This window comes from Sorex araneus, chromosome 6 (assembly GCF_027595985.1).
Source record: "Sorex araneus isolate mSorAra2 chromosome 6, mSorAra2.pri, whole genome shotgun sequence".
NCBI lineage: Eukaryota > Metazoa > Chordata > Mammalia > Eulipotyphla > Soricidae > Sorex > Sorex araneus.
Genome location: NC_073307.1, coordinates 98,799,815 through 98,924,439, shown reverse-complemented (window position 1 = coordinate 98,924,439; position 124,625 = coordinate 98,799,815). Strand labels below are relative to the sequence as shown.

Below are 124,625 nucleotides of genomic sequence, written 5' to 3'. Positions count from 1 at the left end.
TCAGCCGCGGCCTGCGCGGGAGGGTTCCCCGGCCCCCCGCACCCTCACATGGAGCACGGAGCGCGGGGGACGGATAGCATTCCTGCCGAGGGCCGGAAGGCATGCAGCCTGGCCGGTTTGGCCGCTGCCCCGATGTCCCGGAGCCTGGCATCAGGGAGCTGCTGATCAAACAGCCGCTGTCCGCTGGCTGGGCACGGGGGCGCCCGGTCCCCGACCCAGAGCCCCACGCGGGGCCACCCGGCGGGGCTTGCCCGGGAGGTGGGGGGCGCCGAGAGGAAGAAGCCAGCGCAGGCCGTGAGCTGAGGGTCCCGCCAGTCCTCCCCGACACAGCGAGGCCTCAGTTTCCCCCGCGGAGAGCAGCGTGACCCAGAGCAGGCCGGGGGTCAGCGGCGCCCCTGGGGCCAGGCACTTGGCAGGAGGCCCCGTTCCCCGCGAGACGGTAAGCAGATCCCGGCGGTGGCTACGGCAGAACGGCCCCGGCGACTCCCACAGGGCGAGGAATGAGGAAAGAAGGCCCGGCCGGGCTGCCCAGCCGGCTGAGTTCTTGGCCGGGGTTCAGCCCTGGCCTCGCAGCGCCCCCCCCCCACCCTCCCGGGGCCCTGCCCCAGGGCGAGCGCAGCGGCGCCCTCTGCTGGACAGCGCCCTCTGCTGCCCTCCCCCAGGCCTGGGGTCCCACTGTCCCCCAGAGGGCCCGCGACGCCCACCTGCCCCTGCCTGTCCACAGGACGCCCCACGGTCAGCTCGGGTGCCCGTAGCTAGAAACACGAAAACTCGCGGGAGCAGGGGTCCACAGTCCGCTAGGGTTCGAATGCAGGTCCTCAGGGGAGCCGGGGGCTGCGCCCCTCCTCCCCCGGCCCCTGCCCCTCGCCACTGGCCAACCCTGTGGCCAGAACCTGGTTAACGTCTGTCGTTACATGGTGTCCGAGTGTCTATACCACCTCTCAGGACGGACACTCGATATTGCTCCTCGCAGACCCGGTGCCCCTCGGCCACCTGAGTGCCACAGTGATGCCCGGGCGGGTGGCACAGGACATGCAAGGCTGGGCAGGACCCCTGAGAACTAGCCCTGCTGCTCCAGGGGCTGCCCCTGCCCTAGTACAGTGCTCCTCTGGGGTGTGAGTTGTGCCAGGGCCAAGCAGGGCGCGGTCTCTGGGGACAGTGCGCCGTGCGGGGAGCAGAATCTGAGGGGCTTTGCAAGGCCACGGAAGGTGCTGGAAGGATGGGGGTGGAGCCAGGGGCTGCTGGAGCCTCCTGCTCCACCTGCTCCACCTGCAGTCTTGCCCACCTGCTGCTCTGCACTCCAGCTCCTGAGCAGAGGGGCCGGGAGTCCCCCTGGGGTGAGCTGGCCCCGGGCCCCCCTGAGCCTGCCTAGGACATAGGCGAGGTGTCGTTCTTGCGCCCACTGAACCCGGGCACGGGGCCCTGGGGTCCCCTCCCCACACACCCCCCGCCCGGGCCTGGCGGGCCTGGCGCAGCTGCAGTGAGACTAATTCCAGAACTATCTGATGCCGCTGCCTGTCGCACAGTGCAGGCCTGACTTGGCGCCGGCCCCGGGTTCCCGACCAGAACGATGGCGGGGGGTCCCCGTGTGCCGAGTTTCAGCCCGGAGGAAACTAAACCCAACACACACGGCACAACACACGGATATTTGACTTTATTCTTAAAAGGGCTTTCGGGGTCTGAGGAGCACCGTGGGCCCGGCAGTCGCCACACCCCACCCAGCTCTCCTTGTGCCTCAGGGAGCCTCCAGGGGCCACACCCCATGGCACTGGCCTTGGAACCTTGGTGGTCACTCACACAGCAGCCCCCTCCTCCAATCAGCCTGATGAGTCCCAACTGCCTCATCCGCAGGGATTTTGAGGCCGGGCACTGGCCCCCTGGAGTCAGGGTTCCCCTGTGTGGGAGGAAGGGCTCATGGGGACTCCACTTCCTGGCACCAGCCCGTTGGCCTCTGCCCAAACCAAGCCTCCTCACCAGAAGCCCCAGTGGGGCTGTGCACGGATGAGCTGGAAACCCTACAGAGAGAGCCCGGGACGTAGCGCCCAGATGCTCCTGAATGAACACGAGGGCTGAGGTGATGAGGGCTGAGGTGATTGATGAGGACTGAGCTGCTGGGGGCTGAGGTGACAGGGAACCGAGGAGATGGGGAGCTGAAGTAATGGGAACTGAGGTGATGGGGTCTGACGAAATGGAGAATGAGGTGATAGAAGGTGAAATGATGGAGGCTGAGGTAATGGGGGGCTGATATAGTGGGAGGCTGAGGTAACAGAGGCTGAGGTGATGGAACTGAGGTGATGAGGGGCTGAGAAGATGAGGGCTGAGGTGATGGGGGCTGAGGTGATGAGGGGCTGAGATGATGAGGGCTGAGGTGATGGGGGCTGAGGTGTGAGTGCTAAGGTGATTTGGGGCTGAAGTGATGGGGCTGAGATAATGGGGGGGCTGAGGTGACAGGAACTGAGGTGATAGGGGGCTGATGTAATGGGGAGCTGAGGTAATGGGAACAGAGGTGATGGGGCATGAGGAGATGGGGGCTGAGGTGATGGCAGGCTGAGGTGTCAGTGCTGAGATGATGGTGGCTGAGGTGATGGGGACTTAACTGATGAGGGTTAGGTGATAGGTGATAGGGGCTTAGTGATGGGGGATGAGGTAACAGGGGCTGAGGTGACCTAGAGAGAGGTGATGGGGCCTGAGGAGATGGGGGCTGAGGTGATGGGGGTGCTGACATAATGGGCAGATGAGGTGACAGGAAATGAGGTGATGGGAACTGAGGTGATAAGAGGCTGAGATGATGAGGGCAGAGGTGATGAGGACTGAGGTGATGGGACTGAGGTAATGAGAGGCTGAGATGATGAGGGCAGAGGTGATGAGGACTGAGGTGATGGGACTGAGGTGATGAGAGCTGAGGTGATGGGCGCTGAGGTACTGGAGGCTTAGGGTATGGAGACTTAGCTGATGAGATAATGAGGTGATGGATACTGAGGTGACAAGCTGAGGTGACGGGCTTGATGGCAGGGGCTGAGGTGATGAATGCTGAGGTGATGGGTGCAAAGGTGATGAAGGCTAAGGTGATGGGGGCTGAGGGGATGGAGATGAGAGAGATGGGGACTTAGCTGATGAGGAGGAGGTGATGGACACTGAGGTGATGGGGACTGAGGTGATGGGTGCTGAGGTGATGGGGACTGAGGTGATGGGGGCTGAGGTGATAGAGACTGAGGTAGTGGAGGGTGAGGTGACAGGGGCTGAGGTTATGGTGGTTGAGGTGATAGGGGACTGATGTGATGGGAAGCTGAGGTAATGGGAACTGAGGTGATGGTAACTGAGGTGATGGGGGCTGAGGAGATAGAGGACTGAGGTGATGGGGACTTCGCTGATGATGAGGAAGTGATGGGTGCTGAGGTGACAGGACTTGTGGTGACAGGGCTGAGGTGATAGGGACTGAGGTGACAGGGACTGAGGTGATGGGTGCTGAAGTGATAGGGGATTGAGGTGATGGAGACTGAGGTGCTGGAAGGTGAGATGAATGTGTGTTGAGGTGATAGTGGCTGAGGTGATGGAGACTGAGGTGGTGGAGGGTGAGGTGATGGGTGCTGAGGTGATGGGTGCTGAGGTGATGGGGGCTGAGGTGATGGAGACTGAGGTGGTGGAGGGTGAGGTGATGGGGGCTGAGGTGATGGAGACTGAGGTGGTGGAGGGTGAGGTGATGGGTGCTGAGGTGATGGGGACTGAGGTGATGGGGGCTGAGGTGATGGGGCTGAAGTGATGAGTGCTGAGGTGATGGGGGCTGAGGTGACAGATACTGAGGTGGTGGAGGGTGAAGTGATGGGGGCTGAGGTGATAGGGCTGAAGTGATGGGTGCTGAGACGATGGGTGCTGAGGTGATGGGGACTGAGGTGATGGGGGCTGAGGTGATGGGGCTGAAGTGATGGGTGCTGAAGTGATGGGGGCTGAGGTGACAGATACTGAGATGGTGGAGGGTGAGGTGATGAGGGCTGAGATGATAGGGCTGAAGTGATGGGTGCTGAGGTGATAGAGGGGGGCTGCAGGGAGGGGGAGGTGCTGCGGGGGCTGCAGTCGAGGGGGCTGTGATAACAGGCTGCGGGTCACCAAAGTGGTACCTTTTGGGCCCTCAGCACCCACTGGTATGGCGCTCATGGACAGGCCCCCTGTTCTTCAGCCTTGTGGCGCCCGAGCCACCCGGAGTCTGTCTGGGGTCCTCATGGCAGCACAGCTCAGCTGCACCCCCGCAGCTGTCTGAGCGCTGCAGTCAGCCAGGCCTGAGCCAGGGGCGCTTCCTCTTCTTCGGGGACCCTCCCCCTCCCTGGGGAGCCCAATCCGGGTCCTGGGAAGATGCCAGAGATCCTCTGCTCGCCCGGAGGAGGTCGAGCCCCAGGCCCTGCACCCCCCTCGGTGCCATCGAGAAAGCGGCTTCCCTTTAATTAAAGCGGGGCCGCGGGGGGGACAGGCCGCACAAAAGGCAAATCCGCTTAGCGGCCTGGACGGTCGCAGGGTAATTGGGTGATGCCCCGGCACCCCAGCTTTGCCTGGCCCCCTGCCGCTCACTGACCCCGAGGCCACACCTGCAAGGCTGTCCAGCGTGGGAACCCAGCTGCCCTCTGATCCCGCCCTGCCCGGGGCCTCCCGCACCCCCAGACAGGGGACCCCGCCGCCTGGCCGCTGTCCCTGAGGCCTGGGCTGCACCAGCCTCCCTGAGGGCGGCCCTGGCCCGGCTGACCCCTCCTCAGCGGAGCCCAGCTTCAGCCCCTGGCACAGAAGGGACCCTGGGGTGCCGGCTCTGTGCCGCCTGGCCAGGGAAGGAGCTGATGAGCTGACGGGTGGGGGTCCTGAAGGCAGAGGGAGGAAGGGCGGTGAGGTGAGATCACACGCAAGACCCCTCAGCCTGGGCAGCTCTGGAAAGGGGCGCCCCTCCCCGGACCCCCTCACGAGGCCCTAAGAGCCCCCGAGATGTGCGTGGCACCTGGCGCAGGGTGGGGCGTGGGGTCCGGAGGGGTCCGACGTGCAGCTGCGAGTGAGTCAGAGGCTGCGGGCTGGCAGAGGGGACGGCTGTTTATTTTTCCTGCGTTCGGGGGCGGCCGGGGGCTGACCCGGCTGGTTCTCACTGGAGCAGGCTCCCCGGGAGCCCCCAAAGGCAAGGGGTGGCCTCAGGGAGCAACCGCACTGGGGGGCGGGGGGGGGGCCCGCCGCAGCCCTGGGGCGACTGGCCAAAGCCACAGGCCAGTTCCTGGAGCGGGATGTTGGGGTTTCCGAGGTCGGGAAGGAACTGGCAGAGCTCCCGTGTGACGTCACTGCCCCGCCCCCCAGGGCTCCGGGCACCCCGAGGTTGGCCTGGAGTCGGCCTGCCGCGGGGACCCAGGGAGGCTCGGCCCGGCGTGACGCCAGCGCCCGGGCAGAGACCCCCCCGCCCGGCCCCAGGCACCCGGCGGTCCTGGGTGCCTCAGGCTGCGCAGGGCGATCGGCCCGTGGCAGGACCACCTGCTTCCCTGACCCCTGAGGGGCAGCGGGCACAGCAGCTTGGATGCGGGGCTAGAGGCCAGACCACAGCAGGGACTTCCGGCCTCCTGCAGGGCAGCGCGAGTTCACCTCGGCCCGCCCCACCCAGGGCCAGCCTCGGGCACTGCAGGGGTCCCCGCCCTCCGGCCCACTAGCGCCAAGCCAAGGCCCCCTCAGGGGACGGCAGGGAGCCGCTGGCCTTCAACTCGGCTAACCTGGGCCCCACCCCCCGCACCACACACGGTCCCTGGAGCCCTGCCGTAATCCCTGAGCACAGAGCCAGGAGTCAGCCCTGAGCCCCTGACACAGAAGCCTGGTTCCAGCTGGGGCCCTGCCCAGGGGCGAGGGGCTGTGGCCTGAGCTGCGAGAGGAGGGAGCTGCCTGCCCCGCCCACCGCAGACAGACAGGGACCCCGACCCATCATCCCCCACAAGGCGGGAGGGGGCGGGGCCCTCAAGGCGTGACCAAGAGCCAGGGCCACACCAGGCCCCCTGCGGCCCCTTCTGGAAAGGCCAAACTGGGGGTTAGGAGGGACTGGGGGACAGGCCTGCTCTGTGTGAGATGACCCCGCCGCTGGGCGTCACCAACACACGAACAGCAACCTCCCTCTCGCCCTTCTCCCATCCCCGTCCATCCCCCCATCCCCCATCTTCCATCCCCCATCTCTAATGCCCATCCCCCATCTTCCATCCCCCATCCCCTTCCATCCCCCATCCCCCATCCCCATCCCCCGTCCATCGCCCATCTTCCATCCCCCCATCCCCCATGCCCATCCCCCGTCCATCGCCCATCTTCCATCCCCCATCCCCCATGCCCATCCCCCGTCCATCGCCCATCTTCCATCCCCCATCCCCCATGCCCATCCCCCGTCCATCGCCCATCTTCCATCCCCCATCCCCCATGCCCATCCCCCGTCCATCGCCCATCTTCCATCCCCCATCCCCCATGCCCATCCCCCGTCCATCGCCCATCTTCCATCCCCCATCCCCCATCCCCATCCCCCGTCCATCGCCCATCTTCCATCCCCCCATCCCCCATGCCCATCCCCCGTCCATCACCCATCTTCCATCCCCCGTCCATCGCCCATCTTCCATCCCCCCATCCCCCATGCCCATCCCCCGTCCACCACCCATCTTCCCATCGTCTCTGAGGCTGCTGCTCACCGCAGGCCCAGTGCAGAGAGAAAGTGGCCGTGGCTCCGGGCACCACCGGCAGCTCCTTCCCTGCCGTCCGCCCTGTGTCCGCCTGGAGATCAGGGAGCTCAGGAAGAGGTTATGGCGGAGAAAGGAAGCGCCCAGGGGAGAGGCCGGGAGCCCAGGAGGGACAGAGCGCGGGCGGGCAGGGCCCTGAGTGTCCTTGCCACGGGGGAACGACAACGGGTGGGCGGCCCGGCAGGAGGGACGGAGGGCCAGGGGAGCGGGGGGTGGGGGGGCCGGCAGCGGTCCAGGCAGGGCCCCTGACCGGTCCCCGCTGTGTTGCTGGGCCCAGGGGCCACGCGGGCTCAGCTTGTCTGCGCCCTCCTGCTCCTCCGTCCAGCGGCCACAGGGCTGTTCCCACGGCAGGACACCCCGACAGGCCCGGCGAGAGCCCCAGGATGCCGGGGGACGGAGCCCTGCTTCCCCCAAGCCCGGCTGGGGCCCCCGGCCTGTGACACCCCCCCTTGGCCTCTCCTGCCCCCGCCGCTGGCCCAGGCTCTGCCTGCAGCTCTCAGCCGAGCCGTCTGCTTGTTTGCTTTGCATTTGGCTTTGGTCTGGGGGGGTCCCCCGTGGCGGTGCTCAGGGCTCGCTCCCGGCCCCGCACTCAGGGGCTCCTCCCGACAGTGCTAAGGCTCATGCCTGGGCTGAGCTGGCCGAGTTCCCCCGAGCCTCGCGGGGATCCTGAGGGGATTCACAGAGCTATACCCCAGGGGCTCCCGCCCAGCCCCCCCCCAACGGGCACCGAGCCCCCACGGCCAGCAGCAGAGGCAGGCGGGGCCCGGGAGGGTCCGCCAGCCGCACCCCTGCCTGGATGCCCTGTCCTGGAGGAGGTGGCCAGTCCCCCCTCCACTCGCCTGCAGCTGGGCGGAGCGGGGGGGGTGGTGGTGCATCGCCACCCCTGAGGGCACCGTGGGGTGAGGGGCTGGGTGGACGCTAGGGGCGGTCAGCCGGTGCAGACGGGCGGCCTGGACTCCGCTCGCACACGGGACCTGGCGCCCTGTGCCGAAAGGGAAGACCACTGATCACCTGCCCACGCCCGCCGGACGCAGGCCCTGGCCCAGGGACCCCCCCAGGGGCCGGGACTGTGGGAACGTGCCCCCTGCCGGGCCCCTGAAAGGCCGGGGGTGGGGAGGGGTCCGAGCTGGCCACGGAGGCGAAGGGTCCACACGCTTTTGTGGTCGAATTATCCGAACACTGGGTCGCTGCGTGTGCCGGGCGGCGGGGGCCGGGGCTTTGTCCGCGCCCGGGTAGCGGCCGGGCAGACAAAGGCCGCGCTGACGAGGCCTTTCCATGGGGGAAGAAAGCGCTGGACAAAGGCGGGCGGGGGGCGGCGGGCAGGGGCGGGGGCGGGGCTGGCGGGCCGGGCCAGGCAGGGTGGGAACGAGAAGGCAGGAGCCTGCACGGGGGTCCTGGCGGGGGGGGGGAGACCCCGTCGGTGTGTCCCCGGGGCCCCTCGGGTCTCCCACCGCCCACACCATGGTGCACCCCTTGATCCCAGGGCCCAGCCCAGCACCCCTGAGCGGCCCCTTGCAGAGGGGTGGCCGCCGTGCCCGGGGGCCGCGGGCAGGCAGGGGTGCGGGCGGGAACGCTCTCGCTCAGCCCTCTCTAGAGAGATGGGCAGGGGTGGGGCCGCTGGACACAGGGGGTGGACACAGCGTGTCCCCTCTCGGGGCCACCGGCTTCCTGGCTGCCCTGGGGTGCTGGGACGTGGAGCCTGCACCCCCAGGCCCGGGGTCCTGCTGTCCGGCGTGTGCGCGGGGTCCTTTGGTGGGCTGGTCCGTGTGGACACGGGCGGGGGGCTGTGGGCTCTGGGCACAGACGTGCTGCCCCGGGAACGGGGCCCGTGCACACGTCTCGGGGACAGCCTGGCTGGACTGAGGGGCTGGGGGTGCTGGCCCAGGGTCCGGCCCCTCTGCGGGCACCGACCTGAGTGGCCGGGCCTGGGGTGGCCCCTGAGCCCCAAACTACGGGGGGCAGCAGATAAGCCCCCGGCCTGAGCGTGAGGCCCGCAGCCCCCCGGGACCCCCAGCTGACCAGGGCGCCGGCCTCAGGCAGGGCCACTCGCCCCGTCCAGCACCCACCGCCTGGGGGCAGCAGCCCCGGCCCTTGGCTGCCCGGGCTCCCGGCTGCCCCCTCAGTCTCACCCCTGCGGCCAAGAGCATGCGGAGTCCGCGGGCGGAGTTGGGCAGCCACAGGCCCAGCTGGCTGCCCGGGGCCTGGCCACGCCCCAGCCCCGAGGGTGCATTTCTGATGAGGAAGCAACTCGGGGCTCCGTCCCCCGTCAGGTGGCCCCGCGAGCCCGCCCGGCCCCCACCGGCCCAGCCACCAGCTCCGGCCACGGTCTTCCGCCAGGATGTGACTAAGGTCCTGGCTGAGGGCCGTGGGCTGCCCGGAGGACCGTGGCCAGGCCCGGAGGCCCTGGACGGTCAGGAGTGAGTGTGCAGGTGTGTGTGCGTGGATGTTTGTGTATGTGTGTCTGTGTGCTTATGTGTGTGCACGTATGTCCATGTGTGCACATGTGCCTCTGTGTGTATAGATCTGTGTGCTCATATGGGCATGTGTGTGCCTTCACTGTGTGCAGATATGCAAGTGTGCCTGCATGCATGTGGAGGCCTGTCTGCACACGTGTGTCTGCGTGTGCATGTGTTCATACATATATGCATGGGTGTCTATATGTACACATGTGTAGGCATGCATGTCTCCGTGTGTATTGGCATCTGTGCACACGTGTGTATGCCGTCTGTGGGTGTAAGTGAGTGTGCATGTGTGTGCACGTTTCTGTGTGCACGCAGACCCCTCGCCCAGAGCAGGGGGCGACAGGATGGCCTGGACAGCGCAGCCTGGCCCACCTGCTGCTACCGGGCGGAGAAGCCCCCTCCGGGCACAGTGAGTGGCGTGGTGCGTCCATGGCAGAGGCCGAGCAGGAAGTGTGGCCGTTTATCTGCACCCAGCACAGGGCTGAACGAGCACAAACTTGTCGGGATGGTCGAGGCCATCAGGTGCTGAGGGGCCCACGGAGACCAGGTGAGGGAGCAGACGGATGTCCAGGTGGCCTCCGGGGGGCCCAGCACACACCTCCGGCTCCTATGGCAGTGAGGGGTGCAAGTGGGGGGGTACAGGTACAGGGGTGCAGTGGGGGGAGGGGGCAGGAGCAGAGGTGCAGTGGGGGAGGGGGTGAATGTGCAAAGGTGTGGTGGGAGGTGCAGGTGCAGAGGTGCGATAGGGGAAGGGGCTGCAGGTTCAGGAGTGTGGTGGGGGAAGGGGTTGCAGGTGCAGGGGTGCGGTGAGGGGAGGAGTTGCAGGTGCAGGAGAAATACCCTGGGGGAAGGGGTTGCAGGTGCAGGGGTGTGGACAGGGGGAGGGGTGCAGGTGCAGGGGCATGGGCAGGGGAGGGGTACAGGTGCAGTGGGAGGTGGGGTTGCAGGTGCAGGGGTGGGGGCAGGGGAGAGGTTGCAGGTGCAGGGGTGGGGGGCAGGGGAGAGGTTGCAGGTACAGGGGTGGGGGGGAGGTTGCAGGTGCAGGGGTGGGAGCAGGGGAGAGGTTGCAGGTGCAGGGGTGGGGGCAGGGGAGAGGTTGCAGGTGCAGGGGTGGGAGCAGGGGAGAGGTTGCAGGTGCAGGGGTGGGGGCAGGGGAGAGGTTGCAGGTGCAGGGGTGGGGGGAGGGGTTGCAGGTGCAGGGGTGGGGGCAGGGGAGGGGTTGCAGGTGCAGGGGTGGGGCAGGGGTCTGGGTCACATCTCCCAGGTCCCGGTCCTTCCTGAGTGATCCTGGCCACAGGAACGTTTAAGTCCTAAGGCCCTGGCAGAGGCTGTGCCTGCGGCTTCCCCCACACCCAGGGCCCAGCCCTCGCGGGGGGGAGCAGGACCACCCTGCCAGGGTCACGGGAACCTGGGGGGTGAAGTTCAGGCCGAGGCCTCGCTCCAGTGAACCGGCCGGGACCCCAAACTCAGACAAAACACGACCCCCCGCCTTTGTGTCCACACAGGACCCCCCACCCACCCCGCCCGTGCAGCGGCTGTGGGGTCCTGCGAGCCCCACCAGGACCCCCCTCTGCAGAGCGCCCGGCTCCAGCCCTTGCCCATTTCGGGCCGGCACCTCCGAGGGTGCCCGGGATCCTGACCATTGTCCCCGGGCCACCTGTCCCGCCTGGGCTGCCGGCGGGGTCAGCACCGTCGGGCTGGTTCACACGGGCCTGAAAGGCGCCGGCGCGGGGGAGGGGCCCAGAACAGGGGGTTTCTGTTCTCGCTGAAAGAGGGCCGGGCGCAGGGGACGGCGGCCAGCAGTGGGCTTTAGAAACGGCTCCAAAGGGAAGAGGCGGCTGCCTCTGGGGGTCTCGGTCCCACGCACTTCCTGCCTGGCTCCGTGGGGCACCCGGGCGCTCAGCTGCCCCCTGACTCGCCCGGCCCCCCAGGCTGCAACCCCCCCCGCCAGCCCCCGATGCCCCCACTGTCCTGGGCCAGGGACCCGTGTCCCCAAGCAGGCTCCTGGGGACTCAGAGGTGGGCACCTCTGACCGCTCCTGAGGCAGAGAAGATCCCCGGGGGAGGAGCACGCGGTGGGGCGGGGGCACGACTGGACTTAGCTCAGGGCGACAGAGGCTGGGAGGGCTCCCTGATGGGGCGTTTCCAGAGAAACCCTGAATCGGCAGGGGTGGGGTGGGGTGGGGAAGGCCAGAGAGAGACAGAGAGAGGGACAGAGACAGAGAGAGACAGAGACAGAGAGACAAGGAGAAAGGGACAGAGACAGAGAGACAGAGACAGTGAGAGACAGAGACAGAGAAAGGGGCAGAGAGAGACAGAGAAAGAGGGACAGAGACAGAGACACAAAGACAGAGAGAGATAGAGAGGGAGAGAGGGACAGAGAGGGAGAGAGACAGAGAGAGGGACAGAGACAGAGAGAGACAGAGACAGAGAGAGACAGAGACAGAGAGAGGGACAGAGAGAGACAGAGACAAAGACAGAGAGAGATAAAGAGGGAGAGAGGGACAGAGACAAAGAGAGACAGAGACAGAGAGAGACAAGGAGAAAGGGACAGAGACAGAGACAGTGAGAGACAGAGACAGAGAGAGGGACAGAGAGAGAGGGAGAGGGAGAGCGAGGGAGGCAGAAGTGGGTGAGGGGCCTGGCGGTGGGTGGGGCCCAAGGAGAGCCTGTTCAGGGAAGGCCAGTGGGGGGGCTGACCCTTCCGGCCGGGAGGGCAGTGGGTGCCACCCGGCCCTGCTCCTCCCTCTGCAGGGTCACCTTCCGCCTCTCCTCCCTCGAGTTTCGGGCCTCTGCGCCCCACAGCTGCCCACGGGGCGGGGGGCACGGCCGAGCCCACCCGGCCCGGGCCCTCCCCCGCCGGGCGCCTTTGATGTCCGGGAGCCCGGGCATCTGGCGGACACAGGTGACTGTCTCCGAGCCCAGCGCTAATTAGCGCTAATTAACGTGGGACTGTCCCCTCCCGCAGGCCCAGGCGGGCGCTTCCCGGGCACGTCTGGTCCCCACAGCAACGAGTCTTTATGCCAGTGGCCCCTTGGGAGCAGGGCGGGTGGGGGGGCCCGGGGCGCGGGCGGGTCCCCGGCGGGGAGGACGTCGCTGTGCCCGGCCCTGCCCCGACACGTCCTGCCCGCCAAGGGCGGCAGAGATGGGCACCAGCCACCGAACGAGGGGCATCTCCTGTGGCCTGGAGGACCAGCCCCGCCCTCCCGCGAGAGGGCCCTGGGCTCAGGGCTGCCGTCTTGGTTCATGGGGGAAACTGAGGCCGGAGAGGTGAAAGGGCAGCGGGCATCAGGGCAGAGGGCCCACGCCCCCGAGAGCCGGGAAGCAGCTCCCCCCTTTGGGCTGGAGGTGGCGGCCGTCTGCCCGGCGCGGGGGCTGTGGACGCCCTCCCAGTGAGGTTCTCCAGGCTGCAGCCTGTGCGAGGGTCCCAGGGCTGACCCGAGGGTCTGGGGGTCACTTCTACTCGTGGCCCCGAGTTGGCTCAGGGAGCGGGTGCTGTCCCGTGAGCCGCCTGGGGTCCCTGTCTGACAGTCTCGCTCCAGAGGGTCTTGAGGATGGTCTGATGCCTGGGGTGGGGAGGGCGCCCGGGCCCCGGGGAACAAGGCCGGCCAGTGTGTGATGGGCATGTGTGTCCACACCTGCATGTGTGTGCATGTGTGTGGGCATACGTGTGGATAGCATGTACTTGTATGTAGGATACGAGGGCATCTGCTCCCATGTGAGCATGTGCAGGTATCTGCATGCAGGAACTGTGCATGGGGGGGCATGTGTATACACGCATGAGCCTCATGGGCCGTGTGTGTGTGTATGCATGCGGTGCTTATGCATGTGGTACATGTGTACATGTGGAGCATGTTCATGTGTGTGCATGTATGTGGAGTATATTCCTGTGTGCAGCATGTTCCTGCATGTGCATGCATGTGGAGCATGTTCATGTGTTTGCAAACATGTGGACACTCATACATGTGTGTGTGCACATGCATGTGGGTGTTCATGTGTGTGAGCATGTTTGAGCATGTGCCATGTCTGGGGGGGCATGTGTGATCGCACGTGCGTGCATCACCCCTGAGCGCGGAGTCCAGCCCGAACCCTCCCGAGTGCCCCTGCCCCCGGCAGTCACGAGCCTGTGGCCACGGGGTGAAGCTGGGGGTGCGGGTCTGGCTTTGATGCTGACCTCTGAGGCCCTGACCGAGTGTGGGTCCCGCTCGCGGCCTGAGCAGAGGCCGTCACCCGCAGGGGCGAGTCGGCCTAGCCGGGGCGGGCGGGGGAGGGGGAAGGGGCCCTTCCAGCGAGGTGGGACACAGCAGTGGCTCGGCCTGCTGAGGGCCACCTTGGGCTGGCCGGGGCACTGGACGCAGGCACGGGAGGCTGGGGCAGCCGGGCCCGGGCCGCGGCAGGGCCGGGGCAGGCGGGACGGGGAGGGGCGGTGGCACCTTCTCCTCGCTGGGCCGGGCTGGATGCAGCAGGGGTGGGGCCTGGCAGGGGAGGCCGGGGGGAGTTGGGACTCAGGGGACCCCCGGCCACCCCAGATTCGGGGCCAGCTCTGTGCGTGTGCGTGTGTGTGGGGGGTGAGTCCGGGACGCAGCCGAGGGCAGGGGCGCGGGCCGGGCCGGAGGGGCAGCGGTGGGCAGGCGGGCGTCGGGGCGCGTCCTCCCTCCCTGCTGACCAGCCCCCAGAGGGCAGTGCAGCATTGCCGGCTCCCGGGGCCGCGGGGACGTGCCCGGCACAGGCGCTGCCTCCTCACCCCCAGGGCGGCTGCAGAGGGTCCTGGGGAGTCACTCGGCTGGGGGGACTCAGCTCTCAGGCACGGCGGCCCCCACCCCTGCACGGCAGCTGCTGGCCGGCGTCAGAAATGGGGACTGACCAGCAGGCACCTGGAGGGCCCAGCGGCCACTCGGGCACTGGGAAGGTCGGGCGGGCAGGGAGAGACCCCTCCCCTGTCTGAGCCCTGCGCCAGGGTCTGGGGGGAGGGTCCCACGGACGAGGCCCTGGAGGCCAGCCTGGAGGAAGGGGCAGGATGGAGGCCAGGTGCCTGTCCCAGGGCAGTGGCGGTGCACGGGTGCGAGCGGCAGCAGGTCCCACCGAGGAGGCTCTGGGCGGGTCGGGAGCCGGGCCCCCCACCCCACCGAGGTGTGGGAGCCCCGTGACTCAGGGCCTCCCATTCGGGCCCGCAGGCTGCGAAACCTGAATTCCTGATGAGGCCCCGGCCGTCTCTGGGCCCGAGGGCCGCGGGCTGCCAGCTCCCCGGCCTGAGTCATCCGCTCGGAAAATACCCCCGTCGCCCCAATTACAGCATTATCAATCACCCCATCGCGCAGGGCCCAGCCCAATGAAACTCGAGCGCCTGCCAGCTGGGCCGGGCCGGGAGGAATCCAGCCCCGCGCCAAGGCGGCCTTCCTGGCAGCAGCCCCCGGGGCCCTGCCAAGCCGCAAGCCCTGTGTGGTCGCAGCCCCGGAGGTGTCGGCCCCATTGCCCAGGCCTGGACACTGAGGCCCGGACAGGGAGGACGTGTCCCCGTCAGGTGCCCGCCTGTGGCCCCTCCCGGCCTGGCCCCCCAAGCTCCAGCTGGGGCTCCCAGCCCCAGCCCGGCTGGCCACGTGAGGACGGGACAGAGGCTCCCTGGACCGTGCCCGCCACAGACACCTGGGAGCTGGCTGGGCCGTGGCCGTGCAAAGGCCTGGGCGCCTTCTTGCCGGTGCCCGTGTGCACACACTGACCTGCAGGGGGCGCTCCCGCAGGCCCCCCTCCCCAGCCATGGCCGTGGCCAGCCGGGCCGAGCGGGCGGGCGGGCGGCGGGGACGAAGCCCACCCAGGAGCCGGTGGCACCCGCGCCTTTAATCAGGGAGATACGTTTCTGGGATAAAAACCGCATCAGCATTTTTATTTTCAAGTTCAGGCAAGGTTTCTTTTTTTTTTCTTCTCAATTTTCCCTTCACACGGGTGAGGCTAATCCAGCTGCTGCGAGTGACAGGCCCGAGGACAGGAGAGTGCCCGTGACAAGCACGCGGGCGGGTGGGGCCGCACGGGCTCCCCCCTCCCCTTCTCCACGACGGCAGGAACCCGGGTGAACACGGCCATGGGCCACTGTCCCCGCGGGCCTGCCTGGCCAAGCTGCCCCCGGGCACATGCTCGACCCCCCCCCCCCAGGCCTGCCGGGGTAGGGGGGGTGCGTGGGGGGCACCGGGACCCGGGAGGAAGAGGGAGTGGAAAAAGAGCGTGCCGAGATGAGTGAGCGGGCCGAGGGGGCAGGGAGGAGGGGGGCCGGGCTCGGCGGCCCAGGTGCGAGGGGCGGACGGGCTCCGGGGAGCCACGCACAGGCCCGGGACGGAAGGGCAGGAACAGAGTGGGGCGGGTTCTCCATGGTTACAGAGTAAATATTGCAGCTTCCTCTCCCGGCTCTCCGGGCTTCTCCGAGTAGGTTCAAATTAAGAGTCTCCGAGGGTGCGACTGAGCTGGATTTCTAGAGGGCAAAGGGGGCCCCGGGCGTCGGGGTCGGGGTGGGGGGCGCGAGGCCGAGGCCCGGAGGGGCTCCGGGCAGGTGGCAGGAAGCCCCGATCCCGCAGAGCCCGGCGGCCGACTCACGGCAGGTGAGGACAGACGGGTGAGGCAGGGAGCGAGTTCAGGGGGAGGACTCGGGGGTGCTCCCATGCCGTCCCCGACGGGCGTGGGGGTCCCAGGCACTGCTGGAAGTCTGACCCCCTCCAACCCCGCTACCGGGTAGTGACCCTGGGGGCAGGAGCCGCGTCCTCCACGCGGTCCCTGACACCCCCTGCTGGGGGGCAGGGGAACTGCACGGCCGGGGGCGGGCGCAGGTGTGCCGGGGGACACGGGAAGGACAGCGGTCACCAGGGACGCCTCCTGGGCGAGTCCTCGGACATGGCGAGCCGGGGTCTCTGGCTCCGGGTGTCGGTTCTGGCCTGGCGCTGAGTCCGGGCAGCGCGATGAGGTCACTTCAGCTTTGGGCCTCGCGGGGTCTCTGGTTTCACGGTTTCCGGCGTCCCTCCGTCCTGCGCCGTCGCCCCCTCCCCAGCTGCTGAGCGAGTCCCACGGCCCAGACAGTCGGACCTTCCCCGGCACCAACGTCTGCTCGGGGCCAGGGGCCACGACTTCCGGCTCAGTTTTGACCGGCGTGAGTTCGGGGGGCAGTCTCTCTCAACGTGATCCCACCGAGGCGACTGTTACCAGCCCCCGAGAGGGTCTCCGGTGGGGCACTCCTGCCGGCTTCTGCAGAGCCCTGCCAGGCCCCGACGTCCAGCTCGGGCAGGGAGGGGGTCGGCTGGAAGTGGAGGTGCCTCTGTCCTGTGCCCACCCCACCCACACCCATGCCCCCCCTGGGGAAACGGCAGGCCTGGTGGGGGCTCTGAGACCCCAGCCTCAGGTCCTCTCCCCTCTGTGGGGTCACAGGGCCCAGAGCGTGGAGATGCAGAGGTCAGAGGGGGTGGCCCTGAGGATGGGCACAGCCTCCAGCCACCCAGGACCCCTTTGGGTGCCCCGGCCCTGCTCCCCCCCCCCCCCCCGGCATCGGGAGGCCATTGGCTCCTGGCGAGAAGGTGGGCCCAGGGGGTGGAGCCTGATTTCTGCTGGAGGGGGTCTCGGGACCACCTCCATGGCCAATGGGGTGCTCCCACCTGCAGGCTCCGGAGACCCCACTGCTGGGGTCCCAGGGCTGGGGGTGCTACCCGGTGGGGAGGGCCCGTCTGCTGTCCCTAAGGCCCCGGCAGCCCCCTTGCCAGCCTGGCTCCGCCCCCACCCCAGCGCCAGGCGGGAGGCTTCCTGCAGCCCCCCTGGCTGTCGGCGCCCCGTAGGGCCTGCATTCCCCTGCTGTGCCCTCAGCAGGTGGCCGGGCAGGCCTTGAGCGGGACAGAGGGGACGTGAGCTGCAGGGTCCCCACGGCCTCCCCACATGCTGACAGTGCTCGCTCGTGGGCCCCAGCTGTACCCCAGCACCCCCCCTCCCTCTGCAGTCACCGACGCCCCCCTGCAGACGATAGGAGACTGACTGGGGCTGGAGGACAGCGCAGCGGGGAGGGTGTCTGCCTTGCACGCATCCCACAGGGTCCCCCGAGCACTGCCAGTGTGATTCCTGAGTGCAGAGCCAGGAGTGACCCCTGAGTATCGCCGGGTGTGAACAAAGAAAAAAACAAAAACCAAAAAAAAACAAACCCAAAATACAAAACAGGAAGCTGACCTCCGGGGCGGGGGGCTCTGCTCCGCCTCAGGCTGGGCCCCAGGCTGCCACCAGACCCCGTCTTATTTCCCCGACCCCCCCACCCCCCAGCTCGTGTGTGTGATGGGCACAATTTCCCGAGATTCTTTCCTGTGGACGCCACGGAGAGTATGTAAACTACTGGATGCTTCATTTCACCTGGGGGCCACTTGGTCCTTTCAGAACACGGAGTGCGAGGGGAGGGTGGGCACTCGGGGCTCCCACTCCGCCTGGGCCAGACAGAAAGCGTCTGATCCCGGCACGCACAGTCTGGGGGTCCCTGCCTGGAGGCTCCCAAAAACACACGACATGAAAGAGGAACCGAGGCCTACAGCACCCACCCGCCCCCCCAAGAACAAATCTGAGGCTGGCGTGTGAGGCCCCGAGTCCAGCCTGGGCTCGGCCACTGCCAGGCTTGAGAGTGCCGCAGGGCCTGACCCCCGCTTGGCCCGGAAAATGGGACAAGGTGTCGCCCAACGCTGCAGCCTCTCGGCATGCGCCCCCCCCCTGCCCACCGGCCTCGCTGTGCCACCCGCTCAGGCTCTCGGCCGGGCACCAAGGGTGGGCGTCGCTGCCGCTGGCTCCTGCCCCGTCTGTGCAGCCTCTCGCCACCAGCGGAGGCCTGGCCCGGGTGTTTCCTGCCTGCAGCCCCCGAGGGTCCCGGGTTCATTTTCTTTCCAAGGCTGCGGGGACCTGGACGGGCCTCGGGCTTCGACCCTGGGGTGCCCACTGTGTCCAGGCCCCGTCTCGGCTTAGGGACCACGCCCAGCAGCCCCGGGGCCCGCCCCCACCCCAGTCGTCGTCCTGGCCATGTTCTTCCCCCTCCTGGCACGGGCGACCATCCCGTGTTCGCGCCTTTGCTACTCAGTGGTTCTGTTGCCCCCTCGGAACTCAGGGTGCTGGGCCAAGGACACGAGACCCAAACTCCCACCCCCAGCCGTCTCCCCCGTGCTGCAGGGAAAAGCCGCCGCTCCTGCCGGTGGGGCCCGGCTAACTGACCACTGCCTCGTGCCCTCGGGAATTCACCCCAGCCTCAGCCTCCTCATCCGTGTAATGGGATTAGCACTCCTGCCCGCCGCCCCGTTGCTATGGGAACCGCGTGGCTGGCATTTCAAAAGTGCTTACGAGGCTGCCATAAGTAAGCACCGTCCCCAAGCACTTGGTAGGGGAATGAAGACCTCCGCCAACACCCGCCCCGGCCACCACCCCCAGGCCGAAGGGGGCCCCAGGGCCTCGGAGGGCAGCGTGCAAGGCCAGGAGCCCAGTCCTGACCAGGGCACGCCACCAATACGCGTCTCACTTTCCACCCGCCGTCCCGGGAGGACATTGGTACAAGTTCCACTGGGGCAAAAAGAGGAAGGACCTGGGTCACTTAAGGGAGACACCCCCAAACCGGGGGAGATGCGGCTGGGGTGTGTGTGATGGCAGAGAGGGAGGGGGAGGGAGAGGGAGAGGGAGAGGGAGAGAAAGAGAGAGAGAGAGAGTTCCAGTCTCTCTGGCTCCAGGGCAAGCTCATCACACTGGGAATGGGAACGGTCGCCCCTCGGGTGCTGACCCGTCACGTGCGTGACGGCTGACGCAGAGGGGGCACGGGGGGGGGGGGCTGGAGCAAGGGGAACGTATGTCGTCAGCCAAGAGCAGGAGGCGCAGCTGCACGTGTGCCAGCCTGTGGGTGCCCACCCTCGGGCAGGGCGGAGCTGCCGTTACCCAGGAGCCCTCCGAGCACCAGAGACGGCCCCAGGACAACCGCCCGCTACTCCGATCGCTCCTTGGGAATCTGGGAAAATGTCGGGGAAACAGAAACAGCCGTGACGGCCACAGCTCCGGGGAAAAGGCGAGTATTCTGGAGACAAGGTTTTCACGGGCGTCTGCGAGCACAGGCCAGTCTGCCCGGCCAGAACCTTGGACAGCGCCGAGGGCGGCTCCTCCGGAGAGGTGCCCGTGCCCCACCTTCACCGCCCCTAGCTCCAGGATCCTGCCTGAACTCAGCCACCTCTCAGGTGGCATCTGGCCCCTCTGTGAGCAGAACTTAAACTGACGATGGGATTTGGATTTTTTTTTTATTTTTTAAAAGTCTCCCGCAGGGACTGTGTTTTTGTCCTAACACCTGCTTTTCCATCAAGGACAGAAACATTGAAATTCTGGATGTCAATGCAGCCAAGAGAATGGACCAGTCTGTCCCGGAGTGGAACAGCCCTTGGGGGGTCGCTGTGGGACAACCCGGGGGTTTCAGAAGCCCGGGTGGGAGCAGGGGTGATGTTTCCTGCCCGGCCACTTAAAGAGACTGTAGACTTGGGCTGGGGCGATAGCACAGCGGGGAGGGTGTTTGCCTTGCAATTGGCCAACCTGGGTCTGATCCCCAGCACCCCATAGGGCCCCCTGAGCACCGCCAGGAGTCATTCCTAAGTCCAGAGCCAGGAGTGACCCTTGTGCATCACAAAAAGCAAAAAAAAAAAAAAAAAAAAAAAGACTTTGGGGGGCAGCGGAGTTACCATACAGGGAATAATCTACTCTGGTTTGGGACCCGCTAACAGCTGGCACGGAAGATTTCATTATGGCCAAACCCTACTGCTAAACGGGGGCTGGAGCACGTGGGCAGGAAGGCAGGCACCGGTGTGCCGCCGACTGTGGCTCAACCCTCGGCACCGCAGGCCAGCTCCCCCGGCCTGCCAGGGGCCAGTCCTGGGCACAGAGCTCGGCGGGGCCCAGAGTCGCCTCCTCTGGCCCCTCTCGTACTTGTGGGGGGGGGGGAAATACCGTACAAATACCGTACACCTGTGGGAGCAGTTTCAAATCCCGACCCACTGCTAAGGCAGGAAGACAAAGGCCCGGGCAAAGCGCTGGACACGGCGCCCCAGCCCTAGCCGCTTCCTCCCGCAGGACGGGCCTGAGGACAGCACCTACTCCGGCAGGGCCGAGGGCTCAGGGCCTGCAGCCGGAAGGACACGGCCAGAAGCTGCACAGGACTCGGGGCAGGCGGCAGCGAGTGGCTCAGCGGTGCCCCACCCAGCCCAGGCTCCCGGGCGCCGTGTGAACACCACCGGGCCGGGCTTGGCCCCGCAGCACCGTGGCTGTGCGAGGGCCGGGCACCCGGCAGAGCATGGCACAGGGCGTGTCTGGGGCGGCTCCCGTGCTCTGGAATGACGAGTCAGCAGCCCGGGTCTGTGCCACGCTCCAGAGGGGCCGTCCCCGGGAGGGAGCTCGGGACCCATAGCACCTCTCGAATCAATTCACCGAAAACGAGTCCCGGCAGGAGGGGAGGGAGGGGACGGCCTGGGTCGGCGAGAAGCGGCTCCAGGTGCTGAGGCAGCGGCCGGGGGCCCATGAGGAGCGGGGGCAGAAGGGACGTGCGGGGCCCGGGCACGCCCGGCCTCACCGAGCCAGGGGGGCACGCCTGCGGCCGAGACTTTATTGTTCGCGGGCACAACAAGTACAACACATCACGGACACACACATGGCGCCCACGGGGACAGAGGCAAGCAGACAGGGACAGGCTCAAAGCAAACAGCAACAGGTCACGCGTGGGTGCTCGCTCTGGCGCGGCCACGCACGGGGCCGTGAGCTGCCACCCGGGAGACGCCGGTCTCTCTCGACTGGTGCCGGGAAACCTTCGCACACCCGAGATCCGCAGGCTGCACGCGAAGAGAACCCCGCGGGACAGGTGGCCCAGTCGCAGGCGCGTGCCCGGAGCCTTCAGTCACTGAGGAGGGAAGAGAAACGACATTGCGGATGACGCAGCTCCGCGGACGGCAAGCACCGCAGCCGCAGCACAGCCAGGAGGCACGTTGACCACCGGCACCCCAAGCCCACCCGCGAGCCCGCCAGGAGCGGATGATCCCTGAGCACAGAGCCAGGAGTAAGCCGTGAGCACTGCCAGGTGCGGCTCCAAAACAAACAAAAGCGAAAACAAGGAAAATAAAAAACCGGGCCAGACTGGCCCTTGGCCCGAGCGAGCCGGGAGCCGCAGCAAGCTCCCCCAGGCCGAGGTTCTGCGTCCACGAGGAGCACCTGGGCCGGCTGCCATCGGGCTCCCGCGGGGGTTCCGCCCCTGCCCGCACGCACCCGCTGGGAGAGTCCCCCGTGGGCTTCAGGATCAGCTTGTCGCCGCGCTTCTCCACTTCGAAGCCCATCTTCTTCAGCACCGACGTGTCGGCCAGCCCCTGCTCCTCCAGCTTGGCGATGAGGTCCTGGTTCCGGCTGTTGCCTTCCGTCAGGTTCCGGATGGCGTAGACGGCCCACTGGGTGAGGACTGCGGGAGTCAAGGAAGCACTGGCAGCCTCGTCAGCCCCGCCTCCCATCACCGAGAGACGCTCTGGGGGCCGGGGGAGGGGCAGGGGGCGCCCATGACCAGCACACAGAGGCACGTCACTGATTTAACCCTACGAGTCAACAAGGAGGCACAAGCGAAGGCAGGCGTCCACGCAGCTGCACCAGGTCACCGAGTCGCCAGGGAGGGAGCAAGAGCACCGTGGGACAAATCACAGAGAGGCGGAGTCCCCCGGTCCTGGGGCGGCAGTGACTCCAGTCAGTGCCCCAGAGAGGAGTACGGAGTGAGCCCTGAGCACTTCTGGTAGCGCCTCCCGCACAAACCCAGGAGCCCAAGAGGGACAGGCCGAGGCTCCTCACCCTCCTGTGCAAGGGGCTCTGGGAACAAAACCTGCCTGCCGAGAGAGAATTCAGTGTCGTCTCAGGCAGGGGGGCGGGGCCCACAGCAGAGGGGGTTTTGTTCCCCCAAAATAGGACACAAAGGGCAAAAACGATCTTGTGTGTGTGTAAGAGAACATATGAATATGTGCATGTAAGAGTGTGTGTGTGCAAGACAGCATGTGTGTGTGATGTGTGTGTGAGTATACGTGTGTGCGTATGAGAGAGCATGTGTTGGGGTGTATGAGTGTGCATGAGATAGGTGTATGTTGGATGTGTGAAAGAACATGTGTGAGAAATGTGACACACTGTGAGAAAGTATTTGTGCCTGTGTGGAGTGAGAGTGTGTATCTGTGTGTAGGGAAGTGTGTGTGTGTGTGTGTGTGCATGTAAGAGAACATGTGTATGCGGGATGTGTGACAGTATTGTGGGGATGCATGAGTTTCTGTGTGGTATGTACATCTGTGTGTGTGTGTGTGTGAGAGAATGTGAGTGTGAGAACATGTGAATGTATGTGAGATGTGTGACACAGTATGTGAGGGGATGTGAGTTTCTGTGTGTGTGGTGAGGGAATACCTTTGTGTGGGAATGTGTGTCTGTGTATGAGAATTGTGTGAGTGTGAGTGTGTGTATGTGAGATATGACACAGTACGTGAGGGGATGTGAGTGAGTTTCTGTGTGTGTGGTGAGGGAATACCTTGAATGTGTGTCTGTGTATGAGAATGTGAGTGTGTGTGTATGTGAGATGTGACACAGTACGTGAGGGGATGTGTATGTAAGAGTCTGTGTGTGGCATGTATCTGTGTTGGAACGTGTATCTGTGTATCAATGAGAATGAGAGTGAATGTGTGCGAAATGTGACACGGTATGCGGGGCGTGTGTGTGTGTGTGTGTGTGGTGCGTGCTGAGGATATGTGAGAGTGAGTGTGGACGTGCGGCAGACTGGCAGTCCCCGCGTGGCCGTCCTGCCCGTCTTGCGTGTGCCGGGAGCCCTCTCAGGCCCCGGCCCGGCCCTCAGGGCTCCAAGCTGCAGGCCAGGCTGACGGGGCAGTTGTGGCTCCCGAGAACGGGGTGCGGGGGCTTGCCCCCCAGCGGAGATGAAAGTGAGTCCTGGTTAATATTCACACGGGCCCTCGCGCCCCTCTCAGGACTTGGCTGAAGGGGGAAAAACCAAACACCTTCACCGTCAAGTGCCGCTCTGTGTGTGGCTTCCTCAGTTTCCACAGCGACCACACGGGAGGCGTGAGCCTGAGGCACAATGCTCCCGGGCGGGCTGGGAGTGAGGGGTGTCAGGGGGGGCGCCCGCCCCCGCCCAGGGAGGCTGTCGCGGCTCTCCAAGAAAGCGCCAGGGGAGGGAGGGCGGTTCCACACGCCTCGGAGAGGGGAGGGAGACGGGCCTGTCCTGCAGGAACCCCGGTTCCCTCCGGTCTCTGAAGTGTCCCACATGACAGCCCTGGCAGCAGAGCCGGGGAGAGGCCGGGACTCAGGGAGGTGGGCGCCCCGGCACATGGCCGCCGCCTTCGGGAGCACTGGGGACCCGCCGTGGCTTCGCCCAGAGCCACCTACACACGCAACAGGGATTCCCCGACGCCCCCCAACACGCGGACCTGAGCACACAGCCTGCACCGCGTGCTGACGGCGCCAGGAGGAGCCCCCATGACGAGAGACGCCCCAACACTACGCCCAACACTCCGGGCCGGGACTGCCTTTGCTTCCAGAACATTCCCCTCCCTCCTGTGGGGCCAGGGCGGGGTGAGGGCTCAGCGCTCGAGCTTCTGAGGCGAGTTACTGAAGGTCTTTTGGACAACAAGCCTTACGGCGAGGGCGAGGGTTCGCCCCGCTCCCTGGGCCGCCGATACCCGCCCCGCCACCTCGGGGGGCAAAAGGCCAAACCACCTGCCAAATGCCCAGGGGAGACGGGCAGGGGCCTGGCAGTGAGGGGGTATTGGGCTGCCACTGGGACCCCTGACAGGAGGCTGAAGTATTCGGACCAAGGCTAAGAGGAGCCGAGCTCAGGCCACAGGATGCGCGGGGACCCCGAGAAGGCCCGACGCCCAGGTAGGGGACAGAGGCCAGGAAGCCGAGGCGGTGGGACAGGCTGCACGGGGGCTGGCGGTGTGGGAACTCCCGGCCCTCCCCCTAGCGGGCAGCAAGCCTGCAGGTGCCGGGGCCGGGTCTTGAGAAGCGTCTTGACCACGGGAGAAAAGAGTCGACAAGAAACGAGACGTCCGTGCGCTTCTCGTGGTGTCAGACTCAAAGGTCCTGTGGCACCCGGGCATGCTCCCAGCTGCCATGGGTGGAACAGTTCTGCTTTCTGTGATGCTGGGGATGATCCTGGCTCCGTGGCTCTGGCGAAAGCCCCGGCCTTGTGAGTCAGGGGCCACTGCGCACGGGACAGCCAGGCGGTCACCTGCTGGGGGATCCTCAGCACAGAGCCCCCACGCCCGCCTCTGCTCCCCTCCAGCCTCAGGCCCCGCGGGCTGCTGAGAGGCCAAGGAAGGCGTGTCCACGCGGTCTTGAGTCCAGACATTCCTGACCACACGTGCCACAACATGGGGCTCATGCGGGTGCCGGCCAGCGAAGCACACACACACACGTGACAGCACATGTGACAACAGCACGGGCCTTACGGCAATCTAAACATGCACATGCGACAACGTGTCAACAGCCACAGGGCCCACAAGGTTGCCGGCCGGCTAAGCACACACACGTGACAACACACACGACAGCACGGGGCCTTGCCGGCCATCCAAGCACGCACATGTGACAATGCACGTGACAACACATGTGCAACAGCACAGGGTCCATGCGGTTGCTGGCGGGCTAAGCACGCACACGTGACGGCACACATGACGCGCGGAGCCTTGCCCACACCCGAGCACACACACGCCGCCCTTGTTTAGACGCGGTCTTTGTTTAAGAGCTATTTAAGGTCACTCAGGGAAATGTGCCTGGGGAAGAACATTCCAGAAGGAAGGAAGGAGGGACAAGGGGAGGGAAAAGAAGGGAAAGGGAGGAAGGAAAAAAAGGACAGAAGAATTTCTGAAGAACTCTGGAGTCTCATGCCATCCCCCGCCCCGCCCCCTGCAATAAAAACAATGTTTAAAAACAAAACCAAAAAACAACCCACATCAAGAACAAGCGATCAAAACACAGATCAAAAAAGAATGAAAGAAAAACATTTCAAATACAGCTCAGCTGTTTCTATTTGGAAACGGCAACAACAGGACTCCCCTCGCCATAGCCGGCGAGCGACAACTGGACCTTGTGGTCTCGGGGCTGGAATTTTCCGAGGCCTGTGACGCTGCCGCTGTGGGCGCGGGGTGCCGGGCCGCCCTCGGACACCTCGCGTCCCCCCCAACCCCCCAGCTGGAAATCCCGGAGGGCTTTGAACGGACTTGCCTCTGGGGCGGGCGGGCGGGGCAGAGGGAGCCCTTGGGGGCTTCGGAACACAGGGACGCACAGCCCAGGGTGGGGACAGGGCAGCGGGGCCAGCGGGAGTCGGACTCACGGGACGTCCAGACCCTCCTCTGACTCACCCCAGCTTAGACGCTCGAGACCTGCCAGAGCTCAGCGGGGATGGGGGGCGGGGGAGCAGGCGAGTAGGCTCGCTTCGGGCTGACCCCCCTGGAGGGCACACCAGGTGCCAGGGGGCAGGAGGGAGGCCGGGTGGGGCCAGGGGGAGGGGCCCCGCCCGGTGCCTCTCCAGACAGACTCTGCGAGTCCCCTGAATTCCGAGGCAGAGGTGCCCCCAGCTGCAGTCGGGAGCGGGAGGAGGTGCGATGTGGCCTTCCCAGGACAACGCCGATGGGAACGGACACGGGGGACACAGCGGGGGCGTGTGACAGGAGCAGGCACCGGGCTGGGAGGCAGGAGGCTCGGTTTCAGGAAGCTTTAACAGAACAAAGGCAAGAGAGAACCCAACAAGTCACTCAAAATAATGCAGCTGGTAAATCGGAAAGAGACGAGAGAGAAAAAAGGTCAAGCGGAGGCTTCCGCAGAGCTGCATCCGTGAGCTACGTTAGATATTTCAGCGTGCGGAGCAATAACGCAGCAGGCAGGGCGCGTGCCTCGCACATGGCAACCCGGGTTGGATTCCCAGCACGCCATCTGGCCCCCAAGCCCGCCAGGAGTGATCCCCGAGTGCAGAGCCAGAGCTGAGTCCCGCCAGATATGCTCTCACCCCCCCACGAGAAAAACAAAATCCAAAAAACCTCAAATGAGGGAAAAAAAAAAAACAACCTATCTGCATGCTGTTTGCAGGAAAGTCTCCGGGACTGGAGCAATAGCACAGCAGGGAGGGCGGTTGCCTTGCACGCGGCCGACCCGGGTTCAATTCCCAGCATCCCATAGGGTCCCCTGAGCACCACCAGGGGTAATTCCTGAGTCCAGAGCCAGGAGTAACCCCTGTGCATCACCAGGTGTGACCCAAAAAACAAAAACAAAACAAAACAAAAAGCCAAGAAAGTCTCTGATACAGAAAGGCTGAAATAAATAACTAAAGAGGTGACGCCACTTGCACCGGTGGCAACTAGCCCGATGGGGAAGACGGCACATGGCTGCTGTGTGCAGGGTCCTGGGGTCAGTTCCCAATAGCACACGCACCCCTCCACCCCCAGGCCCCAGCACTGCTGGATATAGCCCAGACAACGCACACGCCAAATCACAGCTAAATTACACAAAGACTTTCGGGCAAAAAAGCGTTTCTGCAGACAGAAGGTCACTCCGGAGGGACAGGCCAACGGCACACCTTCATGCGAGGAAAGCAGCCGAGGAAGCCGTGCCTGATGCCCCCCAACGAGCCCAGTGCGACGCCCCCCAGCCTCTCTCTGGGACTAGGCAAAGCAGAGAATCTGTATGGCGGGACAGAGCCATGGGCCACCTCCTGGTCACGGGGCCATGGAGACAGGCAGGGGACGCACGGGCCGGGGAGGGCTCCCGGCCCCCAAGGAGCAGGAGATTCCCGCCAACCGGAAATGCAGAAACGCGGCTCTGAGCAGCCCGTGGGCCAAAGCCGGGAGCCAGGACGGGCAGCAGAGATGTGGGAAGGGCCAGCGGCCAGAACAATCCCCGTCCCAACGCCTGCCAGGAACGGACATAAAGACGCACACGCGAGCCCCGGCCACCGGGCCCACCCCGCTGGCTCTCCCCTTCCTGCTCCCCAGGAAGCTTCCGAGAGCTGACAAGCCCCTGGACACACGGCACAGAAGCACCAGCTCCCTGCCCAGCGGCCCCACGCGACGGACACTCCAGCCTCGCCGACACGGCCCCGGGCCGGGGGCTTGACGGGTAAAACACCTTCCAGGGGCTGCGGCCTCGCATTTCCTCCAAGGACACACCCAGGGGCCCGCAGCGCGCCCGGGGCCGAGCAAGGGGACGGCCTCGCCAACGTGCTCTCCGCGGCCGCTGCCGGACCACACCTGTGGGGCCGGGCGTGCAAGGATACAGGGGTTGTGGTCGTCCAGCTTGCAGCTGTCCAGGATGAGGGGGATGCCGTCCAGCTCGTTCACCTGGGGAGAGGAGGAGAGACAAGGTCACACTCCGGAAAGCCGGCAGCAGGGCACACACACGCCTCAGTGGCCATCACCCGCCGTCCCCGGGACTGTCTGCGGTTGTGGGAAATGCCCCAGCCAGTCTCTCTCTCTCTCTCTCACACACACACACACACACACACACACACACAGACACAGACACAGGCACGTTCATACACACAGACACACAGAGATATCCCCCCCACACACACCCACACGAGGTGCTGGAGTGTTCGGGTTTCTGCCACTCTGCAGTGGCACCAGGGAGTGAATTATTTGTTTTGGGGCCACTCCTGGTGGGGCTCAGACCATATGGGGGCCGGGGATCGAGCCCAGGCTGGCTGCATGCACGGCAGGTGCCCTCTCTGTTGGACACCGTCCCGAGACTGACTTCTCCCCGGGTCAGTCGTGGGAGAAGCCTTTCCACTTAGACTCAGTTGTTTTTGTTGTTTTGGGATCACACCTGGTGGTGGTCGGGGCTGACTCCCGGCCCTGTGCTCAGGGACTCCCTGGTGGGAGTCTGGGGACCCTATGAGGTGCCAGGAATCAATTTGGGTCGTCGCACACTGAACTCTCTCTCCAGCCCTTGACTCGGTTTCTTAGAACGGCCGTATCTGGGGGCTGATCTGCCGCCAGGCCGCAGGCAGCGGGAAGGGGTGCAGTCGGGCGGGTGCCAAGCCTTTCAGAGTCCGGCCGTCGCAGTTATGCAACTACCTTTGGTCTAGAAGCTTCTATGTCACCGTGCTGAGTTCATTTCCTCGTAACTCACTTGAGCTTGGCCTTGCACACGCATTGGTCCGGGGTGACCAGCCCAGCCCAGAGGGTGGCCCTGGAGGGCAGCAGGGGCCTGAGGCCACAGAGGCTGGAGTGGCCCCACCTGAGGCTCCCTCACACCCGGCCGCAGGATGGGGAGCGGCGACGTCGTCTCCACGGGGTGGAGAGTGGCTGGTGTCGGTTACCCGGGCTGGCCCAGGACGCCGCTGGCGAGGGTCAGGGGGTGCAGTGGCCAGCACTGGGTCAGTGGGAGCGTGGGCACGGGGGTCAGAGCCAGGGCGGAGGACGCGGGGCCTGTGGGGGGCCCATCTGGAGCAGGGTGAGGGGGCAGCTGCCCCGGCAGGAAATCCAGCGCCTCCCCGCTGCCGCCCGAGTATCCCAACACGTCAGCACATCTCCGGGGGAGGAAGGAGGGTGCGAGGAGTAGAGCAGTGCAGGGTTTTCTCTGAAGGAAAGGAAAGCGGCTGCTAAAAACAGCACAAGGGGGCGGGCACGGGGTGAACCGGAGCTCCTGGAGAAGCCGGCGGGGGAGCTGGTCCCCACGGCTGAAGCGCCGCGGAGGAAGGATGCGGGGCCGCCCCCGGGAGCAGCATGCGTCCGGGGCCGGGACGCCCAGGAAGCGAGCGAGGGTTCTCCGGCTGGCACGCCATCAGTCAGACGGGCTGTTTGTTTTCTCTCCCCAACATGTCGGGAACGGCTTCGGGAGCTGCAGTGGGTGAGTCACCGCGTCGAGGCGCGCGGCCCCGGCCACACTGTCATGAGGTAACTGGGCGAGGGGAGCCAGTGAGCACCTGGTTCCGGCCACCTCGGTTGGCCCCAGGGTGGGAGGACACGGCCCTCGTCTCGGCCCGGGCGCCCCCTCCCGCACTGGCCCACGGCTTTCGGAGCTGCTCGGAGGGGCAGTTCTCCTTGTGTTTCTTTGGCACTTGAGAATGACCCACCTGTATATACCGACGCACCGGCCAAGGGGGCACACGTACCCGTCGGCGCGCAAGATTCCTTGTCGGAGTTGCTTCCCGGCGCACACGTCCAGGGCCAGCACCCCCTTCTCATGTGCTCCTGACCCCCGGCCCTGGCCCCGCACCCACACTGAGACGTGTGCATCTCTCTCTGCTCAGGCCACGTGCCGCAGCGTTCGGGGATGGGGACGAAACTGGAGTCAGTCATGGTCCTGCCCGGCCGATCGGCCAAACCCTGGACGTTCCGAACTGTCGCCCGCGATCAAGGTGGGGGAACTGCTCCCCACCTGCAGTTCACTGCACACTTTTGCTGCGGCAGGGCGAGAACTCTCATCCCCAGATGCTTCTCTAGCTGCGAGAGACCCCCGAGCCCTGGCTGCCAGGGGGAGCGTGAGGACACGGCGGAGGGGGCCATTTCCACTCCGGCGGCAGGTCACGAGCCCCGCAGCCCGGCGTGCCGGGTGCCGACAGCCAAGATATTTCTGTCACAGTTTCATCCCAGTTCGGGTCCCTCAGTTCCCGGGAAAGGGCCCCGCGGGAACCTCATGGCAGCACCAGGCGTTTCTCCCTGTAAACGGGTTACTTTGGTCCTCCTCTGGCTGTTTCTTTGTTTTCTGAATTCCTCAAATGCTGGATTTACTTCACGGAGACCACGGGGTGCCGGAGAGATTTCACCAAGGGAAGTTTGGAACGACAAGCTCCTTTTCTAAAATACAGGCCACGGAGGTTTTCCTACTTAATCTCGGTTCCGTCTCGGTGTTTGGGGTCTTGGAAGGAAACTCACTGCATCGGCTGCTTCTCCACTTGGGCGCAGGGCTGGGAGGAATCACGTTTGCGCTCGTGGCTCCTTGCGCACCTATGGGGTCGCGGCGGTGGGGCGGGCCAGCCTTTGATTTCTGAGGTGAGTTGTGTGTCTTCTCTTTTTTGACAGATTTACTGATTTTATTAATCTCCTCCACAATACCCAGTGTCAGAGGACACTGGCCTTCTACTCTCTTCCCTACTTTAGTGCCTCCCATTCCATTTTTTTTTTTAACTTCTTGAAACTTGATTTAAACACCGACTTACAAAGCTGTTCAGGATATTGCTGCTTCAGGCATTCCATGTTTCACACCTTCCCAACCCCACCACGCTCCCGGCCTGGCCCCTCAGGAGGCGCAAAATAATCCATCTTACATTGCTGGTTACATACACTCAAACGTCAAGTGGAATTATCAAAAAGAAAATTTGTGGAAATTATATCCCATAACGGTGCCACTGAAGTCACTTCCATTCTTCTTGATTTCTTTACTTTGATTTCAACAGTTTTATTGGCTTCAGGTAAAAAGTAGTATCACCGATCAAACATTTTCCCCCAATCGTTTAAACAGCAATGTCCTAAAGATTACTTGATTTTTCATCTCACAGATCCAGAAAGGTTTTCTTTTCAGTCAGTTCAAAACATTTTCTCATTTCCACACGACCTCATCTCTGGCATCCGGGCTACTTAGAAGCCACCGTGGATGGCCAAGCACGTGGGACTTCCCAGCCGTCTGGTGGCTGTCGTCAGCTTCTAGCTCAAACCATCACTCGAGATGTCTCTCGCTCTCCCCTCTCCCTCTCCCCACCTCTCTCCTCCAAGAGTGATGCTTGCTTTGCAAGTGGCTAACTGGGTTCTATCCCTGGCATCACAAAAGGTCCCTCAAAGTGCCACCAGGAATGATCCCTGAGCACAGAACCAGGAGTCAGCCCAAGTCCTGCTGGGTGTGGCCCAAACAATCCCCCCCCCCCCGCAAAATGAGGTAGATTGGGGGTTTGGTGTGTTATGAGTCTTTTAGCCACAACATGCTCGAGCTGCTGCTATGAATGAACCCTGACCCCAGCGGCCAGCAAGGGAGGCGGCACCCTGAGCGGCAGCTCCTGACGTGAACCCACGTGGGCAGAGAAGCTGGCTTAACGGTCGCCGGCCTCTAATTTTAAATGCAATGTAATCTTCGCAGTGGCGACCTCCCTGGGAATTGGATAAGGAGACACAATTAATATTCCAATATAGAGTACCTCTTGTGGGCATTCCCTTATTATCGCTGTGCAGTTAAGTCTTTCGCCCGCGTGTCCTAGTAGGGAATGAATTTTTTGCCTCGAGGTCAAAGTGAAGCTGGAGTTAATTTGATTCACGTGTTGGTCTGACCCATTTCCCGAGTCCTTGGGGGCCCAGGAGGAGAGACGGCGCGTGCCTGGGTACGAGTGGCCTCTACAGGGGGGACGGACCAGCCTGACCACCGACCTCTCCCCAGAGGCAGCCGGCCGCGGCCCGCCAGGACGCAGCGGCAGGGAGGCTGAGGGCCGGGCGAGCCTGCTGATGCCGGGGAGCTCGGCGGCACCCACGCACCCCTGCATCTGTGGATTCCACGCAGGGTGTGATGGGCAGCAGGACCGACGGGGTGTGCGCCCAGGGCTCGGGGCTGGGAGGCCTCTAAGGTGTCAGGGTCCTGAGCTGTCCCGGGGCTCACGGCCTAGAACCCCCCCCCCCCACCCCGGGCTCCCGTATTATTACCGAATCAGAAGGCCTACGTGAGGCGAGTCAGGCATGCACACATGTAAGCCCTCAACCCCCAGGGCTCACCTGCAAGCTCCAATGTTTCCCTAAGGGGGGGAGGGAGTGACTGAACACTCACAGGGATGAGACTTTCCTTATAGGGTCGAGTGGTCGGGGCCAGAGAGACAGGACAGTGGGTAAGGCGCTTGCCGTGCGGACGCAGGTTCAAGGCCCGGCACCCCATATGGCCCTGAGCCCCACCGGGAGTGATCCCTGAGCACTGCCAGCTGTGGCCCCCAAACGAGCGTTCAAGAGATCACAGGACAGCTTGCAGGGCCACCGGTTTTCGAATCTCTCTCCGGGCCAAGCCACGCGGTGCCCGTGAGCTCCACGGCCTTCTCAGCTGGTTCTGCCGAAAGCCCAGTAACCGCCACACACGCGCGTGCCCCAGCACACGAGTGAACAAACACCGCTGACTCCACCCTCTAATCTACCCCGGTCTGGGCCCCAAGGTCACACACGGCTTGGATGAGAAGTCCAAGTCCAAACCGTGCTCACGGGGAACATGCGACCGGACCGGACGCCAGACTCGGGTCCGGACCCCCAGGGAGGGGAGAGGAGACTGCCGGGCTCCTCGGCGCTAAGAGTAAGGGGGAGGCAGGGAGGCCCAGGTGAAGCCAGCCAGCCTGCGGCCAGTCACCCAGGGGAACCGAGGCCCTGGAGACTCTGCTGCAGCCGGCGCTGGCACTCAGGCCCGGCCCTGCCCGGGGGCAGTGCCACACGTTCTGCTCTCTTCCGGGAGGTCTCCCCTGGGTGTCACACCCGCTCCACACACACAAGCAGCCTGACGACGTGTCGTTATCTTTCCACCACACAAACCACTTTGAAAGAGAAATTTCAGTGGTACAGAGATATTCTATTACTATGGCCTTATCACACATCATTCCTTTTCTTTCTTTTGCTTTCTGGGTCACACCCGGTGATGCTCAGTTACTCCTGGCTCTACACTCAGGAATTACTCCTGGTGGTGCTCGGGTGACCACATGGAATGCCAGGGATTGAACCCGGAAATGCCCTCCCCGCTGTGCTATTGCCCCAGCCCCTCACAAATCATTTTTTTTTTTTCTCTTTTTGTGTCACACCCAGTGATGCTCAGGGGTTATTCCTGGCTTTGCACTCAGGAATTACTCCTGGCGGTGCTTGGGGGACCATATGGGATGCCGGGGATCAAACCCAGGTCGGCTACATGCAAGGCAAACGCCCTCCCCGCTGTCCTATCGCCCCGGCCCCTCACAAATCACTCTTAATGTGATGCTTTTCGCTTTTCCCCGAGGCACTGACTCATCCTTCCCACTGCTTCAGACACAATACAGCACCCACACCGCACGACACCCTCGCTCCTCTCCCACACCCTCTCCACCCGCCTCCTGCACGGGGGCTGCTACCATGGGCTGTCTGTGCCCCTCACTGCTCCTTCACGCTCCATGCCTGGTGGAATCCACTCGGCATGACCCCGGGCTGTGCTGCCACACAGGGGGAACGGCCAGGTGGCCCGTCCTCAGGGCCGAGGCGTGCCCGGGGTCCACACCCCAGTTCCCAAGTCATCTACTCGTCCGTCTCCAGACTTCAGCTCTCGTGAAGACGCGACAACGGCCACAAGCGTGTCAATATCTTCCCCAAGTAGGACCGCGGGCCACAGGGAGCCTGTCCCCCCCCACCACCTCCCAGGGGGGCAGGTGCAGGCCCCACTCCCCTCTGCTGGGCATCTGCATCATTCCTCATTTTTTTGGTTTTTTTTTTTTTTTTTGGTCACACCCGGCGATGCTCAGGGATTACTCCTGGCTCTGCGCTCAGGAATTACCCCTGGCGGTGCTCAGGGGACCATATGGGATGCTGGGAATTGAACCTGGGTCGGCCACGTGCAAGGCAAACACCCTCCCCGCTGTGCTATCACTCCAGCCCCCTCATTCCTCATTTCTCACCAATGTTGTAACACCTGTTACCATTTAAAAGCAGAACGAAGCGGAAACACCGTTTCCCCTGGAGAAGGCCCGGAGAGAGACGGGCAGGGGTAACTGCACCGACCCGTCCCGCCCTCTCCCCTGTCCCGCCCAAGGCCCACGCGCCCTCCTTTCCGAGTCCCCGGCCCCGTGGGGTGGGCTGGTAAGCTGCTCTTCCCACCAGTGAAACACGTGCTGCCTTTCGGGTTCCCCGTGCGGGTCTCGGGGCAACAGCCCGACTGCCTGGACACGAGGGGGCGGCCCGCACAAAGGCGCTTTTCAGGGCGAGCCACTCGAGGCTCTCGAAGCCCCCAGAAAGCACAAAGAACAATGTGACCCCAAAAACGCTTCGAGTTCAGCTCCGGGAGCCCGGCAAGATGAACAGCCAACTTCTCCGCGACGGACCTCTGCATCTGGGCTGGGCACGACTTTTCTCACGCGTTCCCGCCTGAGCAGATACGAATCTTTGTCTTTAGATCCCGAATGAAATTAGGACGGAATGAGCCCGCCGCTGAAGGCGCTGCCTATGTGCCGCTGATGGGACGGAGAAAAGGCCCTTGTTCCCGGGCGGGAGGGAAGGGTCTTGCACGCAGCGGGCGTGCGCGTGACACGGGGCGGCGGGGACCGACCCCAGGGCTGCTGGGCGGGAGGCGGAGCTCCAAGGCTGCCAGTGGACCCCCGAGAAGTTCCCGTGAGAGCAGCCCTGCGCCCCGGGCTCTGCCGGCACAGCCACCCCAGCCGGCCACGCAGACCCAGAGCTCACGGCCAGGCGAGCGTCATCCTGGACGCACAACGCCTGGTGCTCAAGCCGGAGTTTCAGACCCCGTTTGACCTACCGCCCCCCCCCCCCCAACCCGTTCATGGAGGGAGTGGGGAAGGAAAGGACCCTCAGTAGCCCTGGGAATCTGTCTTCTCGAAGCAAACCAGCAGAAACTCCCCCGAACTGCTGGGGGCGGTGCAGCCCACCAGGAAGCAGTTCCTGGGTGCTCCCTCCTGTGCCCCTCGGTGCTCCGGGCCAGGAGGCGTCCTGGTGGAGAGCGCGCGTGAGCAGCCCTTGGAGCAGCCCCTGCAGCCAGCGCCCCCTGTGAGCGCCACAAGATCAGACCTGAGGACACGGAAATGCCGGCAGGGCCGGGCCAACTGCATCCTCGCAGAGACCACGCGGCAGCTCCGAGAAGCCCCGCACCCCCCTGCTCTCGGGCGCCTGGGACAAGAGGCGCCTTGTCGAAGTGCCCGTCTTCCTCCGCCATCGGGCCGCACAAGGTCACGCCTCGGGGCCCGGGCAAACACCCGGCCCTTAATCGTTAACCGGCTGGCAGGGTCCCACCTGCTCCGTCTGGTGACGGCCCCCGGCCTCAGATAAAGCCTCGGAAACTGCCGGCCGGTCTGTCCCTGGTGCTGAGCAAAGGGCCCTGCTGGCCGGCCTGAGCTGTGCAGGGGGAGGGGGAGCAGAGGGGCCGGGCCCTGGGGGAGCAGCCTCTGAAGGAGGCGCCTGCAAGGCCCGGTCCCCCTCCAGTGCAGGGTGCAACGAGGGAGGAGCGTGACGAAGACAACGGTGCCTTGCAGAAACCTCTTGCTCCGCACACGCACACACACGCACACACGGGCCGCTGACGGCAGCCCCCGTGCAGGCCTCCTGCTCTCCCCGGCCTGCAGGCGCAGGGAAGGCGGGCACAGGCCGAGAGCTGCACAGATGAGCGTCCGGCCCTTTGGTTCCAGACTGCGAGACTCGAGAAGCCAAGTTCAAAGGAGAGGCCTGATTTCCACGTCTCGGTCTCTCACTGCACCACAGGACCCGCGGGCGGCCATCCCGGTCTTCAGGAGAGAAGACGGTGCAGCGCCAGAGTGCAGAGGGCTGCGGGGAGGGTCACACAGGCAGCAGCCCAGGCTCTGCCATGTCCGGGGCATCACTGTTTGCTGCGCCCTCAGTGAGCTTCTCATTCACAGCCGGGCACTTGTCTCACAGAAACACACGAGAAAGCTGCTTTGGGCCAAATCCCCGTCTCAGGGCCGAGGGGGTGAGTCTGGCACATTGATTGCTCCCTGCCAGCTGGGGCAGGAGAGGCTGGGGTCAGGAGGTGGGGGAGGTACCCTAGGCCCAAGGGTGCTGACCGGGCAGTGAGCTGAGCACTGCGGTCGGGCCTGCAGGACACTGCATGGCCAGAGGAGCAGGCCCTGGGCATCACACGAGCCCCAGGGCCCAGCCCTCAAGTTTCGACCTTATTTCGAAGGAAACAAGTTGACAGAGAGGGCTCCTCGGAGCACACGCCGCGCTCCTCTGCTGTGTTCAGCCCGGGACCCTGGACCCGTGGACGGGGCTCGTGAACTCACGTGCATGCCCGCCGACACCCCTCCCCCCAGGCTCCCCGGGGTGCCGCACCCCCAGACCGCGGGCACGCAGACGGACTGGCCCTGTCGCCCCGCTCTCTGCCCCTGCTGGGGTTGGGGGGTGGGGCACAGATCTGTTCTGTCAGGTGAGTCTTTGGGGCCCCCTGCGCTGGGCCCCGTGGGCGAGACCTCCCATCCCAGCTACTGAAGTGTGACCGGGCGGCTGACATGCAGCAAGACCGACCCTCTGGTGACACTTTCCCCGGCGATACGAGGTGTCGCCTGAACAGTGAGGCTTCAGGCCTCCGCCAACAAGAGGGAACGTGTTAGTGAGGTCACAGAAGCTTCTGGAGAGGGTCCCCCGCCCCCCTCCTGGACCCGCACGCAGGCTTGCTTTGTCTCTGAAGCCCTCTCGGAGCTCAGAGTCTGCTGCGATGGCAGGTGGGTGCACGGGTCGCACTGGGGCACCTGCCCGGCATGTCCCAGGGACTCGGTGCCGCACGAGGGCCACCAACCAGGCCCCCCACCCCCCCGCCCTGCCTTCTGTCCTCAGACCGGGAGCTCACTTTGAGGGATGGAGACCGGCCGTTGAGCTCAAAGCTCGTCCCGTCCTTCGGGGAATCCCCCGGGCAGAGTACACAGACCTGCCGAGGGCTGAGGGGGACGTGAGGGCCCCGCTTCAACCTCCGTATCTACAGACGAGCTAGTTCCACAGCCACCCGCCATCGAGGGCCTTCCCTGGCCGTGTGACGCCCCCGTGCCACTGGGGCTGAGGACCCAAGTGCAAGCGACTCGGGTGCCAGCGTGCCGGGCGCGACAACCCAGGTTTTCTGGTGTCGGTTTCATAATTTCAAACGCTAATCGCCTTAGAGCATAATCGTCACTTCAGGACGATTAACCCTGGCTAATCCTCGCATTCCTGAGCGAGATTCTGCCCGACTCCCCCAAAGGATTCCGAGTCCAGGGGAACCGGACGCTTAACAAGAACGTTTAAAACATGGAATGAGGATAAGATTCCAGAGCTAACTCCACACTCCATCAATAAATCTCAGGGGACGGGACGTGCAGATGCCGACGCTCCCGCTCCCAGCCCTCGACTGGGGCAGGAAGCAGCCCTCAGCGCCACCGCGCCAGATATCTGAAGGGCTCCCACCTGGGCCCCTGGCCCTGCTCTGCTGAGGACGTGGTGGCCTCTGGAGCCAAGGAGTGTCCGTCCAGATGGGCCTTTACCCACATGGACGCCCGGTAGCTGCCTGTGAGGGAGGGACCGAGACTGTCCTCAAAGACGAGACCGTGAGCAACGCGAGGAGCACGGGCGTAGCCGTTCTGAAACCCTGAGCCCGGGACAGCGGGCACCACATGGCTGGCACGTGACAGTCACCGACTGAAGGGATGACGCTGGGAAAACAGGAGAAGCCACTGCCACGACCGGCACACGGTCACCGCCTGGCTGCTGGGCTTCCCGCTGCCACCACCAGCCGCAGACTCTGCTCCCACGGGCCGGCACGTGAAGCAGAGGCTCCCGCAGGCCACACTCCGGGCCCGTCACCACCAACCACGCCGGCACAGCGCGGGCGAGATGGCAGGAGGGACACGGGACAGAAACAGGTCACAGGCTCGAGCGCCGGCCCCTGCACTTCACCCGGGCACAGGCGTGTAGAGCGGGCGCGCCCCAAGGTCACAGGGCAGCAGCCGCCCCCTCCCGGCCTCCGCGAGGGCTGAAAGGGGACACCTGCGCGCGGCCGCCGTGGGCCAGAGTGCAGGCAAGAGCGGTGGGCGTGTGCCAGGGCAGAGACAGTTAATCCAAAATCTGTTTTCACAAGAAAATCTGACCTTCCTTTAAGCACCGTGATCTGGAAACAATGCAGAGACTCCATCTGGAAGACAGGCCCGGCACAGGATTGGCCGCCTCTGCTCTCACAAGGAAAACAGCCCCACCGAAACTAAACACTAACCTGGTCGAACATAGCTGAATGCATTAATCATCAGACGGGATAATAAAGGGAAATATGCACGCGCTCTCCCAACTGTTTACCGCTCATATTTTTCTTGGAACAGAAATGCATTTTATATATTACATGAACCTGCAAAAAACACATACCTGGTAAAATATTTGAAAACGCACTCCATGCGGAGAGTGTCAAAGACACGAAATATTCCATCATCATAAAGGAATTCGGAGTTCACAGAGGTTTAAACACCCTCCCAGCTCTGGCTATGGCAACAACGCCACAACAAAGACTGAACGGCACTTTATGCGGACCGGATCACCCTGACAATTGGAGGGAATTCGGGACGCAACCGAGCATGCGGGGCTCCGGGGGCTCGGCCCCCAGTCAGGAGCGGCCGGGTCAGGGCTCGAGCCCGCGACCTCTAAACTATGGGAGCAGCACGTCAGTTTATCAGAGGTCACTGGCGGTTTAATCACTCAAACTCGCTGCAGCCCACTATTTTACACACACATCTGATAGACACGAATAACTCGGCAAGGAAATTCCAAGTCGATATGTTCACCAGGAAACTATGTCCAACATGACAGCTGAAAATAAAGAGCCGGGAAGGCACGGTCTCATGACATTTGTCTTAGAATCACGGGCTCCCAGATGAACAGGACCAGAGCACACAGGCCGGCCTTCGGAACTGAAGTGCCCTCGGTCGGCGTCTGGGGCTGCCTATCCTTCCTTAACCAACATCACCAGATGTGTTGATAAAAATGTCTCTCCTTGAGCGTGCGGAGTGACCGGACAAGACAAAACGCCCGCACTGTTGGGGCCTGCGTTAGAAGCACCGAGGTTTCGATTATTTTCACCTGAGTCGAGACCGGGAGCAAATGCTTGAGAACCCCGAGGAGCTCAGCGGCCGGCTCAGAGTCCAAGCTTCTCCTCCCCATCAGGTTAAGTCCCGAGGGCAGGGTTTTACAAATGGTAATAAAACCGAGAATGGCTACAGGACACAGGATTTTCTGAAAGGAAACATTTTTAAAGGCGCTGAGGATGAAGGCCGACCGGCCGCCCATACGTGCCCAGCAGGTCACTCAGATGCAGCTTCCTCGCTGGCTGCTCCCAGCTGCGGGGGCCTCAAGAACGAAGGGCCCTTAACAGAGAGAGACCAGGAGCCCCCCGGGGCGGAGACGCCCACTCTCGCTCACACCAGAAGGCAAGTAGAGCCTCATGGTCACGTGGCCCAGCACGGTGCCACCGGGAAGCGGCGGATTTGCTGGAAACCATTTTTGCTTTTCCCCAGACAGGAAGATGACCCCAGGGTCCAAGCCGTTTCTCTGTAGGGGCCAACACTGTGGGGGTCAGCAGACCCACTGGGTACTCGCATGGGGCCGTGCACCGTGACTCCTGGAACCTCTTCCCAAAGGCCAGTGTTCCGTGCGCCAGGCTATGGAGAGACCAGCTATTCCTCACACACGAGCCAAGGGGGACTTCAGCGTTAAACATGGCGCTACAGACGGAAAACTTTGGAACAATCGCTGCAGTCGTATTCTGTGGGTGCTTTCTCCTTCCGCAAAAGAAACATTCCCTCTGTGCAACTGTCGGGCTACGAAGAGAGCAGGTCACCATTTCGACTTCGAGAGCATGAAAACAAGCTCAGAAAGATCCAGGGCCTTCATGAATAGAGAGAAAGAGGTAAACTGTCTGCCACAGAGGCAGGGGGAGGGATACTGGGGACATTGGTGGTGGAGAATGTGCACTGGTGGAGGGATGGGCGTTCGATCACTGTATGGCTGAAACTCATACACGTAAGCTTTGTAACTGTAGCTCACGGTGATTCAATAAAAATTTTAAAAAAAGAAAAAAAAAAAGGCCAAGGGCCTTGTGACAGGTGATGAGTAGGCTGGGCTGGACGAGTCCATGGCCGGATGTCAGATCCGCCACCAAAGGGACGCTAATCTGACCTTCCGGGCAGGGTGGCATATGCCCAGTGCTTATCTGCTGGTGTCCGTGTTACGGCAAATAAAGACCCAATCTGGCCCATACAAGGGCCTGGACGACAGCACGGCCACTGGTGTCCGTTTCACCAACAGGCACCTTAGGAGAAATGGTGCATCCAGCTCCAAACCACACAGGTCACCAGGGCAGCCACCTCACTGCAGCCTGATTTTCCGTGTGTGTGTATGTGTGTGTGTGTGTGTGTGTGTGTGTGTGTGTGTGTGTATGTGTATGGGTGCGAGCGAGTGTGCACTCGTGTGGCAGATTCCCTATTCCAGCTCCCAGCTGCTGCCCCAGACCCGGCCTCGCAGCTACCGAGGATGATCTAGGACTAGCACCAAGGGTCACAAGACTAAGGAGGTTGTTTCCCTCGGGTGCTTCGCCGCCTGCCCTTACTAGCTGCAAACCTCCCCCCAGGAGCCCTCGGGTGTGCCCTGGCGTACGGTCAGACTCGAAAGGTTGCGGGGAAAGGCTGAGCCCTTCCCTGCCCCGCCCCCATCTTCATCCCGATGGATCGGCGTCTGCTGCCCGGCGCTCGGACTGCCAAAGCTGACAGGCAGAGACTGTCCTGGTCAGCGCTGCCGTGGCTAGGCCCTGCAGGCGTGCCCTGGCCGAGCCCCCACAGGCTGCTGACGTCCACCCGGAGCGCCAGGCACCTCTTCCGGCCCACCTGCCTGGCCAGTGAGCTAAGGAGCCCCGGGCCGTCTCTCTCTGGAGAGACGCTTCTTGGGGGGAGCAGGGAGTGGGGAGCCACTGAACCACACCCAGTGACGCTGCTCCTGGCTCCACGCCGAGAACCACACGCAGCGCCGGGGACCAGGCCGGAGTCAGCCACCTGCAAGGACAACGGCTTTGCCTGGGACCAGCTCTCTGGGCTTAGGGAAACACGCCGCAGATTCCGCAGCTGCCCGAGACGCCGGCCCTCCGCAGGGCGCTGGGCGAGCACGTCCAGTCTGGGGAAGAAACACGAAATCTGTCCTCCGGTCCCAGTCACGCCTGACACCAAGGGCCCTGAACGCGTTTATGTAAACCTGGCGAGGACCCTGCACTGAAGGTGACCACCCATCCGCACCCTCGGCACAGGTGTGTGGCGGTCGAAGCACCCGCCCACGCCCACAGCGTCGGCTCAGCCGCACTTTCCTGACGGCTCCTCAGGGGGTACAGAACTAGAGTCACGCGGGTTCGAGAAATCAATTCTGTGCGCGAGCCTGATTCTGGCTTCCTTCCCCCTCACTTTCTCCTTTCATTCCCACCAGCTGGGAAGCGAGTTAGGTCTGAGGGGCCGCTTTCGGCAGGAAGGGAGACAGGGTGAGGTGGCAGCCCGGAAGGACGCAGGCCGACGGCTTCTCGGGCGACCGGGAGGCAGGCACAGGACAGAAACACCCCCCCACCCCCGCTGTCAGGGACAAACGGGCACAGGTGCAGCATCCCGCCCGCCCCCGCCCTGAGCCCACTCGGGCCTGCTCACAGCGGCGACACCGACTGCTCTGGCTCATGGAAACGTGCCTCTCGGCACCGCCCTGGGAGAGGCGCCCGGGACCCACCGTGACGGAGGGGCCCCTCCTGGACATCGCCTGCCTGTGGCCTGGGCTCTTGGATTTTTTTTCTTCTTTTTGGGTCTCACCTGGGGTTCCTCCTGGCTCTGCCCTCAGGAATTACTCCTGGTAGTGCTGGGGGACCGTATGGGATGCTGGGAATCAAACCTGGGTTGCTCACGTGCAAGGCAAACACCCTACCCGCTGTGCTATCACTTCGGCCCCGGCAGGAAGGGGACAATGACACCAGCAGAGAGGAATCTCGGGGTCGGCTCGAGGTCGCTGCTACAGCGTGGAGGGAGAACTCTCCGTGCGTCTCCCGTGACCATGCAGCTTGCTGAGCACCCCTGGTTCGGATCTGCCACACCCTGGTCTCTGTGCCCTCCTGGGCAGTGCTCAGGGACCACATGGGGTGCACGGGGGTGGGGGGGAACCAAGGTCAGCCACAAGGCTGGTGCCTTCCCTACTGTCCCCCTCCCCAGCCCCACAGACCTGAAGTGGCCCAAACACGGAAACAAAAACGAAAGCTGTGGAGAGGTGTCCTGGAGGCTTCAAGGCTGGTGCAGCACCGTCTCCCCGACCCCCCAGGGCTGGGCACCAAGCGGAGCAAAGCCTCTGGCTCCGGCTGGCCCACAGAGGAGCTGCAGGGAGGCGGCTGGCAAAGGGGCCCGGACACACTGCCTGAGGGCTGCACCCAGAAGGCCCCACCTGAAGACGAAGACCCGTGGGCCCCAGGCCCGAAGGGGCAGGAGCAGACAGTGATCTGGATGGGCCGAGAAGCCAGAGACTTCCTGTGAGCACTGTGGGAACGCGCGCGCAGCGTCAGCAGCGGCCTCAGGAAGGGTGGCGACGAGACAAGAGAAGTCCTGACCCATCGAGTCAGGGGTGTCCGCTAGGCCCCCAAAGCCCAGGAGTTGGCACTTCACAAGGACGGTCCCAGTCAGGAAGAAAAGTGTTTCATTAACGTGATAAAGTGCAGAACAATACTCAGAGCCCGGGGAGGGGCAGACAGGAGAGTGGACGCGGAGGGGGGTGGGGCAGAGACCCCGTGCTCTGTGTCCTCTCGCCCTCTGTCCCTAATGAACCAGGAGTGTTTTCCCTCCTCCCGGCAGGGCAAGTCACCGCGAAGCTCCGGCCTCAGAGATGGCCAGACAGAGCCCGGACCCCCGCGGTAAGTGCAGTTAATCATTGGCGATTCCTTTTGCAGCTCAGTTTACTCAGACCACGAGGTGACGGGGGATATACGCTCCAACAGGAGATTCCTTAAACGCCAGAAAACCTGGGAAGCCCGAAGACTCGGAGGGACGCCGGGAAAGTCCACCTGCAGTGAGCGACGCGATTCAGACCGGCGCTGTGACGGGGCAGGTCAGGCCTTAACCCGCTGCGGTACAAACAGTTCCCATTCAACCGCACTCACACCAGACTCCCTGAGCCCACCAGGAAGGCCGAGTCCTCTCTCCCTAACAGAGACCAGGAGCCCAGCCACCACCTTCCACGATTCCTGGGGTGGAGCCTGGAGGAGATTCTACCGAGAGCCCGATCGGGGGAGACGCTCGGGTCGGGCGCTGGCGTCTGGGCACCGGCTGCCGCGTGCCCTCGCCCACACTCACGGCCACTCCACTGCCCCGGGCGCCTGGCAGTGGGAAGGGAGAAGCCGGCGCCGTCAGGGACAGCGCCCAACGCTGCGGGTCCAAACCACCATCTGCGTAGCACAGCGGGTAGGGCGTTTGCCTTGCAAGCGGCCGACCCGGGTTCGATCCCCGGCATCCCATATGGTCCCCCAAGCACTGCCAGGAGTGATTCCTGAGTGCAAAAGCCAGGAGTAACCCCTGAGCATCGCTGGGTGTGACCCAAAAAGCAAAAAACAAAACAAAACAAACAAACAAAAAAACCACCATCTGCGGACGCTCAGGTGCCCGGAGGGTCTTTGCGAGAGAGACGATGGTGGAGTCGGAAGGAAGAGCAGAGCCTCGTTTCGGCAGGTTCCAAGACCCCCGTCAGCAGCACCCCAAGGCGCGGTCCTGAGATCCCTCCGACCCGGCCGCTCACCGCGACCCTCCCCTCCTTCCACCCCCACCCAGCGCTGCTCTGTGAACTGCCATCGAGGCAGCCAGGCCTCCAGCCTGCAAAGCTCGCGCCCACCGCCCGTGTCGCCCGGGAGCTGGGCACCCACCAACCGCTCCAACCTTCTGCTTCCTCATGCTCGCGAGGGGAAACCCCACGGGCTGGCTGGGAGGGCCGGGAGGAGAGTGTGGCAGGGAAACCACTGGCCTGGCCCCATGCACGGTCCCCCGAGCCCCGGCACGAGTGACCCAGGCGTGCAGAGCCAGGAGGAAACCCTGAGCACTGACCACATGACCCCCCCATCCCCCCAACAAGAGCCCCAAGGGAGTTCCAAGAAGGCTCAGCACCAAGGACATGGGCTCCACTTATGAGCCACCCAAGTCCTGCCCCAGAATGAGGACGGTGTCGGGCTCCATGCGGAAACCCTGCGTCTAACAGAGGCTGCTGGGGCTGGAGCCACAGCACAGCGGGGAGGGCGTCTGCCTTGCACGCAGCCAACCTGGGTTTGATTCCCAGCATCCCATATAGTCCCCTGAGCACTGCCAGGGGTAATTCCTGAGCGCAGAGCCAGGTGTGACCCCTCCCTCCCCCCAAAAAAAGAGGCTATTACAGCTCTGCGGGGTGAGCAGAGACACTTCCTGCAGCGTGAACAAGCCCTAACAGTGGCCGCCAGGACCTGCTGGGCAGGAAACCCGGCAGCAAGTGGCCGAGAGCGGGACAGGCTCCCTGCCTGCCGTCAGGGCCAGCCGGACAGGGGTGACCGTCCCCCAGGCGATGCCTGTGGCCCAGCCGGGGAGGACCTGGGGCCCAGCAGCACGGTGGCCATGAGCATCCGGCAAACCACTCGAGAAAGCCGCCCGCCAATGGGAGTGTGACATAGGCCGTGGAGGCAGGCGGGGAAGTGAGATGTGGGTGTGAGCGAGACGGGGGTCCTGAGCTCACGATCCCCCCCGACCAGGCCCCAGGGAAGAGGGGAGGCTTCTGGGGCAGCCAGGCCAGCCTGTGTGGGGGGCTCCGGCCGCAGCGCGCGGTGGGGTTGGGCGGGGGGGTTCTCCCCGGCTCTCCTGTCCAGCTCCCCAAAGTCCAGGGCACTGCGCTTCACTCCCTGACCTCGGGCACTGGGCAGACACAGGGCACAGCCCAGCACACAGTCGCGATACGTCTGCTTCCCTGGCGCGGTGTTTTCCAGGTCTCCTTCAAACACGGGAGGACACACGCCGCCTTGGGAGGAGCCATGCCGGAGTGAGCCTCCCCCCTGGTAAGTCAGGGGAGCGTGAAGCCCCCCCTCGCCTGGCTCTGCCCGGGCCCTTCTGTGAGCCAGGAGCCCGAGGAAGCAGGCAGAGGCGCCGGCAAGCCTGGAGTGTGCCCTCGGGCGCAGGCGCACGGCCATACGGATGGCTGGCACCTGAGGCTGCCAGGGACGAGTTGCCACGTGAAGCGGTGCCTGGAACACAGAACACCGCCGACTGCGCCACCACTCCCCCTGGCACCAGCACTGCCGGGTGCTGCCGTCAACACCGGGCAACCCAGACACATCTCACGGGGAACCGTCAGAGCAGGGGACGGCCTCAGCCAAGAACTCCCAGGGCGGTGGGCGGGCCGGGCCACGCTTCCAAAGCACACTTGCAGCAACGGGTGGTCCTGCTCAGGAAGCCTCGGGGTCTCCCGGTGGGGGTGCCGAGCCAGAAAGGACGACGCGTGACACCCAGATTCGTGGGTTGGTCTCCGGCCACAAACACGTTATTTCTATCGAGCTTCTGCAGGAACCTCGGGAGGCCAGGAAGCCCGAAGATCCAGGAGATTCAGACACTCCACAGCCCGGCAGGAGGGCCCAGAGGTCGGGCGGGCCCAGTCTGCCGCACACAGGCCTGAACACGGACTAAAGGGGGAATGTTGCGTTTTCCTCTTTAAACAAAATCGATGAATGTGCTCGGAAGTCTAGTAAATGCTGATTTAACGGATGTGGCCTGAAGCCTCCTGGAACTGGACAAGAATCCCTGTTTCCCCGCCAAAGGGCCTGCTGCAGAGTCGGCTAGGGTGCCCGGGAGAGCGGGCGGGTCAGGCACCCTCGGGTCCTTGCACTAGGCTGAGGATCAGAGAGGCTCAGCAGAGAAGAGACGTTGATGACCATGCGAGAAGTCAGTTGTTATTCTACATTTTTTGGAGGTGGGGGGCGGTGGCGGGGGGATACCTAGTGGTGCTCAGGCACTTCAGGAATCACTCCTGGTGGCAGGGACTGAGCCCATACGCTCAGAACACTGTCCCGTCCGGACGCCCGTGCGTGTGGCGGGCGGACAGCACTTGGCTGCATTCCGTGTGAGCACTTTCCCCCCGAGCTGCTGGGTGTGAGTCTCGTCCTGCCCACAGAGAACGGCTTTCTCTCGCCCTTACTGCCTCTTCCCTTCTGAAAGGTTCTCCAGGGACCACAGAGGGGGGCAGCCCAATCCAAACCGCCCCAGGTGGGAGACGCCCCATCCCCGGCGACTGGGAGGGAGGGTGCGGGGCGCAGGCACTGGGGCCCTGCAGGAAGCAGGCGGGACTTTCTGTTGCCCTGTTTGGTTGTGGGAGGGAGTTGGGGGCTCCCGGGGTAGCAACCCCAGCAGGGGGACGTGCCTTCTCCTCCAGTGGGGCCCTGCCAGCTTGGGGCTGTCCATTCTCAAAGCGCAGACGCTGGCTGGTCACTGCAGCGAGAGGCGCGTGGCCAGGGGCTCCGGAACACCGTTCCGGAACCGGGTTCTCATCTCTGAGAAACGTCATCCTCTTGGCTCCCCGCCCCATTTTCAGGCTCACGCTCTCCCCCTCTCCCTGGTATTAAGGGGGTAACACACAACCCCAGCCTCCTGGGTGCCCCCCCAACTCTGCTATGGAAATGACTTACGCGGAGGGTTTCCTGTTGGATTTTTCCAGTGGGTAAATTCAACATTGCCACTAAGCCGTGCCAAGTAAATAGCGATGAATCATTCCCAGAAATTAGTCTCACGTTAAACCAATTATTCAAATGTCCGAGAGTAACACGAGCCGGGCGCAGCTCGGGAAGGATTTGTAACACAAGCTGCGGGACACAATGAGGGGCACCTGAGGAGGCCGGCCCAGCTGCAGCGCCGCACACAGGCTCCCACCCAGAGTGACTGGCCATCGCCGCCGTCTCAGACCGCAGGAGTCCACTGTCTACGGGAGGCCTGACGGACACCCCTGCCCTCTGGCGCGCGCTGGCAGACGCTACTCCAGCAGGGATTCCTCTCCAAACGCCCGTCAAGCCGCGGCAGAATATCCACTACTCGGCAGCAGACAGGATGAACAAGCAGGAGCCCTGACCCGGAATCTACGAACGCGTCTCCATTCCTAACCATCCTGGAACATCTGCAACATCTACCCCCAAAGCAGAATCTCTGGTCACCCTCGGGGGAGTCCTGGGAGCCACGACCTCGGGGGACGCCTCTCCGAGAGGCAGGCGTGCAGCTCGGGGTGGGGGGTAGGGGCAGGGAGCCGGACCGCCCAGGGGACCTCCACTGCCTGGCTGTGTGACCCGTGGCCAGTGTGATAACCCCACAAGCCTGGCGCGTGCCCACACATTCGCAGGACGGGCCTGACACGCACACGGAACACACAGCCCCGTGGCCGGGAGAGCCGCTGCAGACGCCCGCCGGGGCCACGGCCGCTCACGCTGGTCGCAGTTTGCCAATTCCCAAGACTCTGAATCAGGCTTAATTCTCTCTCCCCATTGAAGGGGAAGTCGGGGTGCTGACTGACACTCAGCTCCAAAGAAGGCCCAGGGGCTCCTGAGCACAGACAAACCGCCAGTGCCAGCAGGACGCTGGGCGCGGGCGGAGGGGACAATGTCAGGCGCAGGCCTCTCTGACACCCCGGGGGGGGAGGGGAGCGGAGGCCAGGCCAGGCCAGGCCGGCCGCACCCCCGGGCGGTATGTGCAGGTGCAGCGGCTGGAAGTGGCCCCTGGCGGCAGCTGCCCGGCGGGTTGGGGCACAGAGTGGCACGGGAGGTCTCGCCACGGGACGCTGCTGAGAAGGGCGGGGCCACCCCGGAGACCAAGGGCGAAGGACGGCTCTCCCACGCCTGCCGCTGCCCTAAGCCCCCAACTCCAGCCGTGGGTCCAGAACCCACCACTGGCCCCCGCAGCCCCCCGAAGCCCCCCATGCCCTGTGCCCACTGCTCAGGCCCCACCCCCCTTGCCCACACTGACCATGCCTGTGACGCGCTTCTCCCGCCGCATTCCTGAGTGGGCCCGGGCCAGACCCATGGCTGCGGCCCTGGCGAGCACGTGCCGGGGCGGGGGGCGCAGCAGATGGCACGCGCGTGCCCGAGGAACAGATCCTGGAGCTCGGTGCCAAGTCGGGGCTCGACTGTCGCTGAAGTCGGCACTGCACCGCAGCAGAGACCCAGCTCCGAGCTCCAACCCGCAGCCTGCGCGGAGCCTTCCCCCAGCTCCGGGCGCGCGTCAGGCTCCAGCGCGGAGAGATAAGCGATCGGCATTTAAGAGGGGGCAGGTGTCCAAGAGCGTTTCCAAGTGCTGATTTTAAAAGTGTTTTATAGGAATGTATCTTCCTTTGATCCCCTTAATTTCCACCTGCTGTCAGGCCAAAAAAGGGAGGAGAAAAAAAAGGAAAGAAACCACTAAATATGCTGCAGATCAAAACTGTTTCAGGTGTGTGACAGACAGTTCTATTTAAATTACTGTTACAGAGGAGGAGCCCCGCTCCCAACGTTTCAAACAGGAGTTCTTTGTCACGGACTCGAAGAAATGAAGTTTGGGGAGGCGGCGGTGGTGGCGGCGGGGTGAACGACACTCCCCGCGCCAGGCTCAGAGGCTCACAGCAACCCAGCGAGCGCCAGGGGCCCCAAGTCAAAACTCCCGACTCCAATCGTGAGTCTGAGTCCCCGGCCCCCCAGGGAAAGAGCCACGGTCAACGCTACAGAAGACGAACTTGCATTCGCCTCCCTCCCCCGCTCTCGCTCTCTCCCTCTCCCCTCTCCCCTTCCTCTCCCTCTCCACCCCCCCAAACCCCCAGCCATTATTTAGCAGCCCCCAGCCCCTCTCCGGGTGTCCACACCCTAACCCCTGGGATCAGCAGTCCAACCTTGAGCCTCTCGGACAGCAGAACCAACAACTGCTTCCTGGTCTGTCCCCGCCTCAGCCCCAGGGGTTTCTCATCATTGGTGGTGGTGGGGGGAGGTACTTTGGAGCAGGCGCCTCCGCTCTAGCAACTTGCTCAGCAGCAGAGCAACTCACCCCCAGGTGGGCGGCGGCACGGGGACCAATCTCACCTACTTCTTCGGGGCGATTCTGTCAAGGGCACACGCATGTGGAGAACGCAGACACGAGAAAACGTGGCTGGAGGCTTCTTCCGACAGTGTGCGCCACTCGGAGTCCCCGACGGCAAGGACAGCATGGGCCGACTGCTGAGACGCAGACACTTCTCGGGGGAGGGGAGGCCTTGCCCCCACAGCGCACATCGGACCTCCCTGCGCCCCAAGGAACACACGTGCCCACGGGCACCAGGTCTTGTTTATCGAAACTCGGGTCCAAAACAAACTCCGCCCAGCGAGACAGAGCCCGGCCTCCCAGACTCAAATCTATCAGGATCAAACCTCAGAGTTTCTAATCTACAAACATCTTTGCTTATTCTGAAAGAAAAAAAAAATTAAATATTCTAGATTTCCACAGTTTTGATTCCTCCGCCCCTCTCGAAGAGCCCGGCAAGCTACCAAGAGTATCTCGCCCGCACGGCAGAGCCTGGCAAGCTCCTTGTGGCGTATTCGATATGCCAAAAATAGTCACAAGTCTCACAATGGAGACGTTACTGGTGCCCACTTGAGCAAATCGATGAGCAACGGGATGACAGTGACAGGTTTCCACGGTGCCATCTCTGACATTTCACTCTTGATCGCAAGCCTAACTGGGTGCTTGCTACAAGAGAAATCCGTTCCTTCTAAAGAGCCACCTCAGTCACCTGGTTCACTCGGGCCGACTGGTTCTGCCTGTCCCTTGTTTTCTGTCTTCTCTCTGGGCTGTTAGGTTTTCCTTATCACATATAACTTTTTTTATCACATCTTAGGGGCCTATTTTATTTTTATGTTTTGTTTGGGGGCTACACCCGGCAGTGCCAAGGGGTTACTGTGGCTCTGCACTCAGGAATCACTCCTGGTGGACTCAGAAGAGCACACAGGATGCCCGGAATCGAACCCGGGTCTGCCACACGCAAGGCCAGCACCCAGCTGTACTCTCTCTCCAGCCCGGGTCAGCTTCTAAGGCAGATGCTTTCTTCCACTAACTCAAAAACCCCTGAGCAACACCTTACTTTTGCTTGAAAGGATATTTTAACATTATAGGAAATTTCCCTCTTATTTTCCTTTGGCCGAAACGGACCTTCACACACCCCTAGCAAAATGGGTTTAAGGACAACAGCCTTGCAAGTTTCCGTACTTCCCCAGAAACAAGGTTAACCTTGGTTTCTGTGACTACTTCTCTCTTGCACAGGTCTTTCTTTTGTCACGGCCACTGTGAAATCATTTCTTGCTGTTAAACATGAGCCCATTCAGAACCACTCGGGCGCAAACCCGGGGGGAACCGTGCAGCCTTCGTGCAGCCTCCGCAAACCACAGTCCCGGGGGCCCCGGCCGGTGGCGCACCCTGCCTGGGGGGAACGGCCTGGACGCAGCCCCACTCACGGTGCAGCACGGGAGCCACCGCATCCCCCAGCGCGTCTGCAAGCTTCGCCCTCGGGCTAGGGAGCCTCGGCGAGAACGCAGCCTGGGACGGCGCCACGCAAGGCACGGAACGTGTGTGCATGTGTGCTGTATGTGCCTGCGTGCGCAGGCGTGTATGAGTGGGTGCACGAGCTCTCGTCTGCAATCTCCACGCCAGGGCAGGGGCCCTTCACACGTGTGCACCCCCAGGGCCGCACAGGCCCACGGGGGCGTGACAGCGGGAAGTGGCTCCCACTCATTTTTATATACGAACCTTAAATTCCTTTAAAATTCCTTTTGAATAACGCGATGCTTTCCTGAGGGACGTGCGGGAGCACAGCTGGCGGTGCTCGGGGATCACTCCTGGGGTGCAGGGGGGCCACGTGGAGAGCCGTGCCCCCTGTCCTGTCCCTCTGGCCCCATGTTAGGCTTTTTCTGCAAAACAACGAGCTGATCAGGCTGACGAGATATAGAGAGTGGGGCTGGAGGGGGTGGGGGGTGTTTTAAAAAATCAGCTGCAACAAACCAAACCACACTGTGCGCTGAGAGGAATTTTAATTTCACTGACTGTAACAGCTACCGCAGCTTCAGGAAACTAATGGTGACAGCTTGATTTATGAATTTTGACATATTTCTGAAACTGGGATTACATTACAGAGAAGTGGAATTCGAAGCGAGCCCGGTCTTGCCCACACATTCAGTCTGTGAACCGGGAGCGGGGTGCCGTGCCACCTGTTTGTGCTGCAAGAACCCCGGCAGGGTCTGAGGGAAGCCCGCTCCGGGCACCCGCACTGGGACAGTCTGCCCTGCGAAGGACAGATACGAGGCAGTCGGCTCCGAAAGCGTTTGCGGCCAAAATGACAAGGGGAAAAAAAAATGTTTCTCTGACATGAGCGCTCCTGTGTGCTCTCACTTTATCTGCAGCCGCCGGCAGGGCAGAGTGGACACGGGACGTGGAGGAGGTTTACTGTAAACCCCGTGAACACCCGCGCAGATTTCCTTGTCAATGGGAGACTCTGAGATGAACCAGAGCGTCTCATTCATGGCGAAACGGGGAGGGCAGAAAGGGAAGAGACGTGGCCCCAGAAGAGGCCGCACTGACCCAGCAGCAGGTTCTCCAGAACGGGAAGCCTCCTGCAAGCCTCCTACAGACACGCCTGAGGACACCCCACAGGCCAGCCGGGGTCTTGGTGTTACCCCAGGGTTTCAGTCCCTCCAGAGCGTCAGATTCATTGACGGGGCCACACGCTGTGAGTCTAGTAGAGACCGAGGGGCCTGGGACACAAGACCCAGAGCCACCGGGACTGTCCAGTTGCGCGGGCCAGGGGAACAGCCGAGAAGCTTCCTGTGGAGAAGACTGCAGACGGGGAAGAGAAGCGACGAAGCCGTTACCACACGGAAGACACAGAGAGGGCGTCACGAGAAACCAGACATGGGGAAACTGAGGGAGCCAGGGGGTGGTGGCAGTGCCACCCAGACCTGCACTGCTGAAGGGAAGCAAGCAACACCCAAACCTCACCTGCCAGCGCTGGTTCACGTATGCACGCGGCGGCATACATGCAGACACACACATGCACATACCGAGACGGGTGCCGGAATGAACCACCCAGACCCGACTGCCACACCGGCAGGAACTGAAGAGGGCGGAGTCCGGGTGGGCCGCCGGAAGCGGAGGGGGGAGAGAGCTTCCTGCGTGGGAACGGTGTCAGCTGAGCTCGCGAGGCCGAGACAGCCCCCGGGAGAGACTACGTATCAGGAAGGCCGCAAGGGCACACGCCTGCCAGTTCCCAGCCCCGGCCCCCCATATGCCAGCACACCCAGCCCCCAGCCCCCTCTCTCACACTCCCTATATCGCCTGGGGACTGACGGGCCAGCTGGCACCGACGGACCCTGCAAGTCCTAAGCGAGAGCCCAACCTACGTGAACCACTGAGATGAGGGCAACACGTTTCCGTTTTGTGATCTACCAGACAAACGTGAAGAACACGTCCAAGCGAAGGAATCGGAATGCAAGGACGGAATGCCTGCCTGCTCTCGCAGCCCAGCCCAGATGTGGAAAGCCAGAAATCCCAGCCCTCCTGCAAATATAAATAAATAAATAAAGGCAGTTACAAAATAACCATGCTATGAATGCTCAACAACTGTAAATTTAGGGGCTGGAGCAATAGCACAGCGGGTAGGGCGTTTGCCTTGCACGCGGCTGAGCCGGGTTCGATTCCCGGCATCCCATATGGTCCCCTGAGCAACGCCAGGAGTGACTCCTGAGTGCAAAGCCAGGAGGTAACCCCTGTGCATTGCCGGGTGTGACCCAAAAAGCAAAAAAAAAAAAAAAGAACAACCTGTAAATTTAGCCTAAATTTTAATGAAAAAAAGTACTCACAGGGGCTGAAGCAATGGTACAGTGGGAGGCGCTGGCTCTGCACACAGCTGACCCGGGTTTAATCACCATATAGACCCCTGAGTCCCGTCAGGTGTGGTCCAAAAGGAAAAAGAAGAAATCCTCTAAGAATTTACTGGCAGGAGGGGCAGGTGGGGGAGAGCAAAAATGGGGATCAGGAGAGCACAATCACGGGGCAGGGACGGGCTTAGAGGTAGAGCACATGCAAGCTAATGTGAGGCCTTAAATTAGACCCCAGTAGGGTGGAAAAACAAACCCCATACCCGCCCCCCTTTTGAAATAATCACTTGGGAATATTATACAGCTGTTCTTAGAGCCTGAAATACGACACAACACATGAAAAAGATAGCACGGTAAGTTGTATTTACATATGAACAGAAGCTAAGCATAAAAGATTTTCAGAAATATTCCAAAATCCTGAGTTTGGAGAACTACTTTTCATCTGGAAAAAATGTCTTTTCCAATATAATCAGGAAATTCTTGAAGGGCAGGATTGTGTCTTATTTACTTTATACTTGAAGAGCCTAAAAGGGTGTTTGTTCTGTATGTCGAGAATGCTGTCCAGATAGTTGAAAAATAAAGTCTTATTTCAGAAAAATTTTCTGCAAGCCTCCCATGGGGCAGGTACAACTGAGACGCTTGGAATATAACAACGGGCCAAGATTTTAATAACCTCATTGCAGAGGGCTTCCTGTGTGTATATCTACCGTGTAGTCTGTGACCCCGGTGGGAGAGCCAAAGGACGCTTCCTACCTGTACACACGTGTACCCTTCAAGCTCATCCGAAGCCTTGTCTTTCTTTTAGAAAATGTGGAGTGCTTCACGGATCTGCGTGTCACCTTGCACAGGGCCGTGCTGGTCAGCCAATCAGCTGCTGAAGTGAGCCCTGAGCTTCCTTTTCACGTGCTCCTTAGCCTGTCCTGAAAGCGCTGCTGAGCGCGGTCGAGCTGCAAGGAGACGCTTCTCTAGCGCTGGAGGAGGAAGTGGGCTTCAGCAGCGCCCGTCTCGGACACGAAGGACTCCGGGCCAGAAGAGGGGAAAGCCCGTCTGGGCCATCCAACCCCCGTCTGCGGGGGGAATAAAGGCACCTCAAGGAAAACACCTGCCTGTCCACCTGAGAGAGCGCACGGGGCTGCAGCGGGGAGAGAAGCTTGGTGTTCCCGCTAGTCAGGTATTCCCTCACAGCATTCATGACGACGAGGAACAGAAGCACAGGGAAGAAACCAGCGAAGCGTCCATCCCGCGTCCTAGCAAAGCCGCGGCCCAGGAACGCTGTCCCGGTGCTCGTAGCATTAACACCCGCGTGCTTCGGGCCCCAGAAACCAAAACAATCTCTAGTTCAGGCCCACAGAGGCTTAAGAGTAAACTAATCGCTACAGACGGAGCAAGGAAGTGCTGTGTAAGTCGAGCACAAAAACAAGGCTCAGAAAGAAGTCACAAGTGTCTCGGGTCACCTCGACACGGGACTCGGGAGAGGGAAGCCCACCACCTCCTCAGGATCCCAGAAACACCCTGACGGCTCACGTGAGCCGAAGACGCCTGGGAAGACCGGGCGAAGCACTCGCCGACTGAGTACACACAGGACAGAGCCCTCCCGGGGCCGGGCAAGCCGAGGCGGCCACGCCTCCCACTGACTTGGGCTCGGACCCGTCTTGGCCAGGACACGCAGGCCCCAACGCTGCCGCTCAATAAATACCAGCCATGTGCAGTCCCCGCTGGCCAGCCCGGCCTCAGGTCTTCAGTGGTCAGTCTCTTCAAAGGAAGGGCCAAGGGCCTCCAACCGGGCCGCGCTGAAGGGGAAAGGGCCACACAGGGGGCGGGTCTCATGCGGACCGCAAGGAGGGACTGGACGAGCACAGAGGGTCCAGTGTGCCACAGGCCTTCCTGAGCACGTCAGCATGTCAGGGACAGCCGAGTCCCTGGGGCCTTTGGGACGCTCAGGCTCACAAGGGGCAGGAGCCCTTCACAGGAAGGGGCATCTGGCTGCCGCTCACCCCCCGGCCCCCGAGCTACAGCCACTGGGTGAAGGGGACAGCGCCCAGGGCTCGGCCCGCAGCCTTGATGTTCACTCGATGGCCCCCCAGTGCACACGCGCCAAGGTCTGGTCGGGGGAGCAAAGGCAGGAGGCGGGGAGGGAGCCACTTGAGACTCCAGGCCGTGAGCACTGTAGGGCCGGTGCAGAGGTTGAAGCCGAGCACGTGTCCCTCACGGGACGCATGGCCGAGACGGAAGGCGAGAGTGAGGCCAGCCCCCCAGCGCGGGAGCACCTGCGGCCGCCGTCCTGACGCAGACTTGGGCTTACAAGACGGACGCCGCCGCCAGCACGCCCAGGGTAAAGTGGAGTCAGGCTTCCGGGCGGCAGGAAAGAGCCAGCAGCACCGCCCGGCCCAGGAAGACACCGAGGCGCTCTCAGCCTCAGAGAACAGCTTCCCTCGGGCCTGAGAGCGTATGCCCAGAACAGCTGCGGTGGGCTCACACATGTTTGCCGGGGAGCGAGCCCACCCCGGCGAGGATTCCACGAGACTTTCAAGGGTGACTACGCCCCGTTCCTCCGGGAGGCCAACCCAAATCCGAAACAAGAGAACAGCTAAACACCAGGAAAACCACCTCTTTTGTGTTCCTGAAGAATGGCAGAGTGGTCAGCAGAAAGGCCAAGTGTTTTATTCTCGATCAACAAACCTCTTCTGGACAACCAGCCCGGTAATTTTCCAAGGGGCATCAGTAGTCTTCCACTGGCGGCTGCACGAGGCTGTGGAAACGACACCCGAGTGTGCCTCCCTGTCCCCTCCCCTCGGCTCCTCAGGGAGTGACTCCACAGACTCGCCTGCACACGCACCAGGGTCTCCTCAGCCTTCTACTGGGAAACTGAGTCCGTTCCGGAAGATCTCTGCACTCTCCCCGTGGCTCTGACATTTCTCAGTTCCGGAATGCTGCCTCGTTTATTTGGATGGTCCCCGATGTTCGCTGGGACGGGCTCTCCTCACTACCTGGACGCCTGTCTCCCTCTCCTCCTCAGAGTTGTGACTGGGTGAACAATGTCCACCTGCCACACCCAGGGCCTGTGTCACTGCACGTCCACAATGCCTTGGCTGAAAACGGGTCATGGTTTCCTTATGTCAACGAAGCCTGAACCACATCCTGGACTTGATCAACTGCTGGGCTGTGGAAACCCGGGACTCGGTCACGTTTCTTGAGGACACGCCGCCACCACCACAGGAGTGGTGACCCTGCGGGCTGCACAGAGCCGTGAACTCCAGCCCGCGGTCTAAGTCTCAGACGGTTGCAGCACTTTCAGCTTAGCTCATAGTGCTCCCTAACATGGGCGATAGTGCTCCCCAACCCAGGGGCCACTGGGACAAGGTGTGTGTGTGTGGGGGTGAGTAGTAACCTGAGTGCAACTGTGGGGCGAGGGGGGCAGGGACATGGACTTTGTTCACGTAAAATGGGATTGCCAAGGGCGCCACAGGCGACTGTTTTCCTGACAGGGGCAGCAGGCCAGCTAAGTTTCAGGACCTCTGGTGCTCCCTCATACGCAACACACAGGGACTGAACAAAGTGGGGGCTTGCGTTCTCCTTTCTGGACCCTCCCCTGCAACACATACACACACATACCTGCTCTTTCAAATGGCTGTGGATGCTCTACACACACACACACACTCACCTGCTTCTCACTCAAATGGCTGTGGATGCTCCACACACACACACGCACGCACGCACGCACACTCATCTGCTTCTCTCTCAAATGGCTGTGGATGCTGTATACACACACACACACACTCTCACCTGCTTCTCTCTCAAGTGGCTGTGGATGCTCTGAACTGTCCTACGATTTTTATTGTTTAAAAAGACTTTTTTGTCAGGGTTTTAACTGCTGTCACTGTGCTGTCCCCTGATGGTCAGCTCTGAGCACCTTAACGCAGCCGTCTCTTGTCCAGAGCTGACTGACTTCCTACTGCTCTTGTGTAAGCAGGACTACTGCTGAACAACTCGGCAAAACAAGGTTTCTAGAGGCCAAAGGAAAACGGCTCCTAACTGCAGTCCGTGGCCGAGAGGGAGCAGGCTCCCAACTGCAGTCCGTGAGTGTCACAGCAGGCGCTGAGGGAGGGCTTGTTCATCCCTAAGACAGTGGCCACCATTTCTGGCATGTCTGCTGTGAGCTGAAGGACGTTCGGAGCCACTAACCCCTGGTTCCTCAGCTGCTCCCCACCCCAGGCGAGTGCATTCATGGGCACAAAACCGCACCTAGGAAGGAGCGAGCCCCCCACGCCGCCCCCCACAACGCGCATGGCTCGAAGCCCTGACAGTGGCTGTTTCTGCCTGACCTTGTCTTGGTTCGCTTTGTCCTTGTAACACAGATTTCCAATCAGGCGGATGAGGTGGGACCGGAAGCCCTCCACCACGCTGGACACGTCCCCGTCGGCCCGGACGCTGCTGGAGGTGCTGAAGATGTTCGTGCCGTCAGCACCAGCCACGTGGACCAGTCGTAAAAGATCTGCAAGAAAAACAAGGAGTCACGCTTCCCACGGGCTGTGACTGCAAGCAGTACTAGTTTTCCACAAACACACACCATCTAGTTCAATGGACCGAAGTTCAAAAATAATACTAGGCGCCAACACAGTTTCAATCGAAGGCCGGCCCGGGATGAGAGGATGGGGCCCAGCTGCTCAGGCTCAGGGCTCGGGGAGGCCCCCGTGGTTCTGTCCACTGCCTCACCAGCCCCTGCCATGTGATATTTTTGTTTTAAATTCCCTCAGGATTCTAGTGTTGGGGAGACAAGCTGCAATGATGACCCAACTGTAAACTTCCTATTGTCCACAAACAAGTCGGGCCAAAGCCTTCTACCATCCTCCTCCTTTTCCTTTCCTTTGCAGGGGGCAGGAGGCCACACCCAGCACTGTTCAGCGGCTCAGAGACAGGAGTGACCCCTGGCAGTGCCCAGGGGACCGTCTGTGCTTCTAGGGATTCAAACCAGGAACACGGCCACCGCAGCTACAGGCAAAACGTCCGACTTGCTATGCTATCCCTCCGGCCATCTTCGATTTGGAGCCTCACCCAGTACTCAGGGGTGTCACTCACCCACACTCAGCACGGCGGTCTGGAAACCAGGAGGTGCCAGGGATCAAATCTAGGGTCCCACACGCCAAGCATGCGCTCCAGTCCTCTGCGCCAATCCCTAGCCTCCACCATCTTTCTTAGGTCAAGATTTTCCGGGGCGGGAGGGAATGAGGAGATGGACGTGGACGGGGTGGAGGGCTGCGGGTTCCTGGGAGCAGTGGGTGCAGTGACCGTACATCAATACCCTGCAGAACGGAACTAATGCGACCACCTAGCCCAAATTACAGCCGAAACACTGAGCTGGGGGCTGAAGTGCTAGTGCAGTGGGGACGGTGCTAACCTTGCATACATCCCTCCCCAGCACCCGGACGGTTCCCCATTAGAATCAGGAGCGATCCCTGAGCACAGAGCCAGGAGTCAGCCCAGAGCACAACTGAGTGTGACCCCCAAACCAAAATACCACCTCCCCAATTAATTTAATTTTTAAAAGAAGGGGGGAGGGGGAAGGTATTTAGCTTTCAAGGTCTTTTTTTGTTTTAACTTCCAGTTTCTCTATGAAGGAGCTCCAGGCCCGGAGAGTAAGCCTAAAGTACAGGGGGCACGTGGCTACCCAGAAGGGGACCCGGACAGAAACCAAGGAGCGTGCTGGTTTGAGCCTGATACCCAGGAGGCAGAAGGAAGTCTGCTCAGACACTCCAGCGACTGTCTTTATCAGCACTAACGCTGTCCACTTCGGCTCTTCCCACCGCCAAGGCCGGGGCCCTGGCGTGCAGGGCTGGCAGCTGCAGGCTGGTGCAGCCTCTCCGGAAGCTGCGCCTCATTTCTGGAATCCTACTGAGGGGCCTCTCCCAGCGCGCCAACGGCGAAAGGCTTGCAGGCTCCTGCTCCTGGCAGCACTGGGTCGAGAAGGGTCTGGCCCAGCCCAAATGCTTTTGTCGTAAGAATTCAACTTCCCAGTTCATGACTTTAATTTTTCACTTGAAAAAAAAAAATTCACTGCATTCCAATTAAAACTCTGATAGGAGATTCCAAACATTCCCCCGGCTTAGGACCAGCACAGCCCCGTCGGATGCGGACTGTCTCCCTGAGCATGTGTCTCCTGAAGGGCGTAATCTGCTCGAGACAGAAGCGGCGAGGTGCGGCTAACCACAAGAACCAACTCTGAATTATCTTGCAGACAGTTTGCTAGTGAAGGCGGGAATATTTCACACAGTATCTCGTGTTTAAAATAGTTTTCTTCTAACAGCCGACTGCAAACTTAGTATGTGTCAGGCCCTGTTCCTCCTGTCCCATGAGTGTAACGGAGGGAATCTACCAGGAAATCTGGTAAAACTGGGGCCGGGGAGGCAGGTGCCCGAGTGCCCGCCTGGCACACAGCCGACTCTAGCCCCCTCCCTGGCCGTGGCCCTAGTGGTCCCAGGCACCGTCAGGGCCCAAACACCGCAGCATCCTCAGACGGCAGCACTGACCCGCCGGCTCAGCTGGCTGAGACGTGCTGGAAGTGGTCCCTGGGTCCCCCGACGGGGGAGGATCCCCGACCCAAAAGCCCTTTCGGTAAAACCACAGCAATATAAAAATCACCATTATCATCACTTCCGGCCTGCACCATCACCGCCACAGTCACTCCTGGCAAAGCGGCCACTGTGTGGCCCGAGTGACGGGCACAGGCCTCATCTACAGGCGGGGGTCTGGAGGGAGACAGCCGCGTCACAGGCAAACACCGAGATCCCGCTTAAGAAAAACCACCGTAGGGGCTGGAGCGATAGCACAGCGGGGAGGGCGTTTGCCTTGCAAGAGGCCGACCCGGGTTCAAATCCCAGCATCCCATATGGTCCTCTGAGCACCGCCGGGGTAATTCCTGAGTGCAGAGCCAGGAGTAACCCTTGTGCATCGCCAGGTGTGACCCAAAAAGCAAAAAAAAAAAAAAAGAAAAAGAAAAAAAAGAAAACCACCGTAAAAACACCCGGTGGAATCTCAGCACACGGGAGACTGGGCGTGGCTGGGGTCTACGTCAGTCAGAAACGATGGCATGCGGGTCAGACTGGGCGTGGCCCGGCGTCCCGGTCAGCCAGGAAGGACGATCTTCGGGCATGGCCGGGCGTCCCAGTCAGCCAGGGCTCCCGAGCTAACGGAGGCGCGAGGGTCTCCTCACCGATCGTCTTCTCCAGCAAGCCAGGGAAGACCTGCAGATAGCTGAGCAGCTCCGTGTTCGTGCTCATCTCACACAGGACGTCCAGGAGCCTGATGGTGGCCAGCACCTCCTGCACGAGAAGGAAACAGTACGTGAGGCTTCAGCTACCTGAGCGGCCTCACAACCAGCTGTCAGCAAGGCCGCATGGCAACCCGTACTGCGGGGCTCGGCCCCAGAGCAGAGAAAGCAGCCACGACAGCGGGCGTCAGGGCACGCGCCAGGCCAGCCGCAGACATCGGCCGCTGGGAGGCACGATCGGACTCATCCCGCGTCCTCTCGGGGCCCAGAGCCACGCACTCTCCCTCGGCAGTAGGAGAGATATTCAGAGCCACTAGCTAGTACGTAACATCTATGCAAATACTTTCTCTTCAAAGTGCTCCAGCAGCAAGTTCTATTTTAAGGACACAAATGTCTCATGAAATAAACTAACTCCCTGTCCACAGAATCCTATAGAAATGCCGTGGTTGAGGTGGAATCTTCGGCTGCAGATAGCAAGAACCTGCACTACGCGTATGTTTAGATACAAACGTCAATATTTCATTAGCAAAGAGCACGACCTCATGTCATAGCATTAAGTTTAGTAGATCATACAGAGGTCTTAGACGCAACTCTGAAGCACATTTTGAACCTCCTTTTAAAAGTGCACAGTATTTGGGGGCTGGAGAGATAGGACAGCAGGTAGGGTGCTTCCCTTGCATGCAGCCAACGAGGGTTCGATCCTGGCACCCCAAATGGTGTTCTAAGCCCCACCAGGAGTAAGCCCTGAGTACACAACCAGGAGTAAGTTCTGCTGGCTTTGGCCTAAATCTCCCCACCCACAAATGTACAAATTATTTTATATAATGTGGTAGGTGCTATCACTTTGCGTTATAAAAATAACACCCTTCAAAATAAAAGCACTCCTTTTGTTAATTCTACTTGGATGACAACGCGGACAAGCAAGAGCGCCTGGGACAGAAGGACAGACGGAAATGGAGATGGTCTCTGAGAGGACGGGTCAGGCAGAGATGCCGATGATCTGGGCCAGCCGTCTAGCCCCTCACCCTGCGGGCTGCCAGTCTGGCGACCCCAGACCCCTGCCCTCTCACCTCATCGTCGGCGAGCTGCTCAGAGGTCAGCTGCAGCACCATCTTGCACTGCTCCACGAAAGTGCTCGCCATCAACTCAGCGTGGCTCAGAAACACGGGGACGTCTTCCCTGAGTGGGGGCTCGTCGCCGGTGATCTTCGCGATGATGACATCCAGGAGTGTGACCCTGTAAGACACGGGCGACCCCGACATGAGCGCGGAGAGCGGGGATGACCCACGAAGGACACTGACAGGCCTTACAATCCCTGTGTCTCTGGAGCCTCGCGAGGAAACACTTAGAAAATCAAGTCCATCCTCGTCACTTCTCTCGCTCTCCGATGCAGAGGCTGGGGCAAGGGGTCGGCCACACCCAGCAGTGCTCAGGGATCACGCCTGGTGGACTCGGGGGATCACTATGTGACGCCGGGATGGAATTCAGGCCGTCTGCATGCACGTGCTGACCACTGCACTTCTCTGGCCCCTATCTGACGCGTCTGGGCTGCAGGAACCGTGGTTACCAAATGCGCGTTCGATGGTCTCCATGACCCTGCGCCTTTTCAGAAACGCCGTCACACTAGCCTGGCAAGGTCACCGGCACCCCCTGACACGGCCTTCCAAGCAACCACTGTTCTCTCTCTTCTCTCCCTCCCTCCTTCCCCCCGCCTCTCGGCAGAGGGAATGAGCGGCTGTGTGGGGAAGGCGGGCTGACCGTCCGCCGCATCAGACACCAGACAGCTGGCCAGGCCAGGAGTGAGAGTCCTCACAGGAAACTAAAGTGCTGAGAGAAATGGAACAGTCTTCTGGCTGACAGAAGTCAGGGGGGTCTGGGCAGAGCAAACCAGCCACAGCTTTCCCGCAAGCCCCGGCCTCCTTCAGAGCAAGGCCCTTCCGACAAGGCTGAGGAACCGAGAGCCTGAGAGGGACGCCGGAGGCCACGAGGGGCTGGCTCACGCACGTGAAGGAAAGAATCAGCCTTCTCACGGTGCGACAGTCCAGCGGGGAGGGTGCTGGCCTTGCACGGGGCTGACCCAGGCTCGATCCCGGGTGTGAGGGAAGCAGCCAGTGCTCTAAGGAGCTGCAGCCAGCGACCAGGAACCAGGCTGACCCTCTCACTGGCGGCTAACACGCTCAGGGACTTGAAGCTGGAGCTGAGCCCTTGCGACTGTGCCCGACCCTGCCATGCCACCTAAGCGAGTAAGCACGCGGGGCTGCCACCTGCCTGAGTCCCTGTCACTGGGGCCCGACGGAGAGCCAGGGAAAGAGGAACCCTGCGTTCAGGCCTCTGGGCAGCCGCTCTGCAGCCAGCATGGACTATTACTGAGGAAGCCGTCCTCAGGCCCTGCGGGTGCCCCTGTGGGACCGGGCAAAGGCCGGAGAAGAGCTGGCAGGCAAGATTCACTGCGCTCGGTGGCGAGCACAAACTCCTGCTGCCTGCAAAGACTGGGGACGGAGGCCACAGCCTCGGTGCTCGAGGCGGGGCCAGCAGGGTCAGCGCGGTGCTCGGGGTGGGGCCAGCAGGGTCAGCACGGTGCCCAAGCTGACCTGTATTCGCACCCGAGATCCTTACCCTACCTCTCCCTGCGTTCACAGGAAGGCCCGGGAGCGTCAAGGGCAGGCACGTGTCTGAGGAGCCGGGCGCGCCCCGCAAGGCGACTCGCTGAAACGAAGCAGATGCAAGCAGCGCGGCCTCGAGCCAAGCCGCAGCGGGTCGGAGTGTGAGCTGTCTGCGCCTGCCCCGCGCAGCGGCGCGTCCCCCTCCACTGGGGCCCCGTTTCCTTTCATCCTAAGCGGTCAAAGAGATCAAAAACTGCGCTGGGAGGGTGCAATTGCTTCCATGTGTGCCCGTGTGCAATCTGGGCCGAGCCAGAACCTTTCTGGTCGCCCTTTCTTGAAAACAACATTTGCTGCAGTGGGAAACCCTGGCGGAGGCCGTGATACCACATGAAATGCGAACTACAAAGGCCAGTTCCAGTAACACCCCTCTCCCGCTGCAGCCGGGGGCCTAGCTGCCGGCCCCTCCTCGTCCATTTGTCCACTCAAGCCCATGCCTGGTGGACACTCCCGCCAGAGGAGCATGCCGGTGGGCGGCCGTTCGGGGAAGAGCACCGCTCTTCTCCACGGTCTGGCCCGGGCGTGTCTCTGCGGGCGCAGAGCGGGTGGGGGAGTGCCGAGCGGGGCTCAGAGGCCGGCGGGTCATGCCGAGACTCTGCAGCACCGAGGGCACCTCGGTCCCTCTGCATCCCACGATGCTCCTGAGGCCGGTGCCAGGGGTCACACCCGGTGAGGTGCACGCTAGGTGTGCCCTGCAGCCGCTGCACGGGCAAGTTTCCCAACCCTTCTCGGGGGACAAGCCCACGGCATAACCACACCCTCTAACTGATTACAGAGGCCACCAAGGCAGCCACACCCGTGCTGGGAGCAGAGCAGGAGACAGAGGGGGAAGCAGGCGGGACCCGCACACAGGGCCGCTGCCCGTCCGTCTGCAGCAGGGCCCACAGCGCTCTGGTCACGGCAACCTGGCGAGCTCCAAAGGACCGACAGGCAGGCGGGACATGATGCACTGGGACAGAGGTGCAGGCTTGTCAGGGAAGGGGGCTGCCACCGTGACACAGGTCAGTCACCGAAGAACAAACGCCCCGTGGGACGGCAGGACGCAGGGCTGAGTAAGACGGAAGCGTCTGGGACAGCAACGTGAGCAGACTCGGGACTGAAGCATCCCCTCCAAACACCACCAGGAGGGCAAACACCCCGTTACGTATACGGGGGGGGGGATCCCTCTGCATCCGGGACCACTCCTGGCGGTGCCCGGGGAACCATACGGGGTGCCTGACCTCAAACCCAGGTCAGCCATGTATGTGCAAAACAAGTGCCTTAGCCCCGAGACGGTCTCTGGCCCCGTGCGAATGCGTGAGCGTGTATGTTTAAGACTAACCAAAGTCTAGTCAAGACGTGCAGTCTACAGGGGTGAGAAGATGAAATTTATAAGGACTACGTCTCTCTGTCAGAGGACAAACTGCATGTAGGTATGTTTCTCAGCCACATTCAGCCTCATCCACAAGCCCTAACTCGCAGCACCCAAAAACGCTTCGAGTTTTCTAAACCAGGCCCTCGGTCAGCAGGACGCAGCGCGCACGGCAGCTTCCGGGAGCTGAGGAAATCCGTCCAGGTCCTGGGGCTTCAGAGGGCCGAGCCCTGTCTGGGAAAGGGGGGCGCCGGCGTAACCCCGAAAGGGTCAGAGGGTCGGAGAGTCTGGCGGAGCTTCTCGTTCCCAGGGCCGAGTGACAGATTTCCAGGCCCAGAGCAGAAAGCCCCAGCCCACCCCACAGGGAGGAGGCGGAAGCCGTCCCAGGGGGCCACACAGACACTCCGTCACCTTTCCTGCACTCTGCGGGCTGCCCAAAGCGGCGTCCAGGGCCGGTCAGGAGTCCGGGGAACAGAGTCCCCAGGGGACAGGCCAAGAACTGAGCTGAACCCAGCGGAGCCCCAACACCCCCCAGAGCTCAGGTACTTTGTCTGGACCTGAGCTGAGGAGGAGGGGCGAGGACCGGGCAGGCCCCGCTGGGCCGGACACACGCACACAGTGACTTCGGGGCCTAGGGACACGCACTCAGGCCCTCGAGCTCTCGTGGTCGGAGCCCTCCCTGGGAAAGAGGGCGCCGGCGTCACCTCCAGAGAATGAAGCCCTTGCTGGCCGAGCAATAGCCGTCACCTCCGTGATAGGACCCAGCGCTCGGCCAGTGGGATGGAGTGACAAGAGACGCAGCCTTCCCTGGTGGGGAGTCAGGGGAGCCGCAGCTGCACAGACCCACGTCCGGCAGGAAAGCACCTCGCCCATGCTTTCATAAACGAGAATGGAAAATACATCATCTGTCACCCTCTGGCAAGGCGAGGGGTCAGGCTGAAGGCCGGTCACCTCACAGGGCTGTGGAGAATGAAGACGGCCGCACCAGCTTCATCCTGCGCCCGGGCCATAGCTCGGCGCGTGGCGGTGTCTGAGGCGTCCCAAAGCGGCCATGCAGGCTGTCCCGGGACAAGCGCCCACCAGCCGCCGGTGTGAACGCACAGACAGGAGGGCGTGGGCTCCTGGCCGGACAAACCAGGTGTTGGAACTGACTCGAAAAGCACGTCCTTTCCACTTTGGGTAAAGATATTCAAGGGAGGGGGGAAAAAAAAATAAAAAAACACGACTTCACAGGAGTACAAAGGACTGCGTCGCGCTCAGCTGTGGGAGCCCGCGTGCAGGGAGGGTTCAAAGCCACAGCAATTACAGAAATTGTGACTACAATCAAAAGATTAACATTTTTTACAGGGTTTGATGGGCAGTGCTAGCTCTGCTGCTGGCTTTCCTAGGGCGGTGTTCCCGCCCAGCAGAGAGCAGGGAGGCCTGTGAATCTCTGTTCAACCCGCCGGTTCCACAGGTCAGGAATGGAATTTTAAAAGGGAACGACGCAGGGGCTGGAGAGATAGCACAGCGGGTAGGGCGTTTGCCTTGCACGCGGCCGACCCGGGTTCAAATCCCAGCATCCCATATGGTCCCCTGAGTGCAGAGCCAGGAGTAACCCCTGTGCATCGCCAGGTGTGACCCAAAAAGCAAAAAAAAAAAAAATAAAAAAAATAAAAAAAAAATAAAAGGGAACGACGCAGGCCAAGATCACCCACCCAGGAGTCGGTGCCACGGGGCTCGGGGCCGGGCCCGCTGTGAGATGGCAGACGGGTAGCGGACGGGAGCTGGCTCACTGGCGACTCCAAGCCTGGTGCGGCAGATCCCCTGCCACCGTCCCCACCGTGGGCACCAACGAGCCCCTTCCAAACACACGGCCGGCAGGCACGGCTGTGTGGGCACCGAGGCACCCGCCTGGCATTTTGCTTTAAACCGTTTCTTTTAATACGCGCTCACGGAACATCGACTCCAGCCCGGATCCTACAGCGCCCCGTGAGCGGCTGGCTGCCGCGGCGGCTGAAACCCTAACCGGCCCCGCTGAAAACCATTAATGACACACGCGCAGCGAGCCGGAGATCTCGTGCCAGCTGAGAAACCACAGTGCCTCGGTCACGTGCGCCAAACACTGGAGCCGGAATTCGAAACACGCAAAGCTGTGCTGGCTGGGGGGGGTTACCTTTCTTGATTGCTCATTTTGGCATACAGCGTCTGCACCATATCTGGGCTTCTCAGAAAATGCTCGGAAATAACCAGGTACCTAGAAAAAGGAGGAGAAAAGCAGGGTTACTGGAGACACAGTAAAGGGGCGTTAGAGGCTGTCATATACTAGAGCATTCCTGTTACTGACTTTCTGATCCACCATCATCACGAAATATCTCAAGAGAGTTGCACACTCTCTATTCCCCACTAAGAAAGGCTCAAGCCTCAAATGATTCGTCTCCACGTTCCTTCCTCTCTGAGGCAAGCTGAGTGCGCATGGCTGAGGAAAACCCTCCAGTGATGCCGAGAAAGGCCTTTTTCCCCACAGTCAGAACCCAGCACCGCGCTGAGGCGTAAGCTGAAAGCAGGATTTTAGTCAAGCAGAGCGGTGCTACCGCTGACCAGAGGACCGGCCAGGCCCGACCTCTGACTCCAACGTAAACCGACACAGAGCCCGACGCTGGCCGGACGGTCTGCTCTCCCCAGGCTCTCGAGTTACCAAGAAAACATCCCCACTGTCAGGCGCATCTGCACTGAAGGCATCAGCTGATGGCAACCCCAAGGCCAAGATTATAAGCATATTTCTTCAAAGTGCCACGGTGACAACTCAAAAGACTGAAGAGTATTAATAATTAATTCTAAATCATACTTCCCAGAGGGCATGAGGAGACTTAAGAACTGAAGAATCCACTGTCTGCAACGCGCGAGGGAGCGTCTGGAGTCTGAAGGACGCGGACCGAGAGTTTGTTTAACCGGCCCACACGCTCAGAACTCAACATGGGGTGCAGACACTCTCGCTGCCTCCCTGTCACCCGCCAGCCCCCCCGAAGGCAGCAAGGGAGATCTCACTGGTCTGTCGGGGAGAGCGGGGGGCGTTCCACTCGAGGACAGGATCTGGGCTGGAATCGAGTCCCGTGGAGAACATGTGTTTCGTAGGTGTGAGAGCCCGCTCTCCCCAGCTCCGAAAGCTGCTTTTCTTTAATTTAAAGAAACGGATATCCTTGTCTTTCATAAACGTTGATATAACTGACCAGTACTACCATGTAAAACATTTCTAAAAGTAATGGCTAATACTCAAAATTTCCCCTTTTTGTATCCATTTAGGCAGACCATGCTCTTCAAGTCAGATCCCCACACTGTGATCTTTCTGCTCATTTATAATTCAGTTATCTGGAATTCAGAATATTTTCCTACAGGAACACTCCTGCAAAACACGCTGTCCCGGAACGAGGAGACACGCCAGGGGCCGAGCACATGCCTCCAGGCAGCAGGGCCCGGTTCTGCCCCCCCCTCAGCCCCCCCCAGCACTCACGGTCTCTCCAGCTTTGCTCTGCCAGGGCAGCCCTGGGGCCCCCTAGCTCCAGCAGGGAGGGTGGAGGACGACCAAACCAAACCACAACACAACGTTCCAAGCGTTGTGTTAGCAACGGGGTCCCTAGTTTCCAAACTCCAAACAGCCCAGAAAGACTGGCAGGGAGAAACTGTGTCTCCCTTGCACCTCCGGAGCCCCTGAATCTCTCTCCCCGCTCTCTCTCTTCTCTACCTCTCCCTCCCACACTCTCTCTTTCTCACACCATCCAACGGGAAGGTCGGGGAGAGGCGAGGATGAAGGAGACCGGAGCAACCCTCGGCAGATCCCTCCTTGAAGGGGAAGGAGACTCAGCAAGAGGTGACCAAGGGCCTCAGGTAAACCACATAAGGACAGCACGGCCCAGGGCCAGGGCACGGCAGCCACCGAGGAATGGTCCGGCGTGCAGGCACCCCAAGCCAGGCTGGACCTGGTGCAGCCCCCGATGTCCCCGCCCCACCGCCCGCCTCTCCTGCTGCTCACATGCTCTCGGCGCTCGACCCTGAAGAACCTCCTCCCCCCAGGGACCGTTTCTCTTGCTTTACTTTCCACACACTGACTTCTGCCCACTTCTCTCCGTCTTCCTCCTCCTTCCTGGCTTGCAACTGAGCTCTGTCGTCGCCAGGCAGAGCCTGCCAGCCCTGGTTTCTAATCTTACTTCTCCTCTGACATGAACACTTGCATGAAACACTGCTCCAAGTATGCTCCCGCTCTCTCCCACGTTCAAAGGCGCCGGGAAGTACAGATGTCACTGCACAAAGAGGGGTGACCACTGTCCACGCCCAGGGTCGGACAGCCTCCGGGCACAGCTGGCCTGGGTGAGCAATTTGGAAATTCCTCGTTTCAGGACCTGTATCAGAAACTGACATTCACGGCCCGTGTCTGCTGATGCCGGAGTGATGACCACATTTGATATCATTTTCTCCCATGTCTGTGAATTACCTCCTTTTCTTTCTCAATAAGAATAGATTTTTTTCCTTGGGGGAAAGGGAGGAGGATTCTCAGAGCCTACTCACGGCTCAGTGCTCAGGGATCATTTCTGGCAGGGCTTGGGGGACTGTATGTGGTGCTGGGGATAGAAACTGGTTCTGTCATATGCAAGGCAAGCGCCCCGCCACTGTCCTCTCACTCCCGGCCGTCACCGATGAAAGATTTTAAAGACGCGCCCCCGAAAGAGGGACCAAGGTCTGCTCTATAGAAACCAGAGGAAAAAGAGGAGCCACCACGCCTCGGGGGACCGTGAGAGGCGCAGCTGATGTTGCCATGCTCGCCCGTCGCCTCAGGCCCCTGTGTGCAGTCTCCGCATTCCACGCCCTGCTGCGGCCAGCACCAGGTCACACCCACGAGGCACAGTCCGCAGAACATAAGACAGCTCTGTGCTCCGAGTGAGATCCACACACAGCTCTGAGACATGTTCGAGAAAATTCTGTGAACCAATATCCAATTTCCTCGGGAGGTAATACAGGACAGCTAGCCCAGATGCTGTGTCAGGAATGGAACCTGGGTGGGCTGCGTGCAAAGCAAGGCAAACAGCCCACCTGCTGTCCTCTCTCTCTGACCCAACACCGACCGACAGCTTAAAAAAGCCCCCATGTGTCCTTGCTCATCCCTGACCACCATTAACCACTTGCCCAATTCTCAGTCTGTCCCGGAAGAGGGTAAGTCATCGGAATTACCCTTGGCCTCTAGGCTGGGCTGTTTCGCTGTTCCTGCGAGTGTCTTCGCCCTCACCCAAACATGAGCAAGGTACGGTTCGCTCCTCACTACCAGTGCTTCCCGGTGAAACCGTCAAACTCAGGAGGATGATGAAGTGAATACCAGAAGGGGCCCAAACTAAAGTGCAGGCGCCTCCCCAGACCCTGGGACCTCAGCGTCAGTCACGGGTCTGAACGAAGACTCAGCCTCAGGCCCGCAGCACCCCCCTGCCCCCACCCCCACGGCTCTGCTGTGCCCTCAGCCTGTGAACACGGGCTTCATCTCAGGTGTGTATAGGGTGCACTCACACACACACACACAAGCTAGCCTCAGGTGTGTAGGTGATAGGGTGAACTCTCTCTCATACACACACACACACACACGCACACACAAGTGAGTCTCAGGTGATAAGGTGAACTCATTTTCACGTACACACGTAAATACGTAAGCTAGTCTTAGGTGCGTAAGTGATAGGGTGAGCTCACACACACACACACACACACACACACACACACACACACACACACACACACACACACACACACACACACACACACACACACACACACACACACACACACACACACACACACACACACACACACCCAAGCCAGCCCCACCCTGCCTTCAGCTGTCATTCCCCTCTGGCACTAATGGGCTGTCAGATTTAGAAAAACTCTAATGCCAACACTCAACCCCCAGCCCCTGGCTTCATGAGGGTTATCTAAGAGCACGAAAACATCTTTCACACCTACAGATGAAAAAACAAAACATTTTTAGAAGGCCATTATCCGAATCGTCCGAGGGCGTGGCGACCGAGCCTCCTCACCCACGCCTTCCTGTGCACCCGCCGCCCTCAACACGGGCCCCAAAGCAGCAGCGACCCGACACCTGTCCCCAGCCAAGAAAAGAGACGGAACCCACGGGCTCCAGCCCGTCGGGCCTCGTGGCCCGTCAGCAGCCGTAAGCAGAGCGGTGCGAGGGGAGGGCGCCTGGGACAGGCACACTCGGCAGCTCCAAGCTTGTCGGGAATCTTGGAGTGGCTTTATTTTGTTCAAAAATGCAGCGTTCCTCTCACGTGACCCCAGTGGTCAGTGTCCAGGGGTGAAGGAAACGTCACCTCCTGTACTCCCCCTTACCTCGCTGAGCGCCCCCCCCCAGTGGCTTCTAATAATCGAACCGAGTCCAAGTTTATTTTCTATTTTGCCCCGATGATCTTTACTCTTCACACTGCAGAAAAGGCTCAAACATCAGCCGGAGAAACTAAAAAAAAATCACAAGTGGGTACAGGAGACCCCCCCAGTGGCCGAGTCCAGTGACTCATCTGCCGTCTTGGGGGGCGGGGGCTGAGTTACGCACCAAAGTCACCACATTTTAAAGTACCGACTTGCTTGTGTGTACACAGTAATTAGCAACAGAAATGTTTAGAAAAATAATTCTAAAATTACATGTAATTTCTAACGAATGATAGAGAACTTTACACCGAAAGAGGCCAAAACGGAGAAATTTCCTCAGGGCCTGTGAAACACGGACGGGGCCTCCTGCCCCGAGACCTCGCATACCCTGAAGTGACCGCCGCGCGGGGCACGGAGGGCGCGAGAAAGGAAGGGGCCGCTCTGGGTCCAGTCGTTGGCGAGAGGCCCACAGAGCTTCCTGGGGGCAGCCTGGGAGGGCTCAGGCCATTCTCGGCAACACGGCCAAGGCGCCTGAGGGGGCCCGAGGGGGGCCCCGAGCACCAACGCCCCTCCTGCCCCCAAACCCCGAAACAGCTCTTGAGACCAGGAGAACAGTACTACAAAACTACCACAAAAACTTGACCAGCCAGAGAGACAGTCCAGCAGGGAAGGCGCCGCCGTGTGTCCGAGCCCTGACACAGCAGGGGGTCCCTCCATCTCTGCCGGGAGCCACCCTGAGCCCAGAGACCAGAAGGAAGCCCTGGGCACGGGGGGAGTGGGCGGACTTTTATTTTATTTATTTATTTTTTATTTTATTGAATCACTGTGAGATAGTTACAAGCTTTCATGTTTGGGTTACAATCTCACAATGATCAAACACCCGTCCCTCCGCCAGTACACATTCCCCACCACCAATATCCCAGGTATACCCGCCCTTTCCCACCCTCCCCCTCCCTCCATGGCAGACAATATTCCCCAAACTCTCTCTCTACTTTTGGGCATTATGGCTTGCAACAGACACTGAGAGGTCATCATGTTTGGTCCGTTATCTACTTTCGTCATGCATCTCCCATCCCAACTGGTTCCTCCAGCCATCATTTTCTTAGTGATCCCTTCTCTATTCCATCTGCCTTCTCCCCTCTGCTCGTGAAGCAGGCTTCCAGCTATGGGGCAATCAGGGGGCGGAATTTTAAAGAATTAAATTAAATATGTTCTTAGGACTCAGGGTATAGCTCACCCTGCATGCATGAGGCCCTAGCCAGACCCTGGCACCGCAAATGAATTCATTATATTCAGTTTGTTCACAGACCACGATGATAAAATATTGAAAATCAGTAATACGCAGAAATGTGGAATGCAGAGTTCTTAGTAAACAACAGATCAAAGGAAATACAGGAAAATTAGAATAAAATTTGAAGTGAAAATGAAAACACAACACAGCAGTTTTTAGAACGAAAGCAGTTCTAAGGAAATGTCTAGATGTAAATGTCTACAAAAAGGGTGAGTCTTCAAACCCTAATCTTCCATTAACTAGGGAAAAGCAAACTAAACTGTGAGCAGAGTCAGGATGACTACAGCAGGAAGAAATGAAACAAAAAAAAATTTTAAAAGAAAGACGCACAAGAGAAAGATCAATTAAGATGGTTCTCTTAAAAAAAGCAAAAAACTTAAAACTATACTAACCCAGAGGAGAATAAAAGGGTTAAAGTCAGTAATGAAGAGTGACATGATTCTAAGGCAGTAACACGATGAACAATTTAGACCGTCGAATTAAGAGTTCTGGGGCCAAACGGAGCACTCCTACGAGGGCAGCACCCAAGCTGAGTCCAGGAGGGGCCGGCTGAGTCCAGCAGGAGCATCTGAAGCCCTCTGCTGAGCAAACGCTGCAGTGCGACTCTAACATCCCCCCCAATAAAAGGCCGAGACCAGACAGCTCCGCTGGTCATTCCCACCAGTTACGGACAACCCCCAGCGCCACTTCACACACTGCCCCCAAGTAACAGCCCGAAGAGAAAGGGAACACTCCCGCACACATTCTCTGAGGACAGGATTAACCCGATCCCTTAGCCAGACAAAGCCATGGAGACAGGAGGAAGCTACAGAAACCACAGGGGGAGGGAGCAGGGGCCCTCGTGGGTCCGCTGAGAGAAGGCGCTGTTTCCAGGGAGAGCCCAGGGAGTTCTCCTCCAAAGGGGGCGGCAGGCTTAGGAAGTCCGAGACCCTCGGTTCATACCCACAAGCCAGCGCAGCCTGTGACCGTGCTCCTGAGCTGGCTGAGTGTTTCCCAAGCTGGCTCGTCGTGACAGTGACGAGGCCAACAAAACCCCGGGACACGCGTGTCTGCGAGCCGGAGCGCGGAGGAGGAAGGGCGGCCAGCCAGCTCAGGGCCAGCCCAGACCCCGACGGCAGGCGGGGAGGGGCTTCCTGGACTCAGGGCAAGCAGGCAGGAGAGCAAGACGAGTGCCCACCCGGAGTGGCCAGCCCCCAGCAATTCAGAGCACTGAGAGCCACGGGGCTTGATCTGGAAGACAGCGGGTGAATACAAAACCCCGTTCCTCCGTTTGGGGGCCACGCCGGCAGTGCTCAGGAGCCACTCCTGGTGGTGCTGAGGGGAAGCATAAGAAGCAGGGAGAGCACCGGGTTAGCCGGGCGCAAGGCTAGTGTCGTGCCCAGCCGTCCTGTCTCTCCGGCCCCCGGCTTTTCCCCAGAGCCGCCATTCCTGGCGGTGTGAGACTGGTGGTCCAGTTCTCAAGAGCCACCAGAGCAACACCCGGCAGTGCTGAGGTGCCAGGGGCCCCAGAGGCTCCAGGCCATGTGCTCACACTCGTATCTCCCTGGCCCCTCAGTCACGCTTCTATAAACTCGCAGTTAACAATTCGTAAATCAAGTCAAGAAAGTCTTCCCACTTACGGTAATGTAAAACAACTTCAATAGCGAATAGTTAACTAAAAACATGCCAAGGGGCTGGAGCGACAGTCCAGCAGGCAGGGTACGGCTGACCCGGATTTGAACCCCGGCACCCCATGTGGTCCCCCAAGTACCACCAGGAGTGATCCCCGAGTGCGGAGTCGGGAGTCAGCCCCGAGCACCGCCAGGTGTGGTCCAAAACACAAAACAAAGCAACAAGAAACATGCCGGGACTTATAAATGACCAAATTACAAAACAGGTGTCGGGGCAGGGCTGGAAGGCGCGAGTCCAAGGCCGGCCCCGCCTGCCCTCAGCCCCCTCCCGCCTCAGGCCAGCTAATCCCCTCCTCCTGGCGGGAAAGCTCCGTCTAGGACTGCAGGGCCAGCGCAGGGAGGGAGGGGGTGATGCCCTGCATGACCCAGTCCCCCGAGCACCACCAGGGTGCGGCCCCAAGCCGAAGGAGGTGTGAAAGCAAAGCAAAACACCTACTGAAAATGACAATATTCCCCACCTGATCTGGACTCATGTCGCCTCTGTCAAAGTCCCAGCTGCTCTGCCCAACACTCTGCAAGGTGGACTCAGCCCTCCGGGGCCGAGTGGGAGGACTCGGAGCTTCAGCAGAGGGTCCAGGCCGGGAGACAGAGGCAACGGGCGCGGGGAGCCGAGGCTACTCGGGAAGGCCCCAGTGTGCGCGCTGGAGGGTTCCCCCGGCAGGGGGAGTCTCCGTGCTCGGGAGCACCCCACAGCTCTCAGTCCCGCCATCCAGCCCGGTGACAGTGACCGCGGGGGAGGCAGCCGCAGCCTCCTGCTCCGTGTCCAGCCAGCGCCAGACTGTGTGGAGGCCACTGTGCCATCACGTCGCCAGCCTCGGCTCTGGCCCCGCAGTGGCCCGTGTGCAAACTGGACAGGGAGTCCAGGAAGGAGGGAAGAAGGAAACGGGCTGAGAGGCAGGGCTGGGGCTCGGGGGCAGAACATGCCCCCCGGATGCCAGAGACCAAGGTTCAATCCCCGGTACAACTAGGAGGGAAAAGCCAGTGGGCTAGAGAACACACGAATAAAGGCTGACAAGTCCAAACTCAGTGGAGGACAGAGACCCTCAGGCTCCTGCTGGGGGACCTGAACAGCCACAGAAACTTACCCCCACAGCATCTGAAGTCAGGAAAGTCCAAAAGCAACCAAAGAGGAAAAAACACATCACGTACCAGGGACATACGGGCGATGACCTCAGCTAAACAGACGCCACAAGACACAGACAGAGCTCGAACCCGGGCTGAAGCCCAGGCACCCACCCTCACACCCACTTCTCTCCCGCATCCAGGCCATCGGCAGGACCATCCAACAAAGGGCCCCATGAGGTTCTTGGCATGCCCAAGACACTTACGGCCACTCGGACTCCGGCTGCCTCCGGTGAGCGTCCACCACGTCGATGGCGATATTGAGATTTTCTTCCAGGTCTTTCAGCCTCTCGGCGTTGAGAGATGTGAACAGAATCATGGAGGAGTAGGAAACGATCTTCCGGTCCGGGTGGTTTAGGCAAGACCTTTAACGTGCAGAGACAAGAACGTGAGTCCCACTGGACAACAGGACGAGAGTGGCCGGAGGGCATGAATGACCCCGAGGAAAACCAAACATGCTTCTATGCTGAAGGATGGGTGGGGATCTCACTGCTTTGGACTCAGCAAATAGGCACGGCAGGCCGCCGAGGAAAGCCGTGTCAGTCAACACTGCTTTCTGCTTTACCGCTGCTACAAGACTCCATGTGGAGAAGCCCTCCAGGGCTGGCTTCTGTTAGGTCACTTCACTGACACCCACTGAGTGAACGTCCAGTAAGTGAAGCCTGGACTTTCTATTTCTGGTTTTCTTTTGTTTTCTTTTTTGGGTCACACCCAGCGATGCACAGGAGCTACTCCTGTCTCTGCACTCAGGAATTACTCCTGGGATGCCTCGGATCAAACCCGGGTTGGCTATGTGCAAGGCAAATGCCCTCCCCGCTGTGTTATCGCTCCAGCCCCTGGACTTTCTATTTCTGTACCTCGAATTCCTCATTTCTTTCCTCCCACCTGAGTCTCACTGTCATAAAGATCTCATACCCTTGACACACTCTGCAGTGATCCCGAGAGCCAGTGAGTGACTCGAGGGAGCTTACCTGCTGCAAAGACCCGACTTTACGGCCCGACAGCCCTGCGCCCCGGGGATGCCTCAGGGGCCCCGGCAGCACGTGACCCAAGAGCGCAGACGTGGCCCGGGGTGTCCAGGCCGGCAAGGCCGGTTCCCAGCATCAGGGAAGCACCCGTCCCCAGAGCGTGTGTTCGGGGCATTCGAGCAACAGTGGGTGCTGCTCCTTACACTGCGGCCGCCAGGTCACCCCCGTGGGCAGCAGAGAGCACGGTGGGAGCCTCCCCGTCAGCGGCACTTTCCAACCTGGCCTTGCTCCGCCTCCCTGTGCCTTCCATTTCCACGCTCAGTTGCTATGAGCAGAGCTGGTCAGACAAAGGCGTAGATGGTTAGGGTCGCGCCGTGACCAACACATCAACGGACCGGAGAGCCACCGGCCACAGGGTCCTCCAAAGCGTGGATGGCTGTGCTGGGCACGCAGGAAGTGCTGGACAAACAGGTGGCAAGTTAACCGCCCATATGCCAGTATTTCCTCCATTTTGAACATATTTTTCTTATAAATTTACTTAACAGTATTTCTTATTTTAGTCAAAACTTTTTTTTCTTTCTTTCTTTTTTTTTTTTTTTTTTGCTTTTTGAGTCACAACCGGCGATGCTCAGGGGTTACTCCTGGCTCTGCACTCAGGAATTATTCCTGGCGGTGCTCGGAGGACCTTATGGGATGCTGGGAATAGAATGCGGGTCTGCCGCATGCAAGACAAACGCCCTCCCCACTGTGCTATCGCTCCAGCCCCAAAACTTTTCTTTTCTTGTAGTGAAACCTTCCCACCACGAACACATGAATCTTCACGCAGTGCTCCATGCACTGAGCTCTGGACACCTTATAGTGGCATGCGAACCTGGGTCCCAGGAGCCCTGCCTGCCCGCTGAGGGGCCAGACACCTTTGCCCGCTCTCACTGCGAGACCCACCAGGCTCCTGAATTCTGTTCCAAGGGGTGAGTTTTGAAGTTGATGCAAATGGGACGATACAACCACAATCTTTTCACGAGTGAGAAACTCCCCGTCGTGTACTCACAGGAAGAGCTCGGGAAAGGCATGCATCCACACGACGGCCTGGGAGTCTGTGTTCCGGGACGCCACGTTGCCTAGAAACTGCAGGCCACAGCGAAAAGCTGAGGGTTTGCAAAAGTGAGAAAGACAGACGGTCAACATCTCAACACCGAGAGTGATACATCTCAACATCAACCACACACACACACACACACACACACACACACACACACACACACACACACACACACACACAGAGTTATAGATAAAAAAATAACTGACAAGCATATAGAGGAAAGAAAGAACTCCACGGTCAAATTCAGCCTCCTTTTTAGTGGCTCTAAACAAGCAGTTTGTCTGAACCTCTGACAGAGCTCAACGCCTGGCGAACATCCACAAACTGTCACCAGGGGAAGACACTGGCCAAGCCTGGCGTCGCGTGGGGCAGCAGGGACTGTCCCCCAGGGACAGGAGCTCAGGGCACGTCTGGGGCTTCTTACGGCACAAAGCGCACTCTGACCAACCCTCCCGCAGCCACGCTCCGTGGGACTGACCCAAGGGGGCTGAAATCCTGGGTCCACACGGAGATCCACACGCAAACATTTCCAGGGGCTTGACACTAACAGCCGCAATTCTCAGACCACCACAGGGTTCCTTCAGCGTTAACAAAGGAACAAAGCGCACTGGGGCATCCAGACAATGAGACCATCCCGGAATAAAAAGGCTTCCACTCAGTGGGGCAGCGCCTGCCCAAACTCCAAATGGTCCCGGCCGCCAGAAGCCCCGCCCTCGACCCACCCTCGGCGCCATCTTCCCACCTTCAACAGAGAAGAGGCCAGGCAGTCTGGTGAGCAACGCGGCCGGAGAAATGCTCCGGACCCGAATCCGGGCCAACAACACCGGGGATCCAGACGGAGGAGGTACAGCTGGTACACCTTCTCCGGATGGAACCCTGGCGACACTGAGAAGCAACTAACACGGCTCCGGGTTGCGGGACTGGAACACATCCGAGCCGCGCGGCCGCTGACGTGGCCGCGCGACCTTTTCTAAAAACTTAAAACATACAATCTTTTAATGACAAACCAATTATCAAACGCTTCCTTAGTAGGGCTGTCTTCATTGGAGGGAAATTCCAACAACAATAGTGAGTTTTGTTTTGCAATATGGAATGTAACCAAGGTAGAGAGAAAATGAAGTGAAATTCATCAGTTATACAGTTGGGGGGGCTGTGGCGGGGGGTATACTGGGGATTTTGGTGGTGGAATATGGGCACTGGTGAAGGGATGGTGTTTGAATATTGTATAACTGAGACATAAACCTGAAAACTTTGTAACTTTCCACATGGTGATATAATAAAAATTAAAAAAAAAAAAAAAAAAAAAGGCTTCCACTCCCGAGCCTGAGAGGCATGAGGCACCGCCAGTGCGCGATGCAAATGGATCCAACACTGGAAGCTTCCAGAAAAGGACTCACAGCCACATGGTAGGGAGGGAGAGAGGCAGAGAGAGAGCAGAGGGCCTTAAGGACAGGGAAGCACACCGCTCGGCGTCAGGAACGCTTGTGCGGCCCGGGGAGGCCCACCACTCACGAGAGAAGCCCCACCGTGTCCTCAGGAGGGCGCTGTGCCGATGCAGGCTCACCCACCGTGACGCTGTACCATCCGGCAATGAGGCCACCGCGCTTAAACAGAAAACTCAGAGCCCGGCAGGGTCCGAGGGGGAGAGGATCGGGGCCTTGGGACTGATCCAGGGAAGCAGAAGCTTCGAAAGTTTTAAGGATGCTGGAAATTCTCTTGCCATTCAAGGAAATTCCTTCAGAGGAACAAAATCTTTCACTGCAACTCAAATTCTTGTGTGACGTTTGCTCTTCCTTGATGGGCCAATTCCTGCCGGGGCAGAGGGCCCCACTGGGTCTTCCCCGCCTCACTCAGCCCTGCAGCGAGACACCCTCCTGCTGGAGTCCAGGGACAAGCCGTCTGCCCCTCAGGCCGTCCTGGGTCACAGGGGAGACAGGGCTGAAACAGCAGCAGGTTCTATTGCTACTTCACGGGAGACTAATTTCTTAATGTCAGAGAGGTGGGAGGGAATGGTACCCCACACACTCGACTCTCTCCGGGGGCCGTCCCCCGGGTGTGCGTGGATGGGTGGAGTGCGGGTGCACCCGAGGGAAGGCTGCGAGGGCCGGCCCCTCGTCTGAGAGGCCAGCTGCGTGGGACTGTGGGTGGGTGACCGGCAGACGCAGAGACACTGGAAGTGAAGGCCACCTGCATCCTTCATCTTCAGTAAGTCATAGTCGAAACTACACACATCCACGGGACGTGTGGAAATGCTCACACTCAGATCCTCGAGAAACTTCACACACCAGAAAAGCTAACCAGAGAGGCAGGTCTGAAAGTCACCCGAACTGACAACTCAACCCCCCGGCCGACGAGGTTAGCGCGCAGAAGCAGAGCGTGGTTCTGGGAGGGAGAAGTTTCAAGGCGTCCTAGAAACGAGCAGACTCCAGACAAGCACAAATGATAGGTTACTTTTACCAAACAACTTGTCAACCGATCTTTATGTAAATATTGCTAATGTCATAAAGCCCCTCAAAAATCCCAACATTTTTACAGATTAGGAAAGAATAAAGGCCAAAAACAACATCAATAACTCAATTAAAATAACTCATGCTTGTGTTTACATAGAATTTGGTGAGCATAATATATTCGTCACACCACTGCAATTATTCTCTGAAAATAATACTCTAAATATTATTTTGACAATGTAATTACAGTTCTTACCTCAAGAGTAGTAACAAAAATCTGGCACAGACACCCAGCAAAAACACTAAGAGGAAGTTTCTCACAGCGTAATGCAGGCACTTTATTAGCAGCTGGGATAGCTCAAACACGCTACCACACTGCAGGCTCCACTGTGAAACCAAATTTCATCAATTTCCCAATGAGGGTCGGCACTGGCAGCAGCTGCCCTAGCCAAGCGCCCGCTTGCAAACACGCAGCAATCCCGGGTTTGCTCAGGAAGACCCAAATCGACACTGAGGTGCTCAGACTCAGGGACTGGAAGACTTGCCTCCAGTCGCCAGCTCTCCCCAGACGGACCTACAGCCATCACAACACACACCAGACTGCGACAACTCAATGACGAAAGAGAGAACAGTCCACTCGGAAACCGGGGAAGAGACGCGAGGTCATCTTCTTTTGCACAGAGAAGGTAAGATAAATAGTCAACAAGCAAATGAAAAGATACTCCGGATCATTCGCTGTGAGGGGAAAACTAATGGAAACCCACGGTTTTGCACCCACCAGAATGACTCTAATTCAAAAAAGGAAAAAAAAACCCACTAGCAAGAATGTGGAGAAACTGGAACCTCACACACGGGTGATCAGAATGTGAAATGGTTCGACAGCTCAAGAAAGCCTGGTCGTTCCTTAAGAACTGGAAGACAGAGTGGATCCAGCAACTCAACTCCCGAGTGTGCGCCCGAGACAAGACAGGGGCGAGGCAGCCCGACCCCCGGCTCACGGCAGCGCACGAGGCCTGGCACTCGGGCACGAGAGCCAAGAAGCCTGAAAAGAAAATGTGCCGGGGGACTAAGCCAGGACCATGCAGAGGGTGTGCCCAGCACACGGCTCACCCGGCACGATCCTCAGCAGCCCACAGGGCCCCCCAGGCACCGCCAGGAGTGATCCTGAGCACAGAGCTAGGAGTCAGCCCTGAGCACTGCTGGGTGTGCCAGCCCCTCTGCACTCGCAGACGCGCAGACACACACACAGAGAAACACACACACACACAGACATACACACAAATAAAATGTTGGGTCAAAGAAGCTAGACACAAATGGTCCCACAATTCTAGGAAACATATTCCATCTTCTGAGGTGGCCACAGAGTAAGTCCAGGGCGGGGGGAGGTGACGGTGGCTGCCAGGTTCGGCAGGAGCAGGAAACAGTCACGGCTCTGCAGCATTCAAGGTGGTGGCTACGGGGCCTGAGTCAGAGTAAGGCCAGGAAGGCACTTGCCTTGCACGAGGCTGATGAGTTTGATCCCTGACATTCCATTCGGTCCCAGAGCACCACCAGGAGCAACCCCTGAGCATCACCGGGTGTGACCCAAAAGAGCCAAAAAATAAATTATAAAAGTGGTAACTGCACCAGATTGTGCGTGCCCAAGAGCCCACTCAGTCGAGCCCCGAGTCCACGCAACCCAACGCACCCCTGCAGCCACTCTGCGACAGAGCAGAGCCAAGGGAACAGGAAGTCACAGGGAGCGACTCTGACGATGACAAGCAGGAGTGGAGCAAATGGCAACCCACAGGTGCCCCGAAGAAGGGGGCGACTCCAGAGTCCCCGAGTCGGTGGGCGGGGAAGGAGCTCAGTGGCTCTGCTCGAGAGGGTTCTAATCACGGCGTCTGGTCACTGTGCCGGGAGGGACACAGGATGCCCCACGTGGGCCTTCCCAGCAGTCACACAGCACGGTGGCTCTGACCCACCGCACATGGCCTTCTGAATGGACCGCTGTTCCCTGCCGGGGGACAGGCACAGGCCCGCGGGTGCCCGCAGCTGACTCTGTGACCCAAGTGCCCAGAGTTCCTTCTTAGGATTTATCAAGTGGGGCTAGAGGAGTAAGTTCAATAGGCAACACTGCAGAAACAAGGTTTCGGGGGACCCTCTGATCTGTCTCCCCAGGATCATTTCCCGTATCCCAAACCAGGTTTTTCTATGTCATCAAGCACAAAACATCTGGTCTGAGTAGAGCCAAAGCACACTGCCCTGTCCACCCTTCAGAGGCGCCAGGAGTCGCGGCTCATACGAGTTACCTGTCAACAGCGAGTCCTGCTCCACACGAAGCTCACGGAAGAGAAGAACCAGGTCAACGGCCATGCCTATCAGATCCAAGTTCCTGTATCAAGGTTCAAAGACAAAAGTCAAAAGGGCCGGACAGGACAGGAACAGGGCATCTGCCTGGCACACAGCCAACCCGGGTTTGATCCCCCCCATCCCCTGTGGTCCCCAAGCACCGCCGGGAGTGATTCCTGAGTGCAGAACCAGGAGGAACCCCTGAGCATCCTCAGGTGTGGGCCCGCCACGCCCCCCGCCCCTGAGAACTGGCTTTGGGGAATGGAGGCAACGGCCCCTCTGTCTGTCTCTGTATATCCAGGTTCCCAAGGCGAGGGTGTAATTTCACCATGTGACAATGTGTAAAACTCACATTTCAATGTTCACAAACGCAGCTTTATTGTCACACCGCCATGCTCAGCCATTCACAAATTACCTCTAGCTGCTTTCACGCCACAAGGCAGGAACTGAGCCATCCAGAGACTACGGCCAGTCATCCGGTCAGTTCCAGGGTACGGCGACCCCTGTGAGAAGTTCTATTCATTATCTAGACTGAACTTCTTCGGACAGTTTTCTTTGAGAACTTCCTGAAATTTCACAGGCGTCGGACTGTTGGCCTTTCTGTATTACACCCTGTTCCCTGGGCCCTGGCAAAACAGGATCCCAGCCGCACAAAGTGTGATGCTTAGACAAAGGAAAAAGATCTACAAAATCTAGGCCGTGATAGCATCATGCCTTTGGGCTGACTCTTTACTTACTGAAAATTGAAAACGCACCACACACACACACACACACACACACACACACACACACACACACACACTCTGAAACAGATTCACACACACATTTGTTCTAGGGCGTTGTGCCAAGCAAGCAGCCTCAGGGAGCCAGAAACTCCTCGGGTAAGGTGCGCTCATGAGCACCTAGGCCAGAGGGACCCCTGTAGTTTTAGAAGTGCAACGGAAGTAGAACTCTAATCCGGGACTGGCACCCATACGGGCCCTCGCCCACAGGCACAGCGGCGGTGGGGCGGCCGCAGTTATTTTCCCCTTCCACAGCGCTTTGGACTCGTATCTCAAGCTCCAATACCTAATTCTTTTTTTTTTTTTTTTTTTTTTTGCTTTTTGGGTCACACCCAGCAATAAACAGGGGTCACTCCTGGCTCACGCACTCAGGAATCACCCCTGGCGGTGCTCAGGGGACCATATGGGATGCTGGGATTCGAACCTGGGTCGGCCGCGTGCAAGGTAAACGCCCTACACGCTGTGCTATCGCTCCAGCCCCTCCATTACCTAATTCTTATGACAGCCTGGCTATCCCAAACACATCAGGCCAACAGTCTTCTAGCTTATCCCAATCAAAATACTCCCACACACATTCCCTCACACACACATACACAAACTCTCATTCACACTCATACACATTCACACTCACACACATACACACACACGAGTGTTTTGATCCGAACCCTGACAGGCCCAAGCAGTGGCTGGATAAGGTCATCTCTAACTTCTTATCAGACTTTCGTATTTCTAACTGGACAGTATTTTTTCCAGAGATGCCTAAATAATGTCCAAGTTTCTCCAACTCAGGCCGTTGTCTGGGGCCACTTAGCCACTGAAGGGCTGCCCCGTGGTGACACGGGGATAGCAGGCATCTGACCTGGAGCCAGACTGGCCGAGGGCGTCTGGGAGGGAGAAACAGGAGTACGCGCACTCTGGGAGGGGCCCCATCACGCTCCCGCGAGGAGGGAGAAACGAGTACATGCACTCTGGAAGGGGCTCCGAGGCCCAAACCAGACACCGCCCGCCGAGTTCCCGGGACAGAGCCCGGTGCTCCGGGCAGGCCCCCACTCGGGGTCCTGCACGCCCCAGGCTGGCAGGACACGAAGGGAAGTGCTGCCGGCCCACAGTCCGAGACTCCCTCCCCCCCGCCCTCCCCCTCACACCAAGGGCCCTGCCCAGGAAAGGGCAGGATAAGCAAGGTGAGCCCACTGCCCCCCCTACTCCCCACCAGCACCGAGATGACCTCAGGACTGGCGGCTCTGCCCGCCTCCTCTCATCTGAAAATCCCAGGAACCATTTCCAAGGCCCAGATGGGACTGTCAAGGCCATGAGGGCGTTCAGGGGCTTCGGGCCAGCCGGGGCCCCACCTTCACGACAGGGACAGGGTCTGGGGGCTCCGGGAGAGAGAGGCGCTTGCTCTTATGGTTGCTGACTTCATCTCAGGTGAAAATCTTAATGAAATGCAAATTCCGTAAAAATCCCAAGGCGAAGGCGCCATCGGGGAGCCCTGGGGATGCCCTGGGCACTGCGGGAGCCACTGTGCAAACCACCAGAGGCGTCAGTGAGTGTGAAGACAGGCCGAGGGCACCCAAAGGCGGGCACGCGAGCCTCCCGCCAGAAGGTCCGGGCTTGATACCCAGCACCGCTGGCCCCGGGCGGAGCCAGGACTAGCCCCAGGCACCCGCAAGCGAGGCCCCCAAACTTGATTTTTGAAAGAAAATGTGGAAAACACACTTGCTTAGTCTGACCTCGGGGAGGATGACGAGAGCAATGGTGGGTGGGCTGCTCCAGCCCAGGAGAGCGGGGCCCAGCGCGCACACGCCTAGGAGGCAGCGCCAGGGTTCGAGCCCAGCCTTGGTGGGAGCCGGAAGCCCAGGGGGGCCGAGTGGCTTGGCCACGGGCTTGGCGGCCAGGCTCTGGGGTTAACAAGCGCAGAGCACGCCTCCCGTGACAGCAAGGGGCACCTGAAGGCCAGGATAAGCCCGCGAGGCCACAGGAGTCCGGGGCACACACAAACACCAGGAAACTCGCCCCAAGGCCCCTGGGGAGCGAAGCCCGGCACCTGATGGTATTCTGGTTCAGAGAGCACTCGATGCACGCGTTGCGCAGGCACCGGAAGCATTCTGTTATCAGCTGCAGGCTGGAGGCCACGTTCTCCACCTGGGCCGGGTCCCTGCAGGCCAGCTCCACGGTACGAGAAGATTTCTTCAGGATGTCCAGGACTCTCTGGAAGATGGTTCTGGGAGCTGTTTCTCTGGAAAAGAAAAAGGGTCGTTACAACCCTAGAGACAAAGCACCTGGTTTCCAAATGCCCCGTTTACACACTGCTCCCACTCACACTCATACACATTCACACTCACACACCTCTGTGAGTGTGAATGTTCACCTGCTCCCACTCACCTCTGCGGGAGAGGGGCCGGGCCGGTCCACTCTGGCCCCAAGCACAGCCCAGAATCAGAGACCCACAGCAGACACACAGCCTGTATCACAGAGGCCGCGGCTGCTTCCACCCTGCAGATAATCAGCAGAGAGGAGCTCGGGGCACCTGCCAAACCTCTCAGCACTCACGCCACGGGCTCCCCACGCCCTGGCACTGCCCCCCTTCCTGGTAACTACCTTACTTACTCCTGATCTGCTCTTCATCAGACCCAGTGGCTTAGGTGGCAGGGCACAGGCCTTGGTGCATCCCTGCCACCACATCCTCCCGAGTTCCAGGTCCCGGGGACCCCCCAAGCACTACCAGGAGAGCCCCCACAATAATGAGAGGCAAACAGATGGCTATCTGCATCCCACGTTCCAGACAGACTGCATCCGTGTCCTGGAAGGACAATCACGGGCAACAATCACCTTCACAGAGGATGGGAGCGGGGGACGGGGGGGGGGGGGGCTCCCCTTCCCTGAGGGAGAGCACAGGAGGGAGATGGGCAGAGGGCACGCAGCAGACAGCCCTCCCCCGGGAGACGAGGCCGCTGTGGATCTCTGTTCCCACAGGCCTCTCTGCCAGGAGCCCGCTGCCACTCTATCACCCCGAGTTATGAAGACAAGAATTTCTGGGTGCAACATGGCACCTAAATGCAAGCCAACTTCCTCATTCCATGAATTCCCCAACAAAACAGCCCTCCGTCTAAATGGAAAAGAAAAACCGCTGTGCTGGACAATGTGACATCCACCCAGACTAATCCTGAGCCTAGAATAATGCTCTGGCTTTGCCCTCTGGAATCAGGGCTGCTGGCCCGATGGCCCGGAGTCACCATGAAGCCCCGTGCCCCGAGGCGGGTTCTCCTCTGCCATCATTTACCACAATCCCCTGCACCTGGGCCTTCACAAACGATACCCAGGTGGGCAGAGCCCTCGGCATAACAGCACCGACCTCAGCCTTCCTGCCCAAGCCCCCTTCTCTCCAACTTAATCCCCCATTTTTTTTTCTGGACTTGACTTCAAGGCCCTTCAGATATTTTTCTGCAAACAGGTCATTGGAAACCGGGAGTTCTACTGACCAGGCCCAGCAACTGCCACCCCGCTCGTCCTGGTCTTAGATGGCTTCTGCATTACAGAACAGCCAGAGAGCAAGTGAAACTCGAGGGTCCAGCAGACACCCTGCCTGAGAAACTGGAACAAGGAGGTAAGTCACTTTCCTTGACAACACAACGTAAGAACGCAGGCTCACCGATACCCAAGACCACTTTCGGTATCGCTTAGAGATCACTATGCTGAGAAAACACCTACGAGTTGAAAACGTTCAGAAAAATACAAAGAGGTATCGCGATGTCCACGAAAAAAAATCAATCTAAGGGCCAGACACAGTGAAAGGGTGAAGGCCCGGGGCACTGGCAGACCCCTGCTGCTCACCCTGCCCCTCGGACATCACAGGATGCACCTGGAGCCCCCGCCCCACCGACCACCTCTGCCTGGAGGGTCCCCCACGCAACGCCAGCATGACCTGGCAGCCCTCGGCCTTTGCAGTGAGAACTGCTGGGAGAGCCCCAGGCCTGCTGACCACCACTCGGGAGGCCCCACAGGAAAGAAACAACATCAGGATACAGAGAATTCCCACCAGCTCCATCGCCCGCACGCAGCTGGGTTTTTTGTTTGTTTGGCTGGTTGGTCTGGGGGCACACCGGCAGTGCTCAGGGCTTAGTCCTGGCTCTGTGCTCAGGGCTTGTTCCCGGCGGTACTCGGGGGGGATGGAACCCGGGTTGGCTGCATGCCAGGTAAGCACCTGCCCCGCGGTTCTAGCTCTCGACTGGCATGAGGTTTTACGACATTTATGATCTGAGTTTTGCAGGCAGAGGAAGAGCTGTGTCTCTGGGTCAGCTACGGCCAAGCCTCTTCTGGCCACTCAGAGGACACCAAAGCGGGTTTCATCACCAGAGCTGTGGTCAGGGAGCTGCGCCCAGCCAGCGAGCCCTCCCTGGACACAGGCCTTCCTGGACTCAGTGCCAGTGTCCATCATGGATCTCGAGCGGGCCAGCCCTGTTCTCTGGGAAACGACGAGGCTGCTACCCAACCCGCCAGACTTTCAGGCCTGCCTGGTGGGTGACCCCTGTTACCGTTAACTGGGACTGCAACTGTCTTCCTTTCCCCTCAGTTACAATGTCCCAAGCAAACAAAATTTGCTCAACAAAACTGAAGCCGAAGGATGCTGAGATTATGAGAACTGCTAAAAGCTTCCGACTGGGAACCATCTCTCGGCTCAGCATGCTGCCGGCACTTGTGCTGTAGCGGGGGGACCGCCTGAGCCGGGGACCCCGACACCTGCTCTCCCTGGGGAGTAACCCCGGAACTCTCGGCCCTCTTTCCCCAAAAGTGGCCCTCCAGCAGGAGGCCCCTGTCCCCGCCCAGCCCGGAGGCCCAGAGCCAGGGCGCCACGTGGCTGTAGGAAGGGACGCTGCATTGTCTTTCGCCCAAGCTGGGCTGTGAATCCCTGGGAAATGGAGACTGTCTCTCTGTATCGGGCCTGGAAGTGGCATTCGCTCAATGTTATCTGTCCACGTTTGGACACAATGAGACTGTCACACGTTCAGGGCAGCACCTGACAGACACCACAGACACTCCCGGCCAGCAAGCACCAGGCCTGGCCCGGGAGATGGCTGTGGGCGGGCACGCTTGCTCTGTTCTCGAGAGTTCCGTCCCTGGGGCAGCACGGTCGCCCCTGAGTACTGACCCTGGAGCAGGCCCCAGGGCGCCAGGTGTGGCCGCAAGCAAAACAAAACACAGGCCTGGCAGGGGCAGTGAACAAGGGTGAGAGGAGCTGGAACCTGGGCTGACTGTATTCCTGATTGCTCTAGAGCAGTGCTCCCCCAGGTGGGCACCATCGCCCCCAGGAGCACCATGGGAACCTCTGGTGGTACAGCCAGAGAACAAACAGCTCAAGATTGTATCACCGTAGTTTTATACAATATAACACATCCACAACTGTCCTGACACATTAACAGTAAGAACATGAAACTCTGGCACTGCGGGTCCACAGCGGCCCACTCCACGGTCTGTGGAGAGAGCAGCTACACACATGCACGAGTCACGGCAGCTGAACCGCCAGCGAGTCCCGTGGTTCCTGCATGACGGGGCAGCTCTGCTTCCCCCCAGCACGGGAGAAAGTGGAGCGACTCCATCCACAGCAGGGAGAAAGTGCTTAGGACAATTAAAATGCAACTGTCAGACATCCCCATTAGCCAGGAATGCATGCCCCCAAGACAGCGCACAAATGAAATGTTACATTACAGAACCCAAGAAGGTCTTTGAATTAGACAAAAGGTAGAATTTCATTTCCTTCAAGTTTGAACAGATCTGTGGGTTTAATCTTGGCGAGGCCCTGCCGAGCAGAATTTGAAAACCCCTGGCGATCCCGGGCCCAGCATGCACTGCACACGCTCCTCCCGGGTAATTCCCCGCGGCCCCGCCCACCGCAGGCAGCTAAACGCAGCGCTTTGTACTGGGTGACTGCGACACTCAGACTTGTTAAAAGATTTACTCTAATGCCTTAGATTTCACTAAAACCTGGCCTGTGTGGTTTAGAGCAGTTTAACCACTGTCACTGAGAAAAACTATTACACACAGACAAGTTCAGAGATTAAAATAATAATAACCACTGGTTGTTACTTAAAACCATAAGCCTTGTTTAACTGATTTGATTGAGTTGGCCTGAACAAAAACAAAATCAAAATATTTCTGTCTCCTGCCAGAAACAGCCGACGGCAAAATTATCAGATGCATCTTCACAACCCTCCGAACTCCCGGAGAATCCGTTCCTCGGCGCTGGTCAGCCGGTGCCGTCGGGGACCCAGAGTTCAGGCTACACTCCCAACAGCCCCGGGGCACAGGGAGAGCCACGGCCACGGCCTGAAGCACGACAGCCCCGACCCCAGCCACGGCTGACACAAAGCTGGCATCATGTTCCTAGGCCACAAAGTTTGATTTTTCCCAACCAGTTATAAATGTTTTTAATTGTAAGTGAAATGCCAGATTAAGAACCAAAATAAGTCTTTGAAATAGATAAAATACATTTATTTATGGGGCTGGAGCGATAGCACAGGGGGGAGGGTGTTTGCCTTGTATGTGGCCGACCCGGGTCCAATTCCCAGCATCCCATATGGTCCCCCGAGCACCACCAGGAGTAATTCCTGAGTGCAGAGCCAGGAGTAACCCCTGTGCATCGCCGTGTGTGACCCAAAAAGCAAAAAAGCAAAAAAAATACCCAACACCCTTCTGGTATGAGGTCAATTCCAAAGCAATACAAGGCACTCACTGGTAGAACTTTCAAGATAGAAGCAGCCAAGTCGTATCAGAAAATGGGAAGGAGAAATGAACAAAAACTTCCTCAGAGAAGAAATGCAAATGGCCAAAAGGCACATGAAAAAAAAATGCTCTACGAGGCTAATCATCAGAGATGTGAATCAAAACGAGATATCATCTCACACCAGAGACCCAGTGCTGGAGCAGACGCGGGGAGCAAGGGACCTCACTCACTGCCGGAGGAAATGCCGACAGCTCCAACCTCTCTGGAAAACAATATGGAAGGCTCGAAGAAATCTAGAAACTGAGCTTCCATTAGACCCAGCAATTTCACCTCCAGAACATGCGCCCAAGGGCCCTAAAACAAATTGGAGGAAAGACATTTGCACCCCATGTTCCCTGCAGCACTATCCCTGACAGCCAAGATCTGGAAATGACCCAAGTGTTCGAGAACAGATGAGCTGGATAAAGACGTGAGGGCACATATAGGCAATGGGGTACTAATAGGCTGTAAGAAAAGATAACCCATTAAACCCACTGCTACGTGGAGGGACCTGGAGAGTACCATGCTAGGGAGGGACACGGAATGACCCCTCTCAGACTCGGGACATAGGGGAACAGAACGATGGAATAACGAAGACCCAAAGACACGGAAAGAACACAGAGCTGGTGTCCAGTAGGAAAATGCCCCTCAAGGGGGCTGGGGGACAGGACAGGGAGGGAACAATGTCTATGGCGGAGGGAAACTTTTGACCCGGAGGAGGAGATGGTAGTGAAAGGGGGTGAAGCGTCATGTGTGAGAGCCATCAGCCACAGTACTGGAAACCACAGTGCGACGACATGTATACGGGGGAGAAGAGACGCTCCCAGAGGCAGAGGGCGGGAGGGGGCACTGGCGGAGGGAAGTGGACACTGGCGAGGGGTGTTACAAAGTGTATGCCTGAAATCTAATCATGAATAACTGTGATTTCCTGGTGACGAAAAATAATTTTTAAAAAAGGAAGAAAACATACAAAAAAGAGACTGGAGATATTACAGCAGGTAGGATGCGGGCCTTGTGGGTGCCCAACCTGGGTTCAACCCCCAGTACCCCGCCTGGCCCCCTGAGCCCCGCCAAGGAGTGATCCCTGAGTGCAGAGCTAGGAGTAAGCCTGGGCACTGCCAGGCGTGGCCCCAAACCCACAAAGAGACAAGAAAATACACGAAGAGCGGCAGCCAGGGCTGACATGGCTCAGCGTAGAGCACATGCCCTGCACAGCTGAGGCACGTGTGTTTCTGGCACCGTATGCTCCCTACCCACCCACACACCCACACACCCACACGTAACCACACACAGACAACAGCGATGCTGTTTTTAAGACTTTACTACAACCTGGTTACAGACTTGACTTAGGGCGCTGGGGAGGTCGCTACTAGCCGGCAGGAGGACTGAACTCCAGCCCCAGCACACAAGCTCCTCTGAGCACTGCCAGGAGCAAGCCCTGAGCCAGGAGGAGCCCCAAGGACAATGGGTCGGGCCCTGACACACAGACGTAGGCCCCAAAGCGATGTCTGGGCCCAAACCTGACAGCGAGGGAGCCAACGGTGAGGAGCATGAGGGGAGTGACGCACAGGAGGGGCCGGGCCAGGCAGGGCGCTCGCCCCCCACCCCTGCACCCCACGCGGTCCCCCGAGCACTGCCAGGAGGGATCCCTGAATAGAGCCAGGAGGGATCCTGGAGCAGGGCCGGGTGTGGCCCTAACCCAGCCTACCCACCCTCTCGCCCCCCCCGCCCCCCCCACAGCTGGTGCCTTCTGACCCAGACGGAAGTGCAGACCCCAAACGCAGACACGCCGCTTGCTCACTCAGGGGCCTTCTGGGCTCCAGCACGACCTCTCGGGGCTTGCGGGCACCCGAGGCTGACTCAGTTCCAAGCCTTTGCTCTGCGTGTCCCTGCCCACAGTCCGGTGACCTCACCCTGTGAGCGAGACCACTACAAAAGCCCGGGGCGCGCCAGGGCTGAGAGAGGCCCCACCGAGGGCCCTCGGACTCATTCTGCTGCGCTGGCAAAACCTGGTTCCCGTCTGCACGGCCCATTTCAGGTCACTGGCTGGGCAGCGGCTGGGCTGCCCACATCTGGGCCTGGAAGGTGAGTCAGAGCCCTCGGCCCGGGTGAGGTGACCGTCAGCACAGTCGAGACAGGCTCTCCAGACGCACCCCTGGCCGGTCACCCCCCCTGAGCAGTGCCGGCCTGATTCACGGCTGAGTCAAGAGCTGAGCTGACGAGTGACGCGGAGTTTCCAGGGGGCGGGTTGCTTAGCTCTGGTTTGGGGTTTTGTGGAGCCCAAGACTTACTGGGGGGAAACGGAGGTGAACGTACGGACACACCGAAGTCCCCGCCCAGGGTCTTCAGCTCTGGACTCCGCAGGGCTCAGGCTATCTCCTTGCTCCACAGCACACAGCCAGGAGGAAACCCTGAGCACAGCTTCTGCCCCCAAACAAAGCAAGTCTGCCTTGATCAATTTCTGTCTTTGACCCGCATCCCTGAAGGGACTCTGCGCCAGGCTGTTCTCACTCGGGGCGCCCCAGAGGGGGGTGGTGAGAACTACCCAACCGCCACCACACTCCAGGCCGCACGACACATCATAAAGACACTTCCCACCCATTTTCCGTAACTACCACACTATATTTGATGGAGTTCAGACAGTAGGCAACAAATCATAAGACTTTTATATATATGTGCACATGTATATACACATACCTCTCGGAGAGCCCGGCAAGCTACCGAGAGTATCCCGCCCACACGGCAAGCTCCCTGTGGCATATTTGATATGCCGAAAACAGTAACGACAGGTCTCATTCCCCTGACCCTGAAAGAGCTTCCAATCGTTGGGAAAGACGAGTAAAGAGAGGCTGCTAAAATCTCAGAGCTGGGGGCTGGAACGATAGCACAGCGGGTAGGGCGTTTGCCTTGCACGCAGCCAACCCAGGTTCGAATCCCAGCATCCCATATGGTCCCCCAAGCACCAACAGGGGTAATTCCTGAGTGCAGAGCCAGGAGTAACCCCTGTGCATCGCTGGGTGTGACCCAAAAAAGCAAAAATAAATAAATAAATCTCAGGGCTGGGAGGAATAGAGACGTTACTGGTACCCACTCGAGTAAATCGATGAACAACGAGATGACAGTGAAAGTTTCCTTTTGTCCGGGGACCACAACTGGAGGTGCTCAGGGCTTCCTCCTGGTTCTGTGCTCTGGCGGGCTTGGCAGACCCTCTGTGGTGCCGGGGCTGGACCCCAGGCCACCTGCACACAGCACAAACCCACCGCCCACCCTCCCATCGCTCTGGCCACTATGGACATCCTCAGCCTGTGAAACATCTTCACCTGCCGTCTGGCATTTTCTCTGCCTTCCTCACTGAGGTCCACACCTAGCTAATAACTTTGGAAAACACTGGAAGTGGGGCCAGAACAATGATTCCGCGCGGAGGGCACTGGCCTTGCACACCGCCAGCCCAGGTTGGACCCCTACGGCTCCTAGGGCCCCCTGAGCCCCGCCAGGCCTGACTCCTGGGTGCAGAGCCAGGAGGAAGCCCTGAGCACGGCCCGGTGTGCTCCGCGCGCTCCCCTCCCAACCCCCAAACAAAACTGAAGAAAATAAGAGAAACATTCCCAAGCGCCTCGCCAAGTGGGTACTGGGGCCTCTAAGCAGGGAGCAGGAGGCCTAGCTCTCCTCCCTGGGGGTGGAAAGACACTAATTACCCGCCCCCCCAGGGTCTCCTGCAGGACAGAGGGGAACAACAAACACGGAGACAAGGCACCTACTGGTGAGAAAAGGAACTTCAGCAGAAAGTAAAATGATGACATCTCTTTCTCCCCCATGCTTTTTGGGACACACCCAACGATGCCCAGGGGTTACTCCTGGCTCTGCATGACGACAACATCTTGAGGGAATGAAGGACTCTGAGCACCACATATCTGCACATATAAACGGACCCCTGGAGCACTGGCCTGTGGCTAGGGGTGCGTGCGACAGGGGCTGGAGAGAGTGCCCAGCTCCGGGCACGCTGAAGAACCACCCACGTTCCCAGTTTCATTCCTGGCTGCCCAGAGCCTGCAACGGTCAGCTGCGGTGTCAGGGTCCCACTCCAGTATGACACCCTCTGACACCTGCGTCCCCCCGGAGGAAGACACCAGTTTATGCCACCACTACTCATACCACACGGGTGAGAAAACAGGCCCAGGAACTTGCTCTCCACCAGGAGGCGGTGTCAGGGAATAAGTCACAACACCTGGACCTGGAACTGGGCCGAAACATTAGTGTCCTCCGAGACCCCCCACCTGTGTCCAAGAAGGCACCAACACTTCAGACACACTTACCCTCTCGGTGAAAACAAACAGGATGAAGCTAATAGAACCACATCTCCTGTGCACTTCCTGACTCCTTCCAGGGTCACTCCCGCTTTCTTTTTTTTTTTTTTTTTTTTGCTTTTTGGGTCACACCCAGCGATGCTCAGGGGTTACTCCTGGCAGTGCTTGGGGGACCATATGGGATGCCAGGGATTGAACCCAGGTCGGCCGCGTGCAAGGCAAACGCCCTCCCTGCTGTGCTATCGCTCCGGCCCCCACTCCCGCTTTCTAGGTTTGGTCCCAGGCCACCGCTCCCTCACACGTCAGTCGCTGCAGGGCTGGAAACAGTGCGCTGTGCGGGTAAGAGAGTGAGGCAAACACCCACTCCCTCCCCAGGCTGCCAGCCTGCGGCCACACACAACAGTGTCCGGGCATTCCCCGCAGCTCTGCGCTCAGTCCCGGCTCTTGAATTTGTCTAAGTAAGCCCCTGAGGTCCCTCCACGTCTGCCTCCTCGCCGAGCAGCAGGTCTCCAGGGGCTGCCAGGCGGAAGCTGGAAGTCAGGGCCTCAGTCCACCTAACAGCTGAACAAGCGCCCCCCAGGGAAGGACCCACTGGGCTCAGCCTCCCACAGGCCACGCCCCGCGGGCGCTCTCCAGCGTCTGCCACCGAACAGCGCTGCCCTTAGCACCCAGGTGTGCCTCAGTCCCTGCTTTCGTACTCCCAGCTGCAGCCCAAGGAGTGAAGTGCTGGACCAGAATGCTCAGTACGTCAGAGAACTCCAGCCTGTTTCCGGGGGCTGAGAGGGGGACGGCACGCACCCTTTTGAGTCTCCGCCGGCAATACCAGGGCACCAAGCGCCCTCATTCTCAGCAACACTTATTTTCCAATAGGGGGAGAGGGATAATAGCCAACCCAACAAGAATGAAGTGATACTTCACTTCTGTTTCTAGTTGTTCTGCTTTGTGGGCCATACCCAGCAATGCTCAGGAGTTACTCGTGTCTCTGTGCTCAGTGATCACTCCTGGGGTTGCTCAGGGGACCAGCTGTGGTGCCCGGGACTGAACCTCGTCTCTGCGGGCAAAGCAGAGAGTTTCCTGTTCCCCCTGGATCTCCTGCTACTTGGGCTGAACTTCCTTGATGACTAATGATGTGGGCCATTTCATCGTGTGCTTGTTGGGTATTTATATGCACATGACCCTGGGTGAAACGTACATCTTTTTTATTGAGTTGTCTATCACTGACAAGCAGTATGTAAATAGCTTCTCAATCTGTGGCATGCGTTTTTTTTTTTTTCACTTTCCTAACGCTTTTATTTATTTTGCTTTTTTGGGACACAGTAGGAAATATGCTCAGGGGTTACTCTTGGCTCAGTAGAAATTAACTATATGGGATGCCAGGGATCGAACCCAGGTTGGCTGTGTGCAAAGTAAGTGAGGGCACTATTACATTATCGTTTCACCCCCCCCGACATTTTTATGAAATTTTTTTGTTTTGTTTTCACTTATGGGCCACACCTCACTCTGTTCAGAGATCACTCCTGGTGGTACTTGAGGGGACCATATGCAGTGATAGGAATAAAACCAGGATCCGTCACATGCAAGGCAAGCAACTAAGCAACTACTATCTCTCCAGCTCAAATCCAGAAGCCTTTCATTTTGATAAAAATCTGATGTTCTCTCACATAATTATCTTTGTCCTGAAGAATGTTTTCCTACACTCAAGTACATCCCCATGTATTCCCCTATGTTCATATCTAAAAAACATGTTGAAATATTCTTTTTTATATTTTATTTTATTGAATCACCGTGAGATAGTTACAAGCTTTCATGTTTGGGTTACAATCTCACAATGATCAAACACCCATCCCTCCGCCAGTGCACATTCCCCACCACCAATATCCCGGGTATACCCGCCCTTTCCCACCCTCCCCCTCCCTCCATGGCAGACAATATTCCCCAAACTCTCTCTCTACTTTTGGGCATTATGGCTTGCAACACAGACACTGAGAGGTCATCATGTTTGTTCCATTATCTACTTTCAGCATCTCCCATCCCGATTGGTTCCTCCAGCCATCATTTTCTTAGTGATCCTTTCTCTATTCCATCCGCCTTCTCCCCTCCGCTCATGAAGCAGGCTTCCAGCTATGGGGCAATACTCCTGGCGCTTGTATCTACTGTCCTTGGGTGTCAGCCTCATGTGATGTTATCCTATACTCCACAAATGAGTGCAGTCCCTCTATGTCCGTCCCTCTTTCTGACTCAATATTGAAATATTCTTGTGAATGGTGTTCACTTTATTCTTATTGGACATCAAGTTATCCATCACTATTTGCTGAAATATTTTTGGAATGATTTTGGTTTTGAGTTTGCAATCTTTTTTGGAAGCGATCTCAGCATTTATTAATATTTATCACTCAAAAATGACAGGAACAAATAAATGATCGAACAGAAGCAAATAAAAAGACAACAGAAAATTATAAAGCATGTTTTTAAAAATAAGCTCAAGAAAATACATGGCAACATAAATTTAAACGGCATAATCTGCTCTCCAAACAAATAAAATGTATACAGGGTAACTCAAAAAAACTAAGAACACAATAATGATGCCAATTAGAAGTGACAGAAAAAAGGGCTAGAGAAGTAGAGTGTAGTAGAAATTTTACAATTACTTTGAGAGTGTGGACAGTAAGAAAGTCTCTGAAACATAAAATATACTGAAAAATTTAACATATGTAACTGGAGTCTCAGCTGGTAAACACAGAACAAAAGAAGGAATATTTGAAGAAATACTGGTTGAACCGGGTGCTGGAAACAGAGTGCAACAGGTAGGGCGCTTGCCTTGTCTGCAGCAGACCCGGGTTCGATCCCTGATACACCATATGGTCTCGAGTAGTCCCTAGCACAAAGCCAGGAATAAGCCCCGAACACCAAAAACCAAAATAATTGAAAATAATAAAATACTGGTTAGGGGCTGGAGCGATAGCACAGTGGGTAGGGCATTTGCCTTGCATGCGGCGGACCCGGGTTCGATTCCCAGCATCCCACATGGTCCCCTGAGCACCGCCAGGAGTTATTCCTGAGTGCAGAGCCAGGAGTTACCCCTGTGCATCGCTGGGTGTGACCCAAAAAGCAAAAAAAAAAAAAAAAAAAAAAAAATACTGGTTAAACCATTTCCCAAACCAATCACAGACACAAATTCAAGACACATTATCCAAACAAGGTAATTACAGAAAAGCCAAACATCTCCCTCACGGGCCCTCCAAATTCAGAAGTCAGAATAAGAAACCATGTGTTAGATATTATAATGAGCTTTTTTTCCTTATAGCTTTGGCTCTTCTTTGTTTTGTGCCATGCTGAGAGTGCTCAGGGATCAACTTCTGATGGAGCTCAAGGCATCTTATGCAATGCCAGGGATTTGTACTGGGAGTGGCCACACTTTTAAAAAGCAAGTGCCTTAGCCCCTGTATTATCTCTCCAGTCCAGAGAAGAGCTTGTATGTTTACTTTTTTAATAAAAACAGAGATAAGCACGTGAAGGGATAGCATACAGCACTACCAAATAGGATACACAAGACAGAAAAATAGGTTTGACTGAACACAGATCAAACAGAAAACATTTACTTTTCCTCCTCTTCCATTAAGCAGCCTGAGGTGATCTCAAAGTGAGGCCTATTACTCACTTGGCCCAGAAAAACCTGACAAAACGATGCTGATCCAGAGGTTCAAATCATCATGTCCGCTTCTAGAATACTCCACCTACAGAGACCCAAGGGACCGCACACCCAAGAGGTCACCATGTATCCAAAGGGTATCACACTCCAGCCAGAGCTGGTCACTTTTTTATTTGGGGGCCACACCCAGCAGTGCTTAGGGCTTACTCCCGGCTCTGTGAGATCAGCTGGGGTGCCGGTAATTGAATCCGGGCTAGTCCTGTGTGTGTAAGGGCAAGCCCCAGGGCTTCTACTCACATACTAATGGTGGAAACTCATGGGTGTGCCCGGGCCAGAGGGGCTGGACACAGGGCGAGCGGCCAACGATGGTGCATTTTACTGTGTACACTTAGAAACGCGCAGTTCACTCACAGTAGCGCCGAACTGAAGGGTTCAGACACAGGTTCTCTCTGGTCACTGCACAGACCAGGCCAAGCCCCAACCTGAGCCACAAAACTTAGTGCTCAGGGGCCGATGAACCACTCTGGGAGCGTTCCCTGGCTGACACAGTCCTTCCAAGCAAAGACGAGCGTCCATGTGTTCCTGGGTGGGCACACCGGTCAGTGCCCCACCTACCAGAGTGCAAGCCCCACGGCCTGCTGTGCAAATACCACAGCAACCGGGTCGCCCTGCTGGGCACAGTACATGCAACCCCAGAGGCTGACACTACGGCAACAGAGGGAGGGGAGAACAGGAAAATAAATTTTTAAAAACCTTTTAGAAGGTGGACTGTACGTTACATTAAAACTCAAAAACAGGGGCCGGAGCGATAGCACAGCGGGTAGGGCGTTTGCCTTGCACGCGGCCGACCCGGGTTCGATCCCCGGCATCCCATATGGTCCCCCAAGCACCGCCAGGAGTAATTCCTGAGTGTAAAGCCAGGAGTAACCCCTTAGCATCCCTGGGTTGTGACCCAAAAAGCAAAAAAAAAACCAAAAAAAACTCAAAAACATGTAAGGACCACTTTCTAGAGACGAAAAAAAATTAGCATAGTGATGTTTTATTACCATATGCAACTTTCGATGGCGTTGTGTCATTAAATCCTACTCCACAAGTGCGTTACAGAGCACAGCTACCATCCAGCACGCGAAGGATGTGGACTGGCACATTAGTGAACTACTGCTACCTACCAAATCACCCCTCAGTGGGGCAATACAGAACCGGACCGGTCCTGGTCTCACACAGCACTGCGGGCAGGGGTCGGGGGTCGGGGCAGGGGGCGGCTGAGGGGGTGTCTGGCCCGGATTCTCTCAGGAGGCAGCACAAGGCTGAAGGCTTGCTGGGGCTGACCAGCCTGGAAACAGCTCATCACAGACGCTGCTGCAGGTGCCTCCGTTCTTCGCCACCGGCGTCTCTACACAGGTGCTCCGGTGTCCAGGCGCTCAAGACAGGGCTGCTGGCTTGTCAGCGTGATCCGAGGGTGCAAAGGAGGGAGGCTGCGGGCCTTTTAGGACCTAGTCTCAGAATACATACACCCACGTCAGAGAGCATCCAGTCTTCCAGAGAAGTCGCTCGAGTCCAGTCCACACGCCTGTAGGCCGGGCTACCAAAAGCTTTTTGAGTAACACTGAAAGCCACGACCACAGAAAGTAAGGTTGAAGCTGAAGGTTTCTTTCTCTGGAGACCCAAACATCAGAACGGAGAATCATCTTTCTAAAAAGCGTCAAGTGCTTGCTACAAAGAAGGAGATGCTGGCTTCCCAGTCTCTAAAAACTGAGTCAGTTTTAGTAGCAGGGACTAAAGAAGCGACATCTACACAAGATATCATTCACAGCCTCACAATACCCCGGCCAAGTGGCCAAGTAGGCACTATGCTCCCATCTTAACGCAGAAACAGGGAGTCCGGGGAGAAAAGCCAAGACTCTTGGCCAGGCCTCCCCGTCCCCTCTCCCGGCTCTCACCACTGAAGACACAGTCCTGTTACTCCGGCCCTGGACACTGGTGCTTGTTTTCGAAGCCTCAGACTTGCTGGGAAGAGGAGCCAGAGCGACAGGACAGTGGGTCAAGCACTTCCTTGTGCACAGCCAATCAGGGTGCAATCCTCAACACCCCGTATCATCCCATAAGCCTCACCAGGAGTGACCCCTGATAGCAGAACCGGAAGTAAGCCCCCCCGGAAAAAAATGGGGGAAAACACACACACACCCACAAATCACCATTTGAGAGTCTTCTGGTCTTTTTCCCAGTCTGTTTTTGCTTTAGTGTTTTCTACCTGCTGCCAACACCTCATCTTATGTCACAAACCATTCAGTTTCCAGCACCTTGGTCCGTCCCCTCTGTGGTGGGCCACACGCTTCGGAGGGCCTTCTCCCGTAGCCAGTGGCCTCTGGCCACACCCCAAAGGGTCAGCCCCTCCCTCCTCCCCCAAGACAGTGAGGTGCCCACAGACCCACAGATGCACAGTGGCAGAACCAGAGTCTGCCTTACGTGCCGCATCGGGAGCTTCCCCCCTCACCGCACTTCAACACCTGCACCTCAGTTCACCCTTCCCGCTCCCCCAACTCTGTCTGGAACCAGGACATGGTCCCCAAAACATGGGCCAACCCTTCTTTTCTAAGTGCCCCACCCATCAATGACCTAACCATCCTCCCCCCCCCCCCCCCCCCCGGACAGTGACCCAACTCTGGCTTCCCAGGGCCCCCGAGCTGAAGCCGTGCCTATTTATTACCCACAACACCATCAGAGACCTGAAATCTTCCACACCTGTCGAGCTCCCTCAACACCCCCCTAACAGACACAGAGGGCCTGTAATCCAGTCCTTGGTTCCTTTTTTTTTTCTTTTTGGTTCACACCCGGCGATGCACAGGGGTTACACCTGGCTCATGCACTCAGGAATTACTCCTGGCGGTGCCCGGGGGACCATATGGGATGCTGGGATTCGAACCCGGGTTGGCCGCGTGCAAGGAAAACGCCTTCCCCGCTGTGCTATCACTCCAGCCCCTCCATTCCTTGGTTCTAGATTTTACCGTACAGGCCACAAGAGGGGTCTGATATGTGAACGCCTTCTCTGGACGGGACGTTATTCCACTGATTCCCCCCTCCCCCCCCCCGTGACCCTGCAAACCAGCGCGTGGCCCTCACACAGTGGACTCCCGAGCCAGCTGTGCGTCTGTAAGCCACGCAGCTACAGTGATCTCAATTCCTGGCCCGCCAACCCACCCGCTTATGCCAGCACCCTGGTCCTGCAGCACAGTCTGTCGACGTCCGTTTCCCTGGCCTGCTGGACGCAAGGGACGGAACAGAGACGCAGAGGGGTTAGGCGCCGGCCGTGCCCGCAGCCCACCCAGGACGCTGAAAATCAGCAGGAGTCAGTGACCCCCATGCACAGAGCCAGGAGCTGCTCCAGAGAACCAAGGAGGGGGGAGGGGGGAAGCCAAGAGAGGATCCTGTCACAGGCCAAGGTGGCACCCACAAGCCTGGTGCACGGTCTACGCTCAAACACACGGAGGGTGATCCACAACTCATGGTCCGTGCAGCACTAAAGCAGCCTCGGTCTCCACTCCCTGAGGAGGGTCCCTGTCAGTCAGCACTTCTCCCCGAAAGGTCAAGGAGCGGGGCCAGGGTGAGAGCAGAGGAAGCGCTCGGACCAAGGGTGCAGCTTAAAGACCCGGAGTCTCGGGGCAAGAGTCAAGTGGGTGAGGCACAGGCCTCGCACACACACACACCCAGGTGCCATCCCCTGCGCCCCTACGGTCCCCGGGAATGGCCCCCGAGCACAGAGGCAGGAGTGAGTCCTGAAGACCGCGGGATGTGACCCAAAACCTTAAGATGAAGGAAAATAGTCTGGGGGAGAGAGAGAGAGAGCGCGGGAGACAGAGCGAGAGTGCGCGAGGGAACCAGAGAGAGCGAGAGTGAGAGAGAGAGGGAGAGAGTGAGAGAGCGAGAGAGTGAGAGAGCGAAAGAGAGAGCGAGAGTGGGAGAGAGAGCGAGAGAGAAGCAGCGAAAGAGAGCGCGAGAGTGAGAGCGAGAGAGCGAGAGAGTGAGAGAGAGGGAGCGAGAGAGAGCGAGAGGGAGAGAGAAGAGCGGGTGAGGCATTTGCTTCCATGCCCAGGAGCAGGGTTTGAGCCCCGTCCGGTCCCCGAGCACTGCCAGACGTGATTCCTGAGTGCAGAGCCAGGGGCGACCCCTAAACAGTACAAACGACAATAACAAGAACTTGAATCTCGGGGCCTGAGCGACAGTCCGGCGGGGAGGGTTCGAGCCCCGGCATCCCACAGGAGTGATTCCTGCGTGCAGGGACCCCGCGCATCGCCGGGTGTGACGCAAAAAGGAATAAAAAGAAACGTCACCGGGAAAGCCCCGGGCCTCAGCGAGCATGTGGCAGGCCCCGAGCGCCCTGAGGAGCGCCCGGCTCCCCCGCCGCCACCCCCCCGGCGCGGGACCCTCCCCGGAAGGCCCCGCCGCCCCCCAGACGCCGGCCCGCAGGGAGCGCCCGACGACACGAGCGACGCGGCCCTGCGCGGGGTCGGCCGAGCGTCGGCGGCGGGAAACCGAAACCGGCTAAAACCAGCCGCGCGGCCGGAGCAGGGGCTCGCCCCCCCCCCCCGCCCCCGAGCACCGCGGCCGGAGTCCCGAGCCCGGAGCCCCGCTGGGCGAGTCGCGGGCGCGGCGCTCGCGTCTCCTCAGGCGCGGGGGTCGCGCGCCCCCGCCCGCCCGCGTACCGGTTCCGCTGCTCCTTGAAGAGCGCCGTGAGCGCGCGCAGAGCCTCCAGGTCCGGGATGGGAGCCGTGAGCGCGACGCCCGAGTGCCGGGCTGGGGGCGGCCTGGGCGCCGCCATCTTGCGCTCGCGGCCGGGGCCGCGCCGGGGCGGGCGACGGGCGGCGGCGGCGGCGGCGACGCGGGGCGGCGCGGCGGGAGGAGCGCGGGACGGGCGCGGCGACCGCGACGGGCGCGCACACCCTCCGCACGCGCCGCTGCGCTCCGCGGCCAGCCCCGAGCGAGCGCGACGGACGGCGCCGCCAGGCAGGGGGCGCGGGCGGAAGTCGGGCCTGAGGGGAGAGGCACGGGCGGAATGTGGCCTGAGGGGAGGGGGCGCGAGCCGGAAGTTCGGCCTGAGGGGAGGGGGCGCGGGCGGAAGTCAGGCCTGAGGGGAGAGGCGCCAGTCGAATGTGGCCTGAGGGGAGGGGGCGCGAGCCGGAAGTTCGGCCTGAGCGGAGGGGGCGCGGGCGGAAGTCGGGCCTGAGGGGCGAGGCGCCGGCCGAATGTGGCCTGAGGGGAGGGGGCGCGAGCCGGAAGTTCGGCCTGAGGGGAGGGACGCGGGCGGAAATTCAGCCTGAGGGGATGGGGCGAGAGCCGGAAGCCGGGCCTGAGGGGAGGGGGCGCGGGCGGAAGTCGGGCCTGAGGGGGTGTGGCGGGAGCTCAAGTTCGGCCTGAGGGGAAAAAGCGCAAGCCGGAAGTTGGGCCTGAGATGGGGGGAGCGCGAGCCCCAGTTCGGCCTGAGGGCTGGGAGCGCGAGCCCGAAGTCGGCCTCAGGGGAGGGGGCGCGGGCGGAATTAGGCGTGAGCAGAGGGGGAGCGAGCCGGAAGTTGGGCCTGAGGGGCGGGGGCGGGCCAGAGCCCAAGCCCCAGGCAGGGACGTGGCGCTCCTGACGGGAGGGGAGGCGGGCGTAAGTTGAGGGAAGGGAGTGCGGTCTGGATGTTGGGCCCGGGCAAGGGAGCCTGGGCGGGGCCTCCGTAGGCTGGTTTTGAGGGGGACCAGGTTCACCCTAGGGGCGCTTGGGTCCGGGACAAGTTTATGAGAAGGGATGGACTCGGTACAGGTTCGCTCTGGAGAGGCAGGGTCAGGGGCTGGTCCGCGGGGTGAGAATGAGGAGTCCTGAGGGCTTTGTGAGATGTTGAACCCGGACCAGGTTCAAGGGGGAGAGCGGGCAGGATCGGACAGCCGGGCACTGGGAATAGGTTGTGGAGGAAAAGGGACTTCAGGTATCTGTAGACCCCCCTGTGGGACGGGGGATGGGGTCCCGGGACAGGATGTATAGGCACAGGCTCGGGTGTGTACCGTCTTCTCTGGGCAGCGGGGGAACCCGGATGTCAGGGGTCACGAAGGCTGGTTGTGGAGGAGTATCCAGAGATGAGGAGTACCGGATAAGCTTCTCCCTTGGGTCGGGAGCTGGAACCGTGGAGGAAGGTGGGGGCTTCCGTTGTCATGCACCCTGGGACGGGTTCACCGCAGGGCCTCGAGGTACTGGGAAGGGATGTGGGACAAGTTCTCCTTGGGGACAGAGGGGCAGGCACACACACACACACACACACACACACACACACACTATTGGGAGAGTGGAGGAGAATTCTGGGGCAGAAGTGAGGCTGAACCCCTATGGAAAAGGTCCTCAGTGCTCAGTGATTCCCCACCTTCAAAACAGGAATTGGATTTTACCTCAGCAGGGTACATATCGTGTGGTTTCTAAGGAAAAGGACGGTGTTTTTCAGGAATCGGACATGGTTCTGCGGCTGGTGGTAGTCACTGTCACTGTCACTGTCATCCCGTTGCTCACTCCTATTTTCTTTCCACAGCCCTGCATATAGCACGGATGCTTTCAACAAGCATTGCTGTCACTCGCGTGGCAGCTGCTGAGCATAGAGACCAGCAACAACAGACAGTGCCCCCAGGCCAATGCCTGCTCACCCTGAAGGACTCACTATGGAGAGAAATGGAGGCAAGCATAGTTGAACGCTGCTGGTAAAATTGCCGTGCTCAAGGGCTGTGGGGCACCTAAAATAACAGTAAAGACACTCTACCTTCTGGTACAAAGAACAGAGAGTGTTAATGTGACCTGTGTGGTGTGTTTTTGCTAAATTTAAGGATGCAATAAACCACCTCAGTATACAAGAGAAATATAGTGTGTTCAAGTAAGTTACTTGAAACTGTGGTGCAGCCTCACCCATTTCACTGACTCTATATTCATTTCACAAGTATTTCCAGGTTCCTACTCCATGCCAGACATTTCATCACCTGACGCTGCTCAATGATTTGAAATGTTCAATAATCCTGAGACTAGCTGTGCAACATTCTCCTTTTTCTTTTTTTGAGCAGATATCACTGATCACTGTATCACTATCACTGTCAGCCCGTTGCTCATCGATTTGCTCAAGCAGGTGCCAGTAACGTCTCCATTCATCCCCGTCGCCTGTATTGTCCAAGCTTAAGTTCTTGTCCTGCATTGCAAAACTAAAGCAACTACTCAGATTACTAGGTTACTTAATGCTATTGTCAGAATGAGAAAAACTGATAAAATATTTCCAATATTTCCATCACCAAATGCTGGTGCAAGCAGCCCAAGTATTTTAATTTGAATCAAGACAAACCCAGAATGGCAGTGTGAAGGAAATGAAAGCTATCTTTAGAGGAAGATGGTATCATTAGTATTAAAGTATTCCAATCACTAATTCTGAAGCTTACTGAATTGCACAGACAGCTAAATCTAGAGAAAACATGATGTTGAGAAGAGAACCAACAGAAGCGGCATAGAACAGAACTGAGCCAAAAAGACTCAAGCTATTAGCCTCTCGGGTGGTTCAAGCATCCCTGTCAAGAAGTTGGCATCCTTCGACCCTTATGAGCCATGATTGGCCAAAAATTTATTGGAACCACCACCACTGCCCAAAATTAATTTTTGTCTGATATTAGCACTATCAGACAAAAAAGACTACAGTTTTCTCTGCTCAGAATTTTTATTTCAAAAGCCCAAGCAAGGAATTGAAATATATAAAATAGAAATAGAGGGGCCGGAGCGATAGCACAGCGGGTAGGGCGTTTGCCTTGCACGCGGCCGACCCGGGTTCGATCCCCGGCATCCCATATGGTCCCCCAAGCACCGCCAGGAGTAATTCCTGAGTGCAAAGCCAGGAGTAACCCCTGAGCATCGCTGGGTGTGACCCAAAAAGAAAAAAAAAAAAAAAAGAAATAGATCCTGGAACTGCAAAAGGATCATACAATAAGGACTCCTTGGATGGTTTAATGAAGATTAGAGAGACCTGGCAAGAGAATATATGAACTGAAAGAGGGAGCAGACGATACCATTCAGTGTGAAAAAAAAAATTTAACATATGAAAAATAAAGACAAGCTAAGGAACACAGTGTCAATTGAAAAAGTCTAATACGTCACTGGAACCTCAGAGGAGAAGATAGACAAATGGGACAGAGTCAATATTTACAATAGCCAAGAATTAATGAGCACTCCAAGCCCTGAGTTGCAGAAGATCAATGACTGCAAAGCTAAATAAATAAAAATATATACACAAAGACATAAAAAATTGCAGAAAAAGACAAAATCTACTAAGAATGCACAGAACAATAGTTTTCTCTTTAAGGTGTGAAAATTTGACATTAGGTCCTCTATAAAAACCCTAAAATATAATGCTAAATAGGGGCTGGAGTGATAGCACAGCGGGTAATGCGTCCAACCCAGATTTGATTCCCAGTATCCCATATGGTCCCCTGAGCACCGCCAGGAGTAATTGCTGAGTGCATGAGCCAGGAGTAACCCCTGTGTATCACCAGGTGTGACCCAAAAAGAAAAAAAAAAAGCTAAATAAATATCAAAATAGTGGAAAGCTACCACCTATGTGCTGAATAATATAAATATCTGCCAGTGACCCAAGGTAAGGTAGTACAAAGGTTATGGGAGAAGAAAAGGACCCCAGGTGGAAGATGAGAACCTTAGTAAAGAAAGAAGCAATAAGAATTGCAAACATCTAAGTGAACATTCAAAGTACAAAGCAATAACAAAATGTTGTCTGGGGGCTTCAAGTCAATCAATGAAGAATTTGTAACATGGCTGTGCTCCAAGCTATCATGGTGTCATTTGAAGAATTTTCACCCTCTGGTGCCCTCGCTCATGTTCCTGAGTTTCTTCGTCTTCATCTCTGCACAGGCAACAAAAGAAAAACTGCAAACTGGACTTCATGAAAATGTAATCATTTGATTACAGAGATATAGTCAGGGCTTGAGAGCTAGTTCAGAAGTTAAGGTGCATGTTCTGCATGCTGCCAACTCAAGGTCAGTTCCTGGCACCGAGTGGTTCCCCAAGCATCACCAGGTGCATCCCTGGAGGTCTGTCACTGCAGGATCTGCATAGTACCATATCTTTAAGCCCTGGCACTGAAGTGGTGGCCTAAAGGCTATGAGTCACTGGGAGGGGCCCCTCCGGTCTCCTGAGCTGCTTTGGATGCCCCTGGGACAGATAATTAACAGATTAAAAGACAGCCCCCAGGAGGGGCTAATGTACTTGCAAATCATACATATTAATTTAAAAATAGCTTCTAAAACTCAAAATATACAGTTTGGTTTTTAAAAAAATTGACAAAGAACTTGAAAACGCATTTTTTCCAAAGATATGTAAGAGAGGCGAATCCTCCAAAGGGGAAGATCAGAGAGGGGCCTTCAGTGTCTTCATCCCCATATCTCTGCCCACTGAACACCAGACAAACTGATCTACTCCAAAAAGATCACAAAACAAGAGATATCCCTAGAGAAACAGTCTGGTACTAAACCCACACAAGAATGTTGTGAGTTGTGTCAGGCTGTGGCCCTGTGTGCCTTGAAGGCACATGTGTTTGACCCCAGGCTTCATCACACATCACCAGGCACAGTCAGCTTCACCATCTCCATACCACAGCCAGGTGTGTGGCTTTCAGACCTGACAGCAGTGGCATTGCCTGAGAAAGAAGACACCCAAGAAAGAAAAGTAGTAGAATCTCTACAATTTGATGTTGTCAGGATATTATCTCAAAGTTAACTGAATAACAAGGAAAAATGGAACATTCTCATGAGGAAAGACAGTCAATTAAGGGCCAGATATGTAGGACAGAGGTTAAGGCACTTACCTTGCATTCTGCCAACCCCAGTTCAAGCCCCCAAACCACATACAGTCCCCCATGCACCACCAGGAATAAATCCTGGGCAGAGAGCCAGGAACAAGGCCCAGACACTTCCAGATGTGGCCCAACTCCTAAAAACAAAGAGCATTAACTGAATCCGTCCATGTAATGAGCCAGGTGTTAGAAGTGAAACAGATTTAAAAGCAAATTTAACTAAATGAATTTAGACATGACTTTAATGATTAAAAACCTCAATACATGGGAGGTCCTAGGTTTCATTCCTGGCATAATAACAAAATCCTCAGAGAAATAGTAAATCACAGCAGAAAACTAGTGTAAAAAGAGCAAATGAAAACTGTTGAACTGAAAGGAAAACTAAGTGAAGTTCAATGAAGAAGCAGATAAATGATGGATGGCCAGGGAGGAGAGGAGAGGAAGAAGAGGTGAGAAGGAGAGAGGAAAGAAATGTCCAAGGATATGGGACTGGAGGGATAGCACAGCGGGTAGGGTGTTTTCTTTGCATGCAACCGACCCAGGCTCTGTCCTCGGCATCCCATATGGTCCTCCAAGCACTGCCAGGAGTAATTCCTGAGTGCAGAGCCAGGAAGAATCCCTAAGCATTGCCGAGTGTGACCCAAAAAGTAAAAAAAATAAAGAACATCCCAGGAAGAGAACAGAAAAGGAAAGACTGAAAAATAAAATCTTAGGAACCTGCCAGATGTTCAACAGGAATGTAGTTGTAGTACCACAGGGGGAGAGAGAACAAAACACACACAGGCGTGAGACCCTGAGTTCCATTTCTGGTACTGAGGGGTTGGCCCACAGCATAGCCAGACGCAGCCGTGGTGGCCCCAAAGTACCAGCTATGATCCTGGTGGCCCCAAAACGCTTCCAGACCTGAGCTCTTAACCATCAGGCCCACACTGATAAGACAAAGATCTCCAGAGTAGCCTCAGGCTCCTACAAAGAAGAAGGAAATGACAGATACAGGAAAACCTTGATCTAATAGAGGCTGACAGAGGAGCCAAGGAAGCTAGAGACAGTGGAACATTCCAACACAGTTAAAGGTAGAAAAAGCAGGATTTCTACCTCCACTCACATGCTGCAAAAATGACAGCATTTTAACTAAAAACATGATTAAGAGAATTCCTCTCCATCAGAGCTGCACCATGAGAAGGAGCCAGAGCGACGGCACCGTGGGGAAGGTGCTTACCTTGCATAGGACTGACCCAGGTTCAATCTCCAGCATCTCCTATGGTGCCCGAGCCTACCAGGAGTGATTCCTGAGTGCAGAGTCAGGAGTAAGCTCTGAGCATCATCAAATGTGGTCCAAAAACCAAAAACCAAACAAAACTGTGCCATGAGAAGCACAAAGGCACAACTTTGGGCTCAGAGGAAATGATAGCACATAGTCAAGCCCACAGCAGAATCCAAGACTAACAAACAGTCAGTCTCTGGGTAAATGCAAAGAACCATTTCCTTTTTATTTGTTTTGTCTTTCTTAGAACAACTACTAAGAAAAAAAAAAGACACAAAGAGGAAGAGCTAAGATGTCAGTGGGAAGGTCGAGATGGAATTCAAGAGAAAGTACTAGAGAAAGGGAGTTCTAGAAAGAGGATGAGGAAATGCACAGGAGACAACACGAAAGTAAGATGTTAGGCACAGCTCTGCCATATCAATATTTACCATCATGGTAATCATAGTGTGGGACAATGCAATAAGTAATCAAATTCAAGGTTAAAGCTTATCTGAATAGGTATTTTTAAATTTTTTTTTTTTTTTTTTTTTTTGCTTTTTGGGTCACGCCCGGCGATGCTCAGGGGTTACTTCTGGCTCTGCACTCAGGAATTACTCCTGGCGGTGCTCAGGGGACCATATGGGATGCTGGGAATAGAACCCAGGTCTACAGCGTGCAAGGCAAATGCCCTACCTGTTCTGATAGCGCTCCAGCCCCTGAATAGGTTGGTTTGTTTGTTTTTTTTAAAGAGAACTACTTTTACAATCTTGGGGACTCCCAAGTGATGCTCAGGAAGTGCGTGGTCCCCACCAGAGATTCTCGGCCAGCCTGACAGGTGATTCGATGCGAGGGCCCAAGAATGCTATGCTCTAGAGCCAAGCAGTGCTGGGGAAACCCAGTCACCCCAACCGTGCCGGGGGTCCAGGGCCACACCTGGATGTGCTTGGGGGTTCTCCAGCGCTGCCCCTGATGACTTGGGGGACCGTGTCCTGGGAGAAATCAAACAATACAGACAGGTTGGATGCTGTCACTGTCACTGTCATCCCGTTGCTATTGATTTGCTCGAGCGGGCACCAGTAACATCTCCATTGTGACAGGTTGGATGCTAACATAGAAAGTAGATAAACCGTACAAACTAAAACATGAAGTCAGGGTGACTATATTGATAGTAGGTAAAATATATTTCAAAACTTTTTTTTTTTTTGCTTTTTTGGGTCACACCCGGCAATGCTCAGGGGTTACTCCTGGCTTTGCACTCAGAAATTACCCCTGGCGATGCTCAGGGGATCATATGGGATGCTGGGAATCAAACCCAGGTCGGCCGCGTGCAAGGCAAACGCTCTACCCGCCATGCTATGGCTCCAGCCCCGACTTCAAAACTGTTTTATTGGGTATGGTGAACAATGAAGGAAAGCTACCTAATGATGAGTGAGCAAATTTATCAGAAGACATAATTATAAACGTTAATTGTTCAATAAGAAAGCAAACTTTAAACACATGAAGCACAAATCAATGTAAAGGGAAGCTGGTGATTCACAATCATAATTGGAAAATTTTAGCACTCCTAGTTTAGCAATGGCTAGAATAATTGGAAAAATAGCAAAGTATTTATACCATATTCTTAACCTCTTTTACACAATGCAAATGCCAATAGCAATGGAATATGTGACCTTTAAGTGTGTATGGGCCATATTCTGGTGATAAAATAACTGTGAATGTACTATAAAGGCTGGAGTCAGAGTATGTACTCCAACTATAGTAGAATTATGTCAGAAATCAGTAATAATATAATACCTTGGAAAACCTCAAATATTTGAAAAACTTTTTTAAAAACTTTGAAATAACCGCTTGATTAAAAAAAGGTCTGAAGGGGCTAGAGTGATAGCACATCAACTAGGGTGTTTGCCCTGCATGCAGCCGACCCAGGTTCGATTCCCAGCATCCCATATGGTCCCCTGAGCACCACCAGGAGTAATTCCTGAGTGCAGAACCAGGAGTAACCCCTTGGTATTGGGGTTACTCATGGCACTTCATGGCAATAAACATGACAACTTATGTGAAAAAAGCAAAAAAAAAAAATTAAAAATAATAAAAGCAGCTAGGAAAAGGGTCAGAGAGATCATTTAAGGATCAGGGTGTGTGACTTGCTCGGGCAAGGATCTAAGTTGATCTGTGACATTGCATAACCCCCACACACATACCACAGACGCCTGCACACACCAAGTGTAGCCTGGAAGGCCCTCAGTATAGCTGGGGGCAGCTAAGAGAACCCCAATACCTCTGAGTTTGAGTATTGAACTGCCCAGCGGATTGGCTGAGTATTGGTAGGAGTTGTTCCTGGGCCCATGAGAACTACAGTGGAGGCATCTGTCCCCAGAATGCTAAATGACAAGGAGAAAGTTAAACTCAAAACACAGATAAGGAAGAAATCAATATATAGGGGGGAAAAAAAACAAAGCAATAATAGAAAATAAATAGATCAAAATAAATTTTTTAAAATCATAGAAAAGAAGCAATAAGAGCAATGAGTGCAAAAGCTGGCTCTCTGGAGAGAGGGCTGAAACCAGCGGGTTGGACTGGCTAAGCAAAGACTAAGACACAAATTTCCAGGCCATGAAAGAGGAGACTTTACCCAGAGCCTCTGGACAGAGAGGACAGCATTCACGTCTGCGGCACAGATACTGAAATTGGAACCACACACGGATGATTGTCACAGCCCTGTGCAAGGCTGTCAGCGTTACGAAGCATTCCAGGTTATTTTGTGAGGGGGGAGAAAGGGGAGCATGTTATGAGCCACTTCATGGCAATAAACATGACAACTTATGTGAAATGAACGTATCCCTTCAAAGACATGAATCACAAAAACTCATCCAAGAAAACCCAAACTTGAGCGGTCTGGTATCTATTAAATAAATGGAAGTTAGAAATACAAACCTTCCCATAAAGCACAATCCCAAGTGAGTGCCGCAAAACACAATGCCGCCTTTAAGGAAGAAATAATGTCAGTGACGAGAAGGACTTGGAAGTATTTTATTTCAGAGCTTGGGAGACAGCTCAAGTCCTGCACGAAATAGGGTTTGATCCCCAGCACTGCCTGCCCCCCTCCCTCCCCTCCAACCCCACTGGAGAGATTGCCCCCAATTTTTTTTTTAAGTATTTGATTTCAAGACTTACTCGAAAGCTATAATCAGGAGAGTGTGGGATTGGCGTGCAGAGCAATGGAATCGAGAATCCAGGAATAAACCCACACTTGGATGGCCAGTTTTGGACAGCAGCACCAAGGTAATTTAGAGGGACACCAGTGGGAATACTAGGCAGAAACCACTAGAAGGTGAGAGGTTAAAGGAGCCACTGGGAGCAACTGGGCTCATTTATTGCTTTTGGGACTGCAGGTCAGCGTGGCTACTTGATAGAATAGGAAGGCAGCGTCTTTAACAAAATGCCGGTTCCCACCCACAGCTACAGCTGCCGCCATGTCAACAACCAGCTTCATAGCGTCAGTAACTAATCTCAGAAGCGATGAGGGGGCTGGAGCGATAGCACAGTGGGGAGGGCATTCGCCTTGCACGCGGCCGATCCAGGTTCGATTCCCAGCATCCCATAGGGTCCTCCGAGCCCCGGCAGGAGTGATTCCTGAGTGCAGAGCCAGAAGGGACCCCTGTGCATCGCCGGGTGTGACCCAAAAAGCAATAAATAAAATTTTTTTTAAAAAAGAAGCGATGCAAGGCAAGCTGAGGGAACACGTGGGCACACTGGTCTCGGGGCAGGAAACGCCAGGGCGTGCTCAGGACAGGGGCAAGCTGAGTCCCCACCGGGCTGAAGTCCCAGCAGTTGCACCCGGACAAACAGCCTAACTTCACTGCCTCAGGACTAATGTCTCAAGAGACGCCAAACTAACACAACTCCCGGGCACACAAGTCCTGAGGCTCCTGGGGCATGTGGCCTCCTATGTGGCTGCGTGCCCCCTCCAAATCCCACCATACCGACAGCCCCACAGGAGCACAGCCAATGAGACGGGAAAGTAGCCGGCAGCCCACGAAGCTCAGTAAGTGGAAACAACCAAGGCTCCGTGAGCCACTGGCAACTCAGCAAATCCTCAGACAACAGCTTCAACAACCCCGTGGTGGTGTTGTGAGATAAACTCTCACTGTCACTGTCCTCCCGCTGCTCATCGATTTGCTCAAGTGGGCACCAGTAATGACTCCACTGTGAAACTTGTTCTTTCTGTTTTTGGCATATCGAATACGCCACAGGGAGCTTGCCAAGCTCTGCCGTGTGGGCGGAATACTCTCCATAGCTTGCCGGGCTCTCTGAGAGGGATGGAGGAATCGAACCTGGGTCGGCCACATGCAAGGCAAACGTCCTATTCACTGTGCTATCGCTACAGTCCAGTGGGGTGGGGTTTGGGGCGAGATAAACAATCTTCACAAACCTTCTTTTACTGAATTTTTTTTCTTTTTTTTGCTTTTTGGATCACACCCGGTGATGCTCAGGAGTCACTCTTGGCTCTGCACTCAGGAATCACTCCTGGCAGTTCTTAGGGGACCCTATGGGATGCTGGGGATCGAACCTGGGTCAGCACATGCAAGGCAAACGCCCTCCCATACTGAACTATCGCTCTGGCCCCTGAACATTTTTTTTTCTTTTTGGGTCACACCCAGCAGTGCACAGGGGTTACTTCTGGCTCTGCACTCAGGACTTACTCCTGGTGGTGTTGGGGGACCCTATGGGATGCTGGGAATCGAACCTGGGCCGGCCAAGGGCAAGGCAAACGCCCTCCCTGCTGTTTTATCGCTCCTGCCCCCCCTGAACTATTTTTTTAGTAATTCTTTTTACCATTTACCACTTACCATTTCTTTGTAACAAACATCATAAAATAAATTACTTTGTACATGCCAAGGAAGAAAGCTTGGGGGGAGGGGCGGGGGGCAACTGGGGACAGTGGTGGAGAGAAGAACACACTGGTGGCGGGGCTGGCGTTGGGACCTTGAATGCCTCAAACAACTGTATCGTGAACAACTTTGTAAACCACAGTTTAAGTAAAGTTAAAAAAAAAAAACAAAAAAAAAACAGGTCCCGGCCTTTCCCCTACACACAAAGCCTACAGCTACACTAACCCTAGCCTGGGTCCCCCTGATGCCACGGGACAGAATTCCGGCCCCTGCGCTGCTCAGCGCCCCGTCACTAACGCGGCACGACCTGCAGGGAAGCCGGGCTGCCCGCCGCTGAGCCATGCTCAGGCAGAGATAAATGCCTTGATCTGCCCTGAGCAGACGGGGCCCGAGTGACTCTGAGGGAGCAGCCGCACAGAGAGCACAGGCCCTGGCGAGCAGGGCACACCCGCACAGCTACCGAGACGGGGCCCTGGTCGCCGGGCGGTGTGGCTGGACAGGGCAGGGCTGGGGGCTCTGCAGAGAACACTCCAGAAGCCAGAGAGGAGCCCAGCGGAGCTGCCTGCTGCACGCACGCACACACACACACACACATACACACAAACACACACACACATACACACAAACACACGCACACACATATACATACTACAAACACACGCACACACACATACACACAAACACACATGCACACACACACACAGAGCAGCCCGGGGCCCAGGGTGGGCCCGCACCGTCTCCAGCGTTGGTCAGCCGGCTTGAGGACGGACCCCACAGGTCTCATGTTCAGTGACAGATGACAGGGCTCAGGGGCCACATTCTGTCTGAGCTCAGCAAAAAGGCTGGAGCTGGCAGGCGGGGGTGGGGGGCGGGGAACAGGAGCAGGCCCGGCCACAGGAGAGCCTCGGGGCGGGGGGCACACTCTGAGCTTGGCACAGCACCCTGAGTGCCGCCTCAGAACAGATTCAACTGTCCAGGCAAGTGCCCAGGATGTGACGGGGCCCGGGGGGCAGGGAGCCCCCAACTGTGCCATGGCGTGTCCATGTGGCCAGCACTGCCCGCCGGGGCTGGATCCTCGAGACCCTCCCAGTGCAGTCAGCAGAGTCGTGACCCCAGCTCACGCCACCCACCCCCACTGCCCCACTACTTTTCTGAGCTCTTACCCCTGTGGGTGGGAGACCCTTTAGGCAAGAGTCGAGTGGGAGAAATAGCCAGATTGGTTCCTGGGGAGGACCCAGTGCAAAATCAGTACCTTACTCTCAGTACTTTAGCACTTGGTATAGAATATTCTAGCACCACTGTACTCAGCACCTCAGCACTGCAGTACTGAGCACTGAATTTTCTGGCAACACAGTACCCAGCACTCAATACTTGGGTATTGTAGTACTCCGTATAGGATACTCCAGTACAGGGGCCGGAGCTATGGTACAGCGGGGAGGGTGTTTGCCTTGCACGCGACCAACCCGAGTTCTATCCCCAGTATCCCATATGGTCCCCTGAGCACCGCCAGGAGTAATTTCTGAGTGCAGAGCCAGGAGTAACCCCTGTGCATCGCTGGGTGTGACCCCCCCAAAAAAATGCCAAAAAAAAAAAAAAACTTCAGTACTGTGATACTCAATTCTGAATATTTCAGCACTCAGTACTCAGTATTCAGTACTTGGAGCTCAGAAGACTGACACAGCTAAAGCCCCCGGGCTAGAATCCAGGCGTGCACAGGGACGGGTGTGGACTCCTCCTTTGCCGGGTGCTTCCACGCCCGCTGGCCAGTGGCCCTGCTCTCCAGCCTCCAGACTGAGGGCCGAGTCCCTCTCTCCGCCACTCCTGCACCCTCTTTCCTAGCAGCCCCCGGGGTGTTGTTCAGGTCAACTCAGGTTAAGTTGGAAACTCCAGACCGACTGACGTTCAGGCCCCATTCCCTCCGGGCCTACAATTCAACACACTCCCGGGCTCCCAGAATTGGGGTGAGGCCACCTTCCAGGGGGCCCTCCTCTGCGCCCCACCTTTGGCATGTAGGTCTGAGGCGAGGGGGGTAAGGCTGGGGTGCCGTGAGCGCAGCGCAGAGCTGCTCTGAGGGACAAGGCGGGGCGGGCGGCTGGTCACCGTGCGGGAGCTCAGAGCCCACATGACTGGGCGGCCTTTTGGGGCAGGACACGGGGACCGCAAGACCGAGGGGAGAAGAGGCCATCAGCGCTGAGAAATGGGCACCAACAATGAAGACCCCCGACTCGCAGGGGACAGCCCTGGGGCGCCCCCCCTCCCCAGGCCCAGCCAGCCGCACGGGCAGACAGCAGCCGGCCAGCCGCCCAGGGACAGGGCCAGAGTTCACGCCAGATAAAGTGTTGGACGTGGCACAGGCAGGGAAGCCCCTCGGGGCCGAGGCCAGCCGCAGCTGTGCCCCGACCTCCTTTGTGCTGGCAGAGCCATCTGCAGAGAGGAGAATGCAGGTGCCAGCGCTGTGTTTGGGAGCGGCACCGGGAGGGGGTGGCACAGCTGAGCCGGACGCCGGGACTCGGCGGGCACCTGCCAGGGGAGCGTCCCGAAGCCCAGAGGGACCCGCTCAGCCCCCACAGAGGCCGCCGGACTCGCAGGACACAAGGACAGCCGGGGGCGGGCCGGGAGGTGGGGGGAGGGGCGGGCGGCGATGCCCAGGGCAGGATGTGAGGGCAGCTGTGCCCGCCCGAAGCTGGGGTGAGAAGGTGCCCGCCCAGTGAGGGAGCCGGGGGTGCCAAGGCCACACGCCAGCCCCATCCTCTGTCCTCTGCCCTCCACACCCCAGTGCCCGTTCCCGGGGTCCCACGCGCCCCCCTTCCACTCACCCCAGGGCGGCCCCCTCCCCGTGACGTCTTTACCAGGCGGACGAGGTTTTCCCCGCGGGCACCAACAGCAGAGCAGCGTTTCCCAGCCGACGCCTTGTTCCCGGCAGCCGAGCTTCCCCTGAGAGCCCCCATATCACCGTCCTCCCACTGCCCTGTCTCCCCCCACCCCCTGCTTGTGTGCTCCAAGCCCCCCTCCTGGCGGGGCTCGCGCCCACCCTCCAACTGACCATGCAGGCAGCTCGTGAATGACGCCCGCCGGGCCGCCTGCTCCTGGGAACGGCGAGTGATGCGTGAATGGGCACCGGGGCCTGGGAAACGGGGTGCACGTGCAGGAGGCGGCTTGGTCTGCCCCGCCCCCCCCCGCGGGGTCCCCTCCGCCCTGTGACCGGCCCCTCAGGAAGGACCTCTGCCCGGCTTACATCCCCCCCGTTTGCTTGCTGCCTGCCAGCAACGCCGCCGCGGGCTGGTGAAGAGACGCTGTGCGGAGACGGGGCCCAGTCCACCCCGGGCTGGACGCCCGGTCTCCAAGTCTCCACCCCCCCATCTGCAGCGAGGGTGCCTGGGCTCCGTGCCCCCTGCCCCTCCCAAGTCTCTGTGGAGAGGCTTTGCTGTGATGCTTCCATCTCGGACATTGCAAACCCCGCCCCCCCCCCCCCCCCGCACCGGCCTCTGCAGTGGCCCCATCCCGCGGGGGGCTCAGCCCTCTGTGTCCGCCAGGTCAGCACAAAGACGTGCGTGGTTCCAGTCAGTGGGCTTGTCACCAGGCCTCACTGGGGCCTTGATAGTCCCCCAAGTCCCCCAAAGTGAGCTGAGCGCTGTCCATGGGGACGCCGGGGAAGCCAGCCTGGACCACCGGGCACAGCCCCTTCCTGCCCTCCTGATGCTTGGGAGGACGCGGAGGGCAGGACAGGGTGGAGGCTGTAGGCCGGGCCCCAGGCTCACACGGCGTGGGGGTGGGGGCAGCCGGGGTCCCCCCAGTCCTCTCCCCGGGGATCCCTGACACCCTCTCTGGACCCCCCAGCACCCCCCCCCAGGCACTTGGTCTTTCTCTTCCATGGGGGGCCGACTTCCTCCCCTCCCCCCTGCTCCCCACAGCGCCCTCAGCCCAGACAGACACCTCCTGGGGAAGGACACGGTCAGCATGTCCAGCACTGAGCCCCCAGACCCTCGCGCTGGGACCCCCAATGCGGGACCCTCAAAGAGAGGGCGAGTGAGACACGGGGCCCTCCAAAGGGGGGAGGGGAGGGGATAGAGGAAAGGCTGGTGGGGAAACCGGAAACCTCTGGGGGCGAGGGGGGCCAGGGGACTGCTGTGGGGGGGACCCAGGAGGGAACCGGAGTTTGGGCTGGACCCAGCGACCTGAACGGGCCCAGCGTCATTCGAGACCGAGGGGCGACACCTGGTGGCCATCAGGAGAACTGCTTCCCCGCTGGAGTTCCTGGGATGCCCTAACGCCAGCGTCCATCTGGGGGGCTCTCAGAGCCCCCTGAGTGGACGTTGCCCCAGGACCCGGGCGCTGGGCTCTGAGGAAGGAGCACCCCTCTCCGAGGTCGGATCCCAGCAGACAGTCTGGAGCAGACGCACCCGACTTACCTGACCTGCAGGTCCACTGCAGAAGAGCAGAGCCCTTCCCCCCCACGCCCCCCGCCCCGTGCCCGGAAACCCACCTCTCCTCCCACACAGCGGCCCCGCAGTGCCCCCTCCCGCCGCCCGCCCTGCCGGACGCCCCAGGGCCCAAGCTGGGGGTGGGCGTGGGCCTGCACTGACCCCTTGGGAAACACTGACCCCAAGAAGGAGCCCCTGACCTCAGGCCACGCCGCCCCCTGTCTGTTTCCGTGCCCCCGCAGGCAGGGCCGTGCTGGGGACCGTCACCCCTGCCAGCGCGCTGGTCTCACACCGGCACGGGCACTTGGCAGAGTGTCCGGATACGTGGAGGGCAGAGGCTGCTGCGGGCAGAGGCGGGAGCACGGCCAAGCTGGCAGGCGGGGCCCCCCGGACCCTCGGCAATGGCAGCCCGTGGCCCCTGTATGCCTCAGCGCACAGTCACCTCAGTCCAGACAGGAGGCAGCCTGGCACCGTGGAGTCCCCTGCAGCCTGAGCACTGTGGAGTCCCCTCCGGCCTGGGCACTGTGGGGTCCCCTCCGGCCTGACACTGTGGGGTCCCCTCCAGCCTGGCACTGTGGGGTCCCCTGCGGCCTGGGCACCGAGGGGTCCCTGCAGCTCGCTCCCCAGCCCCTTCCCGACCCCCCCCCCCCGCTGGGGTCAGCGCACTCTTCCTGCCCCTGAACAAAGAGCCGTGAGCTCAGACGGGCGTCCGGCCGAGTGGATAAAGACAAAGGTCCCCAGCAGCCCGTTGTTTGCACGGTGCAGCAGGGACGGGGACAATGGCCGTTCCCATGGCCAGCTCCGCGGACATAATAGGGGCTCCCGGCCACCCCCTCCCCGCCGGCCAGCCCCACGCCCCGCACAAAGGCCGCGGTGCTCACGCAGCCGAGGGGGGGCGCCTGCTCCCGGGGTCCCATCTGGGAAGGGCCGCCGTGCCCTCCTGACCCTGGGGGTCGCTCTTCCGGAACTCGGTCACCCCTCCGAGGGTCAGCACGCAGCGAGGGAGGCCCCTGGCGGACACTCGGCTGGGGGGGCTGACTGGGAGGGACCCCGCAGAAAGAGTCTCCTTCCCCCCACCCCCGCCCCAGGAGGCGGGAGGGCGAGGCCTGCTTTGGGGCGTCTTTTCCCACAGGGTTTCTGAGGAGATGCCGCTGCAGACGCACGCCCACCTCGGACCCCCGCACGCCCACCTCGGATCCCCGATGCCTTGCAGGGCTGCACCCCTAGAGCTCCTTATACAGATCAGGGAGCAGACGGGGGGAGGGTGCCTTCACCGGCCCCCCGAGGTCTCTTCCTGCAGACCCGAAAATTCTCCCATGAACCCATGAGGGGTCCGCCCTCCCCGCCCTGAGTCAAAGCGGCCTGCAGCTCGCGCCGTCCTCAAAACTTAATGAAACGAAGGTCCTGGGGCCCCGCCGGAGGCCGCACATCTGTCTGCGTGCCGGGGGCCACAGGGGAGCCGGGTTTTACTCGGGGGTCGAGATGCTCAGGGGAGCGGGCTGCGCTATAAATCACGTCTCCAGCGAGTGACAAAGCCGGGTCCCCTCGCCCTAGGGAACCTGTCCAATTTGTCAGTTAAACGTCAGTCCCGGGAGGAGAGCGAGCCCGTTCATGCCGTGCACGGCGGGTCCCTCGGAAGGAATCTGGGCTGCGGGGGGCGGGAGGGGGCGAGGAATGAGGCGGGGGGGGGCTGTCAGCAGGGCGGGGGGCAGCGGCGAGGGGCGCGTGGGGGGGCCCCGTGTGTGCTGCTGCCTCAGTTTCCTGCCTCGGTGATGCAGAGCATGTCACAAGCTCTCTCCCAGGGGTCTCTCCGAAGCCAGGATGGGGCTGGGGGTAGCCCAGGGGGCCTCGGGCCTGGCCCTCAGGGGCAGGGTAGGACAGGCCGGGGTGTTTCTGCAGCATCTGGTGCTCCTAGGAGGAAAGACGGGCTCTTGCTTTCGGGGGGCAAGGTGGGCTGCCATGAGACCCCCCACTAGATCCTCTGCTGCCCCAGACAGGGAGGTCCCACCCCAGGACCCTCCCTGGGCTCCCCCGCCCCCTCCCCCACTTCATGACCGTCCCAGCTGGCTGGCGGGACCCACAGCCCCAGGGACACCTCCTCCAGGAAGCCCGTCCTGCTGCGTCCAGCACAGACGTGGCCCAGCGTGCGGCTGGGTGCTGGCGGCAGACTCGGGTGGGAGAGGTGAGCTGGTATAGGGAAGGGGCCCAGGGGGTGGGACTGTGGGAGACAGGACCCCCGCCCCCATCTATGGGATTGAGGGTCGCTGCTCCCTCTCCTGGGTGCAAGGGCTGTGAGTCACGGGGGGCCACCCCACCGGGGGGGTCCCGGCCCAGGCCCCTCCCTGGGCTCCCCCACCCCCTTCCTGCCCTATGACAGGCCCAGCTGGGCTGGCGGGCATCACGGCCACGAGCTGCCCACCGGAGACGGAAGTCGCCGTGGCTGACTAGCTGCATAGTCCCCGTGGGCGGGTGTCATCGTGAGGAGGAACCAGAGAGGGGGTCACCCTGGACGGCAGCAGGGGGCAGAGAGGCACAAAGGTGAAACCAGGGAAGGCTGCCAGGAGGAGGTGGCTGCACAAGAACCTGGGCAGAGGCGCTGGCAGCTAAGAGGGGAGATGGGGTTCGAGCTGTCTCCTCCCCCAGCCTACTCCCCACCTGGCCCTGGGGCATCTCTGGGCCTGAGGGCACAGCCACCCCCTGCCCAGTCCCCCCTCCCCCCGCAGACGGCCTGCGGCCTCCCACCCTTGGCCTGGCCCCACGATGGGGCCGTGTCTGCTCCCACAGTGCGGCCAAGGCTTGGCTTCCTGGGTCGGGGCCGGAAAGTTCCAGGAGCCGGAGGTGGGGCTCCCTCGTGGGGCCCTCACCCCCTCACCCCTGCAGTTTCGGCCACGATGTGCCGAGGTGCCACGATGGGGATGTGCCACGATGGGGATGTGCCACGGCCTCGGCCTCCGCTCCCAGGAACGGGGAGAGCGCGGGGCTTGCTGGGTTCGACTCGCAGCCCCCCACCCTCCCCACTCCGATCTCGGCCATGGGCTCTGGCCAATGTAGGTGCCCTCAGGGGGGTAGAGAGGCAGGAATGCGGAAGGGCCTTTGCACTGGGGGCTGCCTGGGAGTGGCCACTGCCTTCCCTGGCCTCCACGGGGAGCCCCTGGCCCGGGCGGGCAGAGGAGAGAGGACAGTAGGCAGCTAGAACATCCCCCGGCCATCGAAAGGGGGGTCTGGCCTCGCTGCCTCCTGGGCCTGCACCCCAGTACCGCCCGCCGGGGCAACGCTCGGCCCCTGCTTCCCCTCCCCGTGCTGCCAGGCCAGGGCCCGGCCGACGGGGCGGGGCCCGAGAAGTGCCATCCGCCAAGGGCCGCTTTGTGTGCTTTGCGCCTAAGTCAAACTATCCTTAATGCGTTTTCCATTCTCCACAAAAACCACAGCCGTCAATTAAAAAAAAAAAAAACCTGGAGGGTGGATAGAGGGTGGGGGGGGGGAAGAAGAGGAAGAAAAGAGAAGAAAGAAGAAAAGAAACACCCGGCCACTTCTCCGCGCCTCGCCATTCTCTTTGATCCATTAGAATCCGAGCAGCGAGCCCGGCCTGGTCTCCGGAGGGAAGCCAAGAGGGATAATTGTCCATCAAGTGGCCGGGGCGAGTGTTTGCTTTGCGATGAAAGAACTTTGGAGGACGTGGAATAAAGAAGGCAGGAGTCCGTCTCCCCGCGTCCCGCCAATAATGATATTAATGAATTAATGATTGACTCGCATTTCAGATGTCTATTTGCTCTGCTATTCCTGAGCATACACCGTTTCCCTGGCAACCCCGACATCAGCCCAGGCTCCATCTCCGAGAGCCCAGGGGCCCCTCTCGAGGAGGGCGGAGAGGCCCTGCCGCCCTCCCGCTGTTTGCCCAGGGAGACGACCAGGGGGGCGACGGGAAAGCGACCACGTTCCCTCTTCCCTCCCTTTCCGTGACCGTCGACCCCGACATCTGAGACACCTACTGTACCCACAGCTCGTCCCAGCTCTCCCCGCTCAGCCAAACACCGGGATTCCCGGCGGCTCGAGGGAACACACGCACACACACGCACGCACGCCTGGCGCGGGGACACGCGTCCCGGGGTTGGTGCACGTGGACGCCGGGGCCAGGACTCGCTCAGTACAAAACCAGACAAAGGCACCCGGGGCTGGAGGGCCCCGAGGCGTCCCACGTCCCGAGTCCGTGAGCCGCCTTCTCCCCACACGCCGAGGGGGCCCGGCTTGGTGTCTGAGACGGGGACGACGTGCGCGCCTGCTCTCGGCTGTCCGTCCCCGGCCACTGTCCTGGAAGGCCCCGAAGCCGCGCGCCTTCGGGGACGAGGGTTGTTGCCGCTTCCCTCTGGGGAATGGGCCTGCGTGTCCGACGCCGAGAAGCGGCAGCATCATCCGTCCACGCAGCTCGTGGCTGGGGTGGGCCCTTCCCACTGGCGGGAGATGGTGTTGACTCAGCCGCCCGCCCGTCACAGGACCCCCGAGCCCTCCTGGATGGTGGGTAGGGGTCCGGGCAGCAAGGGAAAGAGCGACTCTCGCAGATTAGGGCGTTTGGGGGGTGTCTCGGGGCCTGACGGGCCTCGGGCTCACGTGCCACCAACCCACAGTTCCCCACGGAGCATGGTGGGAGCTGGGCGGGGGTCTCTGCCTCGTGGAGGAGTTGGGTGGGGGTCTCTGCCTTGTGGAGTCAGGCGGGGTCTCTGCCTCGTGGAGCCGGTGGGGTCTCTGCCTCGTGGAGCTGGGTGGGGGTCTCTGCCTTGTGGAGCCGGGTGGGGGTCTCTGCCTTGTGGAGCCGATGGGGTCTGCCTTGTGGAGCCGGGCTGGGGTCTCTGCCCCAAGCTCCTTCCTCTTTGCAGGAAGACTCGGCTGTGCAGACTTCAACCGGGATCCTTTGGGTTTTGGCCGGGAGGCACATCCGGAGGTGTCTGGGGGCTCCCCCAGCCCTGAGTCCCTCCTGGAGGTGCTCGGGTGACCTTGAAGGGAGCTGGGGGTGCAATCCGGGGCCCTGGCCTGCCCAAGACAGGCTGGGCCCACTGGGCTGTCACCAGCCCGAGCACTGGGGCTTGGAGAGAGGAGAAGCTAAAGGTCCTGAGAACAGAACTTTCCGAGCACCCGAGGCCGGTGAGTCAGAGGCCAAGGCTCTGGCCTGGCACAGGCCGACTGGGCCCAGCCCTGGCACTCGTGGGGTCTCCCGAGCACCAGCAGGAGGGAGGCCCGAGCACAGAGCCAGGAGTATCTTCTCAGCACCCCCGGGGGGCCCAACCTGCCCCTCAAAATACTAATGAAGGCTGAGAGGTCAGAGCCGCCTCAGAGAGAGCAGGAGCCTCGGTTTCTCCAGCTCACAGGGTTTTCTCTTCTTTCCTTCAGGCGTCAGCTGTCGGTGCCCAGGGGCCTGGGGCCCAGGGACAGACCCCAGCCTCTCTCTACCCCTTTGCTCGGCCCCTTTGCCTCCCATTTCTGATTTTTTAAATTTGAGTTTGATTTTATTTATTTTGTTTTTTCTACAAAGCTGTTCATAGCTGGATTTCAGGCATACAGTGTTCCAGCACCCGTCCCGCCTGCAGTGCCCGGTTTCCAGCACCAGGAAATGTCCCCAGGGTCCCTCCCGCCACCCCCACCCCCGCCCCTGCCTGCCTCTATGGCAGGAGCTTTCCTTCTCTCTCTCCCTCTCTCTCTCCTTTTGGGCACTGTGGTTTGCAATACTGATACTGAAAGGTCATCAGAACGGCCCTTACCTACTTCTAGCCCCGGAAGAGACCATCTGACGACAATAGCTGGGAATGATGACGCCGGACAAGAGCTGGTCCTGATTTTTTTTTTTTTTTTTTTTGCTTTTTGGGTCACACCCAGCCATGCACAGGGGTTACTCCTGGCTTTGCACTCAGGAATCACCCCTGGCGGTGCTCAGGGGACCCTAAGGGATGCTGCGAATTGAACCCGGGTCGGCCGCATGCAAGGCAAATGCCCTACCCGCCGTGCTATCGCTCCAGCCCCTAGTCCTGATTTTTTTAAAGGAGTTTCCACAGTAATGCTCAGGGCCAGGTGCCAGGATGCTTCCCAGGGCAGCCCCAGTCAGCACCTGCTTAGCTTCTTTCTTTCTTTCTTTCTTTCTTTCTTTCTTTCTTTCTTTCTTTCTTTCTTTCTTTCTTTCTTTCTTTCTTTCTTTCTTCCTTTCTTTCTTTCTTTCTTTCTCTCTCTCTCTTCCTTCCTTCCTTTCTTTCTTTCCTTCCTTCCTTCCTTTCTCTTTCTTCCTTCTTTCTTTCTTTCCTTCCTTCCTTCCTTCCTTCCTTCTTCCCTCCCTTCCTCCTTCCTCCCTTCCTGCTTCCTTCCTTCCTTCCTTCCTTCCTTCCTTCCTTCCTTCCTTCCTTCCTCTTTCTCTCTTTCTCTCTCTCTCTCTTTCTTTCTTTCTTTCTTTCTTTCTTTCTTTCTTTCTTTCTTTCTTTCTTTCCTTCTTTCTTTCTTTCTTCCTTCCTTCCTTTCTCTCTTTCTCTCTCATTCTCTCATTCTTTCTTTCATTCTTTCTCTCTTTCTTTCTTTGCGATGCTCAGGGTTTCCTCCTGGCTCTGCACTCAGGAGTCACTCCTGGCCAACTCGGGGGACCATATGGGATGCCGGGGACTGGCCCCGGGCGGCCGCCGTGTGCAAGGCCAGCGCCCTCCCCCTGGGCCCCGCTTCTGGAGGCAGGATAATAGAGCATCCCGGGCTGGTGGGGGGGACCCGGGCCTGTGCTCGGGCCTCTGGCCGCCTGCCCGGCCCCCGCTGAGGACGGACACAGCTTTCCCGCTCATCCGAGCAGCTCCGGAGCTGGACCCTGGCCCAGGCCCTGTCCCCAGCCAACACGCAGGCGGCCTGGCCCTTCTGGCTCGGCTGGCCCAGGGCTGGCAGGAACTGGCCCGGCAGCTAAGGCCAATCCCGGGACCGGCTCCCGGCCTGCCTCTGCCCGGACCCCCTGCCCCCACCCCTCCCCAGGCCCTCCACAGACTCTGGGGTCCCATGGGCCCACAACTCCTCTCTCTCCTCTCTCCCTCTCCCTCTCTCTCTCCCTCCTCTCTCTCTCCCTCTCTCCCTCCCTCCTCTCTCTCTCCCTCTTTCCCTCTCTCTCCCTCTCTTTTCTCTCTCTCCCTCTCTCTCCCTTTCTCTCTCTCTTTTCTCTCCCTCCCTCTCTCTCTCCCTTCCTCTCTCTCTCTTTTCTCTCTCTCCCTCTCTCTTCCTTTCTCCCTCTCTCTCCTTCTCTCTCCCTCTTTTCTTCTCTCTCCCTCTTTTCTTCTCTCTCTCTCTCTCTCCCTCTCTCTCTCTCTCACACACACACATACACACTCATCCCTCCCAGCCCCACCCT

At 59.3% G+C, this 124,625-nt stretch overlaps 1 protein-coding gene across 2 annotated transcripts; it reads right to left on the bottom strand.

Moving 5' to 3' along the window:
- Positions 1-19,426: 19,426 nt before the first annotated feature.
- Positions 19,427-101,739, bottom strand: ATXN10 (ataxin 10). 2 transcript variants are annotated; one of them, XM_055143948.1, is made up of 12 exons: positions 101,565-101,728; positions 84,199-84,390; positions 81,333-81,415; positions 76,544-76,640; positions 74,734-74,892; positions 66,204-66,284; positions 61,108-61,273; positions 59,981-60,089; positions 57,096-57,265; positions 27,476-27,539; positions 21,448-21,634; positions 19,427-21,085 (listed from the first exon to the last, which is right to left on the bottom strand). In XM_055143948.1, the coding sequence occupies exons 1-12, from the start codon at positions 101,678-101,680 to the stop codon at positions 21,079-21,081; spliced, it is 1,431 nt and encodes a 476-aa protein (XP_054999923.1). In that variant the 5' UTR covers positions 101,681-101,728; the 3' UTR covers positions 19,427-21,078. The 2 variants fall into 2 exon arrangements, with proteins under 2 accessions (XP_054999923.1, XP_054999922.1); XM_055143947.1 differs by lacking the exons at positions 19,427-21,085; positions 21,448-21,634 and adding an exon at positions 25,218-25,921 and having other exon boundaries at positions 27,450-27,539; positions 101,565-101,739.
- Positions 101,740-124,625: the final 22,886 nt, after the last annotated feature.

Bases quoted from the DNA above. Each gene is read 5' to 3' on its own strand.
- ATXN10 (XM_055143947.1), bottom strand. From the start codon at position 101,680: ATGGCGGCGCCCAGGCCGCCCCCAGCCCGGCACTCGGGCGTCGCGCTC. The intron at 74,893-76,543 runs GTGAGTACACGA...TGCACGTTAAAG, and splicing joins GCCTTTCCCGAGCTCTTCCT to GTCTTGCCTAAACCACCCGG. The intron at 61,274-66,203 runs GTAACCCCCCCC...CGTGTCTTACAG, and splicing joins AAAATGAGCAATCAAGAAAG to GGTCACACTCCTGGATGTCA.